We start from the raw sequence: 144179 nt of genomic DNA on the forward strand, positions 1-144179 counted from the left end.
GAGGGGTACACCGGCACCCTTAAACTAAAGCTAGCGAAGATTCAGGCTACGACTGGTCTTTCGTGGCCTGACGCTTTACCTTTAGCATTGCTGTCAACTAGGGCGACTGTACACTCCCGAGTAGGGCTTAGTCCCTATGAAATAGTGATCGGCCGTCCTGCGAATGTGTGGGGGGTTCCTAGGCCAGGAATATTCTGTGATCTTGAGTACCCAATGTTGGTCGATTATCTACATGACTTGGCTGCTAAACTGAGGTTAATTCACCAACAGGTTTACGACGCATTGCCGACGCAGACGGAGGGTCCAGGCCACCAGCTCCAGCCTGGAGACTGGGTGGTGACGAGAAATTTTTCACGCAAGAATAACCTGGACCCGAGGTTTACTGGACCCTACCAGGTGCTCCTGGCCACGAGGACTGCTGTTCGTCTCGAGGGACGCAAGAATTGGGTGCATGCCACCCATACCAAAAGAGTCCCCATCCCGTTGCCAGCAGACTCGTGGGTGAGGAAAGGCATTGCATCAACTGAAACCGAAGGATTGCCGGCGTTTGTGCCTTTCAGCGACGCACAGCCTGTCGGAGAATCCTCAGTGCAGCAGAAAGACACTGTTGAACAATTGTCAGCAAAAGACTCAAGACCAAAACATTCAACTGATCAGCAGGACGCTGTCCCTTCAACGGATCCTTTGTTTGACGAACAGACACGTCCTGGGAAAACTCGATACTTTTTGCGATCTAGCACTAAAGACTAATAAAAGATCCTGCTTTGCTGTATTGACAACTGCATTATCCCGTTTTCCGTGATCAGTTTTGAACATTCGTATCATTGTAATTATTTTGTATATATTCGTTGAGCCTTATTCCTTACACTTTTTGCTTCCTCAGCTGAGAGACTATTGTTTTGCATACATATATACTGTGTATTAAAGGCCGTAGGGCCGCGCGCGTACTTCCTTCTGGATAGTAGGTCTTGACGCTAGGTTAAAGTCCGTCGGTTCCTGGGAACTCCTAGGGATTGACTATTGCTACACAGAACGAAGTGCGTCAAGAAATGTTGCGGACGGTCGTAGGGAATGGCATTCTCGAAGCTGAATGATTTGGAAGGAGCTCAGGCTCACAGATTCAAGCTGCAGCAACTCAGTCGTACCAAATGTTTTATATTCCAACTATTCGTATTGTTTTTGACTGCTTCAGCATTATTGGCGGGTGGGGTGTATTACACGATGTCTTACTTCTTACCTTCTGCTACACCTACTCCTACTTCTGATCCTAAACTTACCTCCACTGTTTCTCCTCATTCCTTTCATATGCTACCAGAACACGAACAGGCTAGACGTGTAGAATTCCGCAACAATTCCTTTATTCAGCTCCTTCATCAGCATCAGTTAGTGGTTAACACTACTAATTGTTGGGTGTGTGGGTTGATGCCACATACTACGGATAAGGGAATTCCATATCTGGTGTTACCGTATAGTTCCCAAGGGTCTGCTCGAGCATTTCAGACAATGTTTCGAAGCGCACTGGGTTTCCACCCCATTCGAGAACCACGTTCCCCCTACTCTGGTCCTACCTCGTATCAAAAACCTTTGTCGATAGCAATAGAGGATTTAGATAGCGATATCTATGATCCCTCGCTTATTCCCGAAGAAGAGGTACAAGCCTATAGGGTCCTAAGTAGAGGTGAATATAGTGCGTTCACCAGCGAAAAGCAGCTTAAAAGCTCGCCTCCGATATGGGTCGTACCCCACACTGGTAATTTTTGTCTCATGGGTCGTGGCCGAAGATCACAAGCCCGACTTGGAGCGAGTGCTTGCACTGAAAATTACATTCTGCCGATGTTTTCGTCCCCTGTGTTCCTGGCTGCCAAGGGTACATACTTTATCTGCCATGATCGTGCATACGCATGGTTGCCCGCTGACTTCATGGGCTCATGCTTCATTGCAAATCTGTTGCCTCCGACGTTCACTGTAGATGCCGATTATCATAAGACTAGAGTTGTGCGAGGCGTAATTAGCGAAGAGGATACTGCCGGTCAAGAGGCAGGAGACTTTTTCAAGGGTTTCCTCCCGTTTTGGGGACCTATGGTTAATAGTAGGAACCTGAGACAGTTGACTCGAGTGGTAGAATCGACAGCTAATATTACTGCCAGTGCCCTTGGTAATATCACCACAGAACTTCAGGCGGATAGACTTATGACGTTACAAAACTGTATGGTTTTAGATGTCATCTTAGCAGATCGAGGTGGGGTATGTAAGGTGATCCATTCGATCTGCTGCATTTTCATTCCAGATAACGCTCCGACTGTCTATCAAGCCATCTCGAGGTTGCATAAGATCTCCGAATCCATACACGTGGATGTAGGGGATTGGACGCTACTTGGATGGTTTTGGGGCCTGATGTCGACTTGGGGTTGGAAGATTCTGATGATCATCGGAGTTGTTGTGGTGTTCCTGTTCACGTGTTGCCTTTGTGTGCAGTGCGGTCCTGCCTTATGTGGCCTCTGTGCTACAACGTGTATGAGACAGCCACCTGTTACCAAGGGGACTCGGTTGGACAGAGCTATGCTACAGCAACATCTCGATGGTCTGATGAATATCGAATATGATTCCGACTAGTGCTTGCCTACATGAGGGCAAAAGGAGCGTCTGAGGTTCCGTGACAATTGTAAGTGGTGTTTTCGACTCGCACGAATATGGTCGAGTCTGGTATCTATGAACCGCAAATGACGAGTTTAGTAAGTGTGCGCAGTTTCGCTGTGCTAACTTAAACCGTTCGTTTGTTATGTGGGTTTTTCATCTGTACCCACGGGTTCCATCTTAGATACGGCATCCATTTTGTCTCTTGCCCTCAAGTAGCCAGCGAACGGACGCTGTCCGCTTCGCGACCCTGGGACTCCCAAGATATTTGCGGAAGACACATGTTCTTTGTAAGTGTCTTTATGACGAGGGGGATGCTGCTGTAAAGCAGATGGCGCCGCTCGAGGCTCATCTTGCCGCACGGACTTATTGTCTCAGCCGTGCATCTCATTAGGCACGTCCCTTTGATGCCTGTATCTCGTGTTTCCCGATACCTCCCCTTTTACACCCTTTCCGATCTCCCCACTGTCTCCGTCTTCCTTTGCACCTGTCTTTGTTCCTATTTCGATCTGTTTTACTGCTGATTGGAATTCGCTAATGTTGGGAAGATGGGTTTTTACAGTTGGGAACCGCCAAATGTTTCCGCACTTATGTTCCGGACCTCATGCGTTTCAAAGTGACCAAAGCGACCCCTCTGGGGGATAATGGTGGGAACCGGGTTGTAAACCTTTGTGTATCATGTTGTCCTATGGGTAAAAACTGTATAAAAGGAGCGATCCACAGAACCAATTTGAAGCAGTCTCCCCGAACTACACTCGATGTACTTCCTGTGATTTCTGTGTTCCCTGCAGCAAATAAACCTTGAATCTTTGACGTCGAAGGAAGTGTCCCGTGTCTCTGTGATTCGTACGCCGGAGCAGGTTACCCACGAAGGTTTCAGGTGTTGTGCCCTGGCACCGCTGGGTCTTAAAGAACCCAGTCCTTCAGCCCTATGGAAATTAACATGGGGAAAACGGGTTTTGGGACCCCCCTTTTATCTCGGCCCCCGCTTGACGAATCCCCCCCAAACTTTCAGGGAAGGACCGGGGCGCCGCGAGGCCATTTTCAGGAAATTGTCAGGCCGATTCGTCAACGGGGCCAAAGTTATTCCAAATAGAATTTTGAGATTTAACATTGAAAAAAATCCTAACTATAACTACCTACTGGCAACCGCCAGTAGGTAATATATATATATATATATATATATATATATATATATATATATATATATATATATATATATATATATATATATATATATATATATATATATATATATATATATATATATATATATTCACTGAAAAAACCATAGGTTTTAGCCCATATATAGTTAGGGATTAGCATTTACAAAACCTTAATTTACTCGCACAAAACCATAGAAATTTGCATATATAGTTAGATGCAATAACTATATATCGCGCACCCGCAACCCACTGCTGATGATGTCACATATTACATCATTCATGACATGGTCAGTGACATCACTGATGACATCACTGATGACATCTCAAATGACATCACTGATGACATCTCAAAGGACATCACTGAATACATCTCAAATGACAACATCCAGTGACTGTATGTTTCTGTAATGTTAAAATATGTCTTACATATTGAAGAATGAGTGGATGTATAAGTGTTTGGATGAAGGATCTAGTAGGTGCATGACTGACTGTATGAGTGAGTGATTAAATGTGTCTCACTGAGTGTATGGGTTAGTGACTAAACTGTCTTAATTTGTGCATCATTATTACTGTAGTTCTGTAAACTGCTGCATGTGTTGATCAGTAGCTATATGAGTAACTATATGGGTTTTTGATTGGTTGCCCAAGTATTTGTATGGGAGAGTGAGTGTGTGTGTGTGGATGGCTGGGAGGTGTGTGACTCTGTGCATAGATGTGTGAGCAGTTGATTCACTAGATGTTTGGGTTCAAAAGTGCATGTGGAATCAACTGTATGGGCTGTTGACTGTGTGCATGAGTGCATTGGTGAGTAATTGGATTTCTCAGTGCTACATGTCAAAGTAAGTACATATGTAAAACACAGTACATGTAAGAGTTGACATATATAAATAACTGTGCATAAGAGCCAGTGAATGTGTGAGTGGCTGTATGGATCATTGTGAACTTGTATCAGGGATTGTATAAGAGAGTAAATATGTGTTAGTATATGTTTGATTAAGTAAGGTGTGTATAACTGTATAGTTGAGGAAATGGAGGTGTGATTGATTCTTTGCATGACTGACTAGGTGTGTGAGTAACTCCATGGATGAGTGACAGTCTGTGAGAGTCTGTTTACACTGATTGTATCTAAGGTTATATTAGAGTCTGAAGAGGTTGATCATATTATCACATGAATGATATCATCAGTGATGTGATCAGTAATGACAAATGAGATGTTATCAGTGATTTTATCAGTGATGTTATCAGTGATGTCATTTGAGATGTCATCAGTGATGTCATTTGAGATGTCATCAGTGATGTCATCAGTGATGTCACTGACCATGTCATGAATGATGTAATATGTGACAGCATCAGCAGTGGGTTGCGGGTGCGCGATATATAGTTATTGCATCTAACTATATATGCAAATTTCTATGGTTTTGTGCGAGTAAATTAAGGTTTTGTAAATGCTAATCCCTAACTAAATATATGGGCTAAAACCTATGGTTTGTTCAGTGAATTTCAATGGTTTTTTAATAGCAAATATCAAAAGCTGTCAAATGTCAAGTACGTGATAGGTAAAAACATTTTCGTGTTTATGCACGCTGATGTGCTTTGAACGCTGCCCCCCCTCTTTTCTCTTAGTAGTACTCTCTCTTTGCAGATAGTGAAGGGTAGTTAACGCAGGCCTTTTCCCCCGTTGTAATCCTTCGTGCCTGCTTGTCTCTCCATTTGATTGATTGTTATCCAAGCATTTACTGTTTTAGAATTGATTCTCTTTGGTTCATTCTCTATTTACAAACAAGCACAAAGTCGCAATACTCTGTTTAGTCTTTGCAGATAGTGAAAAATCGTGTAAAAAAACAAAAGTAATCGAGCAAAATCAGTAGGCCACTAATGGGATCTCTTTTTGACCTCGCTAAAATAGAAACATTAGGAACAACCCTTCACGAGAAATACGAAACTAGTGAGATGAACTGAGCTCCACACCATGATGGCTGCAAGACAGCTCGGCTCCGCCACCCACCCCGCCCAAAATAACGGTAAACTCTATGCAAATATTATAAATATATACAACACACCAGCAAAGTAACAGGGTAAAACATTTTATTAAATAACTATTTACATAACTATTTTATACTTTTTGTTGCCTGATCCGGCTAGTTCAATCGATCGAGCATGAAACTCATGCACTCTGATAGCAAGGGTTGCTGCTGATGCTATGCAGACAAAAACTGGTTTTCAGTTTGTACATTCTTCAAGATTTTTCCATCCAAGGCTGGTTGAGAGTTTGTAGAACGATGGCTTCAGATTTTCAACATACGGTGTGGTGGCGCGGACTGGGAGGGGGCGCTTGGCTCCTGCCCCCTCCCCAAGTCGTGTTGCCCTGGTGTGGCCTAAGATTGCCCCGACATAGGCGGCCGACTCCCGGGGTCCGGCGGAACTTTTTGCCTTTTGATGACTCTTCCATTCTGGTTACACAAAGCGTAAGCAAAAACCTCTTAAAAGACCTATATTACTTTTGACAAGGCAATGAATCCAACAGATATTTTCACATACAAGGATGCTACAGATAGACAAAACTTTAAGATATTATAAACATATTATTTTATTTTCTTTTTCTTTGAATTTTTTTATATCATTTTACTTTTTGAAGTTTTATACAAATATGCATTACAGCATCACATATAAAAAGTCATAAATAGTCCTAATACATTGACTAGATTGCCAATAGTGCAGTTAAATAAAGTGCAGAATAAAGAAGATTTTTTAAAGAGAGAATTTGCCCCTATAGCTAATATATCTTGCTAACATACAAACTTTCACGCATACCAGTCATGCAACCACATTCATAATTGTTTAAAACAAACAGAAGGAGGAACATGCAAACACACTAAATAGGATAGAATAACAACCCAAAGGTGCAGATGGTAATACAATTTCTACAGATGGTATAAAAATGAGAATTCCACCGGTTTTAAACGATGATCTGTGTGGCATTGATCATTTTTTGATACATTATCCAGATCTTGTTAGAATGTACGGCCTACGTACGTTTCGGTGAAACAATCACCTTCCTCAGGGCCAAGATGGTGAGACAGACAAAACTGATACAGGTAATAGATAAACAAAGTATTAAAAATAAGGGGCAGTAAGTTTTCCTTTTCTGAAAGCAAAAAAGAGACATGTATAAACATTTATACATCCTGCATGATAGTACTTAGTCATTTACAAAATTTATGCATTTTGGCATTTATGCATTTATTAAAAAAGCATCCTGTAAAGTCTATGGTCTGGCAGATCAAATTGTTTAAATTTAGAAAAAAGGACTGCTAAAGTATAGAGAGAAAAAAAGATCAAAAAATGGAGACATGGAGGGTATAGAGAAAATAAATCATATACCTCAGCCGAAGTAGTGAGACATATATGCACCCAGTGTAATTATAAAGAATAACATGATTATAAAAGTTGGACTGTGCCTATACTTCAAAGTGGTCCCGGTGTCTGCACCCAAGTGAAGGAATAAAAGTAAGAGGGTTGACTTGTATGGTGGTTACCTATTGCAATTTGCATCGGTGTGCAATAGAAGGGATATGGGTCATCACTTAAGACTGAATTCTTGGACCTTGCCCCACAATCCGTTTGACCTGAAGACACGCTGTAGTAGGGCGCCCCTTTACCGTTTCAGTTGCCATTCGGCCCGCTTTTGCTACACTGTGCCTCTTCCGCCATTCAGCTGTTTAGCGCCCGCTCTTGCGACTACAGCGTCTCGCTCACCATGTAGTTGAGTTGCTCCCGCTCTTGCGATGCAGCGATAGGCGGCTGCCACAGGACTCTCAAAATGGCGGCCGGCTCTTCAGATTTGGGCGTGGTCCACTAAAATGGCCCTGGGACACCTTTGAACTCGGACGCTTGTCTGCTAGGTCTTGGGCCCCATTCTCGAAAGCGTCCACTGAGCCTTGAAGATTCTACAAAAGTCTTGGGGGCCCCCGACTCCCGCAGGCCTCTGGTGGGGAGAGGCTGCCATGATTGCTCGTGGAATGGCCACGACTGAGCTACGAGATGGTGGTGCTCTCATGCTGTGCATAATAGCAATTATAACAGTTACAACATGCTGACGCCAGCTTCAGTCTGAAACATCCAGAAACACTGTAGACTACCAATTCGATCAGTTCCGGTAGCGCCCCAACGTGACCCGGTAGGGAAGAACTTGCCCTCCCCTCTTTGACTGATGGTTCTTGTTGCCTGTCCCTTCTGTTCTCATTTAACAGAACTTTTTAGACTGCTGAAAGGGGTTGTGTTCCGACCGCTGGTTTGTGGAGACATTTTGACTATATTCTGGACCTACGTTGTCGCGTAATGCGTTATATGACACGCCGCGTTAGTGCACCCTGAAGTGCTCCGGTGCGCGAAGCGCAGCTTCCCGGAAGCGATCCGGGGCGCGGCGCGCAGCGCGTAACGTAAGCATAACAGGTCATGTGACTTGTTAATAAAACTTTTCATTGGTTCATTTTACTTTTGTTATTCTAATGATGAAAGGCTTGGTCATATGACCTAAAAATTACGCTTTTTATTGCTTTCGAACATTATTTTTTCTTAAACATATATGTTATAATGTTCCAGGCTAATGTACTTTCCCGGAAAATTTACAACTGTCCTGCAAGTAAAATATATTCCTTTTTCTAGCAAAAGGGCGTTTCTTCGTCCCATGACGGAGCCGTTGAGCAAAAGATGCTCGGCCTGCTGTCTTAGTCGCCGATACGCCTGAATATCAGATTCTTATCGATCACTTTATCTTGCAGGAGTAGAAAACACAACAGCCCTTGACCATTTATCTTTACTGCATTCCTGCGTATTATACCTTTTATCCGTCATGTAATTGGACTACTTTATTTCACTTGCCTTTTACTGATTCGAAAACAGTGACTAAAATTAAAAACTTTACCAATGTAAATACTACTACCATGTTTTGTTTTAAAAACCTTTATTGTGAAAATGTCAGTATACAAATACGGGCCTATAACCATGTGGGCCGGCCACGGAGCAAACTGGAATCGTATATGATGAGGAGACATTTACACTGTAGAGGAACGTAACGAGCGGGCCATTAGGTTGCAAGAACTAAGGTGTCTAACAGTTGCGGAATCGGTGGACGTACATTTTGTAATTAAAATACGACAGGGCCACTTACAATAAAATTTTCTAGATATACATTTGCGGGCAAGTACCATGGGTGACGTTAATTCGAACTTTCAATAGTACAGTAATCAATAACACATCAGAACTTAATATCAATAAGGATGTCGAAATATTCAATCAATTCTCGTCCCCGCCCGCCATGTGCTTCAAAACTGCATACGTATCTCGTGATATCAAGGTTGAGCAACCAGTACACAACAAGGAGTTACGAGTCCCATTTATACCGGCGCCATTTTGGGCGAGGCCGGGCAGGTCCAGGATATAGTCAAAATGTCTCCACCAACCAGCGGTCGGACCAGAACCCCTTTCGGCAGTCAAAAAAGGTTCAGTTAAATGACAACAGAAGAGATAGGCAACAAGAACCATCAGTCAAAAGAGGGTAGGGCAAGATCTGAAGCCATTTTTCTACAAACTCTCAACCAACCTTGAATGGAAAAATCCAGAAGAATGTACAAACTGAAAACCAGTTTTTGTCTGTATAGCATCAGCAGCAACGCTTGAGTCAGCTTTGTGTGAAGCCGCCATTTTGATTCAATCAGTAGCGTCCCCCTGCACTCATTCAGGGACCTGGTCGTGTCTTCAGGTCAAACGGATTGAGGGACAAGATGCAGAAAGGAAAAGGAAAAAAGTGCCGCCGGACCCCGGGAGCCGGCCGCCTATGTCATGGGCGATCTTTGGCCACACCAGGGCAATAGTGAAGCTGCAGCAGGTGCAAATAATCTTCAGACAGTGTTACAAGCGCTGCTCAGAACTCTCAACTATGACACCACCTCCGTGCCATCCGGATCTTGGCGCCTTGTGCTGGTTCCGGCCTATTCACACATCGGTCCGCTACTGACACCACCTCATAGGCCAACGGGGCACCCCACGCCGACTTTCGGCGCAGCATTGTAAGGATGGCCACACCAGTGCGGCAACTTGCTAGACACCACCTCGGTGCCATCCAGATCTCGGCGCGTTGTGCTGCCTTCGGCCTACTGTAGCCGCAAGTGCGGACGCAACTCAGCTGGATAGCGAGTGAAACACCAAGGGGCGCCCCACTGCAGCCGAGGAGCCTCCATCTTGGGGGCGACGCACAGCATCACATTGCTTTCCAATGCAGTCAGATCCTCAAACAGCCCCTACTGACTGACGCGACCTCACAGGCCAACGGGGCGCCCCACGCCGACTTTCGGCGCAGCATTGTAGGATGGCCACACCAGTGCGGCAACTTGCTGAACACCACCTCGGTGCCATCCGGATCTTGGCGCGTTGTGCTGCCTTCGGCCTATTCGCACATCGGTCCGCTACTGACGCCGCCTCACGTGCCAACGGATTTTCTACGCTTTTTATAGCAGCGCGTAACGTAAGCATAACAGGTCATGTGACTTGTTTATAAAACTTTTCATTGGTTCATTTTACTTTTGGTTTCCTAATGATGGAAGGCTTGATCATATGACCTAAAAATAACACTTTTCATTGGATTAAAACATTATTTTTTTCCCCAAACGATGAAAGCCCCACCTGGTTTCTGGATGTTTCAGACTGAAGCTGGCGTCAGCATGAGAGCACCACCATCTCGTGGCTCCGTCGTGGTCATTCCGCGAGCAATCATGGCAGCCGCTCCCCACTGGAAGCCTGCAGGAGTCGGGGGCCCCCAAGACTTTTGTAAAATCTTCAAGGTTCAGGGGACATCCGAGTTCCAAGGTGTCCCAGGGCCATTTTAGTGGACTAGGCCCAAATCCGAAGAGCCGTCCGCCATTTTAAGAGTCCTGTGGCAGCCGCCTATCGCTGCACCGCAAGAGTGGGCGCAACTCAAGTACATGGTGAGCGAGACGCTGTAGCCGCAAGAGCGGGCGATAAACAGCTGAATGGAGGATGAGGCACAGTGTAGCAAAAGCGGGCGGAATGGCAACTGAAACGGTAAAGGGGCGCCCCAGTATAGCAGACGAGCCTCCACCTGGGGAGGCCCGTTCACGCCGCCCCCCCCCCCGGGGCGCCCCACGCCGTTTTTCGGAGCAGCATTGTAGGATGCCAAAACCAGTGTGGCAACTTACTGGACATCACCTGGGTGCCATCCACATCTCAGCGCGTTCTGCTGCCTTGAGACTATTCGCACAACAGACCGCTACTGACGAGGCCTCCCCCGCGACCACCCGAGACGCCCCACGCCGTTTTTCGGAGCTGCATTGTAGGATACCAAAAACCAGTGCGGCACCCAGGTAACATCACCTGGGTGCCGTCCAGAACTCAGCACGTTGTGCTGCCTTGGGACTATTCGCACAAAACACAGCTACTGACCATTGTTGCTTCTTTTTTAAGAAAATGTTTAAATGTATTTACTGTTTTTGTTGCGTTGTATATATTTATAAGTTATTGAAATGTTATAATCCTACTACTTTGTTGGAGTGCTATATATTTTTAATGTTATGTGACACATAATTGTAAAAACTTTGATGTACAAAGAGGCATCCCTGGAATCTTCCGCTTCAGGCTCGGACCCACACACCCTCACAGTGAGAATCCCCTCCCCAAGCACAATACAGGATGGTTATCAGATAGTAGGAACGCGTGTGGTGTGACGGATCTCATCGGGTGGGGGCCTTGATCTACTGTAACTCCTTTGAAGAGGGGTGATTCTCTACAGCTGGGGCCATAAACTACATCTGCAGGGCTAGGTGATAGCCTGGGACCGGCCGGAACAATCGGACACAGAGGAAGAGGAGTGTCAGAGGGTGCGGTAGTGAATAGGTGAAAGGGAGGTGTCGGGCGGGCTCAGGGTGTGATTCTCAGAGAAGAACAGCGCAGATGGGAGGAGGTTTCTGGCCCATGCATGAGAGAGAGAGCGGAGGTGACCAGTGCGTGGGGGAGATGCTTACGAGGGTGGGGAGCCATGCTGAGGATCGGCGGCGTGCAGAGAGTGGGTCTGGTCAAGGCATCTAAAATGGCTGCCGTGCTCAACAAAAGTGTGGCATTGCAAAAAAGGCAAGATGGCGCAGACAATGTTTATCAATAAGGATTAATTTATAACAATTATTTTTAACAAAATATTTAATCGCAGTGACAAAATGGCGGTCAACAGTTCCTGATTTCCATCGAATCGAACGTTAACAGACGTCACGCAGCAAAAAAAAAAACCGCTCACGAACAGCGCAGATGGGAGGAGGTTTCTGGCCCATGCATGAGAGAGAGAGCGGGGGTGACCAGTGCGTGGGGGAGATGCTTGCAAGGGTGGGGAACCATGCTGAGGATCGGCGGCGTGCAGAGAGTGGGTCTGGTCAAGGCATCTAAAATGGCTGCCGTGCTCAACAAAAGTGTGGCATTGCAAAAAAGGCAAGATGGCGCAGACAATGTTTATCAATAAGGATTAATTTATAACAAATATTTAAAACAAAATATTTACTCGCAGTGACAAAATGGCGGTCAACAGTTCCTGATTTCCATCGAATCGAACGTTAACAGACGTCACGCAGCAAAAAAAAAAAAAACGCTCACGCACAGCCGCTGGAAGACATGTATCAACATATATGAGCCTCCTCAGCCACCCTCAGAAAACATAAGGGGTCAGGATACGTCTCTCGTACCCCCTTATACCTAGTAATTTAATTAAATCGAAACACAAAATGGCGAATTCACGTTTCGCTACCAGTTTGCGACCCGGTTCGCGAACCGAGAAGCGCTTCTACCGCGAAAAATCACATTTTTATTATTTGCCCCACGGGACCCTTTAATAACCCCAACATCATTCCTAGGGGGTCAAGAAGGATCTACCTTGCCCCCTTTCATTAAATTCCCCCTTCGTTTTTCTCCTCCTCTTGTCTCTCGATCCTACCGAGAGACAAGATGGCGGCCGCACCGGACTGTTTAGAATGTTGACAGACACCGGAGAGCCAATCAGCTTCGCTACGCAAAGCTCCGTTACGCGAAAAGTACGCGATCTGGTGCGCTATCTGGGACGCTGTCACAGATATATCTGTTTTTTTAAACGTTAATTTCTCAAAATCCACTGGAGCACATATATTGAGACCCAGCAAAGGCACATCGGGCTAACAGTCCCTATAATTTTGCCAAGTTTCGTGTAAATCCATTCAGCCGTTCGAGCTAAAAGTGAGGCCAAAGGCCCTATGGAAAAATGAATGGGAAAAACGTGTTCTGGGACCCCCCTTTTTTCTCGGCCCCCCCTTGACGGAACCCCCCCAAATTGTCAGGGGCTGCTCAGAAACAAAATGTGCAATTTTCCTGAAAATTTCAGCCGATTCCGTCCACAAACGCCAAAGTTATTAGACATAGAATTTTCAAAAGTTCCATAGAGAAAAAATCCTAACTATATATACCTACTGGCGACCGCCAGTAGGTAATATATATATATATATAGTTCCAATCCTGTCTCTTCAAATATAAACCAGGCACCGACTCTACCGTGGGGAAAGAATCAAAGGTTAATTTATTCCAAAACGACCAGACGCATTTCGGCGGACAAGTCCGCCTTGTTCACTACGTCTGGGTTCACCAAAGAAGTGAGCATTTTTATAGTCTTACAGAGTAACCACAAGGGGGTCAGGTGGGTTGCCAGGGCAACATAGGTGTTTGGAATAGACATGGAAAAGTTTGTGTAACTTTAAAAAATGCAAGTCATTGTTATAACACATACAGACATGTAAAAATGAAATACATTAAATTGTTTCAAGTTCTTTCTGGTGTTATTCACGATCAAATATAATGTTTAGTGTTCAAAGGTTATTAATACATTATGTATTCGCCTACCCACGTGGCAAAATCGATGGTTAGGTAATGTCTGCCGCCTGTACGTGTGGTAATTGACATAAACAAAATCTTGTGAGGCTTCGGCTATAACCTGTTATGCTCGCGCGCACTCTGTGATCTCCCCGTGTGCTGATGAGTTACATGTTTGTTTGTGCGTGTTTGGTTTTCTGTGGCTAGGTCCACGTATGACCGTTTCACCCATATTACATGAATTGTTGCAAAAACCTTTTTTTCGGGCCTGGGGCGCATAAGCGGCATTTTTATATGGTTCACAATTTGCCGAAGTTACAATCATTGTTTTAAAACCGCTGCCGGAGCATCGAAAGCGGCGCTTTATTGTTTTAGTCTACGTGCTTAATCTCAATGGCTCATGTTCCTGCCATTTGTGTGATTTATGATCTGCTTGTTTACGTTGTCGCAGAAACCTCTTATGTGTAGGTTAATACATTTTTGGCAAGGAGCACGCTTATTTGGAAAAAGGGGGTTGCGAGGTAAATGCCATTTTCGGGTGCCTTTATGCGTTTTGCTGTATTACTCGTGAACCTGTCGGCTTGTTGCCAAAGTGGGCATTTTTGCCATGTTCCTTCAGCCTTGGATACTAATTGGCAGGAGTGTAACTGCACTGCATGAGATTTAATGCGGCTGGTCACCCATGCGAGAAGTCAAACTCCTTCTCGTGTGTGCATGAGATGCAGCAGTTTCTCTAATGGTGTGGGCATTGATGTGTGTGGATACCGGCGATTGGTGCTATGATCGTGATGCGCTGCCTGGCTAGTGGTTTGTGCGGTGTGGTGAAAGTGTGGTTTCTATGTACATGTGAAGTGGTGTTTATGTATTTACAAAAGGATGGTGAATCAAGATGTTACAGTAGAATGGGTTACTATTTGCAGTGGAGCGCGAAGAGGCATGTAAGTAATATAACGAAGGATTTAGAGGTGTTACAGATGTGCGCTGAGAGCTTCTCATTAGGGATTTTACAATCAAGCATGATTATATATTTGGACTCCAATCTTCGTAGAGTTTGTAGTCTGTTGCCTCCCCTCGGGTTCAGTTTGACACTATCTATCACGAAATATGACAGATCCTCGGCTTTACCATCATGATATGTATTGATATGTCGGGCCACCGGGTAGGATTGATCATCGTTTGGGATATCCCTGAGATGTTGTAGGATTCTGAGATGGACGGGGTGGATTGTGCTACCCACATACAATTTGTTGCAGGTACATCGCAGTACGTATACTGCATGGTCCGTCTTGCATGTGTAGTGCTCTCTTATTTCAAACGGGGTTTTCCTCAGTGGTAGGTTTACTGTATTGGTGTTGCACCGGTGCCTACACGCCTTACACTTAGTGCATTTAAAAAACCCTACATATATTTTGTCCTCCTCTCACCGATAAGCATGCTACAGATCTTACAAAGCCATCATTTTCAAACTGGGCGCCCTTAGGCTTGCTGCACTTGCTTAGGTCACCCGACCAGCCCCCTTTTTTTCTTGGCGTTTTAGTGTAATCATAGGACCAGATGATATTACCATAGATGTCATAGTAGTCTCAAATCTCGGCCCATGGTGATAAAGGGTTGCCAAATATTTATTGATCTATCACTGGTCCCAACAGGTTGAAGGCGAGCCATTGCAGATGATTTTACCATAGATGTCATAGTAGTCTCAAATCTCGGCCCATGGTGCTAAAGGGTTGCCAAATATTTATTGATCTATCACTGGTCCCAACAGGTTCAAGGCGAGCCATTGCAAGTGAGGATTTTAGCCAGTCTTCAGTTTTAGGAGGGAGGGGATCTTTCCATTTTATACATATCTCCCTACGAGCAAGCAAAATCAGACATAACAACAACCCTCTGTGTATCTATGCTAAATCTGGGGTGGAGAGTCCATCATTGTCAAAAACACTAATGAACCATTAACCTCAAAGTTAACTTTAAAGATGTTACGCAGGTAGTCTCCAACCCCCTTCCAGACCAAACCTAATTCAGGGCACTCGTAGAACATATGGATGTCATTGGCTTTGGGTGCCATGCATCTAGCACATTTTGGCTCAGGAAGTGGGCCAAATTTAGCTGTTCTGGCGGTGTATAATAAATGCGATTAGTAACAAAAAATTGATTTTTCTTAAGACTAGCTGATTTAATAAACGTATACAATAGTTTTAAAGATGGTTCTAAGACATCACCAATGACAGATTCAAAGGAGGATTGGTGCCAAGCTGACAACTGTGATGGAATACCTTGATCATCTGCGTCTAAAAGCTTTTTATACCAGATAGAGATTTCTTTCTTCAGCGTCTGAACAGATTGAAACAGGATCTCTGTGTCCCAGATTCCTCTGATACCCCCGTTGTCTGCCTCAAACCAGGGTTTAAGTTGTAAGAACTTAAACTTTGAAAAACAAGAACCTATCCTGGCTCTTAGCAATTCCCACGGATGGATTCCATTTGCGTCTCCCAGATCGGACCATATAGAGGCTCCTGCTCTCTTGATGGGGCTAGCTAAACCATCTTGAAGACAGGGTGGTGTCCCCGGGGAGTCCCATATGGGGCAAATTCGGAATAGTAGCCAGTTTCCCATCTGGTTCTTACTTTAAACCAAGTTTATAGCGCAGTCTAAAGAACCTTCAAGTGCACCCTTTTAAAGAACTTGTGAGACCCAAACTTGTAAAGAAACCCCTCTGCACTTCCCCCGCCTTCATTTATTGCCAATTCGCAAAGCAACCTTCCTCACGCTGTTCCCGCTGGTTTAAACAGAAGCCTCTGTGTAGATTTAAATTGGAATGCAACTAGATGCCAGCTGATGTCTGGAAGAGTTAGCTCACCTTTCACTAGTCTGCGCCTAAGTTTCTTCCATGACAGTCTTACTCCCTTATCCCCCCAGACAAAACTCCCGATCTTACTTTGAACCTTGGAAATATTCTGTTGGGGAAAAGTCAGGGGAACTGCATTGAACAAATAAGTCAGCTTCGGAAGGATGGTCATTTTCACTAGGTTAACCTTCCACAAAATAGTCTGGGGAAGGTGCCTCCACCTTGCGAAGAGACAATCTATCTCTTTGATAATTTTATTCAAATTAATGAGGGGGATTTTCTCAAGGTTTTTAACAATATTAATGCCCAGATATTTGAACTCTTTGCTAATCGGTACCCCCCCACTGATCGATATTCCAGCACATCACCTCTGTCTTGGAGGAATTAGCTAGATAACCAGAGATAGAGCAAAACTCCTCCAATAGGGTTTCAACCCGCGGGATTGTCACTTCTGGGTTACTAGTGTATAGGATTATATCGTCAGCATATAAAGCTATTTTAGATTGATAAAGCGGAGATTTAAAAGGGGGATTGGGTCAACTGATCTAATAGCCTGAGCCCGGTTATGAAACCTTTCTGGTCGATGTTAACCAGTCCAGGAACCAGCTTAGCCAATCTCCCTGCCAAAACGCCCATAAAGATATTATAATCGGCGGTTAGCAGGGAGATCGGATGATATGAATCTGCTTTAAGTGGATCCTTCCCAGGTTTAAGTATTAAACTTAGGATGGTTGCTTCCTTCCAGGAACAAGGAATTTGACCTATTAAACTATATGTTGAGTGAAACAAAGCTCCCAAAGCTGGGGTCAGTTCATCTGTCAAACGTTTGTAAACTTCTTTTGGCAATGCATCCATACCTGATGCTTTATTATTCTTGGATAACTTAATTTGAGTTTTTATCTCTTCCAGCGTAATAGGGGCGTCAAGAAGGTCTCATCCAGCTTGAGTTAAAGTAGATAGAGATTTACTACTTAGCCATGTTTGTATTTGTTCTTTCGAAGGAGTTAACTTCTCTTTATAGAGATCTGAGAATAATGTGAGGAGACAGGTCTCTGTATCCTCTATACTAGTAAATGTATCCCCATTGTTATTTATTACTAGCTCGATGATATGATTTTTGGAACAGTCAACTCTGGCCTTCCAGGCTAGAAGTGCACCTGCTTTCTCCCCGTACTCATAATTTTCCATATTCTTAATGAGCCATTGAGCCTTGCATTTCTCATCTAACTTCCCTCTAAACTCTTGCCTAGCCTTATCAAGATCGTCCTGCACTTTACACAACCTTCCTGGGCTCCCATCTATTGATAGAATCCTTACAGCTTCTAGCTGCTTGATTTTTTCCTTGATTAATTTTAGCTCCTGGGCTTCAGCTTGATTTTTGGAGCATATGAGGCCGTGGAGTCGGCCCCTCAGATTGGCCCTAAAGGCATCCTAAACAAATTCAACAGCCGTGGAACCGATATTTAGGTCATAAACTCTGAAGAAGATATTTTAATTGCCTGAATAATTCCAGGGTCTATTAATTTTCCTCTGTTAAGTGTCCATCTTGTTTTTTGTCGCATTAATTATTTTTTTATAAGAAAACAAGATTGGGGCATGGTCTGAGAGATGATTTGGTAGTATGGCAACCGCAGATGTGGTATCCAGGAGATTTCTGCTAACCATGAAGTAGTCAATCTTGGGGGAATTATGGTATTTTTTACTATAAAATGTAAACCCAGAAAGGTCTCCCATCTTTCTCCTCCAGGCATCAGCCAACTCCAAGTCACGCATCATGTTCTTCATGGTACAAAGAGTACGGGGGCCCCTATATAATGCACCTGATTTGACCTGTCTTTTAGAGGATTTAAAAGAACAGTAAAGTCCCCACCCATTATCATAGGGGGGTTTCCATGATTAACTTGGACTGCAACTTAGAAATTTAAGTTGGATCATCCACATTTGGTCCATAAAAGGAGGCACAGGTTAATTCTGTGCCTCCCAGGTCCAGTTGTGCAATGATCTACCTCCCCGTTTGGTCAGTTTGTGCCGATTTTATAGAACAGGCTAACCCCTGCTTGATCAGAATTGCGACTATGCGGCTATTAATCGTTTGTTCGGAAGAGCAATGGCCTTTAATCCAAGGAATACTAAAAAACAATTGTTTAGATTTCCCTGAAGTCAAGTGTGTCTCTTGCAAGAGGCAGACCTGTGCTTCGGAGAGCTCCTAGTATTTCAATATCAGTCTTTGCCTCCTTGGACATCTTAGCCTGTTTACATTCCATCAGATAAAACTCATCTTAATATATTTTATCGCATCACCTGCCATTGGTTTACAAATCCTTGACCCAGATTGGTTGACTGAATTTTTGTGCACTTCAAGTGAGATGAGGTATTTTTTTTGTTTTTACCCAGTGCTCCCCACCCTGTCCCCCCCGGTACTCTCCCATTCTTGTGCCCCCTTACTCCCATGAGGAATCCTCACTTCCAATAGGCGAAGCCTATTAGGTCACTACTCCCTCGGGCTATATGCTAAATAGAAAAAAAAAACAATCTGGAAATCTGAAGCCCCAAAAAAACCCTGACATTATAGTTACCTCCCTCTTCTATATCAGTTCCCTTTTTTAATCTTGGCCATAAAGGCGTCCACCTCCTCTGTTGTACGGAACTGATGCATCTAATTATCATACATTACTCGTAATCGAGCTGGAAATTTCAATTGGGCCTTTGCTCCCAAACGTTTTAACTCATCTAATCTACTCCCCAGCTCCCATTGCCTTGTTGCTGTAGTGTGTGAAATATCAGATCTTATCAAAAAGGAAAATGGTTCATGACCTGTGAGTGAGAAGGTTTTAGAGCCTTCCTTGAGGGCTGCAGATAGTATTTGCTCCTCGACAGAAAGGAGAGCAAATTAATCAAAATCTTCCTAGATTTTTGTCTACCAGGATTCCTTCTATAAGGAACAGTCCCAAGTCCCTTAATGTCTACCCCTCAAGGGTTTCAGGAATATTTAAAAGCCTCAGGTTGTTTTTCCTGGAGTGGTTTTCCAACCGTTCTAGGTCATCTTTAAGATCTTTTTTTCTGTACTGTCAAATGTGCCACATCCTTTGACGCAGAGTGTATGGCCTCCTTAATTATGGGGATCTCCGACTCTATTAGATCAGTCCTTGCCATAACCTCCTCAAATTTCTGAGCTAACACCTCGCAAAACGATTGAATTGCTGCTTGGTTTGCTTCAGACATGGAAAATCTACTGGCCAACTCAGCTTGGTTCGTTTCTGAGATCTTAAACCCTCTCGACATCTTCTCCTTCATTGCGAGTAGCATATCGGATAAAGAGCAATGCACAGATCCTTGGGCCCCAAATTATCCAGTTTCCCCAGTTTCTATTTCAGCTACTGTTCCAGTAACTATTTCCTTTGCGCTATCTTGAGAATCTTGAGAATCTTGGGAGTCTTGAATTTCAAGAACATTAAATCTATTAGACAGGCTCACTGCCAGGTGGGGAGCAGGTGGAGTTAATGAAAGAGTTATCTATAGATCCCCCCTGCTGAGAGGGTCCTCTCTGTTTACACTGCAAGAATGGGGTAAGAGCTGAAAAGAGGGCTCAAGGTGGCCCTATGTCATTAGCTAATACCTTGGTCTTAAGCTTGGGCTTGGGCTTAGAGGAGCCCCCCTTCAACTCCTCTTGCGTAGTTGTTCCAACTGACTCACCGGTGGCTGCAACATAGGAGGACATAACTTGCACTGGGTCCTCACTCGCCAAGCAAGCTCCACGCGACAAATTGACTGGGGAGAAGGTTTTATATACTATTGCACCAAGCTGGGGTGGTACATACCTCCTCCCGCCATCATGCTGCAGATCCTTGCCTTCCCACAGCTGCCTGGACCCAACAGCAGTTTTAAAAAATAAAGCCGGTACCAGTGCTGTCTCTGCCCCCAGCAACACGGAGTCAGAAGCAGGCAGCATCCCGGCGTCTCCGGAGCTGCGCTGCCTCCTCCCACCGCCAGTCGCCAGCCCCCCAGGGACCGGGACACAAGGCTGTCAACTCACCTGAGAGGAGACCGCCGAGAGTGCCCTGCGTCGCCCACTCCAAACAAAGGGAGATAAAACTCCCCAGAAAAGACCCAAAAAAAGAAGTGAAACCATCAGGATCAGGTGCATGGATTGCGGTAGCGAGTTCGCGGCTTCAGACTGCCGCTGCGATAAAGCCCGAGGTGAGATGTGACCGCGGCTGTTTAGCCAGACTTCAAAGCGCTGAGTCCTTCCATTTCTCAGAATATGGCAGTATTGTAGTTTACAGCAAGAGCTTTAAGCCTATTTGTTTACTGTAATTCCTCTGGAGAGGCAAGTGCAGAGCGCTCTGCTTGCGTAAAGATGACGTGCAATGAAATCAAAGGTGCAGGACAGGGGTGCCTGTCAGCGTGGGCTTAAAGTGGGATGACAAAAGTGTGTGATCTCTAAAAAGGGCGTGGCCTAAGAAGAGTAACTAGGAAATATTTCCAAGAGGCGTGGTCTATATGACTAAACACGTAAACTACATTAAAAGGTGTGTGGAAGGGGTAGTGAACTTCGGAGTGTCTCAGTCATTCCCGTCCTTCCTTTTACATGAATGTCCTCTGCGGTCACACTGTTGAACATGTATGGTCTTTTACTCCCCACAGCTTTCTGAAAGCCTCCATCTGCATTTCCCACACCTCACCTCTTTCCTCTCCATCTTCTTCTTATCACTCTCACCTGCATGTTCTTACTTTCACCTCCTTCACTTTACCATCCCCTAGACCAGAGGTATTCAAACTTTTCCAGGTTGAGCCCCCCCAGCTGAATTCCCCCAGATGTTGGGCCCCCCCACCACCTGACCGAAACCTCGGGAATCCGGCACACCACATGATCGACTGCAACGCGCACACCACGGGCCATATTCGGCAAACAATGCTCAACACAACAAGAGTGCCTAGCAAACTGCAGGCCTGTGAGTGGGTGTGGCGAAACGACAGAGGCGTACCACACAGCTCAAAACACAATCCTCCAAGGCAAAGGAAGTCATCACAACCCTCCCCATCCATCATGTACACCTTGTTATCCACCAACTCCCCCACCATTCATTCCTTCCCTCCATCTGTGCCCCATTCACATCCAACCCCCTTCAACCACTTGCAAACCCATCCACCATCCATCCCTCCATCCATCAACTCACCCATCCATCCCTCCATCCACCCCCTCACCCATCCATCCATCATCCATCCATCCCTTCACCCAATCCATCCCCTCACCAATCCATCCACTCTTCCACCCACCCATCCATCCACCCACTCATCCATCCAACCACTCACCCCTTCACCCAAGCTATCCTCCCACTCATCCATCCACTCCTCCATTCATTCATTCATTCATCCACTCCTCCATTCATCCATCCACTCTTCCACCCATCCATCCACTCCTCCACCCATCCATCCACTCACTCATCCATCCAACCACCCACCCTCTCACCCATCCAGCCATCCCCCCACCCACTCATCCATCCACCCAGTCACTCATCCATCCACCCACTCAACCATCCACCCACCCATCCATCCCTCCCGCTCTCCACCCTCCCCCCACTCATGCATACACTCTCTGACCCATCCATCTCCATGCTCCTCTCCTCACCCATCTATGCACACACCTGCCCATCCACTCTGCCAATCATTCATCCATGTCCTCACTCATCCATCCATCCATCCTCCCCCTCTCTCTCCATTCCCCCCTCACCCAGCCACCCATCCCTCCATCCACCCTTCACCCATCCACCCACTCATCCATCCACTCATCCACTCATGAATCCATCCATTGACCTCTCACCCACCCCTTCACTCCTCCATCCATCACCCGTCCGTCCACCCTCCTCAATCACCCATCTATCCCCACATCCACCCCTTCACTCATCCATCCATCCATTCATTCACCCCTTCACCCATCAATACATCAATCCATCCATCCATCACCTCTCTCATCCATCCACCCACCGACTCGTCCACCATCCACCCCCCATCGATCCATCCACCATTTCACTGACCCATCCATCCCTCCACCCATCCATCCCCACATCCACCCCTTCACTCATCCATCCATCCATTCATTCACCCCTTCACCCATCAATACATCAATCCATCCATCCATCACCTCTCTCATCCATCCATCCACCCACCGACTCGTCCACCATCCACCCCCCCATCGATCCATCCACCATTTCACTGATCCATCCTTCCCTCCACCCATCCATCTACCCTTCCAACCATACACACATCCATCCACTCCCATCCATCCCTCCACTCATGCATCCATCCTCTCCCACCATCCATCCACCCCTTCACCCATCCATCCATCCCCTCACTCATCCATCCACCCCCCCACCCATACATCCACCATGTCACCCACACATCCACCATTCCACCCATCACTCCACCCATACATCCACCACTCCACCCATACATCTATTCACCCACATGGCAACATAACGGACGTTTGGTGGCCAGCTCCATCCGACATCCCTCGCTCTCCCTCTAGCTGCCTCTGTCTCCCTCGCTCTCCTTATGTCTCCCTCGCTATGCCTCCCTCGCTCTCCATCCCTCTGTCTCCCTCGCTCTCTCTCACTATGCCTCCCTCGCTCTCCCTCTGTCTGCCTGTCTCCCTCCCTCGCTCTCCCTCTGTCTGCCTGTCTCCCTCCCTCGCTCTCCCTCTGTCTGCATGTCTCCCTCGCTCTCCCTCTGTCTGCCTCTGTCTCCCTCCCTCGCTCTCCCTCTGTCTGCCTGTCTCCCTCCCTCACTCTCCCTCTGTCTGCCTGTCTCCCTCCCTCGCTCTCCCTCTGTCTGCCTGTCTTCCCTCCCTCGCTCTCCCTCTAGCTGCCTCTGTCTCCCTCGCTCTCCCTATGTCTCCCTCGCTCTCCCTCACTCTGCCTCCCTCGCTCTCCCTCTGTCTGCCTGTCTCCCTCCCTCGCTCTCCCTCTATCTGCCTGTCTCCCTTCCTCGCTCTCCCTCTGTCTGCATGTCTCCCTCCCTCTCCCTCGCTCTCCCTGTCTGCCTCAGTCACCCTCGCTCTCCCTCGCGCTGCCTCCCTCGCTCTCGCTCTGTCAGCCTCTGTCTCCCTCCCTCGCTCCCCCTCTGTCTGCCTGTCTCCCTCCCTCGCTCTCCCTCTGTCTATCTGTCTCTGTCTCCTTCCTCCCTCCCTCTCCCTCTTCATCTCACCATGCCTGTGTGTGCCCGGGCTGACACAGCTTCTGGGCACACACACACACTCAGCCAGCCAGCCGCACCCGAGCACTTCACACCTCTTTAAGAGACCATTTGCATGCTAATGAGCTTTTTTCAGCTCTTAGGCCCCTGCAGCCCCACTCTGATGGAAATCGCCCGCCCTCACAGAGAGTATCTACATCGCGCTGCCACAGGGACAAAGGAACAGGCACAAAGGGAAGATAGGAGTGGAGCGTGCGCCCCCCCTGGGGATGGTGCCGCGCCATCCCCAGGGGGGCGCGCCCCACAGATTGAAGAACCCTGCCCTAGACCAATGGTTCTTAGCTTGAGGCCAGGGGGGGGGGGGCATTGGGGGTCCAAAACACCTACTCAGGGAGTCAACGATTTGCTCTTAAAATTAAATAGTATTAACAGATTAGTGAAGTTTATATAAGTAAAGAAGCAAAATGTAAAATTAAACGTTTTAAAACATTCTGTGAATGTGAAGAATTAGTAATTCAGGACTAAAAATTAGGTTGGTATCCTCAGATTGATTTGTGGGTGCAGGTGCATCAAACAGAATGTTGTATGGACAATTGAATTTAGAAAAGCTCCAACCTTTCCAGTAAAGTTTAGTTTTTCAAATATTTGCTTGCAACTTAAATCAAATATTTAATTTATGTATATTTGTTTTCTAGAGGCATCTTCCTGTATTTTTGTGTATTGTTTTGCAGAGAAAATCATCTATATTACTTTGGCCAGTGTCCCCTGAATCCAATAAAGATTCAGTAGGCGTCTCCGGACTCCACTAATGATTCAGTGGGGTTCCTGGATTCAGACCCAAATTGACCGCTAAGCACTGCAATTTCTTTGACATGCACCTTGTCAATATTTTGGCATCTGTGTACCTTCTCCAAAAACTTTCACATTTAATCACAATTACTATTGGCACACCAGACCATTGCTACTTTTGATCCGAAGAGAGACTTCACACAGATGTTGGGTGAGTGTTTGTTCTGAACACCTTTATGACCCATTGACAGGCAATGTGAAAAACTCGCACTGCCTTCATCCTTAACTCCAGAGTCTCTTAATGGTGGGCCCTTAAAAACACCCAACCACAACTTCAACTCACACAGACACTTTGGGGCAGCTCAGTTCACAGTAGGTGTTGTGCCAGGGTAGTATGTCGCACAGAAAAGAATACAGAAACACAAACACCTGAAAAATGCAAATATTGATTGAAAATTATAGATTCAGTAAAACGTGAAATATAAACAGCAATTACATTACTGAAATGGATTACTTTAATGGTTTTTACAATCATTGTTCAAAAATCAATCAGCGTTTTGCCTGTATTGTTACCAACATGAATATAGGGCTTGATATGGACCAGTTTCAAGTCAGTTTTTAATTATTGTCGAGTCTGAGACTCAGAGAGACACAACTCACTTAAAGCCCTGATAAAACCATTGTCTTGGTGCAGACAATGGTTTTAGCTCAGACATTCAGATATTCAGTGTCAGCATAGAGCAACCCCTGCTGAGCACTTCCTATTAGCTTTCCACTCTAGATCCTCACATGTGATATAATGGCATAATTGTGTCAGTTCAGATTATATCCATTAACCTATCTTCATGCACCAAGGAAGTAGCCCAAAGTGCTTTGAGGCAGGTATGCACTTTACAAGTATCCTTTAAGGTAGCATATTAGTTTGATGCAGAGTGCTGGACAAGTGGTGCAGAGATGCTGATCTTGATTGTAGATGTGAAACCTCCAACCAGCTCACATTGCTCATTACCCAAGTGGTACAATAGGGACCTCCACTTCATCTCGAAGTCTGCCTGTGCTTTCACACAAGTTGGGGTAAATGCATCTGTCCCAGTCATTCTTGGCCTAGAGTTGTGTGACATTGTAAGTTGTACTATTTTATTAGTGCAAGGCAACAATGACCATCTTTGACTAATGAGTTTGTATTTTACTGTGCTTCTGTGCTGAGGTTTCGAAAGTTAAATGTTCACAGTTCATTTGTGTGACATTACATTTTTAGGTCTCATCCACTGCACAGTGCATGCCTTGTCTGTTGTGATAAATATTGCGGGTTTACCAAGAATATACAGAGGCTTGGAGCCTGCCGGTTGCTTATTATTGGTTGGCTCTGCTGACACTCTTATTTGCCTACTTCTTATTTGTGCCCCTGCTTATCAACCTTGTGTTTGTCCCTCCCATGGAGCATAGCCTCTTTTACATCTCTTGATTGTCTGACTTCTCTGCTTCCACTGTTTGCTTTTCATGCACTACTTTTTTTTGGGGTTAAGCATTTCATGTGAGTGCATGTTTTTTCCAGATGTTTACGTCGTGTTTTTCCCCACTGCACTCTGTGTTGCTCTATGTCACTTATGACCATCTCCCCGTCACTCTGCATGTTGCACTCATCCTTGTGTACTCCGCCATTGCTTTCTCATCCAGGTGCTTCTCCTCCACCTGCTCCACGTTGCTCTCTTTTGCCCCCCAGCACCCCACTGTGTTCTCTCTATTCCTGTCATCTGCTCTCCCCTAATCGCACAATCCATGCTGCTTCTCCCACAATTTACTTTCAGCCAAAACACACATAAATACTGTTTGCGACTGCAAAGTTGATATCTTGAGTGGTAGTCCTAAATGCAGAGAGTTGCAGTATTAGAGGCCCTAGTAAATATTGCATTCATATATAGTGATAAATGGCGAATGTTTTAATGGAAGGATTTTGAGTATTGGACTCCTTAAGAGCATAACAAAGTGGCATGGCTCAGAAGGTATATATTAGTATATTTTTTGATCCTTAAATGATCTGTTTTATGATTTTAAGATGCCCACCACATTGCATGATGCAATGTGACAGCCATCTTGAAAGTATAAGAAACTTTTTTTCTACACTGATGACTACCAGGCTACTTGATACCACTTTGGGCCACATTACGATTTCGGACGGAAGGGCTCGGAAAGATGGTCGGAGCCCTTCCGCCCAAATCGGAAAGTGACGGCTGGATTACTTTCCGACCGAGCCATTCCATTCCGATGGGCTCGGTAGGAAAGGAATCCAACTCTGATTTCAGGATGGCTTACGACAGGCTCGGAGAGCCCGTCCGCCTTCCGGAAATCCTTCAGTACTCCCCCGGTCGCCTCTTTACGACTGAGAGAGTACGATGGCAGTTTTTCACTGCCTTTTCGTGCCAGTGTTTCCGGCACAAAATGGCAGTCGGAAACTGTCTTTGGGGGCCCCCCAATAGGGCCCCTATGGGTGCGAGGCTGCTGATTGTTGGCCTGGGGGCACCTATGGTGCCCCTCTGTTGATCCCTGCACCTGGTGGCAGGCACCTTGGGGTGCAGGCCACAGGGTACAGGGATGAACTGCACCCCTCCATTTCACAATGCCGGCATGCATTCCGCTCGGAATGCATGCTTCCATTGTTAAACATATGAGTGCGACTGAAAAGGGTTCAGTCACATCGTACTCGCAGGGCTGTAACCGACGACTGTAGGTTGTTCAGTCACGGTTCCTGGCCGATGTCGGACGGACTCAGGTCCGTTTGACATTGAAATCGGGCCCTTAGTGTCACACAATGTGGTGACCTTTTCGAAAGTATAAAAATAATTTTCTACACACAGGGATTATTTCAGCATTGTCCCAGGTCTCAGGGATTGGCATACCACCCAATACCTAAAGACCCAAAATCTGCCTTTGACCTATTTCTGAGATCCAAACTCTGGGCTGTTCTAACTAACATGGGGCTCCCATCTACCTCTAAAATATCCTTAGGAGGCTACTTAAAAAGTAACTTTGAACCGGTTTAATATGGGAAACTAGGGGAGTTTTCTAAACTATTTCCGGTAACCAGGGGCATACGACAGGGCTGTGTGTTGGCAGCAACCCTATTTTGTTTGTACATCAATGGGTTCGGTGGCTACCCTAAATGGGGTCAGCGACCATGACGCTCTCAAGATTTGTTCCACCAAAATTCTAGCCCTGCTGTCCGCCAATGATACCCTCCTCCTATCAAAATCTCCCATGGGGACCCAAAGAATACTTGAAGTGAATGTTGCCAAGATGAAATGTATGTTTTTTAATTCTGTAACTTCCACCAGAACCAACTTTGGGCCTGATTCTGATTCGGGTTGGAAAGCTTCCTGACCAAATCGGTTAAGAAATTGTTTCCGACCCACTCGGATCGGGAGAGTCCGACCTACAGAGTACGATGCATCCGGATGCTTCCAGATACGATTTGGTTGGACTCCCATTGACTTCAATGGGAGCATATGTTACTACCCGCATCATAATTGGGCTCTGGGTTGGCAAGACACGTTCCCGATATGATTTGGAAGGAGCATATCCCATTAGGAAGCCTTTTTAACCGCATCAGAATCTGGCCCTAAGTGGGAATGCTTTCCTTTTGAAAATTTCTTTATTAACAGGATAGTAGTAGTAGTAAGTTTATTGCTTGATTAATTAAAATCTTAGCAGTACACACATCAATAAAAAATGTATAAAAGGATACATATATGTGACGTTATTTCATATTGTCTTAAAAAAAAAAAAAAAAAACAGCGTGATGGATATGCATTAAAATCGACCAATTTTCGGGTTAAAATTACATACAGTTTGTTTGTAATGAAGGTATAAAATTTAAAAAAGAAGTAAGGGTAAGTCCCCGTCTGGGGGTGACGCCAGTATCCATAGTTCTAGTAGTCTATTGTTTGGTCGTGGACGACTGCCTCAGGATCGGAACGTAGTGGGAGTCAAAGAGAGTTGCCGGAATAAAAGAGCTTGGGTGCGCGCAACTGTGCTCAGGCTGCGGCGAGGAGCTTTGTTTGGGCAGTTTTCATGTAGCGGACGAAGCTGCAGGTTAATTTAACGTTGGCCCCGCTGAAGCACGCCTTCACTGCCTGTCTGCACGTCCGGATATGCATTTCATTTATATGCGGTTTTAGCAGTTCTCTCCTCTCCCGGTCTAGGAACTTACATATGCATAGGAGATGCAGCATATCTTCTTTGGTTTCGCCACATAGTCTGCATTGTGTAGATGTGAATATACGTTTCCAGGGGGGCAAATGTGGTTTGACAGGAAGGATGCCCATCCTCAAGGCCAAGAAGCCTTCTTTTAAAGGCCCGGAAAAGCTGGTCTTGAAGTACGGTTGTGGTGAGCATTTTGGATAGCTTTGTATCACGAACCAGCTATGGGCCCTCTTATTTAGACATTCTTTATCATTTGCGGTGGAGACGAGCTTTGTTGACTTATTCACCAGGTCTTTTACGGTCTTGAATGGGAGTCCTGACTCCCATATATTCTCCAGAGCTAACAAGCTGATCACTGATTGGAGGTAGTCTTTGGCCATTGAGGCATGTTTCCTTGAGATTTCCTTCCATAGGAATGAGTTCAGCGAGCCCGCCTCTGCACTCTTTATTTTATACCAGCTCTTTACATACGCGGCCTTCCTGCTTATTCTCTGGTTTACTATTCCAAATTCGAGGCGTAGTTGGGCTGGGGAGGTGTATTTAGGAAGCTTGAAGATTATTCTTAAAGCTTTAGCAACCGTTTTATTGAGGGTTTCTTCGTCCGACCCTCGCAAGGCCTCGCTGCCGTATGTGAGCGTGGGCAGCAGCTTTGCGCGAAGCACTTCAAGCAGCGGGAGCAGGTTTGGTCCTGCTATTTTGCTTTTAAGATTTTTCAGGATGATTGCTAAGATAGTTCCTCGTCTCTGAATCACCTCTTTTTGTTGGTCATATGTCCCATTCTTATCAAAGATAATTCCTAGATATTTGTAGTCGTGGACGACTTCAAGTTCTCTCTCACCCAGCTGCCATTTCAGTCGCTTTTTTGGGTTGCGCTGGTTTAGCACCATTATTTTTGACTTTTCTAGGTTGATATCTAGCCCGTTTTTTGAGGCGTGGTTGTTCGTAGTATGGAGCAGGTGTTGTAAGCCGACTGGGGTTTGGCTGAGTAAAATCAGGTCGTCGGCGTACAGTAAATTTGAGAGAGGGAGGCCTCCCAGGTTTGGTGCATGATGGTTACAGTTATCTAGGTCAGTTGAAAGATCAGCCACAAAGAGGTTAAATAGAGTAGGAGCCAAAACGCACCCCTGCTTTAAGCCTCTGGAGGTTGGGATCCGCCTGGATACGATTGTACCACTCCCCAGTTTTATTTGGACCCATGTATCGGAATGTAGTAGGATGAGTTGATTCAGAAGGGGGGGAGGGATCCCCCATCGTACTAGCTTTGACCATAGCTTTCCTCGATCTATGCTGTCAAAGGCAGCTTTGTAATTGATGAAACAGACAAATAATGGTTTTCTTGCTGCTTTTGTCGAATCGGCTAAAAGGGAAAAAGCCAGGATGTTTGTGGTGGTCCCCAGGTTTTCCTGGAAGCCTGTTTGGTTAATTGGAATTAACGCCTTTTCCCTTGCCCATTCCCGGAGGTCGGCTAGAAAAAGTCCCGCGTAGTACTTGGCCTCGATGTCAATGAGGGCGATGAGCCTGTAGTTTTTTGGTTCACTTTTACATCCTTTTTTATAGATAGGCGTGAGGATTGAGCCTTTCCAGGATTCTGGGATTGTTCCTGTTGTAGTAATGTTGCCAAAGAGCTTTTGTAATGAGCCAGACCAGTACTTTTGATCTTGTTTGTATAACAATGGGGGCAAGCCGTTTGGCCGGGGGCACCATCTCGGTGGCTGTGCTGTATTCTGTCCTCGATCGTTTTTAGGGAGGAACTAGGTGGTAGATTATTCCTATAAGGGGTGGGCCGAGATAGATCAGCATAGAGCTCAGCTGGTTTTTGCAAGTTGCTTTGGGGGCCTACATTAAAGTAGTGTTGCAGATAGGTTGTCCAAACGTCCTCCGTTATGTAGGAGTTGATCCTGGGTGCCGATGGATTTTCGATGCTCTTGACCGTTTGCCAGAATCTGGCACTGTTATTCATTTTGGCATCATGGAGTAGTTTAGCCCAGAGTGATTCTTTGTATTCCTTTTTTGCGCGCCAGATGATTTTCTTTTTCCTTGATCGAAGTTTTCTTAGTGCATCTATGGTGCCGACAGTAGCGCTGTTTTGGCGAATAGAGCGAATTGCTCTGTTTATGTCTCCCCTTAGGTGTCTTAATTCGGCATGCTCACTTGATGACAAGTGGGTGCACTGGTTTGTTCCTGCCCAGATGCTTTGTTCTGGCTGAGGCACTTTTTGTACTGATTGGGTGACAGCAGGTGGGGCGGGTTGGCCCATAGCTTTGGTAAAAATTTCCCAGGCGTGGACGGTGCTTCCTTCGGTGAGTTTGATTTCTTCCCACGTTGTTTTTGCAGCAGCTGCTAGCTTTTCTGGGTCGCGTATTTTACAGCGGATTCTCCTATGTTGGTATCTAGTGGTCTGACAGGGTTCTGAAATTGCGTATGTTGTGGCAGTGCCCTGGATATCTAGAGTGAGTTCTTGGGGCTGATGGTCACTGTAATCGGACACCCCAATCCTGAAATCTTTTACTAAGCCCAGAAGTGGGAGGGCGACGAAGGTATAGTCGATTGCGGTGTTGACCGCGTTTCTGTGGAAAGTTGGGGCTTGAGGTCTGTCCCCTGGCATGCGGCCGTTTAGTGCTACCATTGAGAGACTTTCCAGTTCTCTGTGCAGATCTTTCGAGATTTTTGTTGGTTTGCCCCACTTGTAGTTATCCTAGGAGATGATCCCCCATGCTCGGTGTTTATCGTCGTCTAGGTTGCAGTCTCCTGTTACCTCCCCTAGGAACATGTTTAAGTCTCCTGTTAGGATATAGTTCGAGCTTTCGTCCTCCGTTATTAACCGGGTAAGTTCAAGTATCAACTGCTTTGCACCAGTCCTCTTGCCCTGGGGGTGGATGTAAGTGTTTACCAGAGTTATGTGTTGTTGGTTACTTTGGCCCCGCATTTCGAATTGGATTGCCATTGTTTCAAGGGATGTAATGTTTTTGGTCGTGTATTCTTTCCCTGCGGTTATGGCTGCAATCGAGGCTGACGGTTAGTCCTCCTTTGCAATGGCCATAGATCGATTGTCGAGCTGCAGGGAGGTGGTAGGTCTTGTAGCCTTGGAGATGTGAGGGGTCCTCCAGCCAAGTTTCCTGTAGGAGAACTAGATCAAAATTTTGAAAGTATAACAGTAGTGAAGGGTCGTTGATTTTTGTCCCGAGTCCATTGATGTTCCAAGAGCAGAGTTTTAGGTTTCTTTCCTTGTTTCCCTGTTCAGGGTTCGGTCATGGATTATCAGTTCTGAGATTTATTGTTTTGGATATCCAAGACCAGTCGGTTGAGGGATGGGTTTCCTCTAGCCTCCTACCCCTCCTAGCTGTGAGGCTTGGACCATCTGGGCCTGTGACCGAGGTGCTGCGGGCCCCCTTGAGAAATGTTTTGCACTGATTTCGTTCGGTCGAACTACTTAATGGTCTCTTATTGGAGTCAAGTTTGTATTGGAGTAGCGGGGTCGGGTATCCGACTGGTCGATGCTGATACACTCGAATCCCCCATGCTTCTAGTTGTGCGTCTTCGCTGAGAATTCTTTCTACTAGCTCCGAGCTTGCCCATTCGGTTTTGGTAACCTCTTGGTCCGAGAGATGCTTGAAGGTTTCAAATTCTACGGACAGCAGGTCGTGGGTTTTAATCCCGGCCAAGCTTCTGATTGCTTTTAGAATTTGGAGGATGTTACCACGATTTAGGATGTCCCTTCTGCCTTTGGACTTGTACTCTGGGACGAACAGAATTATTTGTGAGGTTGCTTGTTGAGCTTGGTTAGCTAGCTTGCTGATGCCTAAGGACTTGTAGCCTAGTTCTTCAGTCTGAACATTTGTTTGGATTTTTTCTGTTTCGTTTTCGATTCCGTGAGTTTGCTCCCCGTTATGAGGGTGACCATCTATGTCGATGATGGTGGTTCGGTTTGCTTCAGTTATTTCTACTGGATTTAGTTGCGCAGTTGTGTGTTGATGTTGAGCAGTATCACATACTGGTGGGGTTCTATTCCTTTTTGTGTCGCCACTTCCGATTGTGCTAGACGTTTTGCTGCAAGTCGCTTTATCCTGAGGATTTATTAGGTTTTGATTGAGGTCCTTGGGGACATTGACTCCAACTCGTGCTTGGCTTCCTGATGTCTGGGTGGTGATTGGGCCTTGATCTGGCTGTTGATTTTGTGGCGTGTTAGATTCTTCTATCTCCTGCGGAAGGGCATTCTGGGTGTTTGGTACAATCTGAAAGTATGATTTAATAGGTGAGTTCTTGTACCTCCCTTTCCTCCTTTGCTTCCTTCGCTGCTTGGAGGATTGTCCTTTGTTCTGCTCAGCTTTGCCTTCCAAGGTTGTAGCTTTATGCGTAGTTGGGTGGCTGATGGTTGCTGCAGCTGATTCCGGATAATTTCCCTCGACATTCCTTGGGGGTTTTGAAGGGAACGAGTTGGTTACTGTGTGGGAAGTTTTCGTTCCGGTTTCCGGATATTGGCCAGCCTCGTAAGGGGTTTGGGCCATCGGGTGTGATGCCTCTTCCTTTGGTCTTTCCCCTTGACCTTTGCTGAGGTCAAGAGAGTTACAGGTGCTGGGTGGGTTGAGATCTTGAGTGACGGAGTCTTGCGCCCCTTTATGTATCCTTGTTTCGGAGACGGTTTGGCTGTTGGCTGCTAGTCCTCTAGTGCTGATGTTCGCGCTATCAAGCTCGGGCTTCGTACTAGAGCCGATGGTTTTCAGATCGGTGGGGAGGTCACTTATCACTGTGGGTAACGTGGCAATTTTTTCCACGATTAGATGGCAGGTGCAGCTTGGTGGAAGGATAGTTGCATCTCGTTGGGCCCTTTCAATAAAGTTATTCATATCTGAAAGCTTGCTGTCAATGCTGGTAACGTGTAGCGCAAGGCAGTTGAGAATATTAAACTGGATATCCATTTTGTCTGAGTGATATTCCAAAGCTTTAGTGGAGAGTTGCATGGTGTTTAGAAGTGAGGCCCATATTCCTGATTCGCTCGGCGGAGTGTTTGCGTCGGCCTTTTTTGAGGGACTTCCCAATCCTTGTGGGGCCACTTCCTTCTTTTCCTCAGATGTATAGGTGGTAACAAGATTTTCCCATTCTTCCTTTGTGAGGGAAGGAAGATGTGTGCTTCCTGCAATTATGTCGTTCTGGTCGCCCTCTATGTTTGTCGTTGTAGGGAAGTGCGTAAGTAGGGGTACTTCGGGGTGAGGTTCCTCTGTAGTGGACTTTGAGAGTTTGTAATTTGAGCTGTTTCGAATGGGTAAGTAATTCTCTTTCGACGGTGTAAAGGCAGTGTCTTTCTTGTGGGCTTTACGGTCCTGTTCGTAATTATGTTTATTGGATTTGTTGGGTTCTTGGTTGCATCCGGTAGAGTTGGAGAGATAGGATTTCAGTGGTTGTAGAGAAATTGGCTCTCTGGCTTCCGTTGTGTTAGTTTTGTCTGCAGATGGGGGGGTCGGGTGCCCTGTAAATGAAACACTTCTGGCACTGCAGGAGAAGAAACAGGAAATCCCATAGCTCGGGGGGGGGGTTTATGCTGGCGATGAAGTACTAAGATTTTAGGCTCTAAAGGCAGCCCAGATGGATCTGCTGGTAATTCCATTTCATGTGCTTGGTTAGACTGGAGACCTGGTAGAACGGGTAAAGCTAGTGGAGCTGATGAGCGCGTAGTTTCGTCGCCTGGCGGGGCCTCTTCTGGGGCACCCTCTGTTGTTTTTTCAAGTTTAGTTATGGGGGGTGTGTTGAATGTCAATGTTTCCGTTGTGCCTTTTAAGGACTCTATGTTTAATTTGGTCGGTGTTTTAAAGTAGTTATTTCTTCTCTCCCCTAGTTCAGTTGATAAGGTGTATATGCCGGTGTCTGTATCGAGTTTCGCCGATGAGGCAGAAAGGTACCCGGATGCCCCTTCTGGTAGCTGAGGGTGCAACGGGGAGGGGAGATTCAATTGGTTACAGGTGTTGAGGTGGAGAAGCGCACCTGCGTCTTTAATAAAGGACAATTTTGAATACATTTTAGGTTGAAGTAATTTTTTCCCTTGGGGCGCAGATTTCTTCCAGGTAGTCTCTTTTCCTACCTCGCTTGGATCTTGAACTAAATCTACTAACAGGATATCTGGCGTTCCTAAGTTGGCGGTGATGGCCGCGCGGGATGAGTTCTCCCGTCCAGTCGAGGTGGTCGGGGTGGCCGGAATGGTCAAGGTTTGTGTGTTATTTCCCAACGGCTCGTTTGGGACCTTAGGGTTCCTTGTTTTACCTTTTCTGATTTTACTAGTGGAGGTTGTGACTTGCCTCACCTTGCCAGACCTCATTATCGGCTTGGCACCCTGTGCGATGGGGTTGGTGGGTCAGGTTGGGAAAATTGGCAGGTCTCGGGTCTCGAGTGATTCGTCCTTTGCGTCCTTTGCTGGCTTTCCCCTGATGGCTTCCTGGGTGTTGAAGGGTATTTCAACTTTGCGCCTCCTCCCAGTTAGCAATGGATTGGGGTTTTTTGGCAGTGATGCTGATTGCTGATTGCAGTTCCGACAATTTTACTACTCCCTCTCTTGCCCTGGTTCAGCCTAGTTCAGCCTATTACGGCCTGGGCGGTCTGGCAGCGCCTCAATACTTCTCTCGTTGCCGCGACTCCCCCTCAGTGCTTCCCACCTTGCCACGGAGCTGCTCGGGACAGGGCGGTGATTCGGGGTAAAGGTTTGTAATCGCCCGTCACTTCGCGCAGCTCATGGCTCTTCCCCCGCGGTTTTCCCGAGCTGCTTCTCCGTCTCCGTCACCCTCGCGGCAGAGGGGCAGATTTTCGCGGCTCCGTTTTTTGCTCCCGTTTTTCGGGACTCTCCCGTGGCTTCCCGCGCCTCCACCGATCTTCCCAGGGGGGGGGGGGGAGAGAGAGCAGGAGTGAGGTTGCAGGGCTCACCGTGTTGCGTTTCTCGGCGTCTCTCTGTGCAGTAGCTGGCTCCGCAGGCAGGCTCCGCTCCGCTCCTCTCTGCTGTCTGGCACTGCTCTGGTCTGCGGCAAGATTGCAAGCCCGGACTGGATCCTCGGCTCATGGAACTGAGTAGCCTACAGGTGCATCAATCCAGGATAGATGAATTTGTAGTCAACAGTGCAGGTTATTCACAAGTGGGAATGCTTTCCTAACCGCATCGGAATCAGGCCCTATGTGTTGAACAGAATCCCATTGGAAAGGGTTGCCATTTTTGAGTATCTGGGGATCACTCTCAGCAAGCATATGGATTCGGCCTTTCACATAAGGAAACATAGATTAAAACTAGCACAGATTACAGGTGGTCTGGCTATGGTCTGTGGGCCAGATGTATCAAGAATTGCTCTTGCGATTCTTAAATAACAAATGTTACCGATTCGCTATTTAAGAATCACAAAATGCAATGTATGTAGGATTTGCAAAAAATTGCGAATCCTACATATTCCTTAATAGCGAATCACTAATTGCGAATCGCTATTAAAGTATACCTTTCCATTCATTAGCCCATAGGAATGAATGGGATTGCATTGGCCATTTGTGATTACCGAATATGTACTCGCAAATTGCGCATGCAATTTCAAGGGTGCAAGGGTGCCAAAAGGACACCCAGTTGCACCCCTGAAATATGTGTACATGTGCATGTGTGCACATGCGACCACATGCACTTAGAAAAATGCTAAAAAGAGCATTTTTAAAGGAATTTGCAAATTATCACCAACTAGAAGTTGGTGGTAATTTGCGATTCCTTAAAGCCAGGGCACAATTTTTTCTTGCTTCCTGCATTGCATTTAAGGAATCGCAAATTGAGATTCCCTAAATGCATTTGCAAAATAGGTAATTGCAAAAATTGTGATTGCCTATTTTGCGCATGCCTCTTGGGATGATACATCCCAAAAGGTTTTTTCCCATTCGCAAACGGGTCGTTTCTGTGAATCGACCCATTTGCGAACGGGAGTACGCTTTACACATCTGGCCCTATAAGTCTTCATTTTCTAAACCCCTTCGTCTTCTGATGGCAATATGATGCAGAGACAGAATATCGACAGAAAAATATTAACATGCAAGAATATCGAGGTAAGAATATCGTTGGTGTTAAATATCAAGGTAAGTAATATCGATGTCCAAAATATGAATTATCTTGTTACGTAGTAATATCAAATTTAAAAATATCGAAGTTAAAAAATATCAATGTGAATATTATCAATTTTAGGGTTTCGATATTCTTTTAATGTTCTACTTTTCTTTTTTATTATTTTAGTAAATTTATAATGTTAAAATAATACTATATTATTTAAATAAATACATTTTATTTGTTTTTATATTAGTTTTAGGAGCAGGATGTTGGGTTTATCGGGGATAAGGGTGGGTAGTAATAACATTTTTTTTTTAAATGTATTATATTTTAATAATTTGTATATATTTTAGGAGTGGGATGTTGGGTTTATAGGGGATAAGGGTCGGTAATAAATTAAAAATGTTGTAAGGAAATTGTTATAATATTTTACATTTGTATATATTTTGGGAGTAGGAGGTTGGGTTTATAGTGGATAAGGGTGGGGAGTAATTTAAAAATATTTTGGGGGTAATATATTTTATTTAATTTTTATTTATTGAAAGGAGCGGAGTATTAGGTTTATAGGGGATATGGGTGGGTAGCAATTTAAAAATATTGTGGGTGTAAAATATATTTAGTAATATTAAATACATTTTAGCAGTGGTATATAATGTTTTTACAGGATATTGCTTTTTAGTGATTGAAGAATGTATCAAATAAATGTAAATAAATAAATTCAACTAATATCATTTTGTTAAAAAAAAGTAATTAACATTTTTTTAAAAACATTTGAAAATAATTTTGGTGCAAAATAATTACTGTAAATTTGGTTAGATAAAAGTTCTTATTAATATTTCATATTTTATAATAACTAAAAAAATAACCATTCATGATTTTTTTATAAACTATAGATATTAATACTTGTTAAAAATTTGTGTTAAAAATTATTAATTGAATTAAAATATTAATTTAAAAAAATGAAAATGTTATTCTAGTTTCAGAATGAAAATCAAATTTAATAATGATGTTTTTTGTTAAGGATATATATTTATTAGATTTAAAGATGAAAATGATCTGTATTAATAATTTTTTTTGTTTATTTTTATTTAGAGTTGGAATAGTAAATTATTATGGTTTACTAACCAGCATTTTCCCTGACTTTAGTTGGATATGGAGTTAGAGTAGTAAATTAATATTTTTACTATCTAGCACTTTCCCTTATTTTACTTGGATACGGAGTTGGAATAATAAATTATTACGGTTTACTATCCAGCACTTTTCCTGAGTTTATTTGAATTTGGAGTTGGAATAGTAAGTTATTATGGTTTACTATCCAGCACTTTCCCTGAGTTTAGTTGGATTTGGAGTTGGAATCCTAAACTATTATGGTTTAGTGTTCAGCACTTTCCCTGAGTTTCGTTGGATTTGGAGTTAGAATAAGCAATTAATAGGGTTTCACTATCCAGCACTTTTCCTGAGTTTATTTGAATTTGGAGTTGGAATAGTAAGCAATTATGGTTTACTATCCAGTAAGCCCCCTGAGTTTAGTTGGATTTGGAGTTGGAATAGTAAATTATGATGGCTTACTATCCAGCACTTTCCCTGAGTTTAGTTGGATTTGGAGTTGGAATTGTAAATTATTATGATATACTATCCAACAATTTTCCTGAGTTTAGTTGTATTTGAAGTTAAATAGTAAATTATTATGGTTTACTATCCAGCACTTTCTATGAGTCTGGGGTTGGAATAGTAAATTATTATAGTTATGTATTCGGCATTTTGTTAAGTTTATTTGTATATTTTAATAAGTAAATAGATGTATGTTAGTTTTTAATTTCAGTATTTTTTAATGAAAAGACATTTATATTTCCATTTACAATTAGATTTTTATTATTTTCTTTGGTTACAAAATGTATTAAAATATTTTTTTTAAACTTACATTTTGATGGTATTCACATTTTATTAAAGAGTATAACATATTTGTAACATTCATTTATCATGTATAAATGTGAAACAAATCATGTATTTCTACATACAATTTTTTGGTACACTTTTCAACAATTGTAATTTTTTTGGTAGCATAGTCATGTAATGGCAAAGTAAAACATTTTAATTTTTTAATTAATAAACAGTTTCATTTGTTTTGTTCATTTTTTGTACAAATAGTAAAACATTTGTATACCTTCCTGTTTACTTTGTTATAATACATGTTATATCAATTCAATTTGTTTGAAAACATATATAATATGTATTTTCCAAGATTATATTTTATTATTTAGTAAATAGAATATCATTTTAATAAAATAATATTTAATATGTTTAATAATTTACAATATTTTTACAGAAATATTTTCTGCAACATATATTTTTTTATCACATTTGTATAATTTTTGTACATTAACAGTGTATGGAATAAACATATTTTTTAATATACATTAAGGATTATAGTATAGCTTTTCTGGATAACATAATAGTTAAAGTACATTTTATATTTTTTAATGTTTTTTAAACATTGGGAAAAAACATTGCAATACATAAAGTTATACACATAATTTAAAAGTTTTTCTAAATATTTTCTATTGTTGTCTATGGGAAGTTAGTCCTATTTTTTTTTTAAATATGCAGCCATTTTGTTTCCTTTTTTTCTCACTTTTCTATCTATCACTTTAGTTTGTAGGTCATTTTGGAAGACAGAACCTCGCGGTTAGATGCTGCGTTTCAACTGTCCGGGTAAGTTTAATTTTAAATACTTTTAAGTTAGTTTTAGGGTGGGGTAAAGTAGTAGAAGTGTAAATACATTTATTAGGGTGTTATTTATTAGTTTTTGGTGTAATTAGATGTTGTTTTGGTAGTTTAGGGGCCTATTTGGATGGTGGTCGGAAAATCACCTCGACCACCATGGAAGCGGAAAACAACTGCCTTCCTGGACCATGGAAAAACCGGTGGTCAAATTAGGATTGTCTGCCAAAAAAGACCGACCGCGGGGGAACCGGCCCAAGAAAAAATGCCCGTAGTGGGCGGTGATGTCCAAAATCCGACCGCAGCGGTCGAAAATGCAGCGGAAAAACAACAACCCGCCGCACATAGCGGAGACACCGCACGGTTAATTAGGATATCCCCCATGGTCCCGCGGTTTGTTCCGCTGTTTCCGACCGCCATGGTCGCACACTGGAATGAATGGTAGAACCAGCAGAAGATCTGCAGCATCGCCACCTCTGCAGACGATCTGTGGGAAACATGGCGGACGATGCAAAAACGCCACAATAAGGCCAAACATTGCACAAATCAAAGTAGCCATGCCCCCCAAATACACAACATCACATCCCAATGACACAAACACATGCCAAAAAGAATAGTAAAATTCCCAGGACAACACACACAACACACCTGACAGGAATACCCCATTTGGACACACTCACATAGCTGAGTATAAAACCAGCCCCTTCCCTGACCACAATCCTTTGCAACACTCCAGAAGAGAAGGGCATTCACCAGATCTGAGAGGAGAGGCAAAAGAACACCACCACCACCAACATCACACCAGCACCACCAACCCCCAGCACATAACACACCACACACACCACCACCACAACCACCACTCACACCCCTGCACCCATAAACACTTTGCACACCACACACCATGTCCACACATAAAATGCCCAAATTCACAGAGAGTAAGTTGACAGTCGTGATAAATGAGGTAGTCAGATTGGAACCACAACTATTTGGTAGCCTGGTCCAACAGACACCATTAGCCACAATGACACAGATGTGTCAAAGGATAGTCCAAAGGGTCAATGCAGTAGGGACCACCCCGCGATCCAAAAAGGAGGTCATGATGTTGTGAACCATTTTAGGACACATCCTGCTACTGCAAGTGCCGAAGGAAGCCGACTCTCCAGCAGACGCACGGAGAGAGGCGCTGTCTTTTCTCCTGCCGAGAAATCCAGCTCCAGTGTTTCCAGGCTACCCTTGCGGGTTGCTGGGAAATCGATTCCTGAGCCTGACCTTCTTCATTCCAAACTAAGGTACGGAGCTGATTAGACCCTAAGAGAAATCTTAGACAGATTCTTGGCAAAGAATAGTACATTTATGCTACACTTCACTTACTTCTTCCCTCGTACTAAGCTTAGGTTAGGTACATCAGGGTAGGCGTATTTTAGAAGCACCAGTTGAGTACTTTTAGCCTTTGATATTTATGTATGTATTTATCTATGGTTTAGGAACCATACAATGCTTTTACAGTATTATTTTATCCTACTCTTCTTACTATAAGCATTATATTTTACAACCAGTATTACGATTGTAGCAGTTCATTTCTTATGCTTGAGAAAGAAGACTGTACAATAAAACCTTTTTATTGAAAACACTCGTCTATCTATTTCTCTGCACCTCTGGTGAAACGAAGCATGAACGATTGACTGAGTGAAATATCTATCTATTGTTTCCACAACTCTGAAGATACGTTTTATCTTGGGGAAACAAAGTTGTCATGTTTATGCGGTTGTCAGAAACGAATCCCTTCTTGTGAATTCGAGAAAGTTTATAGTGACCTCTGAGCTAGCTGGCGCTCACAATTAAGTCTAATATATTCGATAGAGACCCAGTAGACCTCAGTCCTACATCTAATCTATAGGATATATTAATCCAATGCGCAGAGCCTATTGGGAATATAGGAACTACACTACAATGAAGCGGTGGCATGATCTGAAGATTGTCAAAGAGAGGAGAAGCAAGAACCGGGAGCTGGCTGACAGGACTGGCGGTGGCCCTCCCATTCCACCAAAACCATTCACACCATAGGAGGAGAAGGTGCTTGCCCTACTACATCCAGAGAGTCTCACAGGAGTAGCCGGGGAGTGGAGGCTGGTAAGTACAAACAAATGACTACCGCCACACTGATATGTACTGTCTTGCACTACTACCAAGCTACACCACCTAGGACAAATACCATTCATCTGTACCACACACTCACAAAAACATGCCTCACCAGTCACCCACTCCCATTCACCCCAAACATAGCCACCAACATCACCATGGGGGCATGTGCACAGGCAGCCAGCACTACAACTCCCACCAGGCACCCTTGTACCACAGCATCAGCAAGATGAAGCCCTCCCCACCCCACCCAGAAGCATGTGACAGCCATTACACAACCCACATCAAACTAACAGGTAGGTAGCCATATTGCCATGGAGGGCTGTATGTGGGAGGGAGGTCTGCACTACTACTCCTACCATGCCCCCTGGACTACAGCCTAGCAAGATGGACCCCTCCACCCATCCCACCCAGAAGCATGTGTCAGCCATTACACTACCTTCAACAAACTAACAGGTATGTAGCCATATTCCCTGGGAGGGTGTCTGTGGGTGGGAGGCCTGCACTACTACTCCCACCATGCCCCCTGGCCCACAGTTTAGCAAGATGGACCCCTCCACCCACCCTACCCAGAAGCAGCTGGAAGCCATTGCTGTACAGCAAACAAACTTACAGGTAGGTAGCCATCTTCACAGTGAGGGTGTCTGGGTGTGGGAGGCCTGTACCACTACTTCCACCATGCCCCCTGCCCCACAACTCAGCAGGATGGAGCCCTCCACCACCCCACCCAGAAGCATGTGTCACGCATTACACTAGCCACAACAAACTAACAGGTAGGTAGCCATCTTACCTGGGAGGGTGTATGTGGGTGGGAGGCCTGTACCGCTACACCCACCATGCCCCCTGGCCCACACCCCAGCAGGATGGATCACTCCCCCACCCCACCCAGAAGCACTTGGAAACCATTGCAGTACACCCAACAAACGTACAGGTAGGTAGCCATCTTCATAGTGAGGGTGTCAGTAGGTGGGAGGCCTACACTACTACTCCTCCCATGCCCCCTGGCCCACACCCCAGCAGGATGGAGCCTACCCCCCACCCCACCCACAAACATGTATCAGCCATTACACTACCCTCAACAAACTAACAGGTATGTAGCCATCTTCCCTGTGAGGGTGTCTGTGGGTGGAAGGCCTACACAACTACTCCCACCATGCCCCCTGGCCCACAGCCTAGCAAGATGGACCCCTCCGCCCACCCCAGCCAGAAGCAGCTGGAAGCCATTGCAGTACACCAAACAAACTAACAGATATGTAGCCATCTTCCCTGGGATGGTGTCTGTGGGTGGGATGCCTGCATTACTACTCCCACTATGTCCCCTGGCCCACAGTCTAGAAAGATGGACCCCTCCACTCACCCCACCCAGAAGCACTTGGAAGCGATTGCAGTACACCAAATGACCTAACAGGTAGGTAGCCATCTTCCCTGGTAGGGCTGTTTGGGGGTGGGAGGCCTGTACCACTACTCCCACCATGCTCCCTGTCCCACAGCATCAGCAAGATGGATCCCTCCCCACCCCACCCAGAAGAACTTGGAAGCCATTGCATTGTTCACCTTCACCTAACAAGTAGATATCCATCTTCCCTGAGAGGCCTGTTTGGGGCTCGGAGGCCTGCACCACTATTCTCACCATGCCCCTGTCCCACAGCATCATCAAGATGGATCCATCCCCCCACCCAGAAACATGTGTCAGCCATTACACTACCCTCAACAAACTAACAGGTAGGTAGCCATCTTACCTGGGAGGGTGACTGTGGGTGGGAGGCCTGTACCACTACTCTCACCATGCTTCCAGGCCCACACCCCAGCAGGATGGAGCACTCCCCCACCCCACCCAGAAGCACTTGGAAGCCATTGTAGTTTACCCAACAAACTTAGAGATAGGTAGCCATCTTCACCGTAAGGGTGTCTGTTTGTGGGAGGCCTGCACTACTACTCCCACCATGGCCCCTGGCCCACAGCCCAGCAGGATGGAGTCCTCCCCCACCCCACCCAAAAGCATGTGTCAGCCATTACACTACCCTCAACAAACTAACAGGTAGGTAGGCATCTTGCCATGGAGGGCTGTATGTGGGAGGCAGGCCTGCACTACTACTCCCACAATGCCTCCTGGCCCACAGCCCAGTAGGATGGAGCCCTGCCCCACCCCACCCAGAAGCATGTGTCCGCCATTACACTACTCTCAACAAACTAACAGGTAGGTAGCCATCTTCCCTGGGAGGGCTGTTTGGGGTGGGAGGCCTACACTACTACTCCCAGCATGTACACTTGTCCCCCAAGTACAGCAAGATGGAGCACTCATACCACACAGATGCATGTGGCATATATTTGACCACCTCATGCAAATTACTAGGTAGGTAGACATATTATTCTGTCTCATGACACCACTGAGCAGAATGTAATCCTCCACGCACACACAGATGTGCCACTTTACAAAGCCAAATGTGAGCATGTTACAGATAAGTAGCCAGTACGTGCACCCACACATATGTCACAAAAGAAATGGTACTATATGGCGACACCAACCCTTTCATTACTTATTATTATTATTATTAAATCTTTATTTCGACATGTATGTCATAAAAGCAACACGTTAAAAACAACATTAGAAATGATAAAACACTGATTACAGAATAGGGTCATTTAAAAAAAGGAGGGGCTAAAATTGCAGATCAGTTAGTCCTTGGGCACTATGCAACTAAAACCAGATCATTATCCCACTTTTTTCCTTCTTAAATTCCACATTGCCGCCAGGAATTTAGTAACCCCAAACACAATCCATGGCGTCAGGTCAGTTTTTAGTATTCGGAACGAATCGAGGTGCTGCCTGATGCCCAAATTTCTGCAAATAGGGACAATCCAATTCTTCCTGGGAATCTTGTATAGAGGACAGAAAAAGACCATGTGTATCTCGGACTCTAGATCAGCATTGCACCCAGGGCAGTTTGCAGGCGCATCCTGCTTCCATCGTGCTGATAGAGCTCTGAGCGGTAAAGAGTTATATCTCCACTGGAGGTACAGCTTTCTGTGACTACTAGGATTGATGGCATCCAAGGCAGGCTCAGGTTTATAAATGTCCTTATGCTCCAAGAATGACAGTGTTAGCGACCCTGTTTTGGGGTTAGATAGGTGTTCGGCCAGGTTTTTTTGGTAGTATGTTCTCACCAGTTCCTGCCGGGATAACCCACAGCATGCTTCTTCAGGGTTCCTCCATACTTGGGTCAGCCCCAGTCTGTCAAACTCCTGTCTGATGTATTTTAACCAAGGAATGTCCCAGCTATTAGGTAGGTGTAAAAGTTCAGATAGTTCATTCCTATAGCTAGACAATTCCGGAGTAGCCCAGAGTCGTCTCCAAAAAGTAAGAGGTTTCAGACCTAATTCCTCCTTAATAGGTCTCAGTCCCAAGTCCAGTCTAATAGGAAAGAGGGGCGAACTCGGCGGTAAAGATAAGAGCTGTCTGATGAACATATTTTCCAAGGTACTGAAATTTGATTGACAACTGTGCGCCCATAACTCACCCCCGTAAAAGACTGCCCCCGTGCCTGCAGCTTATAGATTTCAAGGGGAGGCGAGACAGGTTTGTAGATGGTCTGTTTTAACAATTTAAAAATCCCCCCAATTTTTTGTGAAAGCTTCAGTTGGGATTTGGTCTGGTGATGTGCCCAGGTCATGTCCTCGGTCAATGTTAGGCCCAGATAGTCAAAAGTTGACACTCTCTCTAGGGAAACACCCTCTATGGTAGGGTTGGGGCGAGACAATCTGGGTGGATTGAATACCATATACTTAGTTGTGGATTTATTTATTTCCAGGCCCCTGTCGTTGCAGAAGGTAACAAAGGCATCCAGAACTCTCTGTATACCCATGGGGGACTTTGCAAGCAGCAGGGTATCATCCGCGAACATGATCGCGGAGATGCCGGTTCCCGCCAGCCTTGGGGCATCCCGGTTGGGGACCCCGTTAAGATGGTCAATCACCCCGTTTACAAGGAGGCAAAACAGGGTCGGTGCAAGCACACAACCCTGTCTTACCCCTCTGTGAGCATGTTACAGATAAGTAGCCAGTACGTGCACCCACACATATGTCACAAAAGAAATGGTACTATATGGCGACACCAACCCTTTCATTACACAAATATGCACAACCGACCCCCCTTGCCACGCACAGTGTGCACACAGGTAAGCAAAGGGAACTGTCACAGCTACCAAAGTGTGACACAACAATGCACATGTACAAGAAAGACTAGGCACAACCATGCACAGCACTCACTGATTAGTGCATTGCCATGGGGCCTAACCAACAAGGTCCATTTCAAAAATTAGAAAGAATGTGTGGGGTTATAAATCAAGATATGCACATGACAGGACAAAGGTATGCAGGAGAATACAATGATCAGTCCATGGCCAGATGTGACCTCTGCCAGGTCAGACAAATCAACAAGGCGTCAAAAATAAAAACATGTTGTGCTGGTCCCTACATGGCAACAGGTCCCTGTGATCATGATTTTTGCACGAGTTGCATGGTATGCATTAATATCTCACACCATGGACAAGTAATGCATGTACCACTGCATCATGTCAGGAGGCACAGTAGTGCACATAGCAAACAATGTGATGATCAGTCAATTGTGTACTGTACAAACAGTGGATGGCAAGTTAGGAAAATTAACAATAGCAAACATACATTACACAACTTAACTGAATGGGTGCAAGAAGGGTAAGTCCACAGTTAGATATTTTAGAAAAATATATCTTTATTCTACTCTTTTGATAGTTTTTGAATTCATTATTATTATTTAGAAAGATTTACACATCTTTCAGAATATCTGATGCATTATAACACATTATTTACATTTACTAGTCACATTCATGGTTCAAAACATAGAGAGCGGTTGTATATGATGATTGCTAGCGGCAGAATAGGAACTAACAGTGGATGACACACAGCCAATACAAAGCTTGTGGTGTGGACTACAATGACCATTTCCCATCTAATCCACCGGTGACCAATACCTCACTGCAGAGGACAATACCAGCAACCTGCAGAGCCAGTCTCCGCCCACGGTACATTGACTCTTGGATGTAGACTCCCTGGATTCTCAGGAAGATGAGCTTGAGGCTGCCCATCTGGTGTGCCAGGGAGCAACAGGTCCCAGGACCCCATCCTCCCCGCCACCACATCTGCTGCAACACCAACTGCACAGCAGACCCCTGCTGTTACGGCCTGTGCACCCACCACCAGCACCAGTGCCACCTGCAACATCCTCCCTGTCCCAGAAGATGACCACCCCACACCACCAACTTAGGACAGCAGGGAGAGTGTGCGCGGACCCACAGTGGTGAGGCGACAGGTCCATGGCAGCAGGGTAGGTAGGAGGGCTAGGGTCACCTCCAGACACCAGGAGGCTGGGACTCTATCCCTGGAACACATCACCAGAGTCCTTGGGGAATACGAACAGGCCCAGGGACAAAGTGGCTGGTCGGACGACCTGTTAGGCGAGCTCATCCTGCTGATGAGGTCCATCAACGGGGAACATCCTTTACAACGAAACTCTAACAATGCGGTACCATTACAACGCAGGTTTTACAATGAAAGTCGTTACAACGACTTTCGCTGGAGGGCGCTCTAGGATAGGGAATAGTTTAATTTACTATCCAACACCTTCCCTACTATCCACGGGGACTGGAGTTGGACTAGTAAATTAAACTATTCACTATCCAGCGCCCCCCAACGCAAGTCGTTGTAACGACTTGAGTTGTAAAACCTGCATTGTAACGGTACGCGTGGTAATACCTCGCGTTGTACCATCATACATCCTCCATAGACACTCGCATTGGACAAATGGTGGACCTCATGGGCCAGCAAGTGGCGTTACTGAAGGACAAGCCTGCGCAACAACCAACACCTCCCCCTCCCTCTGGTGGGCCGCAGGATGACAGTTCACTACCCTCCCCTGCGGCCACAGAGAAGGGTGAGTCCTCAGACACCACTGGCACCACAGCAGGGCCCACTCCTGCCAAGCGACCAAGGGGCCGTCCAAAGAAGAGCCTCGGAGTATCTGGAGGCAAAGCACCTGCCAAACGCCAATTACAGACCCAGCCCTGATGGCAACCCTCTTCACCACTGCATTGACTGTTTGGACTGTCCTTCCCCACACTGCCTTGTGAACGGCATCTGTAAACTCACTGCTCCACCACCACCTCAATGAAATGTGCACCCCCCTCACAAGTCAACTTTGGAAATAAAATACCTTACACACATATTTTTTTGTGTCAGCTCTGTCTTTAGTGCAGGATGTACAGTCTGCAACATGTCCATAATGTATCAGGAGTATGCACTGTATGTAGGCAAGGATAAGTTTAAGGCACCCCGGGAAACACAACAGAACAACAATCACTGGTGTGAGTGTGGCATCACAGACATTACACAACACCTACCATCTACATAAGCCAACATGTAGACGTCACAATGGGCAACAAGGGCCAACATACACGTCCCGTATACATTCACAAATGATACCCACTGCTGAGTTTACAACTGGCTGTTGTTACAATTCACATGTACCCCTTCACGACAAAAGCAATATCACCAGACAATGGGTATATTGTACATTGTCACCCACCTTCAAGTGAAATAGCAGGTGATGAGCTGTTGACGCATGTCCCCATCTTCCTCCTCTCCACTGTCCTCAGCACTGGACTCAGGTTGGTGTGCCGGCGGAGGCCTTTGGTCCTCATCATCCAGGAGCAGGGGAATCTCCTTGCGAATGGCCAGGTTGTGGAGCATGCAGCATGCCACTACGATCTGACAGACCTTCCTGGGCGAGTATGCCAGTGCACCTCCGTTTTTTTCCAGGCAGCGGAAACGTGACTTCAGCAGATCAAAAGTATGCTCCACCACATGACTTGTCCTCCCATGGGCCTCATTGTAGCGGACTTCAGCCGGGGTCCTGGGATTCCGCAGTGGGCTCAGCAGTCATGGACGGTTGAGATATGCAGAGTCACCTAGGTATGACAAATAGACATTGCAATGTTGCACAGGCAGAGGACAGCAGGTCACACACCCAGCATGCCATACGACTTGGCATACTCACCCACAATCCATGCACGCTCGGGAAGCAGATTAGCCATCAGCTGTGGCACAATGCTGTTCCGCAGGATGTAGGAGTCATGGGCTGAGCCTGGGAATCTGGCACACACATGCGAGATGATCATATCTGCCAGGCATACCACTTGTCCATTAATGGAGTGGTAATGTTTGTGATTCCAGAATATGTGCTCACTTGCCTGTGGTGGCACAAGATGGACATGTGTACAATCAATGGCACCAACAACATGGGGAACAATAGTGGAGAAGCGTGGCTCAATGGTTAGAGCGGCAGACTCTGATGCAGAGGTCTGGCCCAGGACCAGGGTTCAATTCATACCTCGGCGGCTCTTGGACTCAATTTCCCCGGACCTGATAATTCTCGCCTCGGTGCCTAGTCTAATCATGGGTCCCACTCAGTGACTCTGGGCAATAGCTTGCTTAATCTCCACAACGGCCCCAGCAGCGCTGTGGATGCCTGGCTTCACCTTGGGGGTGCCCAGGAGTGGACATTTCATAGGAAAGCCAGGATGGGTTCCACAGCAGTATGAATACAGTGCTACAAGGCCTCCGGGTAGAAGTGCGCTATATAAATACTCTACATTTACATTGACATTTACAATTTGCCCAAGGGAATAGAAGTCTTCTTTCACAGCTGGCAATTCAGCACCCCTGGGGAAATGGATATATCTGTCCTTGTATATCATCATGGCGGACAGAACATCACGCAGCACCATGCTGAACATCGGTTGAGGCATCCCACCAGTGCTGGCCACTATCTCCTGGAACAATCCAGTCACAAAGAAATGGAGGGCTGCCATCACTTTATAAGTTGGGGTGAAAGCTGTTGGATATGTCCGGCGAGGCTGCAGGTGGGGCTCCAACATATCACAAAGTGTTTTCAGGGTGGCTCTATCAAGACGGAATTTGCAGATGATCGCCACATCCTCTATGTCCTCCAGCAGTGTCAAGTGACAAAGCAGATTTGGCCCCCCTCCTAGTTGAGATGAAAGTGGACACATGTCAGTGCAATCCATCATGAAATGTGCACATCATATCAAGTTCTGGATGAAACAGCGAAAACAAAGACGACTCAATAATTGAGTGACACTCCACCTTACATGTGTGTACCTTTGGGCTACACAAAGGGCACACCTCTCTAATTACAATACACAAGTACCTCAAACACCACATAGGTCAATGTGAATGCACATTGTGATATGGCCACATTTCACATGTGCACGCCTGGGAGCATGGCATCCAGCCAATGTGTAACAAATTAACAACACTCGCTCATACTTAGCTGCTGTACCTGTCACACCTTAATACATCATTTCAACCTGGCACACATCCACAACACAATGACCACAGTTGGCACTGAACTGACAATTGCGTGTATGAGCAGATAGAAGAGCCCATGCAAGTAATAACATCATACAGTGAGACGAGCATTGCCATGATTATCACTGCAACTCAACAAATTGACATGTGTACACATTGTAGAGTCCACTACAACACTGTCTTGCCTCATCGACCATCTAATTCATAAGTGACATGTGAGGGAGTACAGACCAATCTACGATACACATACACAAACATGGCATGTGTAGTCACCAGTGGAGTCAATGGGACATTGGCATTGTGTACACGATGATGTGCCCTTGACCATGTGGCCACTGTGTACTGTAGAAGTATGCTAGATGGCCCAAATCGTGTGTCACCGGCACCCCCCATTCACACAGGTGCAGTAGTCATTTGCATGGAGACAGGCCCAAATGGCGTTTGGCATGCTCCGCCACATATAATGCGGTGCGTCATGTCATTGTATGGCTCCCAAATCGCGGTAGCTACCGCCTGCCCCCGGCTGTGTGTCACTGGCACCCCCCATTCACACAGGTGCGGTAGTCATTGGCATGGAGACATGCCTAAATGGCGGTTGGCATGCTCTGCCACACATATCGCGGTGCCTCATGTCATTGTATGGCCCCAAAATTGCGGTAGCTACCGCCTGGCCCAGGCAGTGTATCCCCTCCATGGAGCATGCCCTAAAGCCAATGGGAACGACGAATGGGGTGGCATGATGCAATTTTGAAAATCGCGGTAGGCGTGCTCCGCCAAAGTGGAGGCGGTCATTGGATTCTTTTGAAAGATGCACCATTGCGGTAGCACACACCGGGCCCCTGCGTTGTATCACTGCCATGGAGCATGCCCTAGAGCCAATGGGAACAAGGATTGCGTGGCATGATGCAATTTGGAAAATCGCGGTAGGCGTGCTCTGCCACCGCTGAGGCGGTCATTGGATGATTTTGAATTAGGCAGATCTGGACCACCAATGGCTGCAGCTTGGCACCTTTAAAACGACCGAAAATATACAAATTGAAGAAGGTCAAAAAGGGCCTATATTTACCGACCCCGATATTCCAAAGGCCTATAATTCCAAACTATATTCTACAAAACGGAATATCTGGGTCATAGAATGAGATGTTTTGGTATGTCCTGAGGCAGAGTTGTTGGCAAACTAAAAAATCAAAAAAGGCTAACCAAAGAGAATAATCGGTGGTTGAAAGATTCTCATCAGACCACCCAAATGGCGGAGTGTCCTCATATGAGATGGGTTATGGCTCCAAGCAACATCCTGACCATCATATGACGGTATAGTTGCGGATACCAATAGTTGTCTCCATCCAAGGTTTATTCTCAATGGGTTGCTGATGAAGTGTAGTGTGTGTGAGTAAGTGTGAATTAAAATTGATTGCCAGAACAAAAAATATGTTTAATGAGTATTGCTCTGGTATCAACTATAAAAACTACGCCTAGTAGTCTGACAATATGACTACTGAGTAAGGCTGTGCAAGAAGGTCGACATGTTTCAGCCAAAGGAAGTGTATCCGGCTTTCTTCAGGATCAAAAATAATAAGATGGAAATACTACTGCACAGAGAAATAGATGTGAAAGTGATTTTATGCAACAAGAATAAGAACATCCTACCCGGACCTTGGAGCGCCAATGTTTCCAGGGATGTTGGATAATGTGATCCTTACCTATGAAAAAACATATTAGAGAACCACATACAAATTATAATGAATAAAGATCTCCACATTTGCCATACAAGCAGTACCCAGAACACACATAGAGTAATTCTGACTCTATATTATACCCCACAGAAGAGCCTGAACTGAAGGTATGTATACTCTACTAGCCCATTAACTTAGATATGGGAAAAAGAACTGAATTGCAAAAATTAATACTTACCCAGCTTTATGTGGGTAGTAGACCTCACCTCGCCTGGCGTCCTGCTCGGGAAAATTGAGGCACCGCTCTATTGTGCAAAATTGAAAATAAAGAAGAGGGACAATGAAAAGCCTCGTCCCCACTTAATTCACCAGGTTGAGTTTTGCACAATATAAAAAACCTAATTGTTAAACAGGGGGGAAGGTACATGTGCACCAAAACATGAAGCTGACAGTGCAGTGGAACTGGCTGAAACACGAGCTGTCTATTTGAGATGTAGTTTAATGGTTTAAAATTTGCTGATAGTTGGAATAGAGGTGTTCAAATTACACCATGGGATAATCCCAGGATAAGAAATCTAGTAAAACCTAGTAAAAAACGGGAGCCACAAACCCTGCGACCTACCTCTCTGTCGGTACCCCTCTCTAGCGTCCGAGAGGAAGTGGAGGTGGTGACGTGCAGCGGCCGCGGGTTATTTATACCCGTAATAATTGAATAATTGACGATGATTTGGATTTAATTAGATCGTATTGCGGTTGCGTGGAAAGGACCGCTATCTGTCCACACATGCGCATTAGATGTAACTAGTACTATTGCTCAAGAGCGCATGTGCCGATTGAAACCTCTACTTTCTGTCGGCTCGCGTGGAAGGGAGCTGGCTTCGGCGCATGCGCAATGTCTAGCCGCTGCTGCGGCACATTTGTATACAAACGATCGCGCAAAGAGGCGTTAAACTAGTGAGTTAGCGCTGGATGTGGTGTGCAATGTTGAGCCGCTAGTGCAGCACACTTAGGCAAAGGAGCGTGATGATAGTGGATTCATGCTGGGCAGAACATAGTATCAAGAGGAATGTGTGGAAGACCCTTGATACAGCTGGTAAACTTCATGTATTGCACCTGAAGCACTTCATATACTAAAATGGCATAGGATGTATGTGTCATGATTCAAAAAGTCTATGCTAAATATTGACATAATATATCTTATCAGAGTATGGCAACCACTAGTATATTTATATTGTGTGGTGTCATTTTGTCACAATAGCATTACAGGGATGTAGTGTAGTGTTCAGTGTACAGTGTCATATATGTATAAGAGATCACAATAGCATTACAGGGATGACCATGGAATGTCATCGTTCAATCCCTGCACATCGCTCTTAACTCTAAAGATCCATTTTTGCTCTTTAATAAAGAGAAATTTTGACACATCACTGATGTGTGGGGGAATGAATGGATGTTCCAGTACCACCCATCTCAATTCATCAGCTTTGTGTTTTAAATTCAAAAAATGTGTAGTCAGACGAGTTGATTGTTTCTGGCAACGAATAGTGCTTTTGTGTTCACTTATTCTTAGTTTGATTCCGCCACTCCGCCATTTGGGTGGTCTGATGAGAATCTTTCAACCACCGATTATTCTCTTTGGTTAGCCTTTTTTGATTTTTTAGTTTGCCAACAACTCTGCCTCAGGACATACCAAAACATCTAATTCTATGACCCAGATATTCCGTTTTGTAGTATATACCTTTAAAACGACCACAGGGGGCTATATATGTTTGGGAGGGAGCCTCTCACATTTCCACTGCTCACAGAGCCTGCTGCCAGAGACCTACGACCTGCTGACTCCAGGGACTGCTGCCTGAGAACCATCATCTGCTGCCTGAGACCCCTCATCTGCTGCAGCCTCCAGGGACTGCTGCCCGAGACCCCTCATCTGCTGCTGCCTTCAGGAACTGCTGCCTGAGACCCCTGACCACCCAATCCCACCACAGTTGTTCTATGCCCACAGTGATGGCAAGGACTGAGAAGATCCGTGCCAGTCCATTCACAAGCGAGGAGCTGGAGGTGCTGGTGAACAAGGTGCTCACACAGTACCCAAGGCTGTATGGTGCCCCAAATGTCATGGTAAGTCATGAACAGCGGAGGTGTAGGGCAGGGTGGGCCCACATGTAGTTTTACTGATGCAGTATATTCCTGAGGGTGTTGAGTTGTGTCATGCACTCCATAAAATGCAGTCTCCAGGGGGAACGTAAGTGTCCCAATGTGACAAGTTGGCCTGCCTGCTGTTGTGGGAATAAGTGTACTGAGTTGCGATGTCAGCCATACAGGGATGCAGTATACTGGTCATGCAGGAGCCAGGATACTGATTGTTTGGCAGAATGGCTGTGTGTGCCACTGTTGTCCATCTCAGCGTGAGCCCAGATGGTCTTGCAAAGTACCTGCCCACCAAGTTTCAGTGTTGGCATCCTGCATGTGTGTGAGATGTGCAGAGACTGTGTTCCCCCTCTCAACTGCATGCAATCACATCAGCTTATCCCATGCAGAGTGCCTATGTGATATGTACCCTAGTCTCTGATGGACATATCATAGAATTTGTGACGAGTTTGTGTCTTGCTACTTTACTGATTGATGTTGGTACATGACACTGTGTCACTGATCATTCCCCCTCTTGTCTCCCATGCCTGCAGCTCAAGGTACACCAGCATAAGGCTGTGTGGAGGGCCATTGCAGCAAAGTTTAGAGCTCCGGGAGTATGTAACCGACGGCGCCCACACTGCCACAAGAGGTGGGACGACATCAGCCGGCTGGCAAAGAACGTGGCAGAGATGACCTTGGGGCTGCTTCACCACACTGGGCATTTGGCACGGCGCAGTATGACACCACTGATGGGCCGCATCTTGGCGGTGACTGAGCCTGAGCTGGATGCACGTCTGAAGGAGCGTCAGCAGCAAGGCAGGGATGAGTATTTGGGGAGGGTGACTTTGGCTGGGAGCAGCTGCATGTGTACAGGGCCTGTGTCAGTGCTGGCCTATGTGATGTTGGTGGAGTGATGCAGTGTCATGTAAGTGGCTGCTGGGCTGGGTGCCAGGGTCATGCATTTCCCCAAAATGTTCCTACAAAGGTAATTGTCCATGCTGTGCATTCCCATTGCAGTCTGAGTTGTGCTCTTCAGGTTTCTTCAGCATTGGGGTAGTCTGGAGAATCACATTGAGAGGGAACAGCAGTTTTCCCAATCTGAGTATGACTTCATCAATGCGTCCATTGCATGCACCCAGTGTCTGTGTTGTCCCCTCCTGTTCCATCCAGGTCTGTCAGTGGCAACAAGTGGGGTACCCCCATCATGTCCTTAGGTGTGTGTCTGGTAGACTACAGCCACAGGCAGGGTGTTGTGCTGTGTTGCCATCACATGGCTCAGTCATGACAGATAATCAGGGTTACATGTACTGTTGGGGTCTATATAGTGACTTGCCGCAATGTCATTGCAGGTTGTGTTGTGCAACATGTCGATTTGGTCCTCTTTTGAACTGCATTGATTGCATTGGTTGGTTCTGTTGCTGCCACAAACCTGACCCTGCATCTCTCTCTCATGCAAATTTACCAATGGTCACATGGGACAGGAGCCGTACACCAGTGAGGGTGAGACTAGCACTATAGCTTCATAGGAGCCCAGTGACACAGATGTCACCAGCGTCTCAGAGGGGGCCAGAGTCTGTAGGAGGAATCCCAGCCTGAGACGCAAAGTACCACATCATCTATTGCCAGCGGTGATGGATCTATGTTGGAAGGCACAGGTAATGGAGACTCTGCATCATCTTCAACCACACAGCGGCCAGTGCCCATCCTCCCAGCTACTTTCTCTGGTGCTGCCCGTGTCCGGGTCAATAAGAGGGGACGAGTTTCCTTCACTCCTGGCACCTCTGCCCCTGTCCCCCCTGCTGCCCTCAGTGCTGAGTCTGTGGAGCTTTTGCGCCAGCTGTGCGTTGGCCAGACAGCTCTCCTCAATGTCTTCATTGACCATGACAAAATATTCGCCCAGGTGGTTGCTTACATGGAGGGCATACATTCCGACGTGGTTGGGCTGCACCGTACTGTCCAGACTTTGACCTCCACAGTGACGTCTGCCCTTCAACAGGCACATACTCCCATTCCTGCTCCAGGACCTTTGTCCACCCACAGGTAGTGGCCACGTCTGATGATAGTAACGACGGTTCCCATACGTCACAGTCATGATACAGCACACAAAGCACACAGCATAAATAACCCAAGCGATCATGCCCGCAGACACCATTCCCACAGAAAAACAAAGCCAGCCCAGAATGCAAATACAAAAGCCAGTCAGGCAAAACCAAGGACCAAAAAGGAAAAAAAAATACCTCAGGTGCACATGCCTCAGAGGCATCCCCAGCTAAGGACTCTCCTGTCCCTAAAGCATCTTGCAAAGAGAGGCATGCAGTTTCTGTGCCCACTGAGGAGGTGGTGCATGGCAAGGGTACACCTAAAAAGGGCTCCAAGGCAGATTCACCCACCACCTCAACTCCCATTCTAAGCCCAGTGAAGCAGGTGAAGGAGGACACTATAGGGGGTACACCTGGCAAACAGGGGAAGGAGAGTCAAAGGCGAAGCCAAACGAAGCGTTCAGCTAGATCCAGCACGTCCACCGAGGGAGTGCCTGTGTCTGCACCTGATGCAGCTTTGTTGGTGTGTGTGCCTGTTGTGTCCACACCACTTTCCATCAATTCCAGTACAGGGAAGCCATTTTGAATCCCCAAGAACACAACTATCTTAAATTCCGCAAATACTTGAAGACCTGGCTGTTTAATCAGTAAATGCAAAAACCACAGTTGATGGACAGAATGCAGAACAATGTCATACATTCACCCCAGTACAGAGATCTGGGCCTAAATCCATCGCTTTTTTGCACTCCACACCACCCCAGTTCAGACATGGCCATATGCAAATTAGCCCGGACCCTGTGCCTCATGGGAACAGTCCAGCCCGAACTGCCAAGCCATGTCTTTCCTGGACCGGAATCAAGCATCCTAGGACCGGTTTCTGGCTATCAGCCGTCTTCAGCCAGGATAGCTTGACTCCAGTGGTGTGGAGAGCATGGGACTCACGTCTGAGCATACCCATCCCACTCGGGGTGACAAATGCAAAAACCACAGTTGATGGACAGAATGCAGACATGTTTAATCAGTAGCCCTTCTACCATCACTGTTGAATCTCTTCATCCTTCGGTGTCCATAGCGCCGGGAAACCTTCGGGTAGCTGCACACTCAATAAGTTTAATAATAATAATAATAATAATAAAGAAGTGTAAAGGCACACTGCCACAATCTCCCAGCCACACTGGGTCTCAGGTCTGCATGACTCCACCTCCACGTGCCACTACACCACCTGGTCCTAGCAGCCCTCCGGCTTGCCAAGCCACTGATAACACTATCTCACCTGGGCCGCTCTCTCCCCAGACAAGTGCTCCAACTGTCCCCCACACACAGCAAGCTCCCAGTCCGCCTGACAGCCAAGTCTGAGTGGTAGTCCCCCTCACACACTTGTTTCTCACACAGGTGGGCCTGTACTGCCCATTGTTACCCCCCTGACTGTGTTGCTGCCCATGGAAGGGTACAGTAGCACACACTCCCTGTGTAGATTCTCATTTACTCACTCTGTACTTTGCCCTGGACACTGGCCTTGTTGCTCTTTGCTGTGTTGGACTCTTCCCTGTGCAGCCTCTCATGTAGTTGCCCTGCACTTTGCCCTGGACACTGGCCTTGTTGCTCTTTGTTGTGTTGGACTCTTCCCTGTGCAGCCTCTCATGTACTGGCCTGGCACTTTGCCCTGGACACTGGCCTTGTTGCTATTTGCTGTGTTCGACTATTCCCTCTGCAGCCTATCGTACTAGCCCTGCACTTTGCCCTGGACACTGGCCTTGTTGCTCTTTACTGTGTTGGACTCTTCTCTGTGCAGCCTCTCATGTTCTCGCCCTGCACTTTGCCCTGGACACTGGCCTTGTTGCTCTTTGCTGTGTTGGACTCTTCCCTGTGCAGCCTCTCATGTACTCACTCTGCACTTTCCCTGCCCACTGGCCTTCCTGTTTTGCCCTTGCCTGTGCCGATTCTCATGGATATGCTTTGCACCCTGAACTGGCCACTGGCCTTCCTGTTTTGCCCTTGCCTGTGTCGATTCTCATGGATATGCTGTGCACCCTGAACTGGCCACTGGCCTTCCTGTTTTGCACTTGCCTGTGCCAATTCTCATGGATATGCTGTGCACCCTGAACTGACCACTGGCCTTCCTGTTTTGACCTGTGCTTTGCAGTTTCTCATGGATATGCTGTGCACCCTGAACTGGCCACTTGCCTTCCTGTTTTGCCCTTGCCTGTGCAGATTCTCATGGATATGCTGTGCACCCTGAACTGGCCACTGGCCTTCCTTTTGCCCTTGCCTGTGCAGATTCTCACGTACTCACTCTGCACTTTGCCCTAGACTTGGCCTTTTTGCTCTATGATGTGTTTGACTCTTCCCTGTGCAGCCTCTAATGTACTTGCTCTGCACTTTGGCCAGCCCACTGGCCTTCCTGTTTTGTCCTTGCCTGTGCCGATTCTCATGGATATGCTGTGCACCCTCAACCGGCCACTGGCCTTCCCTTCCTGTTTTGGCCTTGTCTGTGCTGATTCTCATGGATATGCTCTGCATTTTGTGCCTTGCTCTTCTCTACTCTTGGTGCCTATCTGTGCAATATATGAATAAAGACAGTTACTCCTGTTGTCTGTTTTTTCTGTGTCCTTACTGAATAAAGTTGTTTTGGTGTGTGCATGTACTTGACAATGCCCCATGCTCTGTGTGCCACTTCAACTTTGCCAATGTCTTTGCTCGTCTACTCTTTTTTTCACTGGGGTGACAGGGACTTCAATTCTTCCTGACAATGATACCTGTGGTGTCTATGATGTCAATTTTGCCTGCAATGCAGTAGTCATTTTCATGCATTTTCAGTGTTGGATATTTTCTTCACATGTCAGGTTGGGGGACACTGCCAGCACAGAGTGTGATTCTGTCCATAGATTTGCAGGCAGGCTGGGCAATGTCATGATGTATGTGTGTTGTACCTTTATTTGTGCCCAGCAGTGTATGTGTGTGGCCATCTTGTGATGGCCAGTCATCTGGGTCCCATGGCCTACCTTATATGTGTGCTCTTGGGTAGTCAAGAAGTGTGCAGTGTAAAGGGTGTGACTTTGTAGGGAGAGTTGATGTGTGTGTGCCCCTGCATTGTCAACAACACACACATGTCCGCCAGGATTTGGGTGCCTGTTGTTTGGATTGTTCAGCCCTGTGGATGTAGTTGTATGCACATGTGTGAGTTGTGTGTTGTGCACTGTGCAGTGTTTTGGTGTGGCCATGCAGTTCTGTCTGACTCATACTTGATGTTATTGTCCCTTGTGAGTATGCAGAGTGTGTGACTGGCACATCAGTGTGGTGTATGGTTGTTCATCCATGTGTCTGGTTTCTGTTAGTGTGGACTGTGCAGGCTTGCTGCTCCACACTGCCATTGAGGTTGTGTTTTCTCATGCATTGCTTTCACAAGGTGCCTTTTTGCCTCCAGTATGGCATTTTGTGTGTGGTGAGATGCCATCCCCCATTTGTGCTTAAAATGCCTACCCATTGTGGGTCTGAACTCCCTCTGTTTGTGTATGGTGCATTCCTGCCATTTCCACTACTGAAGTGCAGTACACGTCACTTTGATGTCAGCTGTCCCCTTGCTTTATGTGTGTGTGCCACCACGTCACTTCATTTGTGGCACTGTGCTTCATGATGCAGCTCTTTGGCCAAGAGTTATGTGCCACTCAGGATATTTGCCCAATTGTTTATTTGTGATGTCCCTGTGCTGTTTGGCAAGCATGGTTGCTCATCTGCTGTTCAGTTGTGTGTGCTGCCCAGTCCTCTGGTCAAGATGATTCCACCTTTGTATCCCAGATTTGTGCATCTGTTGTAGTTGTGTTGGATGTATGTGGGTTGGCTGTGGTATTGTTTCACTTCCTGGGTGTGCTGTTGTGTTTGTGCTGTGCTGATTTGTGTAGTGTGGATTGATGTTGTGTCACTGATGTCTTTATGTGACTGTTATGCTTGGTGTGCACACACTGCTTGTGCGTGCAGTGCTGTGTGCATGTTGCATTGTCATTGCCTGGTGTGCATCCCCTGATGTCCTGCAGTGTTTGCTCTGTTCTTTTGCCTGTGCATCTGCTGTTTATTCATTGTGGCTGTGTTGTTCTGTGATGCTGCACTTCTTGTTTGTGTTGTGGTATTTTGTCTGTGCATTGTTCCTGAGTTGTTAGGTTGTGCACTCCTGTTGTGTGTGTGCTCCCATTGACATTCCACAGTTTGGCTGCACAGAGCATGTGTGTTTCTGTTGTGGTTCTGTCTGTGTTTATGTTTGGTTTTGTGTTTGTAGTTTTTATGCAGCTATTTGTTCTGGCCTACCTGTGTGTGTGATGTTGGTGGCTACACCCAGGGTATGTGTTTGTTTGTTGGTGTATGGAGTGGCAAGTATTGCCAGCCTTCATTGTGTTTAGCACTGGTGTTGTGTGCTGCAAGTGTGGGGTGGGATGTCTGTGTACAATCCTCCTGGTGTTTGGCAGTTCTGGATTGTGTCAATGGGCCCTGTGTGTTGTGCTGCTGGTGGTTGTATGCACAAGTGGCTGCTCCCAGTTTGACTTCTGGGCCTTCCTTTCATTTTGTGCCTATACATGGTTTGCCTTGCTGTCTCCCTATGTTATTGCACTGTGATGTCTGTGGTTTGACTTCACTGACTATACCGGCCATGTGTGGTTTGATGGTCTGGGGGGGTTGTTGTGTGTTTCTTGTGTTGCATGTGATGTACACATGCTTGTTGTGTCTCCATGGCCTTCCATTTCTGTGCATCTGACTTTGGCTTTCCTATTTGGTGTGCTCCATTGCTGTTGACATTTGGGGTGTGTATGTGTCTGTGGTATGTATGTGTGACTATGCAGGCTGTGTGTCCATGTGTATGTTTGTTCCTTGTATATGTTCATTTGGTGCTTGTACTCATGTTTGTTCCCATGTGTGTGGTGGTGTTGTGGGGTGTTGTGGGGTGGGTGTTTCTCTGGCCCTGTGCTACTGTGCTGTGGGTTGTGTGTTCCTGTGCAGCCACTCCTGCTGTGGCTGTCTCCCTTGTTGTTTGTTGTGTGATGCAGAGTGTGGTTTGACCTGGCTTGTTGTTGTATGGGAGTGCACAGGATGGGCACATGGCATGTGCCTTCATGGGTGGTGCTAATGTGTGGGGGGAAGAGGTGTGGCCCTGGGGTCTTTGTGCCCTGCCCATGACTTGGACTGGCCCTGCCTTCTGCACTGTGAGCCCTTATTCCCTCTTGTTCTCTGCTGCGGTGACGTGACTTGGACCTTGCTGCAAGATCACAGAAGATGTGTGTCCAGGACGTCATTCCGCACAGCGGTGAGTCTCCATTGGCTTTCACTGCCGCAGTGGTGGGCGCACTTTGATGGCGGTGCGCGTTGCACCACGGCGGATGGGAATTGGTCTATGTTTGGCCATACTAATATGGCGGATGTGAGTACCGCTGCTCGCGGAAGGAAAAGAGATTTTTTCTGCATCACCGGCACAGCGGTGGCACCGCCCGACATCCTAATGGATCCCTTAGGGGCCCATTAGGATGACGGGTGGACTTTGTCTGCCCACCACCCTATCGTGAAATGGGACCGCCCGCCATAAGGGCGGGGGTCCCGTGGGGCCCATTAGGATGCGCCCGCCACAGTGACGGACGCATCCTGCAAAGCTATCATTGTGGCCGGTGGTGGACTCAGCACCGCCCACCACAATGCCAAGAAGGCATGTTGTGCACTTCCATGCACAACATGGCAGGCATTTCGCGGTGCTTGCCATGTTGTGCATGGAACTGCAGGGGGGTACTGTAGGTACCTCCCATGTGCAACCTTCACCCCCAGAGTCCGAGGGGGCCCACAACGGGCCCTGGCAAGCAATCCCTGCATCCCTTTCCGTGGCGGCAATGCCGCCATGGAAAGGCAGGTTTCCGATCCCATCCTAATATGGCTGGTGGTGTCTAACAGACACCGCCACCATATTACACAACTTTCCGCCTGTTGACCGGGTGGAAAAGCGGTGGACGGTCTTTCCGTCCTCCGCATTCCTCCGCCATAGTAATATGGCAGGGGGGGAAATGGGTGGTGGGCGGGAAAGGATCCTGAGCGGATCGCCACCGCCATGCGGGCAGTGGCGATCCGCCCGAGATCCTAATGGGCCTCTTAGTGTTTTCTGTGTTTGACATAGTGTTGGATATAATTACAAAACTATATAGTTTTACTTATGTGTTCATTACATGTCTTATTGTATATTTGGGGCGCGATTCCGATCTCGCTAGGAAAGCACTCCATACGATTCGAATCCAGAGGGCTTTCAGAGCGAGACGTGCTCCGGGAGTCCGAACGTGCGAGTATGATGCTGCTGTATGCTTACGGACTCGGTTCGCTCTGACTCCAAATGAACTCTATGGGAGCCCATGTACAGACGCGTACACAGGCTTCCATAGCAGAAAAACGGTGGGTGGGGAAAAGCATACACCCAGTGGCGGGCACCCCATGGTGACCGCCACCCTGTGCATGCCTGGTTCGGGGGGACTCAAGGGCACACTCCCCCTGACAGATCCGGAGTGTCCCGGGTAAAGGGGCCTGCTCTGGCCCCCTGAAGGATGATCTTGACAGCTGTTTCGTCTCACTGAGACCAAGGCGAACCGGCTGTCCGAATCATGCATCGTGCTCGCTTGGTCGGAATTTGGCTCCATAGCCCGGCAAGCTTCACCTACAAACGATTCGTATGGACAGGTTCAGGTCCCAGAAACTATTTAGTCAGTGCGTACGTGATCTTCGCATTGTACTTGGTCGTCCGGACCTGTGTACGATTCGTTCATAAACAAGGGCTATGAATCAGATCTGGGAAAGCCAAATACGATTTGGATGCCTTCCGAACGACATCGGAATCGGGCCCTTAATGTGGATGTTAGTTGTTGTGGGTTTGTATTTCTGTTGTGGGCGGGTGTTGTTTTCTTTTTTTTCTTTTTAACCCCTTCCGTGCTCCCGTCCCCAGTGCTGCGAATGGCCAACGGCCGTCACAACCCCACCCACTTAATAGAACGCCCGCACCGCGGCTGAATTGCCGCCGCGGTTAAGGCGTTAAAAGGACAATGTTGTTGTTTGATAACAAGTTATTATACTCTTCCTTTTTTCCCGGTTTGTTGGAGCGTTTTTTTATAAACTATTTTTATTTTTTTGAGGGTTTCCTTATTCAGAAGATTGTGGCATTGGACTTTTTTTCTACAGTTGTATTTTTACATTTTGTTTTGAGTTTTGTTATTTCATGGATTACTTTTTGATTGGTTTGCTATGGATTTGATCATTTTCGAGGATATTCTACAGCTACATAACTGTAAGTATATATTTTTTGTTACTATGGGTGGGAAATGTTTATTATAAAAAAAATGTATATTATGTCATATCATTTTGTGTAGTATTTTAATTTTTATGACATAATTATATTTATTAATAAAAAAAAGAGAAATACTTTGTTTCCATGTTTTATATTTGTAAAATGTTCGCTATTTGGTTTACTTTAAGGAATTGATTTTGCAATCATGTCTAGATATTCTAGACCATGGGTATTTGGATACAACTTAGTTTTATTTTGGAGGTATTCATACATAGTTTTCGTTTGTTTGCTTAGTTTAGGTCCTATTTTTATATTGGGCCGATTCCGATCTCGCTCGGAAAGCCCTACGACTGAATCTGCGTACATAGGCTTCCATCGTGAAAAACGTATGTTTTGGAAAAGGGCGACCCTTGTCGCATGTTTGCGTCAGTGCCCCCTACAAAGTACACGCATGGGTGAGGAGGACCCTTCGGTCCCTCCGCTGACCAAGTCGTAAGGCCCTGAGTGAAGGGGGTCCGGCGCAGACCCCCGAAGAACGCTTCCCGGAGCATTGTACTTGACCAGCCAGCAATCTAATGCATTGCGCGTACACGTCAGACATCTTTGAGTCGCTCGGGATGCATCGCTGACGGGTATGAGTCAGTCGTGCAGCGGGCGATTATCGCATCGTACTTGCTTGCTCATACAGCTGTACGAGTTGCACGGAAATCACACGTTCGACTCGGACTCCCTACTGGCGGATGCCGCTAGGAGCCCTTCCGAGCGAGATCGGAATCAGACCCTAAGTGATTGCTCTAGTCTGAGCTCTTGGTAACTTTGTTCTTTTTTTTTATTGCTTCAAAAAGCTTGTGTAATGTTGGTTGTCCCCTTCCTATTGTGCCTTGGGAGGCATAATGCCATCCTCCCATTGCATTGTTTGTCTTGACTTTTTGAGCCACAGTACTGGCGTACACATTCCACCAGGGGATTCGAAATTTAGGTTGTGTACGATGCCCTGACCTATGTAACCTTCCCACCCAGGTGTCTTGAAAGTAGTTGAGTAAGTAAGGGATTTAGGGGCTCATTATGATGGCGAAAGGACCGGGACGGCGGTCCTTCCGCCATCACACAGGAAATTCCCACCACCAAATTAGGATGGCAGTGGGAATCCCAATGTGTCCGCGGCGGATGGAAAGTCCATCTGCCATGCTTCTGCAAGGCGGGCCTTTTCCACCCGCCTTGCGGAACCAGGACACAGGGCAGAATTGCGGATTTCGGAATCCCGTTCTGCCTGTCTATTTGCGGCAGTCATTCTGCCACAAAAAGACAGGCGGAGGCTGGATTTGGGGACCCGTTGCGGGCCCCCTCTCTGTGTGGGGTGGTGCACTGGGGGGTACCCATGGTACCCCCTGCATTTCCATGCACCAAGTGGCAGGCACCGCGTGGTGCCTGCTACGTAGTGGAGAGAAATGCAGTACAAGCACTTTTAACATTGCGTATGGTGCTGCAGCCAGCAGCACCGTCCGCAATGTTAAAAGGCCAGGATGTGTCCGCCAGTATGGCAGGGCCATCCTAATATGTGTGGTGGGACAGTCGCACGTCTGGTGGGTGGTCCCAGCACTGCAACGATGGCGGGCGGACATATGAGTCCCTAAATTTTGTTTCATTGGCTTGATAGAAAGGACTTTCTATTAGTAAGTTATAGTGATTGGCTATTTCAGTAGTTGGTACATAGACCAGGGCTGTTATTTTTTTAAGTCGATAGGTAAAGTTGCTGTTTGTTGAATAAACTATGCTTAAAGTAGATTTTTGTAGGTACCTCCTTATGCTCTGATTAAACTGGCAGTCGCAACCCTGTATTGCAGTGTGTGGGTACTGATTGAGTATTGCTTGAATCATTGCCTGTACAAAATCTAGTATCATTCTTTGGGGTAGTAATTTTCTGTGAATTGTTTTATTATAGTTAGTAGTTCAATATAAGTGGTGTTATGTTTATTAGGCAGTAATGCATAAATAAAGGGGATATTTGTCTCTTCAAATTCTCTGTGGATTGTATACAGCTGATAAAACGGTTTGGAACAAACTTTAGATGTCCCATCCAGTTTTTATGTTTTTGCAAATCAGTATTAGTAGTAAAAATAATAATTCTTTTGTCATTACTTTCGTTGTCATAAAGCAAGAATTTTTCCTCTTTGTGGGTGATGGTGTATTCTGGTAGTATTTGGATTTCTCCAAAAGTTTGGGGGATAGGAGGATTTTGAGCTGTGGCGCTCTTATTTTTTGCTATTAGTCTTTTCGAATTGGGGAGGAAGGTAGTTGTCCTGTGACATGTTCTGGTACTGTAGTTAAAAATGTTTTCAGTATTTGTCTGGTGGGTACTTGTGCTTGCTTCCCTTATTGTCTCAGGGGTATCTTTTACTTCCACTTCAGTCACATTGAGGGGGTGGTTGTGTGCTCTAACAATGACAATATTCATATCTATTGTAGAGGCTCTCCCACAACAGGCATTGGAATAATATTTGCTACATTTCCAACAAGTTTTATTTTCTATAATTTTGTCTTGGGAGTAAATGTAACCCATGTAGCAAAGCATTAGTTTTCCCTTTTGAGATGTAATAAACTTAGCTCCTTCTTCCATTTTCGGGGTATATCTATGAAGATATATACATATATATATATATGTGTTGAGTAAATATGCAATTGTGAATAATAAACATGGTAGTATTATTAATAATATAGAAAACATACTTACACTTACATCTTTTGTTGATGGGATTATTTGTATCTCATTGTTTATTCACTTTTCTATTTTCTGTTGGTACGAAAGTAATATGTTTGTTATTTAAATGTGACATATGTTTTTAATTTATTTGTACAGTTTTCTATTTAGTAGTGAAACAATTAATACTTACTAATTATAGTTGATTCATTTAATTTTGTGGATGTTCTTTGTACGTGCAGTTTGTAGAAGCTGTGAAGAAAAAAGTATTCATTAGCTACAAATGTTTATTTATTTAATTTGTCATTTACAATTCTGTCTTATTTATTAGTTCCCTTATATTCATACTTGGGGGCTCATTATGATGGCGGGCCGACATCAGTCCACCCTCCATAATAACGGGGATGGGACCGACCGCCAGATGTGCAGCGGTCCCACCGGCCCAATTTGGATGCGCCTGCCATACTGGCGGGCGCATCATGTCCTTTTACCATTGCAGACGGTGCTGCTGGCTGCAGCACTGTCCACAATGGTTTAAGTGTATGCACAGCATTTCTGTGCACCACATGGCAGGCATCACGTGGTGCCTGCCACTTGGTGAAGGGAACTCCATGGGTACCCACCAAGTGCACCCCTGCAACCCCCCAACACCGTGGGGGCCTGCAACGTGCCCCCAAAGCCAATCCCCACCAGCCTCTTCATGGCAAGAAAGGCCTATCCACAAGCCACATCACAATTTGGCTGGCGGAGCCTGCTAGGCACTGCCACCATACTGCTGGCCCAGCTCCGCCCAGCCGGCAATCGTAACCATTGCTGGCCAGGGGAAAAGCGGCGGACAGACTTTGCGTCCGCTGCGATACCCACCGTCATCGTAATATGGCGGGGGTATTTCATGTTATCATGGAGTAACTGTCGTCACCACTGGCTCGGCGGTGGCGATCGTTACGCCATTGTAACAAGCCCCTTAGTTTTTGTTTTACTTTAATGTAGATTTTGTAGTTTTCCACCAAGTTATTTGTTGTCACCTTTTTGGTGCAGTTATAGTGAAGTGTAAGCTGTGAAATTAAAGCGCGAGCGTTATTTTTGAGTTTATTATATTATTTTCAGAATTTACGACCACATGTATTGAGTTAAATAATTGCAAACCTTAAATAACTATTTTTAAAGTATTGCTGTTTAAAAGTGGTAATTTCAAATGCATGTTGGAATAGCTAAATAAAGTGATAGTTCTGCAAATTATTTAGAAAGGAGGTCAATTTTTTGTTAATAATTTCAAGTGGTGTAGAGGGCTGTAGGAAAGAAATTGAAACAATTTGCAGATTGACAGTATTTATTTTGCAATTGCGTTTTGAAGTAATATATTTTAAAAGTACTTTTATCCATAGTAAATGAGACTATCCTGAAAATCTATTAATTTGCAACCCGTAATAATGTTGATGTTTGTGCTTAATATTATTTAGCATAAAACATTTATTTAGTACAAAATATTTACTTACTAGTTTAGTTTGATGAAGTGGTTTTTGTTGATGTTGATGTCAAGTACAATTTTGTAGCAGCTGTAAAGAGAACATCTATTTGTATTTGTTAGTTATTTTTGTACTTTTAGTATGTTTAAAAAAATCTGAATTATTTACTTTCTTTACAGGTCAAGTTGTATATTTAATTTGTTAAATTTGTCATCATGTTGGGTTAAATAATGTACACAGTAACATTTGTTTTGTATTTTCTAGGTGTGGTTGTAATGCAATTTATCATTGATTGAAAAAGAGAAACATTTTATTATTTTAGTTAATTAAGTTAAAGAGGTCGAAGTATTTATAGTTTTTAATAAGTTTTGTTCTTACCTGTGTTGTAGTATAATGTGATACAATAGATTATGTTATTTTTCTGTCGTCTCTGGTCTCTCTCTTGCAAAGTAACCCTCTTCCTCCCTGTTTGGCCGATAAACTGTAAATTTGTGTTAATTAATTCTTTTTTATAGTGTTTAGTTAATTAGTTAACCTTTTCTATTGGTTTGTGGATTTTTAGTTTAAAATAATTGATTGAGATACATTTTTTGAATTTTTTTGCAGTTACCGTTTAAGTAGGTAAATATTTGTAATGTTTATTTAATGGTTATATTTATGTTATTTATTGTAGTTATTTAAATATATTTGTAAATTAATGTAATTTATAATATTTATAGTTGTTATGTATTATATATGTATGTAATTTTTGGATCATTGGAAACTAATTTGATGTTATATTGTTAATTTATTCCTTTATTTGGGTTAGTATCATTATATTATTTGTCTTCAAATCATTTACTATTTTTTATATATGTTGTCATAATTTATTTTAATTATTTGGGATTTGTTAAATAATTAAATAATTGTAAATAGTATTTATATAATGTTAAAAGGCATTTTCAATATTATTTATATGTATTTCAGCTATATTTGTGTAGTCAATATTGTTATTATCGATATTTTTGTTGTGTTTCATTATATTTCAATGTAATCAATATTTTGTTATCTTTATTTTTGCTGTTGAGGTTTTTGTATTTAATATTTTAATAGGCGATATATTTTTATCGATACTTGTGTAAATTCTTGTTTAAGTATATTGTGTCTATATTTGTGTGTACGATAATTCTTCTGCGATATTTTTGTAGGTTGAAAGTTTAGGAGTCGATATTTAATCAGTGATCCTGGAAATATACAAAACCCAATATCTGGGAGAACTTACTTATGAGGAAGACCTATGGGGATAAAAGACTGTTAAAGGCATTGTATTGGGAGAAAATAAATCAATTAGGGACCTAGTGTTTCTTCCCCTAGCACTCCCCTGCCTCCACTTCAACATGATCTAGGATTGCCCCCCATTTTGGAGACTTTTGCTTTAAGACCTCTCCTCTTTGGAGAGTTTGGTCAACCCCAGAGCTGACCCAATAGAGACAAGCACCAGAAGAATTTCTGAGAATACCAGGGCCAAAATCCTACCTTGGTTTTCTCATCTGAGGTCGGTCTGACTTGTCTAGGACTGGCTTTCTATGGGAAGACCCTCTAACAACCTCCCTGACAATTTCCAAGAAGAAACTTGTAGATTGCTACAGGGCTTCTAGACTTTCCTCTCTTATGAAGGGTTCAGCAGAGAGTATTTTAACTAGGAATTTCATACAGATTAAAGACATTTGTTGATACAAGATTTTCCTGGATGAGATCCAGCCAGCACTAGCCAGGAAGTTGTATTTGCAATAGGGCCTGGTCAAGGGAAATAGATCGGAATTGTCCCTCCTGTGGTACAGCAGAAAAAACCAAAGCACACGTGCTCTTCTTTTGTTTGGCATACAATAAAAATGAATAGTACAGATTTTCAGGAACCTAGGGAATCCGTACCACCTAAAGGCTCTTAAAAAACTGGAATACAATCTCCACCATGTATTAGTATTCACAGATATCTCTTTTCCATAAGGTGTGTTAGGAAAAGGTTCCAAGGAACGGGATGGTCATCTCACATGGCTCAGAAAATAGGGCTTCTTTGGTGATAAGACTAGGCCTATGCTGATGTGGCACTTGATTTTGATACTAAGGGGGTCATTAGAATGGCGGGCGGATCGCCACCGCCGGCTCGGCAGTGGTGATCCGCCCGCCATCCCGACTTGATTCACTCCCGCCATATTATTATGGCGGGGGCATCATGGTGGACGCAAAGTGTGTCCGCCGCTTTCGGCCAGTTGGCAATCGTTACGATTGCCGACCGGGCAGACTTGGCCACTAATATGGTGATGGTGCCTACCAGGCTTGCCATCCGTATTAGGATGGGTGTTTTCAAAGGCATTTCCATGGCAGCGATACCGCCATGGAAAGCTGGTGGGGAATTGCTTTGGGGGCTGTTGCAGGCCCAGGGGTGGTGGGGGGATTAGGAGGCTGTACTTGGGGGTACCAGTTACACTGCTACTTTGCCATGCACAAGGTGGCAGGCACTGCACGGTGCCTGCCACGTTATGCATGGCAATGCACAACATGCCATTTTGGCATTGTGTTGGGTGCTGCTTACAGCAGCACCCGCTATAATGTCAAGATTGTGGAAAGCGACCGCCAGGGTGGCAGTCGCATCCTAATCAGGGGTGCGAGACCGCCGCACGTCTGGCGGCAGGTCCCAGCACCGCTTTCGTCTGGCCGCCATCCTAATAACCCCTTAGTGCAGGAGTTCAAGAAGGTAACCAATCTTATTTTAAGATCTTTTTTTTTTGATAATTCGCTTCTTAATTCAATCTGGACCCAAATGTGTACATATTTAACTTATCTGCATTTTAGGTTTTGTTGAATTTTATGGCTTTTAAAGCCCAAAACAGGACTACGGACTTGCTTACGGGTTACTACGCGCTTTACAAAACCCAAATAATAATAATAATAATAATAATAAATGTATGAAGGAATGTTAATTATACACACATTTTGGATGACATACCGACCCTTTAGGAACACTTTTAATAGGTTTCTGTCATTGAGTTTTTTGTCTCCTCGTCTTGGTCTTGGTCTTAATCGGGGGTCAGCATTTGTCACTTCACTGGATTTTGGGCCAGATGTAGGAGCCCAAATACCGGTCGGAAACGGCCGATTTCGGCCGTTTCCGACCGGTATTAGGGTTTTCAGATGTAGGGGGCTGAAAAATACAGAATCGGTATATTTACCGATTCGGTAAATTACTGATTCGGTAAATTACCGAATTGGTAAATATACCGATTCTGTAATTACAAATGTAGGTGGCAAAGTTTACAGTGCCACAGGCCCTTAAGAGTTTGTATTTTACCACACCATCCTATTGTGTGGTAAAATACCGAATTCAGGTGTGCATGCACATCTGTGCATGCACACCTGTGCAATGTGACACACAGACATGCCCTTAGGGCATGTATGTGTGCCATATTGCACACAAGCCTGTACTTGGGATGCTAGAGGGTGTCAAAGTGACACCCCCTGCACCCTTGCAGGATTCGGTATTTACCTATTCTGTAAATACAAGGGGCCATATGTAGGTGGCCAAATACCGGTCGGTAACGGCCGATTTCGGCCGTTACCGACTGGTATTCGTAATTCCAGATGTAGGGGGCCTGAAAATTACCGATTCTGTATATTTACCGAATCGGTAATTTTACCGAATCGGTAAAGTACCGATTCGGTAAATGTACAGAATCGGTAATTTGGGATGTAGGTGGCACTGGAAACAGTGCCACAGGCCCTTAGAAATTCGTTATTTACCATGAAATACAATGGCATGGTAAATAACGAATTTCTGTGTACATGCACATCTGTGCATGTACACCTGTGCCATGTGGCACACATACATGCCCTAAGGGCATGTATGTGTGTCACATTGCACACAAGCCAAAATCAGGGGTGCAACAGGGTGTCAAAGTGACACCCTGTCCCCCTTGACAAATCGGTAAAATTACCGAATCGGTATTTACCGATTCGGTAATTGCCATTGATTCCTATGGGCCTCAAGGCCCATAGGAATCAATGGCAATTACCGAATCGGTAAACACCGAATCGGTAATTACCGCATATTACCGATTCGGTAATATTTACAGAATAATTACCTACATGGCATTTACCGAATTGTAAATACCGAATCGGTAAAATTCGGTATTTACGATTCGGTAAATGCCTTTTACCTACATATGGCCCAGAATCGGTATTTCCCATTGATTCCTATGGGCTTCAAAGCCCATAGGAATCAATGGGAAATACCGATTCTGTATTTACAGAATCGGTAAATACCGAATTTTACAGATTCAGTAATTCAGATTTTAAAATTACCTACATCTGCCCCCTTCCCATTTACAGACTCTTAAATACCGAATCGGTAAAATTCGGTATTTAAGAGCCTGTAAATGGGAATTACCTACATGATGGGCCAGATGTAGGTGGCCATTTACCGACCGGTAAATGGTCATTTGTGATGTAGGGGCCCTATTTTACCGATTCTGTAAATTTACCGAATCGGTAAATTTACTGAATCGGTAAATTACCGAATCGGTATTATTACCGATTCGGTAACTTGCAGATGTAGGTGGGACTCTTCTGAGTCCCACAGGCCTTACAGAATCAGTATTTTACCACCCAATCCAATTGGGTGGTAAAATACCGAATCCAGGTGTGCATGCACATGTGTGCATGCACAACTATGCCATGTGACAGACAGACATGCCCTTAGGGCATGTCTGTGTGCCACATGGCACACGTGCCTGAATTCGGGGTGCTAGAGGGTGTCAAAGTGACACCCCCTGCACCCTTGCAACATTCGGTATTTACCGAATCAGTAAATACCGATTCGGTAATGCCTTTTGATTCCTATGGGCTTCAATGCCCATAGGAATCAATGGGCATTACCGAATCGGTATTTACCGATTCGGTAAATACCGATTCTTACAGAATCGGTAGTTCAATTACCGATTCTACCTAATTCTCCTCCCTTCTATTTTACCGATTCATAAATACCGAATTGGTAAAATTCGGTATTTATGAATTGGTAAAACAGAATTACCTACATCTGGCCCCTAGCCCTTTATTTCTTTTTTACTGTGCATTGGTATTTGGATGCGATCTGTCTTTAGGATCTTCTTCTAAATCTGGTAAATTAAAAGGAGATGATCTTCAGTCTATCAAAAAAGAGCTTAGCCAAATAAAACAGAAGGTGGACTCGCTCCTTGAGAGTCGTGAGCGGATTAAAAAAGAACAGACCAAGCAAATGGATATTAAGGTGGAAGATGAACAAGGCATTTCGGGTAAGAAAGATGAGACTAACGTCAAGATGACGTCGGAGGGAGGTGATTCGGCTGAAGAAGGTGACCTGCTGGATGAAGATGACAACGAGGAGCATCCAGATGGAGGGTGTGAGACGTCCAAAGAAGAAAAAGTGGCAGAAGAAGGAGAAGATGACGGCGACAGTGTTATTGAAGATGAATCTTAAAATCATGAACTTTTCGTCATTGGTTGCTCCCTTTTTGATCTATTGTCTGCCTCCCAGCACTTGTCTGGTGTCTGCCATCCGGTCACTCTTTGCACAGTATCCATTCTGTCCTTTCCATTGTCTAGTTGCTCCCCCAGTTTACCCCAGTCAAGTTTTCATTTTGATAACCTCTTTCAGACTTAATAAAGGATGTATGGTTTAAAAAAAAAAAGGATCTTTTTATGCATGCATAATGTTTTTCTGCACTGTGCACTTTCATAGTCCATTGAACTGAAATAAAGTTAATATGATGATGGGTCTGCTATGCCATAAGATAATCAGCATGTGGATCCACATGTACCAAGTGTTTTCCAGGTCACAGAACTGGGCCTTGTGTCCACAAAAATGCTTTTTTTGATTTACAAAATCCAAATAGCAAATTGGTAACTTGTTACGAAACGCACTTTGGGTTTACGATTTGGTATTTGGAAAAGGCATGTTTAGGGCTCCATTCCAAATACTGATTCGCATTAGCATGTATTAATGTTTGGCAACCGATTTCCAGTTGCAAAACATTAATATTTTAGCAACACCTTGAAGGAGATGGTAACTCATTGGAAAATGAGAAGGGTTTACCAAAGGACCCCTTCCCCCATTGACAATGTAAAAAAAAATATTTCTAAAAAGCAGGCAGTGATCTGATGGACCACTGCCCACTCTTAAGAAATGAAACTTCAAATTTTTCATTTCTTTTTTCTAAATGCATCCTGTTTTCCATTAAGGGAAACAGGCTGCTTTTGAAAAGGTTTCTTTATTATACATCAATCACAGGCATAGTGGTCTGCTGAACCCCACAGGCCACTATCCCTGTGATTCCAAGTGGGTCCCAAATTGCAACCTACCTCATTAATATTGATAAGGTAAGTCGATTTTTGACCTCATTAGAAATTGCTATACTACAAATGATTCTTTAGCACATTCGGAATTGGGATTTCCAAATTGCAATTTGGTAAGGATCACAATTTTAAACATTTTGAATTGCAATTGCTAATATTAGTGCTTCTGGCACTTGGTGTCATGCAAAGTGGTACGCCAAATCAATTTAGAGAAGGCTGCTTTTAACTCTTGGCTAAGCCATTGACAGAGAGATTTTAAAAGCATCTGGCATTGTCAAAGCCAATTGCAGCAGCCAGCATGGAGTAAGAGAAGGGTGGCACAGGAGAGAAAGAAAATCAATGCCACAGGACAGAAAACCAAGGAGTGAAAGAGAGATAAAGGAGGGGAGCAAGGCCCCTGACTCCCCCTCCCATGTTCCTCCTTCCTCCCTCCTCCATTTCTCCTACCTGCTTCTCCCTTGTGCCTTCTCCTGCTGCTTTCCTGCCCCTCCTGAGCCCCAACCCGCACTCCTTCCCTCCTAGGCCCTACTTAATGGTGGATGAGCCACCAGTGCATTGAAAAAGGTGCGACAAAGGCAAGCCTATCTGCGCAGTGTCATTCAACCTAGTCCATCTGAACTGCCACCCCTACATTTCAGCCGATCTGCTGGTGCTCAACACTGAACGCCGCTATGACCTTTTCCCCTGAGTCACAGTGCAGTGCACAGTAGGACCTTTCTAATGCCCTCACTGTTGTTTCTCTTGCAGCATCCCTTCCACACCCCTTCCACACACGCCTCACCCATATCGCCTGCATGCTCCTTAACATCAAATCTGGGACCTCATAGACACTCACTCCCCAAACATCCTCTTCTTCACCGAGACCTAGCTCAGAACATCTTCCACCCCCGCCACAGCAATGGCCATCCCGCCTGGTCACGGAGTCACATGGACCCCCAAACAAACAGTACCTTGGAAAACGAAGTCTATGACAATCCATGGCATCGTGGAGGTGAGCCGTCAGTGCTGAGGTCGAGGCCGGCTCCCTGGCTGCCACGGAGGAGGCGAAGCGTTGTGTACAGAAGGAGGCGACGTGTCGAATCCAGGACAAGTGAAGTCTGTTGCGTCAGCGATGAGGCATCGGTTCCAGTGAGGCACTTTGAAGTTGATGAGTTTGTAGAGTCACTATCGGTGCTTATTGGTGCTGCGATAATGGGAGGCAGGCTCTGGCAGTGAAGGAGTCAGTGTGAGTGCTGGCATCAGGTAGGCTTATACTTTCAGCCGCTGGCAGGCATCGATGGGCGTCAAAGCTGTGGTGCAGGCAGGGCGGTATGCCTTGCACTTCACATGCGGTGCCCCTGGCATCGATGCAGGTCACAGCGGCTTCGCTGACAGCATGTGAGATGGTTCTCTTTTGGCACTCTTTTGAATACAGGAGTCAACACAGGAGGTGGTGGTCAGTGGTTTGCAGTTGAAGTCTTTGTGTCCCCGAGACTTCAGAACAGGAGCCCAGCCCACAAAAGCCCTTGGAGATTCTTCTTCAAGCAGGTTTCTCAGCAAAAGAGCAGTCTTTGTACTTTTCTTGGCAGGAGCAGCAACTGCAGGCCAAAACCACATAGCACACAGCAAAGGGGCAGTACCTCTCCTCACGGCTCTCCAGCTCTTTTCCTTAGAAAAGGTTCTCCTTTTGTCCAGAATTGATCTAAAGTTCTGGGGTTTAAGGTCCACTGTCTTTGTTCTTCTTTGCACTGGGGTCTCTGAGCCCAATCCAAATCAGTTCTGTCCACACTGGTGTAGTGTGACCACAGAGGTGGAGAGTGGAGACAACATTGTGCAAGGGAAACAGGCCCTTTTTGAGTGCAAGGGAAACTCCTCCCACTACTCTAATTGTAGCCAAGATCTATTCACCTCAGCTCTGAGTCATCCCGGAAGGACCAGGTACACCTCAATCCCCCCAGCGGCTGTCTACAGTGAATGCTCATCCCCAGCCCCTGTCACTCCAAAACCAGACAGCCAATACACAAAACAGCAGAGGCATCCGGATGGTTAAACAAGAAAATGCCTAGTTTCTAAAAGTGCCATTTTCAAACACACAATTTAAAAACCATCTTTACTAAAACATGTGTTACTAAATCCTGAGTTCAGAGAGCCTAAACTTTATTACTCTATCTTTTTCCACTGGGATGTTATACTTGTAAGATGTTACAGAGCATCTCCCATGCTATTGTATGTACAAATAGCCTTTCAATTGTGAAAAAAACAAAATTAGCAGTATTTCACTATCAAGACATGTCACACATACCAGTACATGTCCAACCTTTCACATATACTGCACCCGCCCATGGCGGTACCTTGGGCCTACCTGAGGGGTGTCTTACATGTAAGAAAAGGGAAGATTAGGGCCTGTCAAGTGTGTACACTTGCAAGGTTGACATGGAAGTTACAAACTGCACACAAGGACACTACATGGGTAAGTCTGAGACACATTTACAAGGCTACTCATGTGGATGGCACAACCAGTGCTGCAACAACATGGAACATCAAAGATTTGAAAAATCCTATCAAGTGACAACTTGTCTTGTTTTACCTCTCCAGATTAAAATGCCATCTCGCATTACTTAAAGAAACCCATCTCACTGATGCAGATGTTACCAAGCTCAAGAAACAATGGATGGTTTATTTACCCCCTCTTTCCTGCATAAAAATTGAGTTGCAATTCTCTGTCCCAAACGTTTAAATATTTCACTAGTTTCTTAGGACAAGGAGGGTAGATGGGTTGTGGTTCAACTAAAAATTGATGATGTTACATTTACAATTATGAATGTTTATGGGCCTATTCACCCTGACCCAACCTTTTGGAGAAATATTTCTCCAACAATTGCACAGTACTCCACTGCAAACTTCATCTTGGCAGGTGATTGCAGTCAAATCCTTGACCCCTACCTTGACAGACAGTCTTCTACTAAATTCTTTCCTCATAAAGCCTACAACATTTTTAAGAATGCCATTAGACACAACACTTTATCTGATTCCTGGAAACTAGTTAATCCTACTTTCCAGGAATTATTCTTCTATTCAGCTCCTCACAATTCTCAAACTCGCATTGACTATTTATTTCTTAGTAAAAACCTGACTTAACACCTAATTAATTCAGAAATAGGCTCCATCTAGATCACGGACCATGCCCCTGTTAGTACTGATCTATATATTCTTCTGGAGTATTCTCCCAAATCTCATTTGAGATTTAATATTAACGTATTATCAGATATAGTATTCCTTTATTCTTATGAAGCTTTTGTTCATGCCTTTTTTGCGAATAACAACACAGGAGAGACCTTATTTCTCTTTGTCTGGGATGCTTTTAAAGCTGCCTCTAGGGGTCTCATTGTCAGGCAGATGCTAGCAGCATATCCAAGAAAGCCACTAACCTTTAAAAGATCGGCCAGCAGGGACGATGACAAGATGAACGTTCCCTTCCTCCCCTGAGCACCACCCACACAGAGGGATTTGAAGACCGCTATTTCAGAGAGCACCCCTGGGAAAAAGGGAATTGGAGAAAAACAAGAAAGGCTCTACAGATATGGTCTTTCAGAAGAGCAACGATAGTTAACTATTGTAGCCCCGCGTAGTATGTCGCAATCCTTCTTGGACACTGCAGTGGGAAGAAAACAACAAGGAATCACTTGTGAAGAGTAATCCTGGCACTTTACTATGAGTGTGTTCTGCACAAATTACGGTGGAGTTGGTCTGAGACAGTACAAAGGAACTTTCAGTAAAATACCTTCCCAGTTCTGCTTTGTACTTGCTCCGACTCCTAAATCAATGTGGGAATAAACGTGGCTGAAATCCCAGGATATATTCCTTGTAGGAAGAAGCCCTCGACCTCCAGCGGGGAAATATCTTCCGCATGGCGCACAGAACACCGTTCTCTGGAAAGGAGCACAGGGAACGCGAGTTGAAGAGCGCCCGACCTCCAACGGGAAATACCTTCTGCTTGGCGCTCAGAAACTCCGTTCTCGGGAAAAAAGGCATAACAAAAGCACAGGGAAACGCAGGATGAAAAGCGCCCAACCTCCAGCAGGGAAACACCGTCCGCTTGGCGCTCGGGTTCACAGGAATGAACCAGGCAGTTTGTCAAGCCCCGATTTGAAGATAGGGCGGGGCTTTATAGCCATCCAATCGAGAGGCCGCCCCTGTCTAGAAACACAGGAGGTTGTCCCAGGGCATTCTGGGCATTGTAGGCTCTCGCTGTCTTTTCCATTGTGCGATTTCTGTATCTCCCTCTGCGCATGGTTCAGTGCCTGCGGGGGAATACAGACCCAGTAACCCCCTCTGTGCCAGTGTTGCGACACTCATTATTAACTATGTTTCTAATAAATGGAAGGCTATGGAAAAGGAATCCGCTTCCATTTTATCCAACATCAAGCAATTAAAACACAAACATTATACCTCTAAAATTAATAAAACTGATTTAGTTGCTTTTTTAGCTACTAAGATCCAATTTAATAAATCTACCCCAGACAAAGCATGTGGTACACTTTTAAATTAACGTTAGGCATTAGGGTGGCAAAAATAAAACAGGTACTCCATCGGCCAATTATCTGGAAAGGCGGAAGGAAAAATCGTATAATAAATCAATTACCAACTCTTCAGGTAGTAACCTATTTTGTGACAATGATATTGCTCAATGCTTTGAAGACTATTATCAAGCCCTTCATACTCCAGAATGCATGCCTTCTGATGAGTCCATTAAGCCTCTTTTCTCTCACCCCACAATGCATAAATCGACTCATACTGATTTGTCTGTTCTTGAGCAACTACTACACATTGAAGAATCATTTACAGCTGTCAAACTCCTTCCAATGGGTAAAGCACCCAACCCAGATGGCTTCATTGTTGAATTCTTTCAACAATTTCCCAAATTACTGTTCCCTAAAATATTTTAACAAGTTCAGTACATCCTTTCATTGAATAACTCTTCTGGTTCCTTCACGCAAGCTATGATATGTTTCATTCCAAAAAAGGACAGGGATTTATCCCAATGCAAAAACTTTTGTCCTATATCTTTGATAAAGACCGATTTTAAGATATTTTCTAAAGCATTAGCCCACCCCGATCTTGGGTGGAGCAATCGGGATTTATTAAAAATCTAAATACAATCGATAATTCATATGTCTTTCTTAACATCCTAAGTGAAGTCTCAAAGCTTAAGCATTCTTTTGTGGTGATAGCTTTAGATGCTGGAAAATGCCTTTTATAGGGTTGACTGGCAATTCCTCATGCATGCTCTTTGTTGGCATAGTCTAGGCTCTCGATTTCTACAACTAATTTCCTTACTCTACTCATCACCCCGTGCTTCTGTTGTGGTTAATGGTGTTCAAGCTTCATACGTCCTTCTATAGCGAGATACGCAGCAAGGCTGACCTCTATCACCCCTGTTGATCATTCTTGCTCTTGAACACTTTCAGTATCGACTAAAGCACTCTAATGATATTCATGGATTTCATGCTAAAATCTTCCCTTCCATTAAAGAGTTAAAAGCTTATTTGGAGGTATCTGGTTTTAAGCCTAATGTAGAAAAGTCTAAAGTGATGCCATTAAATAAGTTCTGTTTCAAAGCCCCCTTCGCTGGAATGGGCTTATCCGGGAACATTCACAAAATGAAATACCTGGGGTCTGGTATTGTAATAATCTTAGAGCCACATTAAAATCTAATTTGAATGTTTTTCTTTCTAAAATTACTAAATTGACCCAGGGCTGATCTTCATTATTCTTGTCTTGGTGGAGTTGACTTGATACAATTAAAATGATGCTACTTTCCATTATGAATGTTTGTCTTATGATGTTACCTACTAAATTCTTGAGAAATATATGGTAGCCATCCACAAACTTCTATCACACTCTTTCTGGAATGGGAAATGTTATTTTATATCTTTACAATGCCTTAGGTTCTCCAGACCTCCAGGTGGGGTTCATTTCCCTGATTTTCCCCTTTATCACAAAGCATTTGGTATTAATCAATGTCACAATTGTTTGTATGACTATCCTGATACTCAATACCAATTGTGAAATTTATTGGAGTTAACCACGATTTCCCCCTTCTCTAACAAACATATCCTTTATATGTCTTATCCTCCTAAGTATTGGATACCTTCACTGATTTCTCACTCTTGCTCCTTATTCATGCCATTTCTAGTTGCCCACCCAACTTCTTATGAGCACTTTGTTCAGAGTCCCATTTGGTATAACAAATGGTTTTTAAAGAAGGGTAAATCACTGTTTTGGCATGATTGGTCTAGAAGGGGTGTGCCAACAATCTCTCAATTGCTTCTCCATACTAACACCATTCTTTCCTTCGAGAATTTCTCCTCATCATTTCACTAACTACCTAGGTGCATGAAACAATATCTTTGTTTCATGCACCTAGGTAGTTAGTGAAAGGATGAGGAGAGATTCTCAAAGGAAAAAATGGTGTTAGTATGGAGAAGCAATTGAGAGATTGTTGCAACCTTTGCTCACAGATACAGTTAGTGTTTTTTTATCCTCTCCTACTCAGGACCATAATCTGCAGATTTACCCTTGATACATCACAACTTCCTCTAAGGCTGCTCTTATTTATAAAACACTGAAAATCCTTCCTTCAGAAACACCCAAATTTAAAAGTGAACTTTCTGGGAATTTGACATACAAAGTAATTGTCCCACTGCTTTCTATATTATATTATTATATTATTTTTATATCAGTCTTTATTATACTCCTGTACGTCGCTTTGAACTTAAATTGCTTCAACAAGATATCTGTTGGCGTTGTAACACAAGTTCCAGTACCTACCTACATATGTTTTGGTTATGCCCTAAACTCTTTAAATTTTGGGCTCAAGTGCAGTCTCATATAATTGCCATTATGGGTATTAGGTCTCCATTTTCAAGTACTGCTTTACTTGTACGTAGGTTGGGAAATCTTTGGTCTCATAACAAAATGCATGGCAAATTAGTAGACCTTTTGATCACAATCGGTTTACAGGTAATCATCTCTAACTGGAAATCCATGGGCACTAGTACTATTAAAACATTTTTGTAACCTGACCTGTTATAACCATCATTGGGATCGACAGAATTTACAGTCTAGCTTTCTATTTGCTAAATGAGAAGCATTGTGGGAACCACTTGCTAGATATCTGTCCATAAATGCAAGTAATAACTCTCGTTAACTGTAAAGGTATGTTATATTCTTGTTTCTATTAAGATGACATATTTACCATTTTGTTTTGTCTTTATGTTCTTGGAATTGTTTTAAAAACACAATGATCAGATAGTTGTGTCAATATATATTTTCCTTATTCTCTTTTTCTCTCTACTCTTCTCTTCTCTTCTTTTCGTCCTCTCCTCCCTTTCTTCCCACTTCCTTTCTCTTTTTCATAAACTTTCCTAGGATCTCTATCAGTTAACATTCTTTATGACAAGAAAAATTCCCTTTCTTTTTTTTCTGTTGAACATTTGGCATTATTTGTCTTCTTAGGTTTATAATATACTATGTATGTTGTTTTTCTCTTCTTAATAAAAATATTAAACTTTACATGTTGGAGGTTCTGTGTGTTACACTAAGACGGTGCTTTAGATGCTCAATGTGAAGTGGATTATTGGCATGGGAGTTCATGGAATGGGGATACCTCCTTACATGATGACAGTAAAGTAGGTTTCTGGCGTATGTATGTTTTGTATGCTGGGAATGAACTGGATTACTATTACTGGCTTGAGGTAAAGCTTTACGTGATGTGCCTATTTGGGTTTTTGGTTTAAGATTGGTACTTTTCATGTTAGTGTGATATGGGTTACTAGCACATCACTGCTGCTTGACATGCTTCTGGTATCGCAGGTTAAAGGCATTAGGATGGTGCTTTAAGTGCTGGGAGTTATGGCAGATGATGGTGCTTTACATGTTGGGGAAAGTGGATTACTTCTATGGAGGTGCTGCTTTATGTATTGGGGGAAAGGTGTACAACTGACATAGGGATGGCCCTTCACATGCTGAGTGTTGTGGAGGTGTCTGGCAGGAGGTGGGTGCTCTTTTCATGTTTATAGCAACCTGGGTTATTGGTATGGGGATGACACAAATGGAATCCAATCCAATTGAGTATTTACACAGTGCTAAAACTCCCACCATAGAGTGACTAAGCGATACCTCTACGATGAGGTGAGGAGAGATTTACCATATAAATGTGTCTGTAAATTCTTCCTGAAAGGCAAAATCTGTGAGATATTTCTGACATCTGCTGGTAATGCAAAAACCGATGAAAACCGTCCCTCCTACTTCTTTCTTTGCATTTTTGAGTGTTATCAGTAGACGTTTAGCTGCAGTTGTAAACAATCTTTTGTGGAAGTAGACAGGAAAGCCTCACAGCACCTAGGCTGGGGCAGTGCCAAAAGGTATTTTATGAGTCAGCCCTATACCTTAAATTGTGTATGAATAGGAACTGGAAGCTAGTGCCTACTCCGTCATACTGTAGAAATGTGTGTCTTTTAAGTATTAAGGATTGTCCTTACTGCAGGATTCTACAATACATGGGGCTTGGCAACATTTTGTGTGGTGCCCCAAGGGTGTTACGATAGCCATTTTCTGAAACAATCCCAGCTCTAGCAATGTCTTCTTGTGATAACAAGCAACGTACCTTCAGCTATAACTTGAGGTGATAGTTCGAAGAGTGAAATACTTGTTAGCTATTTTTCCATTGAACGCCTATCCACAGTATCTGTACTTTCCTTTACAGAACCCTGTGCAGTGTATGCCGGAAAAGGTCTGGATTGGGCTCCACACTACCCCTGGCATCCAAGTTAAGAGAGTGATTTATCTGGGGAAACTGGTATGGAGTATGGCGCAGCACGGGACCTGGCAGTTCATTAGCAGTGCCCTGGCAGTGTTAGCATGTTGAAGTAAAATTAGGAGGAGAATTAACTGTGTTTTCCATTGTTTGCTTGTTTGTAATGGCTAATATTGTCCGTGATGATTTTAAAAGTGTGCTGAAGCTGTCTTCTGGGTAGCAGACAATAAGAATGTGGACTGGCTGAGTAGGTAGGAATGGGAGGTGATCAGAGACAAATATTGTGTATGTGCTCATTAATGGCTTACAAGTAAGGGGCTCTAGAAACAGTGCATGGATGGGGACGAAAGGAAGGAGCAGCACCAGAACCCCAAGCATTGGCCCTTGAAAAATTAGTGTGCGGGAGAAAGAGGCCCTCTGATCATGCTGCTCCTTGTCTTTCACTACCCCCCACATCCCTGTGATCTTCCGAATGCAAGGGAAACTTTGAGTGTGAGTGAATGGCACCCCTCCTACTCCCTCCACGAGATCAGTTAGAAATTATGACAGTGACAGAACCCTTATTGCTCTTCCCATTTCTTTTCCACCCCACCCCATGGGATGAACTGTGGTCATTTTCCTGTTTTCTATGTGGGTGAATGAAGAAACATTAATGGGGGGCTGAGAAATCTAAAAATGGCAAACCCACCACTGAAGGGGAATCCTGCACACATTATATAGGACCAGTACAGCAATGTCATGTGAAAACATCTGAAACAGTGGGAGGTACTCACTAACGAGGATGGGGAGAAGTTATCATGGTACCTTCAACAAGGCGAGATTAGGGAACTTGCAAAAGAAGTTAAAGAATTCGAAAGACAAAACAGAGGTTACACAGTGGCCACTCTGTTTACAGTGGCATGAGCAGGCCAACAAGGTCAAACATGAGTCCAAATTTGAACACTAGAAAGGTCACCTTAGGTACAGCGATAAGGCTTGTGCTCCTACGCTCCTACCACTATTCCTCCTTCCTATTTATTCCTTAGCTTACTGAGCAGCATGATAAAAACAAAGAGAAAGAGAACTAGAGTGATAACCCCAAGGAGAAAGATTTGTTGGATGTTTTCCCCAATGTTAGACGATGGAGACAGAGGTACAGTGACAGATTCACTTGAAAAAGGAGCAGCTCTTGCAGGACAGCTATGGATGGAGCACAAGAAGGTAACCTGCAAGTCAGTGCTGCATTAGGAGTGACTGTCAGCAAGCAGCCACGCAGAAGCATACAAACAATCAAGCAAGCTGCAGACTCCACTGGTGTGCAGAGGGCTAGACAAACAATGTATTCGACCCCAACCTTGCACAGAGATCCCTGTGAGTGAAGATACTTCATTATTAAATGTTTTTAAAGGACAGCAGAACCACCGGCTAGGAGATGCTTCCCCTCACTATAGCGATGCATTTGATGTAGATCCAATCTGGCCCCTTCCTGATGCCATCCTTACCTTGAGAGACTACCTCACTCCAGGGGTAAGAATTCCTGTTCATGTCCCTTAGACTCTGTCTGATGTATAGGCATTAAGAAATAGCTCCGTAACATTAGCGGAACCCCAACCGACCATGAGGAATTGCAGAGTGTGTTAGTAGTGCACTGACCAAACTGGGCTGTTGTCAATCAACTGCTGCATTTAGATGTACTCAGTGAAGTGAGGGATCAGTTGGTTCACGAGTTGGCACGGCATAGGAAACACCATGAGAACAATGGGGCCCTGAACGTGACAAAGGATGCATTGTTGAATGTGACTGCAGATTATGACTGGTAAAACAAATTGGACCAAGATTTCAAATTGCAAACAAAATCAGCACAAATCACCTGCAGATTCATTTGACAGGCTTAAGGATGCGTTTGAGAGAGACTCAAGCATTGCCCGGCCAACAGAGATTCTCATGAAGCTCTAGGAGATGCCTTTGTTCAGGGATTGTTACTGTATGTGAGAAGTCAACTGCTGACAATTTGTATAGCATGGCAAGCTAGAAAGCTTGCAGAATGAATGGCAGTTGCTAACCATTGTGTGGTTTTGCAGGAGAAAAAGAATGTGGAATATAAACTAATGACTTTGAAACTGCAAAACATACAGCAAAGTGTGAAGGGAACCCAGCAAGGAGGCCCCACAAGGGAGGAGCAAAGGAGGAAATCAATGGGAGGACAGGGAAGAGGTACTAGGAGAAGAGGTGAATCCCCAGGTGTAGGAGGGAAATGTTTTCCCAGTGGTCAACTGAGACATTGTAAAAGCGATGGAGCATGGTTTTACAAAATAAAAACCTGCTTGGATCAAACTTCTCATTGTGTGAATTATTAACAAACTGTAGTGAAAATTAACTGTGCAAAACCACAAATTGGGAAGATGAAAATTGCACAAGTAAATAATGAAATGAATCAGGATTTCAATCAGCAAATGCAAGTTGAAGTGAACAGAAATCTATTACAACCACAACAGGTGGTAACACAGGTACAAATACTCCAAGCCCCAATGCCCCCAAAAAATGGAAATGCTCCAGTACAAAGATACAGTGCAAATGTCGGTTTTCATACAGGAGATCGAACTAATAATAATCAAAATGTGCAAATGATTTTGCAATACTGGTTGCAGTGCCAGAAGAGTGATTCAGATACATCTCAATGACGGTGTGTCAGGGGGTTCCTACCTGCCACGACTCTGCCGCTGATGTTTGTCCCTCTTCATTTCCACCTCGGCACACACAGGATGTTCGCAACCCTTCTACGGCCACCTGGGCTTTCCCGGAGGCGGGACCTTCAACAGTGACGTCATCCCCTGATGTCCAATCATCACTTTCGATGGCGCTGATAGCGCGAGATTTCGAACGGACGGACGCGAACGCCGGAGCAGAGCAGGAAGCATCGGACGTCTTCGCCGCTGGACGGAAGGAAACCGGAGCCGGATTGTTGTGGGAGACCGAAGCAGGACCCGAGGAGAAACCGCCAGCAGTACAGCCGGGAGGCCAACGGGACCACGCTCCGCCCAGCCACACTTCACCTGGAGAAGTGTGGCATCGCAAGGTATGGGCTCGTATACGGGGCCTCTTTCACTCAGAGGGAGGGAACGGGTAGAGGGCGGCTGGGTGGATAAGGGACGGGAGCGCCTAGAGTGCCACACACGTTAAGGAAACACAGCAACCGGTGATGGTCCCTGGTGATCCCCCTCACGTCCTTTCCCCGCCCCTCACTCATATCAGATAAATATTGCAGTCCAGTAATGTGGCGTGTTCTTTCTCTCTTTTCATTTCCGTATAACGCCCTTACGAGTGAGAAGACCTTCCGCCTGACATCTACCTGGGAAGTCCTGTTAGAAAAGAAGAAGGAGCTACACGCAGACCTACAGCCTTTGACTCCTCTTTATAAACAATAAAACCCCAGTAATACTTCACTCTTCCTTTGTGACCTTGCCTCATTGCTCACTACCCTAGCAACAGCAACCCTTACAAGTGGTGCCGTGACTCGGATTCCCCTCTGAACCGTCCTCTGATACAAGATGGAAGCCCTGATACAGCAAATGAAAGAGGCCCAGGACAAACTCGAGTGGGCAATAGGCCAAACTGCTACGCAGGCCGACGCTGACTGCACGGCATTTTCCAACGCCATACAGACTCAAGCAGATAACCTTGTGAAATTGGCTGAGGGTCAGAACCAACTCATGACTGTGTTGGGTCAAGGTAGAACAAATGCCCCAGGTACTGTTGTCCCTCTTCAAAAATTCACCCCAGGAGATGACCCTTTGGCTTTCTTTCTCAATTTTGAGAGGGCTGCCAGGGCCAGCGCTTGGCCTGGGGATAGGTGGCCATTCTACCTTGCACCCCTGCTAACAGGCGAAGCCCAATCCGCTTATCAAATGATCAACAGAGATGGCACCGCGGTTTATGCCGTTGTAAAGAAATATATCTTGGACCGGTTGGGTGTAGATGAAGAGACCCACAGGCTCAAATTCCAGCAGGAACGCGGAACACCTGGGGATCTTCCTAAGACTCTGTTCTACAAATTAAAGGCAGCCGCCGACCTTTGGCTAAAACCACAGGAAGGGAACATAGACGATGTGATGAATAAAATATACCTTGAACAGTTTCTAGAGGCACTCCCCTATGGCACGCAGCGTTGGTTGAAACAACACGCAGGACTGACTCTGGAACATGCCATTGAAATGGCCACTTCTTACGCCCGTGCCCAAGGACGTCCTCCTGTTAAAGAACCAGAAAAACCTCTGAAACCTTTTCCAGGGAAGATCGAGAAGAAGTATTCAAAACCCCTATTTGAACCTACGCGATCACGTTTTCCCAAACCTGAGGTACAACCCAATCCTGGTCCTCAATGCTATGACTGCGGTGAGTGGGGTCACATAGCGAGGTTTTGCAGAAAAAACCCAAAAGAAAAGGATGAAGAGCCCATGGACGTCAGTTATGCTCCATATTCCCTTCTGTTTGCAGAAGAAACAGGACCGGTCTTTTATGTGAGTGTGACCATACACGGGAAAGTAGTGAGGGCGTTACTAGACTCTGGGTGCAGACATTCGGTCGTGCGACAAGAACTGGTACCCCCCTCATGTCTAATGACTGGGAAAACTGTGCACATACGCTGTGTTCATGGGGACGTTAGGGAGTACCCACTAGCTACCGTTAGTCTGTGTACCGCTGCAGGAACTATAACGGAAGTAGTGGTAGGAGTCATGCCTTCTCTGCCGGAACCCGTGATCATAGGAACAGACAACCCGGGGTTTTCTGCTCTACTGAAGGACGCCTTTCAAACTGATCCACGTAACGCACTGCTTGTTCCTGAACCCTGGGCTAGAGACACACACTTTAGAACAGCACAGTTGAACGACGCCACACTTGCCAATGCTTGGCAAATTGCCCGTTCTGGTCAAGATCCTTCGCAGAGAACATTCCCCACCTTTCTTGAGAAAAACGGGTTACTGTACAGGTTAGCTAATACCAACGACACACCACAACTCTTAGTACCTGTCGACTTTAGAGACCAGATACTCTTTTTCGCACACGCTCATTTATTGGCAGGTCATTCAGGGGCAGAAAAGACAGTACAGGCCATCCTAAAACACTTCTTCTGGCCTGGAGTATACGCACAGATACAACGTTATTGTCAGGAGTGTCAAATTTGTCAGCGTAGGAATCCTTATGTTCCTCCACCGGTTCCTCTGAACCCACTACCCATCATCGGGAAACCATTTGACAGGATAGGAATGGACCTTATCGGTCCATTACCGAAATCTACAAGAGGACATTTGTATGCCCTGGTCTTGGTGGACTTTGCCACTCGTTATCCCGAAGCATTCCCTCTCCGCGCAGCTACTTCTACAGCCATCGCTCAGAAGTTAGTGGAAGTCTTTTCTCGAATGGGCTTTCCTCGCGAAATTATCACGGATCAAGGAACCCCATTTGTTTCTCGTCTAATGGGTCAAGTCTGTAAACAACTAAGAATCAGGCACATTAAAACCTCTGTATACCATCCCCAGACAGATGGCCTAGTTGAAAGGTATAATGGTAGCCTAAAACTCACCCTGAAGAAACTTTTGTCCGGGGATGGCAAGAATTGGGACCAGTTGTTACCCTTGGCCCTTTTTGTCCTCCGAAGCCAAAAACAAGCTAGTCTAGGTACCTCTCCTTTCGAACTACTGTTTGGTCGTGCTCCAAGGACACTTCTGGAGATCACAAAGGACAGTTGGGAAAAGGAGGGGGCCCAAGAGGCGGAGGCCCTCTTGGACTATACACGACAACTTCAGACTAGGCTCCACAAACTAAGGACACTGGCCCATGAGCATCTCGCCGTAGCCCAGAAGAAACAAAAGACGTTCTATGATAAAGGAAAAAAATGGAGGGAACTGGATGTGGGTGACTGGGCTTTAGTGTTGTTACCATCCTCTACACACAAACTCAGAAAAGAATGGCAAGGCCCTTTTGAGGTTCTCCGAAAAATAGGAAAGACCACCTATATCCTACGTGTGAAAGGAAACAAGACTCAAATGTACCACATTAACATGCTAAAGAAGTGGCTGGGAAAACCTCCCCAACTGGTGCAAACAGTTGTCCCTGTACCTCATACCGTTCGTGACACTCTGTCAGGGCTAGGGTGGCTTGTGGTCTAGGGCCCGCCCCACTCAGCATTCGGGGTTACCCATGTGGCAAAGTGCATCGATCTTCCTTGGGAGGGCGTTGGTGGTTGATGTGCTTTAAACCTGCTTGTGCCTCTCATTTGCATCCATGTTAGTAGGTCTGCGCAGTTCGCCACCCCTTTAGCTGCTGTCTGCTGTTGTTCCGCCTAATGCGTGAGGTTTGGCATGCTCACGCCTAATGCGTGAGGTTCGGCATGCTCACGCCTAATGCGTGAGGATTGGTAGACTAGTCGCATGCGTAAGCGCCGGAAGCACGCTGACTTACGCGACCTCGCCCTGTCTCCTGTGCTCACTATTCTGGACGATTCCTAGGGTGTGGCTGTGGTTTCTTCCTGCTCCCTTTCCTGTTTCCCACAGCTCCAGTGTTTTGGATCAGGATTTCATCGGAGGCTTTCGGTGCTCGTTGCAGGGGGCGTGGCAGGTTCCAGCTTGCTCCATTTTCAGCTATCCTGTACAGAAGAATCGAGTTGCAGCATTTCAAGGGGGTGTTTAATTCATCAAAGTGGTAGAGTAGGTCGTACTCTACAGGTAGGGAATAGGAATTCCTACTTCATGGCAAAAATGCTTGAAATTGCTTTCTTCTTTTAAAAAGGTGATAACTAAAGCTGCTAATTCATTTTTGATGATTTCTTCAACACAGTCAGTTCGTATCTTTCATGTTTTATTCCTCAAGTAGTGAATTGCAATCCATTGCTGGCAAGGGTTGTTGAAAGTATTTCTGGGGACCGCAAAGCTTGTTTTGAATGCGCGTAAATTCTGTTTCAGTTGCAAATTGTCTAGGCGCATTTCTTTCTTTAGAATTCAGACGAAGTGGCCATATTCTTTGCTGATGATGTTTATGTGATATTCATTTAGTTATTCCTTCAAGACTTCGGTAAAGGAGTTTATTTGCTGAAGGGTGGTTTTTATTCTTTGATGGAGAATCTGTCGCTATTCACAAGTGATTGAAAATTCGCAATTCACAAGTATTGAAAGTATCTCTTTGCAAGTGATTGAAAATTAACAACATAATTAATAAAGTGTTTGGTTCTTTAATACAACTGTGCAGGAAGCTTATCAGAATTTTAGAGAGGTTGTTTTAAAGGCTTGTGTTTTAGTATATTATCAATCTAGGAACAAGATCATAGTCAATTTAGATTTTGCAGAATATTTTGTTACTAACTTTTCCTTTTCAGATCTCCTTCCCCGCAGTTCCCTTCCTAATTCCCTTTTCCCCTCGCTTGATCACTCCAAGATTCTGTGTAGTAATTACATTCGGAATTGGAGGTATCGAGAGGTGGGCCCTTATTACTTCACGACAGACCCTGAGGAAGACGTCGCCTGACAGAATAGTGAGCCCACGAATTATTTTCCTCCTGGTCTGTACGTGAAGTCATAATGACCACCATCAACGACATAATGTCGGCAATCATGCGTATGCAAGCTGATTTAAAGGAAACCATGAGTGCAACTGCTTTGTTAGCAGCTAAGGTAGATAATATTCAATTGCAGAGTACTCCTCTACCTGATGAGATTCATGAAACTGGGGCTAGTAGGGGATCTACGAATATAGCTGTTACAGTGCCACCCCAGATTCCTTTGGCAGCTCCTGAACGTTTTTCTGGGGACTCCTCCAAGGTGCAGATCTTTTTGACCCAGATTGAACTGCATTTCGCTTGTAGACCAGCGGCCTTTCCAACCCCACAGTCTAAAATTGCATTTCTAATTTCTTATTTGACTGGAGATGCCGCGAACTGGGCTGTTCCTTTGGTCAGACAAGATGACACTCTGTTATATAATTGGAAAAGGTTTGTGGAAGAATTTGAAAAGGTTTTCGATCGACGTACTGTGACTTTATCCGCAGATCGAGAACTACTTCAGTTAAAACAAGGTAGTAGGGATCTGGTTTCATATCTGTCTCACTTTAATAGATTGATCGCCGAAACTTCTTGGCCAGAGGAAAAAAGAGCAGCTCTCTTTTACCAAGGATTAAAAGATGATCTAAAGGATGTTTTGGCGCAAATTGATCCTCAACCAACTATTTGTTCTGAACTTATTAATCTAACTCTGCGTTTAGATCACAGGCTCTCTGAACGAAGATCTGATAAAAAGAGGACAGACAAACCTAATTGGAGATCAGAAGTCAAACCAAGAACTCAATTCGGAAACTCTGAGACTAGTTCAGAACCAATGGAAATTGGAACTTTAAGACAACCTTTATCAAAAGAAGAAAAAGACAATCGTAGAAAGAATGGACAATGCCTTTATTGTGGTCGGAAAGGTCATTTTGTGAAAGACTGTTTGACTAAGCCTAAAGGGAGGTTTCCTAATCCTAGTAAGTCAGCGGCTTTGGAAAAAACAGATCAAAAGTCGGAAAACTAACTGGCCCAAGATGTTTGAAGGGAGATCTCTTGGGAACCATTGCCTTCCCTTCTGTGAACTCATGTGTCTCTAACTACAAAGCACATTTCAGATTAGCAGTACAAATCAGGTTAATTCAGGAAATATGCCAGATGGAGGTTTTAGTTGATTCTGGAGCTACAGGTAATTTTGTAGACTTAGAAACTGCCCAACGCCTTGGAATTATCTGTGAACAAAAAGAAACTCCAGAAATTGTCCAAGCAGTGGACGGCAAAGTACTAGCTGGAGGACCAGTAACCATGCAAACTTCCAAGGTTGTTATGTTCTGTGAAGATGCTAAGCAACAAACTCATAAGGAAGAGCTTCAATTTGATGTGATCCAAGCACCACAATATGGTTTTATTCTGGGAATGCCTTGGCTGTGTTTACATAACCCAACCATAGATTGGCGGAAGAGAGAATTGGTTTTCCTGTCCGACTTTTGCCATACTTCATGTTTAAACACTTCTAAACCAACTCCAAGTCAAGTAGCCACAGCAGAAGAAAAGGAAACACTTTTGCCTGAAAAGTACAAGGATTACACAGAGGTCTTTAGTGAGGTCAAGGCAGCTCTCCTTCCCCCTCATCGTAGCTATGACTGTCAAATTGATCTCGTACCAGGTTCTAGTGTCCCAAATTGCCGCATCTACGCTCTGTCTGAAAAAGAAAACCAACATTTAAGACAATATCTTGATCAATATTTAGAGAATGGATTCATCCGCCCCTCCAAGTCACCAGCAGCTTCTCCATTGTTTTTCATTCCAAAAGCTAATGGGGAACTAAGGACTTGCATCGACTATAGGGCCTTGAATAAGATCACTGTCAAAAATAAATATCCATTGCCACTCATCCCTGTTCTATTGGACCAAGTCAAAAAGGCAGAAATCTATACTAAATTGGATCTTAGAGGGGCCTACCATTTGGTTCGTATTAGGCAAGGTGATGAATGGAAGACTGCTTTCAAAACTAGATATGGACTATTTGAGTATTTGGTCATGCCATTCGGGCTGTGCAACGCACCAGCAGCTTTCCAGTTTTTTCTGAATGATGCCTTGAAGGAATTTTTGGATCTTTTCGTCATTGTTTACATAGACGATATTTTGATATATTCCAATTCCGAAGTTGAACATGAAGGCCACGTCAAAAAGGTTTTGAGTACTCTTCAGTCTCATAACTTGTACTGTAAACTATCTAAGTGTGATTTTCATGTCCGAGAAGTTGAATTTTTGGGAGTTCTCCTTACTCCAACTGGAATGAAAATGACCGACAGAAAGATTAAAGCTGTTGCTGATTGGCCCACTCCAACATCAGTTCGAGATATTCAATGTTTTTTGGGCTTTGCGAATTTCTACCGTCGCTTCATTGATCACTTCTCTGCTGTGGTAGCTCCCATCACACGATTGTTGAGAAAGAAGGTAAAATTTGAATGGTCCTCAGAAGCTGAAAACGCATTCCAGAAATTAAAAAAGGCCTTTACTGAAGCACCTGTTCTCATGCATCCCAATGTAGAAAAACCTTTCATCATAGAAGCTGATGCCTCAGATGTAGCCATTGCAGCCATTCTTTCTCAAAGGCATCACACTACTGGTCAAATGCATCCGGTGGCCTACATGTCTCGAAAACTAAATCCTGCGGAGCAAAACTATGTTATAGCTGAAAAAGAACTACTTGCTATACTAGAAGCTTTCAAAGAATGGAGACATTACATTATGGGAGCAAAATTTACAGTGACCGTTTACACTGATCATAGAAATCTACAGTTCATGAGTTCAGCCAGAATGTTAACCCCGCGACAACTCAGATGGATGATGTTCTTTGCTGAGTATGATTTCTTAATAACTTTTCGTCCAGGTCAAGACAATAAGAAAGCTGATGCTTTGTCCAGAAAAGACTCTTCTTTGACTCGCTTTGAAGGAACTCCTCAACCTATTATCGATCCTGGCAAAGTAATCAGTGTACTCTCGGCGGATCAATTCCTGGAGAATATTCATGAAAGTTTTCCTCTTTCTCAGTGGAAATCATGGCTGAAAACCAACGTTGACCAAACAATCAAAGAAGGGATACCTTTCCACGGAAAACAAGTTTATCTGCCCTCTTTGCAATTACAGGAAACTGTGTTCAACTGGTTACACTCGCATCCTATGGCTGGACATCCAGGCCCTAGAAAAACTGTGGAGAAAATTCAAAAAATGTTTTGGTGGCCAACGCTACAAAAAGACGTAACAAAGATGGCTAATGATTGCGAAGTCTGCGCAAGATGTAAATCCGATCACACTAAACCAAAAGGTTTGCTTCAGGTTCTTCCAACTCCAACTGAACCCTGGAAACACATCTCATTGGATTTCATTACTGACTTGCCATCAATCAATCAGCATACTGTGATTCTAGTAGTTGTGGACAGTTTAACCAAATATGCACATTTCATTGCGTGTAAGCAATTACCTTCTGCTAGTCAATTAGCACAATTATTCTTGCAACATGTGGTTCGCTTACATGGACTGCCTTCGATTTTACTTTCAGATCGTGGTTCTCAGTTCTCCTCCAAGTTCTGGCAACAATGGTGTAAAAATCTGATGATCACTTCCAATATGTCCACCAGTTATCACCCTCAAACTGATGGGCAAACTGAAAGACTGAATCAAACTTTGAAACAATACTTAAGATGTTATGTTACAGACTCTAAGAAATCTTGGTTGGATTTACTTTGGATTGCTGAATTTGCGTACAATACTTCACCTCATTCCTCAACCGGATCATCTCCTTTTGAGGCACTTTATGGTTATGTACCAAACACCATTCCACTGACTCTGCCCAATGATGGGGATGGTGTGCCGGCAGTTAGGGACTCTGTACAACTTATGCAAACTATTCATCGTCGTATTCAAGATCGTTTGTTACAAAGCAAAAAGAAATATAAGGAGCAGTATGATAAAAGACATCGTTCAGGTCCAGGGTATGCCCCTGGGGACAAAGTTTGGTTGTCGACAAAAAACTTGAACTTTAAGCACAAGAGTATGTTTCACCCTAAGTTCATTGGTCCTTACCCAGTTCTACGCCAGGTGAACCCTGTGACATTCAAACTTTTGCTGCCCAGGTCTCTACGCATCCATCCGGTGTTTCATACTTCCCTTCTTAAACCTGCTAATCAGAACCTGGCCCCCCGTCCAGCACCGATTTTGGTTCATGGTAGTTGGGAATATGAAGTGCAGAACATTTTGGATTCTAAGCGACGAGGCTCCAAGTTGTGGTACCTTGTTTCCTGGAAGGGGTATGGTGCTGAAAATGACTCCTGGGAGCCGGCTGACAATGTCCATGCCCCGCGCTTGTTGCGCCGCTTCCACCTCCTTCACCCTCTGAAGCCGGGCCCTAGACCACTCTTGGGAGGGGGGAGTACTGTCAGGGCTAGGGTGGCTTGTGGTCTAGGGCCCGCCCCACTCAGCATTCGGGGTTACCCATGTGGCAAAGTGCATCGATCTTCCTTGGGAGGGCGTTGGTGGTTGATGTGCTTTAAACCTGCTTGTGCCTCTCATTTGCATCCATGTTAGTAGGTCTGCGCAGTTCGCCACCCCTTTAGCTGCTGTCTGCTGTTGTTCCGCCTAATGCGTGAGGTTTGGCATGCTCACGCCTAATGCGTGAGGTTCGGCATGCTCACGCCTAATGCGTGAGGATTGGTAGACTAGTCGCATGCGTAAGCGCCGGAAGCACGCTGACTTACGCGACCTCGCCCTGTCTCCTGTGCTCACTATTCTGGACGATTCCTAGGGTGTGGCTGTGGTTTCTTCCTGCTCCCTTTCCTGTTTCCCACAGCTCCAGTGTTTTGGATCAGGATTTCATCGGAGGCTTTCGGTGCTCGTTGCAGGGGGCGTGGCAGGTTCCAGCTTGCTCCATTTTCAGCTATCCTGTACAGAAGAATCGAGTTGCAGCATTTCAAGGGGATGTTTAATTCATCAAAGTGGTAGAGTAGGTCGTACTCTACAGGTAGGGAATAGGAATTCCTACTTCATGGCAAAAATGCTTGAAATTGCTTTCTTCTTTTAAAAAGGTGATAACTAAAGCTGCTAATTCATTTTTGATGATTTCTTCAACACAGTCAGTTCGTATCTTTCATGTTTTATTCCTCAAGTAGTGAATTGCAATCCATTGCTGGCAAGGGTTGTTGAAAGTATTTCTGGGGACCGCAAAGCTTGTTTTGAATGCGCGTAAATTCTGTTTCAGTTGCAAATTGTCTAGGCGCATTTCTTTCTTTAGAATTCAGACGAAGTGGCCATATTCTTTGCTGATGATGTTTATGTGATATTCATTTAGTTATTCCTTCAAGACTTCGGTAAAGGAGTTTATTTGCTGAAGGGTGGTTTTTATTCTTTGATGGAGAATCTGTCGCTATTCACAAGTGATTGAAAATTCGCAATTCACAAGTATTGAAAGTATCTCTTTGCAAGTGATTGAAAATTAACAACATAATTAATAAAGTGTTTGGTTCTTTAATACAACTGTGCAGGAAGCTTATCAGAATTTTAGAGAGGTTGTTTTAAAGGCTTGTGTTTTAGTATATTATCAATCTAGGAACAAGATCATAGTCAATTTAGATTTTGCAGAATATTTTGTTACTAACTTTTCCTTTTCAGATCTCCTTCCCCGCAGTTCCCTTCCTAATTCCCTTTTCCCCTCGCTTGATCACTCCAAGATTCTGTGTAGTAATTACATTCGGAATTGGAGGTATCGAGAGGTGGGCCCTTATTACTTCACGACAGACCCTGAGGAAGACGTCGCCTGATACACTCCTATCAACCCAGAAATAACGGAGGCTCAACAAGAAGAGATCTTGTCTCTTCTTCTTCGTTATAAGGATGTTTTCTCGGACCAACCCGGAAGAACCAACATTCCATTCCCACTCCACCCGGAACCGTAGTGAAACAAAAACCATATAGGATCCCTGAGGCCAGAAGACAAGCCTTTCAGGAGGAAATCAACCAGATGTTACGTTCCGGAGTGATTGTACCCTCATATAGTAACTGGTGTTCTCCGGTTGTACTTGTTACCAAACCGGATGGTAGCATCCGGTTTTGTATTGACTTCAGAGCTGTCAATAGGGTCTCAAAACAGGATGCCTATCCACTACCTCGCGTGGATGAACTGCTGGAACGTCTTGGTGAGGCCCAATATATCACGACTATTGACCTCACCAAGGGGTATTGGCAAATTCCCCTACACCCAGCAGACCAAGAGAAAACAGCCTTCTCTACCCCCTCAGGCCATTATCAATTCACTGTTCGTCCTTTTGGCCTGCATGGGGCCCCGGCCACATTCCAGAGGGCAATGGATACAGTCTTGTCTTCCCACCATCAGTATTCTTCCGCTTACTTAGACGATATTGTCGTCTTTAGTAAGACGTGGGAAGACCATAAAGAACATCTCGAGAAGATCCTCTGTACCCTAAGAACCACAGGTTTTCACATTAATGCCAAGAAAACCAGAGTAGCCTTCAGAAAGGTTAAGTACTTAGGTTACGTTTTAGGAAATGGCCTTATTGAACCACAGGCAGAGAAAGTGAAAGCTATCCTAGAACTTCCCTATCCCAAACCCAAAAGAGAGTTGAGGGCTTTTTTAGGCCTAGTGGGGTACTACAGGAGGTTTATTCCGCAATTTGCAGACATAGCCAGTCCACTCACAGACTTGTTGAAGAAATCTCAGTCATCCCCTAGGTTATCAGCCCTAGATCCTAAAAAAACCAAAGCTTTTCAGGCGTTGCAGACTGTCCTTACCACCTCGCCTGTCTTAGTCTCACCAGACTATAAGAAACCTTTCATTCTCCAGACCGATGCCTCTGGGGTGGGTATTGGGGCGGTTCTTTCCCAAGAGGACTCAGACGGATTAGAAAGGCCGGTTCTTTTTATCAGCCGCAAACTCTTCCCTAGAGAACAGGCTTACTCCACAATCGAGAAAGAATGTTTGGCTGTCCGCTGGAGTGTGGACAAGCTCCGGTATTATCTGGAGGGTCGTCCTTTTGTCCTGTATACGGACCATGCCCCTCTGACGTGGCTGCAACGTAACCGTGGCCACAACGACCGCATCCTTAGGTGGTTCCTCGCTCTCCAGCCCTTCCACATAGAGGTCCGTCATCGTAAGGGGCTTGACCAGGGCAACGCTGACTTCCTGTACCGGTTCCCTCTTTCCCCCGATCGGGGAAATCCTGGGGGGGGGGGATGTGTCAGGGGGCTCCTACCTGCCACGACTCTGCCGCTGATGTTTGTCCCTCTTCATTTCCACCTCGGCACACACAGGATGTTCGCAACCCTTCTACGGCCGCCTGGGCTTTCCCGGAGGCGGGACCTTCAACAGTGACGTCATCCCCTGATGTCCAATCATCACTTTCGACGGCGCTGATAGCGCGAGATTTCGAACGGACGGACGCCAACGCCGGAGCAGAGCAGGAAGCATCGGACGTCTTCGCCGCTGGACGGAAGGAAACCGGAGCCGGATTGCTGTGGGAGACCGAAGCAGGACCCGAGGAGAAACCGCCAGCAGTACAGCCGGGAGGCCAACGGTGATGGAGCAAGGATTCGCACGTAAAGCGACTTGCTCACATTCTTGAACCTCGTCTAACCTTTAATAAGCATTAACCAATCCTGTCCGTCTTAATCTTCACCTTTTCCAATACACGCGGGTGCCCGAGAGAAGCTCGCATCTATGTTTATTAATTGTAATGATGCTTGCACTACTGAATGGCCGCTTCGCAGAAATCCAGTCTGCGCATGCGTCGGTCATACCCACGTGATGGGACGCACTCGCAATTTGGAGGGATATTGTTGCTCATGCGCATTGTTGCTAAATATGGCCGCTTGTCTTTAACCATGCTCTCTGCTAGCTTATGCCGCTTTTGCATATCTGTCTTTCCCGCATTAACCCTCAATGCTATAAATATTACACAGTAAGGGGTGCAGTGAAGCTCTTTCATGGTAGACAGTGTATTCAATTTTTCTGTGTTTCTAATTTGTTTTCGCTTACTTTTCATGTACCGCGTATCTGGGGCCTGGGAGTGGGGAGCGACACCATCTTTGAAACCTCCCACAACCCTGTCACGTGATGAGGGAAAAGCCGAACCGCGCAGAAGCAAACCCAAGCCAGCTGGCTCCTGAAGCTGAGATGCGCCTGAGAACATCTTCCATGCACTGGGAAGAGAATTCGGCTGTACCTAAAATTGATACAAATGTATAGTCTTATGTGTGCTCTATTGTTTTACACCTTTCTCATACCCTGGGAACTGGAATGTAAGGGGTGGGTACTGTCATTTGAATATTAGAACATGAGAACGCAGAATTTAGGAGGTGACTATGACCTAACCACCTCTCCTGACCAATCATAAGTTGGGACCTTGTCACTTGCAACATTTGTGGGTGGTCTAGGGGTCCCAAAACAGTATAACTAGTCTAGTCTTGCTTAGAAAAATTGTCTGACTTGTCCGAGTAGCAGACCTGTCACTGACCCTATGAACTCTATAGGTGATTGATACAGAGCGCTACGGAGCACTCTGTCCGTACTTTCCACAAACTCCAAGGGGTGGAAATAGTCTTAAGTGCTGGCGAAGCACTTTGCTGGGAGATTCGAAAACCCAATCGGGGTTACTGGCGAATTCCATGCAGAGGGGGAGTAACGCAGGCGTTGCATCCGAAGCTGCAGGTGTTGGTCGTGCCCTTTGATGAGCCCAGTCCTGACCCAAACCTGAGGGGTATCCTGTCCTGACTGTCCAAGTCAAGTCAAGTCATAAAATTTGTATAGCGCACTACATACCCAGAGGGTTTCAAGGCGCTTAGGAAGGGGAGGAGGATTATTTGTCAAATATCCACGTTTTAAGCTGCTTTCTGAACGCTAGGTGATTCTGGGTGAGGCGAAGGTAAGCGGGGAGTGAGTTCCATGTTTTGGCAGCCAGGTATGAAAAGGATCTGCCTCCCATGGTGGTCTTGTTGATGCGAGGTACAGTGGCGAAGGCTTGGCTGGAAGAGCGAAGTTGGCGGGAGGGGGTGTAGAAGGACAGTCGAGAGTTGAGGCAATCTGGTCCGATGTCGTAGAGTGATTTGTGTGCGTGGGTAAGCAGTCGGAAAGTGATCCTCTTATTGACGGGTAGCCAGTGGAGGTCTTTAAGGTGACCAGAGATGTGTTCGTTGCATGGGATGTCTAATATGAGCCTGGCTGAGGCGTTTTGGATTCGTTGTAGTTTCTTCTGGAGTTTAGCGGTGGTACCTGCGTAGAGGGTGTTTCTGTAGTCCAGTCGGCTCGTGACTAGAGCGTGGGTGACTGTTTTCCTTGTTTCGGAGGGGATCCAGCGAAATGTTTTTCTGAGCATGCGAAGAATGTTAAAGCAGGAAGAGGATACGGCGCTGACTTGTCTGTTCATTGAGAGTGAAGAATCCAGGATGACGCCAAGGTTCCGTGCGTGGTCTGTCGGGATGGGTGCTTTTCCGAGGGCTTCCGGCCACCAGGAGTCGTCCCATGCAGAGGGGGATTTACCTAAGATGAGGACTTTTGTTTTGTCTGAGTTCAGTTTCAGACAGCTTTGTTTCATCCATTCGGCGACTTCTTTCATTCCTTCGTGTAGGTTAGTTTTGGCGGTGCTGGGGTCCTTGGTGAGAGAAAGGATCAGTTGAGTGTCATCCGCGTAAGAGATGATGTTGAGGTTGTGTTGGCGGGCGATGGCCGCGAGGGGGCTCATGTATACGTTGAAGAGGGTGGGGCTGAGTGAGGATCCTTGTGGTACGCCGCAGATGATTTCAGAGGCCTCGGACTTGAATGGTGGGAGGCGGACTCTCTGGGTTCTTCCGGTGAGGAACGAGGTGATCCATTCCAGTGCTTTTCCTTGTATTCCGATGTTTCTGAGGCGTTGTAAAAGGGTGCTGTGGCAGACTGTGTCGAAGGCTGCAGAGAGGTCGAGGAGGATGAGGGCGACTGTGTCTCCATTGTCCAGTAGAGTTCGAATGTCGTCTGTTGCTGCGATGAGGGCGGTCTCAGTGCTGTGTTTGGCTCGGAAGCCGGACTGTGAGGGGTCGAGTGATTTGTTGGCTTCGAGGAAGGCGGCGAACTGGTTGTTGACAGCTTTCTCGATGACTTTGGCCGGGAATGGAAGAAGCGAAATGGGGCGGTAGTTTTTGAGTTCGGTGGGGTCTGCTGTTGGTTTTTTCAGAAGGGCGGTGAGTTCAGCGTGTTTCCAGTCTTCTGGGAAGGTAGCGGAGTTAAAGGAGCAGTTGATGATGTCTCGGAGGTGCGGAGCTATGATGGAGTCTGCTTTGTTGAAGATGTGGTGAGGGCATGGGTCTGTGGGGGATCCAGAGTGGATGGAATTCATCAGGCGGATGGTGTCCTCAGTGGAGATTGGGTTCCAGGCGTTAAGGGTGTTTACGGGGGGAAGATGGTCAGCAGATGGTAGGCTGGGTTGGCTTCCGGGTTGGTTGTCAAAGCTGTTGTGGATGTCAGAATCTTGTTGTGGAAAAAAGAGGCTAGGGAGTCGCAGAGCGTTTGAGAGGGGGTGATGTCGTTGGAGTTGGCCGAGGGGTTGGAAAATTCCTTGACGATGTTGAAAAGTTCCTTGCTGTTGTGGGCGTTGTTGTCAAGTCGATCCTTGAATGCTGTTTTCTTGGCTTTTCGGATCAGTTGGTGGTGAGTACGGGTGGCGCTTTTGAAGGCGTCCTTGTTGCTGGTGGATGGGTCTTTTTTCCAGGCCTTTTCAAGGGAGCGGCACAGTTTCTTGGACTTCTTGAGGTCATCGTTGAACCATGAGGCCTTCTTGTTGCCAAGTTTGTGTTGACGTTTTTTCAGTGGTGCTAAGGTGTCGGCGGTGTTGGATAACCAAAGGGTGAGGTTGGAGGCGGCTTCGTTGGCGTTAGAAGAGAGGGCTGGGGAGGTTCGAAGGAGCGATGTGGAGATCTGATCCGTGGTGATTTTGTTCCAGTTTCTTTGTAGAGTTGGTTGGAGGTGGATGATGGGTTTCGGCTTGTTGTAGGTGAAGTGAACGCAGTTGTGGTCAGTCCAGAGGAGATCCGTAGTGTGGCTGAAGGAGACATGGTTGCTGGAGGTGAAGATGGGGTCGAGTGTGTGACCTGCGATGTGGGTGGGGGAAGTGACCAGTTGTTTAAGTCCGAGGTTGGCGAGGTTGTCTAAGAGGGTGGCGGTGTTGCGGTCGTTGATCTTTTCAAGGTGGAAGTTGAGGTCTCCCAGAAGGATGTAGTCTTTGGAGGGGAGCGCGTGTGGGGTGATGAAGTCCGTGATGTCTTCACTGAATTTTGCGCGTGGTCCTGGTGGTCTGTAGAGGAGGGTGCCTCTAAGAGTTGTCTTGGGGTCGATGTGGATCTTGAAGTGAAGGTGTTCGGAGTTAGCGAGGTTGGCGTCGGAGCTGGTAGAGATGCGGATGGATTTCTTATGGACGATAACGATTCCTCCTCCTGTATGGTCGGTGCGGTCCTTGCGTGTGATCTTATAGTCATCAGGGATAGCGATGGCGATGTCAGGGGCGGAGGAAGCGTTCATCCATGTTTCCGTTAGGAAGGCGACGTCAGGAGAGATGGTGTCTAGTAGGTTCCAGAGGTCAATGGCGTGTCTGTGGACCGAGCGGGTGTTGAGTAAGCATGAGCGAATTTTGCGGATCTCGCGTTCGCGAATTTTGCGGATTTGCGGATTCGCAATCCGCAAAATCCGCGAATTCCCGCGAATTTGCGGATTTTTTTTTTGTGTTCGCCCGTGTTTCTGCCAGTTCGCGAGGGTTTTGTACACTTTCGCAAATTGCGAACTTACCTGTCGGGTCGCAAGTTTCGCGAACTTGTTGTTTCTACATGTCCAGCCTGTTTGGGACACTCTTCTTCATCACTGCCACTCTCTGTCACCACTGCCACTCTCTGACTACTCATGCCACCCTCTGGCCCACCCATGCCACCCTCTGTTTCATCACCACACCCTCTGGTTGTCCAGTGTACATTATTTTCGGCAAAGCAAAGCACACCTTCCCTGCCTCAAGTGACCTGAATTAATTTGGGGCTGATTCATGTGTCACAGAATATTTTTTTAGCTGGCACCTGCTTCCTTAGTGCGCCCTGATTAGTGATCTTTTGCACTTGCTAAGTGCTTTCATTGTTGCAAAATTAGTTACAACACCTGCCCTGCCCCAACTGACAATAATGAATTAGGGGCTGATTAATGGATTTGAACTTCCAGCCTGGCTCCTGCTTGTCTCCCTTAGCTGTAATTCAGGACCTTTGTGGCATATGTGTAACTATTCTGAGGTTCAGAGCAGGGTCACATAATAGTTTCAACTGGCAACTGAACTCTGGAGGGGCCCCTCAGGAAGCACTCCAGGAAATGGCTACTAATGATGAGCCTGAACTTTTGAACCTGGTAAGTAGTTACTTTCAGTTTTGCTAAGATCGTATTTCTGCAATTTTGCACTTATTCGCGGGGCGCGAACTCACGCGAACAGTGCGAGCAGTGCGAGCAAAATCCGCTGCTCGCGGATTTGCGGATTTTGCGGGAAATTCGCAAATCTCGCAGATTGCGGATTTCCCGAAAATCCGCAAAATCCGCGAGCGGAACGGATTTTCCGCCCACGCCTAGTGTTGAGAAGGATGCATTGTAGGTGGTTGGGGTCGGGAATCTGTGGTGTGGTTGGAGCGGAGATGTTGTCGGTGCCGCTAAATTTGCAGGAGAAGCAGGAGAACGGTCCATGGGTGCGTCCAGGAGCGGCTTGGACGCAGTTGGGGGCGCGACCTACTGGCATTCCGAATCCTTGAGGGTCCTTGTCCCCGCCTATTCCCAAACTGACCCGTGGCCAGGGTTAGTCCTCATTCTGTCCTAGGTAATTATATATGTGGGTGTCTGTCTAACTATACTCTTACGTTTCCTTTTCTTAATAAAGCACTCTTGCCTGTGATATTCTCCTATCACTCTTTGGAAAGTGATTTTATGATAATTGCTTATTAGTAATGTTCCATTTTTCCCCCTATCTATAGGATATTATTAAACTGATTGCATATTTTAGCTTGTTCCATTATCCTTTCCCTTTAGTATGGTTGATGTGATTTTAGTAAGAATAGCATAAGGTTTAGGAATTAGTTTAAGAATAAGTACACATATTAGGTCTATCTCATGCCCCCTGCCTTAGCTTAAATTCATTCTGAATAGCATGTTCCCAAATGCGCATACCCTGTAGTATTTTCCTTAGTAATCTATGGTGCTTGCCTTAATCCATAGTTACATTTTTGTTATGATCTTTATCATTGATGTTCTAATTTGTATCTGCCTGTTACTTATGGCATACTCATTCTAAAAACTTACTTCATATATAAACCTTTTTAAACTCCATCAGGTGTCTGTGGTCATTACATATCACCGAATGTCATTGAATAAACTGAATGTTCAAGGTATTTCTACTCTGATAGGAAACTTGTTACTTGTCCACTGTTAGCTCCTTATCCATCAGGAGTAATGTGCCTGTGGTAAGTCAGGTACATGAATAGTAAGTGGTGAGAGAGTCACCCCCTGAATTACTCATAGTAGCGTGTGGTAAATCACCCGGTTCACGCAAAACACAGTCATTCGTATGCACGCCAGGGCCCAGTGCGTGGAAATTGGCAAACAGGTGACCCGGGTGAACTGCGTGCTCTATCAGTAATTTTCTGGTAGCAGAGCTATGGTTAGGACTAGTTAAGATAGGTAGACAAGACAGTTAAATAAATAAACCATGAAAATAAAAATGTGCTGCTGAGATTTCAATGCTGCTGTATTGATTGCGTTGCTTAAAATATTGCGCAAATGTTTTAAAGGATTTTTATATATATGTAAATGATTTTGCATTGCTGCTACAAGTATTATATGTAATATTAACAACATTGTCCGTGAGCGTTTTGTGTAGTCCGAAATCCCCGGGGAAATCTATAGCTATCGGTGAGCAGAATCCGGTTAGCTGTTGAGGTCGCTTGTTGTGAGTTATCAGTGCATGGTTAGGAAGGACTGGAAGCACTAATTAGGATCTTTTTGTATTTGAATAATTGATAGCTACAAGTCCTTTGTATAAAACTTCTATTGTGATATCACCTAGTAAGGGTCACATACGGAAGGAGTAATAGGGTCTTTGGAGCTTGAATGGTAAGCAAGGTAGTCCGCTGGTGAAAGCCTGACTTAGTATATATCCCGGAAAGAAGTGGATAAGTCAGAGAAGTAGCAGGTTCTATATTGCACGTGTGGGAGGTTAGACAGAGAAGTCTATCCGGAGTGAATGAAAAGTAGACAGAAGTGGTTTACTTGTAGCGAAAGAAAAACTTTCTCTCTTTTTAGAAAACTCAGACACAGCGGCGAACGTTACGTGTTGTTGACTAAGTTTAGCACTTGCACTTTAAGAAAAATTCAAAGTTACCGTTACCTTGTGAAGGAGGGAGTCAGTCGGAAGGCTGCTCTGACGTCACTCCGTGCCGCGCTGGTATTGGTCAAGACAGCGGGCGTGTAGTGAAGCTGAAATTGTAAGGGAGGGGTGAGTACCGGAGCGTGAGACCGCGTCTCGCGAAAGGCCGCGCACCCATTGGACAAGGGCTTTTGCAATCACTGTGTTGATTGGTTGTCGCAAAATAAAAGTCGCGCTAGCATTGGAAGCACAAAGGTAAACAAAATTAATCAAGCCGAGTCAGAAGCTAGTCTGGAAAGGTGTATGTGGTATCCTGAATTCTTGCCTAATCCTCAGAACCTAGGTTTTTATAAGGAGCAGATGCTGAGAGGTAGACCTTACAATATGTACGGAGGAAAGAGAAAATTGTCATTTGCCGAAAAGATTAAAAACTATTTCAAGAAAGACAAACCCATACGAACCAGAGAGGGTGTGATCATTCCACCTCCAAATACTCCCGCCTCCTTCATGATGTTTGATAAAGGGTATCATACCTGTGTATGGTTGGAGAACTGGATAAGGTACACGGAAGACGATGGAGTCTTAGCATTTCCCATTAATGGTACCTTTAATGGTAGGATCCTGTTTAACTTAAAAACCCGAATGAATGAATTGCATCCCCGACCCAGATTAACTCAATACGAAGCACTAGAAGAGTGGGAAATTGAAGCTCTAGAACGAGACAGACCCCGAATGGATAAGGGAGTGAGTAAGTGGTATCCAAAGGTCCAAAAAGAAACTAAAGAGAAAAAGATGCAACAATGGAGACAGAATATGATGGTTGAGGGACTGTTTCCAATGTTTGGGGTACCCGAAGAGGGGAAAGGGAAGTGTACGGAGAAAAGCTGACACCTCATGGCTATGGGGGACTCAGAAGATGAGCACCTAGAGGATTTATTGATGAAAAACCCACCTCCCTATGTTGCGGAACCAGAATCTTTGGGTTCCCAAAACCCGTTTTCTAAATATCCTAGATGTAGGAGGGCCAGTGAGACAGATGTAACGGGTATGGACAGTAAAGCCAGTGATAGTGATGGGTTTTGCAGACCTAGTTCCGCAGTCCCAAATTACCGACCTTTTGGGGAAGACCGACCAAGTTTGGTCCTTCCGACTGCCCCAAATATCTACCCTACGTTGGTACCCCAAGTGATGCATGACAATTCTTCAGAAAGGGTTTTGCGCGAGCGAGAAAAAGAAGCCCTGAACAAACAGCGAATTGATTTAATTCAGACCATAGCTCAGATAAATCCCAGTCCGGATTCACTGACTATCCCAGTAACTATTGGTCCTGCCATACCTCTTTATGGGGATAGACTGGCTAGTCCAAGAACTCCTGTTATAACTCCAATTGTACCAACTCCTATCATTCCTCCCCCAAGAAAAGAGCCGCTCATAGTCGATGATCAAGAAAGTGAATGTGAGTCTGTGATCTCATTAATGGATCTGCCTATAAGGGAACCTGGAACCAGTGTACCAAGGGCAAGACATCAGGCTAGGACAAAAGAGGTCCTGATTGAAACCACTTCAGGGGTCAGGAGTGCCACTGTAGTTTCTCCAGAAGAATTGGATAGATGGACCAAAGAGTTAGAAAAGGACACACCCCAACCGAAACCCTTAGAAATCTATAGACTAAGGATAGAAATAGAGGAACTAATGGCCGGTAATGTAGGGTTGCACAGGTTAAACTCCTTTAGTGAAGACGAATTACTGTTTATCAGCAAAAACCTTACCAGGAACACTAGATTGCTCCACGAGAGATTAATGGACTCAGCCGCAGATATGGGCATTGATGTTAGTCGTTCTAAAGTCCTCCAGAAATCATACAGAGCAGACTTTTCCGACAAAGACTTAGAAAACATGAATGTGTCAGGGAAACAAACACAGATAAAGGAATTATTGAAAATCCTGCAGAAATGGGGAGACGTGGAGAAGTGGAAAACCCGGTGGGCAAAGAAAAGGGAAGATAATAAGACTAAAACCCCAACTTCAGAATATGTCCTAAAAGAAGTAGGTCCAGCAGAAAAATTGTGTCCCATGAGAGAGGTACCTGGGGGGAAATATGTCCACGTCCCTTGGTCCCGACAAGACATTGTGTCATTCACAAATGACTTCCCAAAATTGCGGGAGAAACCAGTTGACTGGTACAGGCAGGTTGAACGTTTCATAAAAGTTCAGAAATGTCTTCTGAAAGACCTGGATGGGTTTTTCGACATTGTGGTACCTGTAGATTTGTGGACCGAATGCAAAATTGAAATTAATTGGCCCAATGATGAATATGAGAGAGACTCCAAAACCGGAGCTCCCTCACCCGAAGTAATGAGGAAGTATGATCAAGTCATACAATACCTGAAGAAAAAGGTGCCCGCAAAGGAAACTGATTGGACCCGGATAGATAGAACTACCCAAGAGCGCGATGAAACCGTCCACTGCTTTTATGAAAGGTTACTGCAGGTGTTCAAAACTTACAGTGGAATCGATAATGTGGACATGAAGGATATGACCCATTTCAGTTACCGATTCGTGTTGGGATTAAGACCTGAAATATCCCAGTGGATTCGAGATAATAAAATCAGTTGGCAAGGTAAGCCCATAGATGATGTCCTCAAATATGCCAAGTACTGCGAGGACGAGATAGAAAACAAGAAGAAAGCCCTTAAGGAGAAGGTCATGTGGGCTCAAGTGAAATTGGCGGAACAGCAAGAAAAACAGTTAAGTAAATTGAATAGTAATAATGCACAAAGTCCCACTGCTGGGGGAGGAGGGAAACCCCGGGTAAAAATGAGTCGGGAAGAGGCTATGAAAAAGTTCCCCTGTCACGGGTGCGGTCAGATAGGGCATTGGAGAGACGAGTGTCCACATTTGCTGGCTGGTAATGCCCCCGTAAATGGTTTAAATCCACAGGTGCAGAAAGAGGGGACACGGAAGAACCAACCACAGGTAAAGCAACCACCGTTGCCTCGCGCTCCTAGACAAAATTATAAGAATCAGGCTCAGCAGAATGAAAGGGCCGAGGTGTGGGAAGGAGAGAATGAAAGGAGTGCACCAGCTTCACAGTTTTTGTTGAACGATTCCTTCCTTTGTGATGATCAATACTGACGGGGCCTGAGGGGGGAGGACAAGGAGTGCGTACTTGGCGCCTCCTTACCGGTAGACCAGACAGGACCATACATCGAAGGAAAGGTTGAAGGTAAAGACGTCACCTTTCTGTTGGACACTGGTGCTACCCGTTCCACTGTTAGAACAGTGGATGTTCCTAACCTACCCCTCTCGGGAGAAGCCATCCAAGTAGTGGGTGTTTCAAATCAAATAATCAGTACTCCAGTAACTGAACCCATGGAGATTTCCATCGGAAATTTCAAGGAAATGCACAGATTTGTGGTCTGTGACTCCAGTCCCGTAAACCTGCTAGGACGAGATTTGTTGTGCAAAATGAATTGTACCATCTTTTGCACACCAAATGGCGTCGAAATTCAGACCCCAGATGAAGATAGCCTGTACAAATTGATGTTGTTAAAACCAGACACCGAAATTAAACTCCTGTCCATTAAAGACTTACCTGAAGAACTACAGCTAAAAGTGGTTCCTGAAGTGTGGGATTTCACTGGGAAAGATGTAGGCTTAATGGCAAATGTAGACCCAGTTACAATAGCAATAAAATCAAATGCTGTTTACCCCAAAACAAGACAGTACAAAATGAGTGCAGAAGTAAAAGCGGGAGTCGCAATTGAAATAAACAGGTTGCTTGAAGCAAACATCGTACAGGAAGTAATGAGCAGTCCCTGTAATTCACCCATAATTGGAATTAAAAAGCCTAGCGGAAAGTACCGGGTAGTGCAGGACCTGCGCAAGGTAAACGAAATTGTTGTACCTTGCTGTCCCATTGTGCCCAACCCCGCAGTGATACTGTATCAGATTCCTTGGAATGCGGAATGGTTCATTGTCATTGACTTGTGCCATGCATTCTTTTCCATCCCATTGCATCCCGAAAGCAAATTCCTTTTTAGTTTTGAATTTGACAGCCATGTCTATGTCTGGAATTGTGTCCCCCAGGGGTACACTGAAAGTCCATCGATTTTCAACCAGATCCTAAAGAAATGCCTTGAATCTTTAGTACTGCCAAGAGAGTCAGTTCTGGTACAGTACATAGACGACCTTCTGGTGGCGTCCAAAAGTCAAACTGACTGTGTAACTGACACCATTGCCTTGCTGAATCACCTAGGAAAAGGAAGACATAAGGTATCACCAGACAAATTACAGTTCTGTAAGAACTCAGTGAAATATCTGGGGCACCAGATAGAGAAAGGGATCAGGAAAGTTACTACAGAAAGGATCAAAATAATTCGAGCAATGGAACTACCCAGAACCCAGAAAGAAGTAAGAATATTCCTAGGAGTTGTAGGGTACTGCAGGCAATGGATTGTAGGATTCGCAGCCCTAGCCAAACCCTTGATAAAAATGACCAAGAAGGGGGTGGAAGATCCAGTTAGTTGGGATGATGAAAGTATGAACGCCTGGGTAAAACTGCGAAGTTGCCTGTGCTCTGCCCCTGCCTTGGGAATGCCTGACTATTCCAAGAACTTTGAACTGTTCTGTGATACAAGAGACAATTGTGCACTCTCAGTCCTAACACAGGAACATGGACTGAATAGGCGTCCAGTGGCCTACTTTTCGGCCACTCTGGATCCAGTGGCTGCTGGATTACCCGGATGCCTGAAGGCAGTAGCTGCTACTTGTGTAAGTCTAGAACAGAGTGAGAACATTGTTATGGGACATCCTGTCACTGTATATGTTCCTCATTCTGTTGTGATCTTACTGACCCGAACGAAGACCCAGTACCTCACCCCTAGTCGGCTGACTAAGTATGAGAGAATTCTTATAGGTGCTGAGAATGTAATCATCTCCAGGTGTAATATATTGAACCCCGCAACACTGTTGCCCATTCCCCTAGAGGTTGAAGAAGATGAGGTTGAGCATAATTGCATGGATTTAACTGAATTTAGCACCAAGCCACGTCCTGATATCAAAGAAATAGCCTTACTTGATGAGGATCTTATGACATTTGTAGATGGCTCATGTTTAAGACATGAGGATGGAGGTCTGAGTGCTGCCTATGCTGTAGTTACGTTGGAGACAATCTTGGAAGCATCTTACCTGTGCGATGTAAAATCTGCACAAGTAGCAGAATTAATCGCGTTGGCAAGAGCTTGTAAACTGGGAAAAGGCAAAAGGATAACTGTTTATACTGACAGTCAGTACTGTTATGGGGTTGTTCATGACTTCGGCCAACTATGGTTACAAAGAGAATTCATGACTTTCTCAGGTACCCCTACCAGAAATGGAAAGGTGGTACAGAACTTACTGGAAGCGATCCAATTACCCCAAGAATTGGCTGTGGTCAAGTGTGCGGCTCACAGGTCTGGAAATGATGATGTGACAGCCAGAAACCGATACGCTGACCAAATTGCCCAATACTGCGCCCGATACAAAATGTCCCTCAAAATCAAATTATGGGGAGGTGGAAACAGCTGCCAACTTATGATGTTTGAAGGTGTGTCTACCTGGGAGGAATTGAGAGACATACAACAGGCAACAGACCAAAAGGAAAAAGACAGGTGGGAGAGGGATGAATGCACACCGAGAGATGAGGATGGTGTCATGATTTACAAAACTGGTGTGCCTGTATTATGTTGTATTCTCTCCACTTATGTTTTGCCCTATCCCTTTAAGCTTAACATTCCATTTTCCTGATGTCATTTTCCACTGTGCTCTGCCCAGTCAGTTAGCTCTCTGCTTCCTGATGGGATCACCAGCTTTTCTCTGTAGTGCATAATAAATGCCTTATAACTCTTCATTGGCCTCCTAACTTCCTTTACATCACATGGCGACGATCAGCAGAGCAGCTAAACAACTACAGAGGGAGTGAAACTCCTCTGGTGAGAAAAGAACCACGCGAATTATTTTATTTTGGACTGTATTTTCTAACTTCCTTTACATCATATTACCAGACAGTTTGGTAGCCCCAATGGCTAGAATCATACATGAGGACACACACATTGGGAGAGATGCAATGTGCCGTATGTTTGACAAGGTATTCCGTAACCCAAAGTTCAGGGGCACTGCGGACAGGCTTTGCCAGAGGTGCTTAGTGTGTCAGCAATTCAATGCAGGAAAGAGGACAGTAGTGGAGCAAAGTACGATTGGGAAGGCAGAAGGTCCCTTTATCAGGATGCAGGCGGACTTTATCCAGTTGCCCATGTGCAAAGGATACAGATACGTCCTGGTCATAGTTTGCTTATTTTCTAGATGAGTGGAGGCCTACCCAGCAAAGAAAAATGATGCTATAACTGTAGCCAAATTGTTACTTAGAGAATTGATACCTAGATTTGGAATTCCAGAGACTATTGAAACAGACCAAGGTGGGCATTTTTCTAACGAAATCCTCAAAGAACTCTGTAAAGCATTTAAAATGGAGCAAAGGTTGCACTGTGCATATCATCCAGAGGCTTCTGGAATAGTTGAACAAGTGAATGGCACCATCAAGTCCAGACTGGCGAAAGTGTGTGATTCCACCAAAATGAACTGGATAGAAGCTTTGCCCCTTGTGCTGATGAGTTTGAGAAGTGTTCCGAACCGAAAAACAGGCCTAAGTCCCCATGAGGTGCTAATGGGAAGAGTAATGCGACAGGCATGGGTACCTGGACACAAACTGCTAAGTATTTCTGATGATTTGGTGCTAGAATACTGCAGGCAGCTGGGTGACCAAGTGCGTTCTATCTCTCACCAGATTGGAGAGACTGCTGTTGAATGGCCTACATCTCCAGCACATAACTTGAGGCCTGGTGATTGGGTGGTGTTAAAGAAACACACCCGGAAGAGTTGCCTTGGACCAAAGTGGGGAAAGCCAAGACAAGTGATCCTTGTCACCACAACTTCTGTGAAGTGTGCGGGTGTGCCGAAGTGGATCCATGCCAGCCATACGAAGCCAGTGACAGGAGAAAACGCGACTGAAGCTGAAGGTAGCGCAGCTGAGGAGACTCCAGAAGAGAGTCCAGATCCCGCTGACATCGAACTACCGAGCTCAAGTCAAGACGTTGAGTGGTTCTCTGCCGACGACCAAGTTCTTGACCCAATAAGAACCCAAAAATATTCTTACCTAGATAGTGAGTGGGATAGTGAAGGTGAGACAGAATTAGAAGAAGAAGGTCAGGTCATCGAAACTCACAACAAACCTGATCAGGAAATAGGCCAAGTAGGGACAGACCAAGTTATCGACACTCCTCCTGAACCTTCAGAAACTGGAAAGGGACAGATAGTGGTTAAAGCTGAAGTTCATGCGGAAGAAAATCAAGGGATCGAAGTGCATGAACAGGAACAGATAGAAATAGACGAACGTGTTCAGGAAGCAGAATCCAGATCATCTGAAAATAAGGATCAAATACAAAGTAGACCTGAACAAGGCCAGCTTAGAGACTAGGCAGAAGAAACTTATGAAAGACCTGGGACTAGTCAGACAGGAAGGGAAATAGACACTGCCGAAACAAGAGTGCCACAACGAAGCGAAAACAAGAGAGTTCACGAGGAAGGACAAGTTTCCTCGACCACTAAAAGGCTCAGGAAAAAGAATGAACCCCGATACATAAAAAGACTGAGACTGAGAATTAAGACAGTTGAAGAAAAACTAGAAGACCGAAAAAGGGCTGCCAGTGAACGAAAAGAAGCCCGAGTCCAGTCTAACCGACGAAGCTCACGAGTAAAGAAACAAAACAAACTGTATCGGAGCCCTGAATGGACTTACTTGGTATTGGAAGAAATTGATGAGCCAAACCATAGTGGCAATAGTGACGAAGAGTCAGTTACTGATCGGAGTTCTGACGAAGACCCTCCTTGAGGAAAACCTGAGAGAACCTTCGGTGAAAATAAACAAAGAGGGGTTGGAAAGCCACCTGTAAGCCACTATGTCTGATTCGAATGTAAATGGAAGATCCAAATTTAGCTGTTGTAAAACCTGCTGTAAAGTATGCTTTTGTAGTATAGCCGTACTGATATTAATATGGATAGGACTAACAGTTTTTATACCTTTTATGATAAGTAAAGACCCTAACTTGTACCCCACTAACCCAGAGACCCTAGACACAGAAACTGTACAGACTGAAGAAACACCACAAAGTGTAGAAAGACGTGACAACACTGCTGTACTGACACAAAAACGAACCGACTTAGATGCATCAGATGAGGGTGGACTACATTTTCACAAGATGAAAAACAGAACTCAATTAAATGTCTTCGCTAATCTTTTAGTGCACTATGTAGAAGCTATGGAAATAGAAGATTGTTACGTATGTATGAAGCTACCTACTTCTGTAGCTGAAAGCGTGACATATCACCATTTACCCCTGACCTACGGAATTTCCTGTAGTATATTAGCAAGCTTATTCTATAGGAGCACTTTACAGTACTACTACTCAAACACTGACGTAATCTTTTCAGAACTTCCTGTTCGAGGAAATCTAAACATTGTACATATTAGAAGCGAAGTAACCCGTTATATGGGAGAATATTTCCTGGCCATAGGTGACATAGACTTAAATGAAGCTAGAGAAAATAATCTGACCTGTTCCCTACAGGAGCAGGAAAAGATGTTTTTGAAAATGGCAGAAAGGAGGAGAGAAAAGTTTCAGAAAAAGGCCAATGACGAGAAGGATAGAATCCCTAGATGGACAGAGAATATGGAAAGCACCTCAGAAGGCGAAGCTAGTCCTGCATTGTTGCTGGATTTTGAACGAAAAGGGAAACTCTGTCTTCATAGAGAAAAGACTAGTTATTATAACAATGTATTCATCGGTTCCAGCGAATGTGAACATAATTACCAGGTAATTGGAGGTTGGGGTTTCAAAAATGGGTCAGAACCTGTGTTTCCCGGAATTTATTATATATGTGGAAACAAGGCTTATTTCAAACTGCCCGATCACTGGTATGGAAGCTGCTACTTTGGCATTGTTTTCTCGAAAATATACCATGTGAACGACGCTGCTGGAAGCAATGAAGATACTAATGGCTTAGTGCGTAGTAGACGTGAAAGTGTAGGAGAAATTATAGGTGATATATTTAGTGCACTGATACCTGGAATGGGGGTAGTTCTGAATACTCACCGTATCTGCAAATTGTCTACAGTGGTGGATCGGTTATCAACTGACACTGCTGCTGGATTCCTGCTGGTCAATACTGAAATGGTTGCGATCAGATCAATGGTTTTACAGAATCGCCTTGCTCTTGACACACTATTGGCAAAAGAGGGCGGAGTCTGCCGAATGTTGAAGGCGCAACATTGTTGCACTTACATTTCTGATAAAAGCATTGAAATAAAGAAATATGTAAGAAACATAACTAGTTTGGAAAAATAACTCAAACCATTGGAGGTTGATAGTGCCTGGACGAGACTGACTGATGGTCTCTCCTCTGTAGGTAGTTGGTTTTCTAACTTGGGTAAAAACCTTTTATGGAAAATACTGATGCCAATAGCTGGAATAGGTGTGGTCGTACTGATTATATTTATCTGCTGCAAATGTCAAAAATGCAAAACGAAGTATACAGTGAATAAGAGAGGAGTAAAAAGGAATGTTGATGAGCTAGAATTAGAAGAATTGAACAACGAAATTTACAAAAGAGCTAAAAGCTTTCACCCTAATAAGGATGCAGGAAGAAAGCTCAACAACAAGTTTGTGGAAATAGAGATGAATGATATGCAAGAATGAGGTTGGCATCTGTTTCCATTTGTAGTGATGATAGTAAATATCATCAAAGAGGGGATTGATGGAGCAAGGATTCGCACGTAAAGAGACTTGCTCACATTCTTGAACCTCGTCTAACCTTTAATAAGCATTAACCAATCCTGTCCGTCTTAATCTTCACCTTTTCCAATTCACGCGAGTGCCCGAGAGAAGCTCGCATCTATGTTTATTAATTGTAATGATGCTTGCACTACTGAATGGCCGCTTCGCAGAAATCCAGTCTGCGCATGCGTCGGTCATACCCACGTGATGTGACGCACTCGCAATTTGGAGGGATATTGTTGCTCATGCGTATTGTTGCTAAATATGGGCGCTTGTCTTTAACCATGCTCTCTGCTAGCTTATGCCGCTTTTGCATATCTGTCTTTCCCGCATTAACCCTCAATGCTATAGATATTACACAGTAAGGGGTGCAGTGAAGCTCTTTCATGGTAGACAGTGTATTCAATTTTTCTGTGTTTCTAATTTGTTTTCGCTTACTTTTCATGTACCGCGTATCTGGGGCCTGGGAGTGGGGAGCGACACCATCTTTGAAACCTCCCACAACCCTGTCACGTGATGAGGGAAAAGCCGAACCGCGCAGAAGCAAACCCAAGCCAGCTGGCTCCTGAAGCTGAGATGCGCCTGAGAACATCTTCCATGCACTGGGAAGAGAATTCGGCTGTACCTAAAATTGATACAAATGTATAGTCTTATGTGTGCTCTATTGTTTTACACCTTTCTCATACCCTGGGAACTGGAATGTAAGGGGTGGGTACTGTCATTTGAATATTAGAACATGAGAACGCAGAATTTAGGAGGTGACTATGACCTAACCACCTCTCCTGACCAATCATAAGTTGGGACCTTGTCACTTGCAACATTTGTGGGTGGTCTAGGGGTCCCAAAACAGTATAACTAGTCTAGTCTTGCTTAGAAAAATTGTCCGACTTGTCCGAGTAGCAGACCTGTCACTGACCCTACGAACTCTATAGGTGATTGATACAGAGCGCTGCGGAGCACTCTGTCCGTACTTTCCACAAACTCCAAAGGGTGGAAATAGTCTTAAGTGCTGGTGAAGCACTTTGCTGGGAGATTCGAAAACCCAATCGGGGTTACTGGCGGATTCCGTGCAGAGGGGGAGTAACGCAGGCTTGCATCCGAAGCTGCAGGTGTTGGTCGTGCCCTTTGATGAGCCCAGTCCTGACCCAAACCTGAGGGGTATCCTGTCCTGACTGTCCTGAGCTGTACCTGCTCGCCTACTGGCATTCCGAATCCTTGAGGGTCCTTGTCCCCGCCTATTCCCAAACTGACCCGTGGCCAGGGTTAGTCCTCATTCTGTCCTAGGTAATTATATATGTGGGTGTCTGTCTAACTATACTCTTACGTTTCCTTTTCTTAATAAAGCACTCTTGCCTGTGATATTCTCCTATCACTCTTTCGAAAGTGATTTTATGATAATTGCTTATTAGTAATGTTCCATTTTTCCCCCTACCTATAGGATATTATTAAACTGATTGCATATTTTAGCTTGTTCCATTATCCTTTCCCTTTAGTATGGTTGATGTGATTTTAGTAAGAATAGCATAAGGTTTAGGAATTAGTTTAAGAATAAGTACACATATTAGGTCTATCTCACGCCCCCTGCCTTAGCTTAAATTCGTTCTGAATAGCATGTTCCCAAATGCGCATACCCTGTAGTATTTTCCTTAGTAATCTATGGTGCTTGCCTTAATCCATAGTTACATTTTTGTTATGATCTTTATCATTGATGTTCTAATTTGTATCTGCCTGTTACTTATGGCATACTCATTCTAAAAACTTACTTCATATATAAACCTTTTTAAACTCCATCAGGTGTCTGTGGTCATTACATATCACCGAATGTCATTGAATAAACTGAATGTAGAAGGTATTTCTACTCTGATAGGAAACTTGTTACTTGTCCACTGCTAGCTCCTGATCCAGGAGTAATGTGCCTGTGGTAAGTCAGGTACATGAATAGTAAGTGGTGAGAGAGTCACCCCCTGAATTACTCATAGTAGCGTGTGGTAAATCACCCGGTTCACGCAAAACACAGTCATTCGTATGCACGCCAGGGCCCAGTGCGTGGAAATTGGCAAAAAGGTGACCCGGGTGAACTGCGCGCTCTATCAACGGGACCACGCTCCGCCCAGCCACACTTCACCTGGAGAAGTGTAGCATCGCAAGGTACGGGCTCGTATACGGGGCCTCTTTCACTCAGAGGGCGGGAACGGGTAGAGGGCGGCTGGGTGGATAAGGGACGGGAGTGCCTAGAGTGCCACACACGTTAAGGAAACACAGCAACCGGTGATGGTCCCTGGTGATACCCCTCATGTCCTTTCCCCGCCCCTCACTCATATCAGATAAATAGTGCAGTCCAGTAATGTGGCGTGTTCTTTCTCTCTTTTCATTTCCGTATAACGCCCTTACGAGTGAGAAGACCTTCCGCCTGACATCTACCTGGGAAGTCCTGTTAGAAAAGAAGAAGGAGCTACACGCAGACCTACAGCCTTTGACTCCTCTTTATAAACAATAAAACCCCAGTAATACTTCACTCTTCCTTTGTGACCTTGCCTCATTTCTCACTACCCTAGCAACAGCAACCCTTACACGGTGCCACTTGTAGAGGGTTCTTAATGATTGATACAAAATGGTGGCTATAAGATCTATGGTTTTACAAAATTGACTTGCTCTTAATGTATTATTGTCAAAAGAGGGCAGAGTCTGTAGCATGTTGGGAAATTCAACAGTGTTGCACATATATCCCTGACAAAAGTAAGAACTAGAGGGATATTTTACAAATATTACACATTTACGAGAAGATTTATCTCAACTGAAGGTTGACAGTGAATAGGAGAAACTTGGTAAGGGTTTCTCTTCAGTGTGTAACTGTTTTTCTGCTTTTAGTATTAGCTTGTTAGGAAAAATACTAATGCCAATAGTTGCTATTGCTACAGGGATATTAACGCTAGTATTAATATATAAGTGTTGTGAGTGCAAGAAGCAAACACTAGAGACTAAGCGAAGAGTGAGAAAGAGAAAGAGAGAAGAAATAGAGTTGGAAGACAGAAGAGGAAATGACTATGAAATAGTAAAAGATATAGTTGGGGTTATGTTGAAACAAAAGAAAACTACTGCTTTCTAGATAGTATGATGTGATTACAATCAGATTTTTGGGTTTGTTTTATGATGGCTCAAGTCGCCAACACAGGGGTGATTGATGGAGCAGGTTTTGTGAAAATAAAAAACCTGCTCAGATCAAAATTCTCATTGTATGAATTATTAACAAAATGGTGTGAACATTAACAGTGCAAAACTAAAAAGGGGAAGATGAAAACTGCGCAAGTGCATGCTAGAAATAAACTAGTGTTTATAGTACTTTTATAGTAGGCTGCAAATGTAAATTAATAATGCAGAAATAACAGCCACAAAAAATAATAATAGTAGAAGACATAATATTTTCTCTTTACTAACTGTTTGAAAATATACATAACGTGTTGCAAAGAAGCATTAACAATGGAGTTTTGTAAAGTGTCAACGATAATCACATGTGTATTTGTTTCTCCTAGAGTACATTTCACTGTTCTGCAGAAAAGGCCTCAAGAGTCTTTTTAAGTTTAATTTGCTTTTTAAAACGTAGGCTGGAGAAAAAATGTCTTTTGTCCTTCGTGAGTTCCTGATGATGGCCAAAGCTGTGTGGAGGAAGTAATGAACATTTTGAATGAAATTTCCTTGCCGAGCAGAGAATGTGGACACTTGTACTATGAGTTTCATACATTAGCAAGATGGAGAAATTTACAAGCCACGGAAGAGATATCTGGGTTTCCTCTGCTGAAGGTCTATGACAGAAGTTTTCTAAAGACAAAGGAACTGTTGAAAAGTTAGGCACACTAAAAGTGGAGTGACCAGACACCCCCTGGTTATTACCAATGGGGTTGAAGGATTTTTCGTGTGATGATACTTGGGGGGATGGATTCTTAGTGAATTAGGATATAACTATTAGTACTGAAATGTTTGTAGTGGGTGAGGCTTCCAAAATTTACTTTTACGAGAGGAGAGAGCTGTGTTGCTGTTTCCTAACTTAATTGGCTGGCTGGTATTCTGATGATCCTGACTCTTTGACTTTGCTCCTCATTATCTTTGAGGGTGCCCCAGCTATTCTCTCTTCCAGAGAGTAGCTTTTCAGACTTCTAGTATTTTGTGCTAATAGGTTTATATGATATTCTAAATTTGCATTAATCTTATTTGCAAATGTCTTTATTTTTTGTCTCTTTACTTATCCACTCTCTCAAGACCCGGTTATTTGAGATGTGCTGTATGAATTACTATTTTGTTGTTTCTCTTGTATGGTGATCTAATTGTGGCTGTATTGTACTTGATGAGCATTCACATCAATTTATGTAAAGAAATATTGATAAGTACTCAGAGTCTGTCTTTATTAATGTCAATAGGTTACAATGAATGCTTATTTCTTCATTTAGGTTCTCATTGTTAGAATTCTATCAATCTTTTGCCAATCCCTAACAACTATAAAGATTCATCAGTGAGGAGAGAAGATCAATGTAGAATTGGTGATATTGGCTTAAACTCATGCAGCGTGAAAGGGATTGGTAGATATCAAGGGGCCTATTAGGATGGATCCCTGCGGAGCTGGGACCATCTGCCATAGGTGCGCTGGTCCCGCCTGCCATATTAGGATGCGCCCGCCACACTGGCGGGCGCATAGGTTAACATTGCGGATGGTGCTGCTGGTTGCAGCACCGTACGCAATGTTAAATTACCATGTTTTGCATTGCAATGCATAACGTGGCAGGCACCACGCCGTGCCTGCCACCTTGAACATGGCAATGTAGGGGAGTACCATAGGTACCCCCCAAGTGCAGCCTGCCATACCCCAACCCCCAGGGGGCCCGCAACGGGTCCTTTGGCAAAACACTGCATGCCTTTCCATGGCGGCATCGCCGTAATGGAAAGGCCGGTTAGAGCTGGCATCCTAATCTGGTGGACAGTGCCTGCTAGGCGCCGCCACCATTTTGGGCTCCCTGGACTGTCTGCCAGGCAATCGGGACGATTGCTGGTGGTCTTTGTGTCCACGGCGGATGCATTCATGTTCCCACCGCCATCCTAATCTGGCGGTGGGAAATATCCGTTCGATGGCGGAAGGACCGCCAATGCAGGGCCGGCGGTTGCCACCCCCGGCCCTGCAGTGGTGGCCCTTCCGCCATCCTAATAGGCCCCCAAATTGGGTCCAGATGGTGAAATTGGCCAAAGCCCCTTCTGCTGCATCAAAGTGACTGCCCCTATACTAATAAGGGATTGGTAGATATCAAGGGGCCTATTAGGATGGATCCCTGCGGAGCTGGGACCATCTGCGATAGGTGCGCCGGTCCCGCCTGCCATATTAGGATGCGCCCGCCACACTGGCGGGCGCATAGGTTAACATTGCGGATGGTGCTGCTGGTTGCAGCACCGTACGCAATGTTAAATTACCATGTTTTGCATTGCGATGCATAATGTGGCAGGCACCACGCCGTGCCTGCCACCTTGAACATGGCAATGTAGGGGAGTACCATAGGTACCCCCCAAGTGCAGCCTGCCATACCCCAACCCCCAGGGGGCCCGCAACGGGTCCTTTGGCAAAACACTGCATGCCTTTCCATGGCGGCATCGCCGTAATGGAAAGGCCGGTTAGAGCTGGCGTCCTAATCTGGTGGACAGTGCCTGCTAGGCGCCGCCACCATTTTGGGCTCCCTGGACTGTCTGCCAGGCAATCGGGACGATTGCTGGTGGTCTTTGTGTCCACGGCGGATGCATTCATGTTCCCACCGCCATCCTAATCTGGCGGTGGGAAATATCCGTTCGATGGCGGAAGGACCGCCAATGCAGGGCCGGCGGTTGCCACCCCCGGCCCTGCAGTGGTGGCCCTTCCGCCATCCTAATAGGCCCCCAAATTGGGTCCAGATGGTAAAATTGGCCAAAGCCCCTTCTGCTGCATCAAAGTGACTGCCCCTATACTGTTTCAAATGCACACAACCTGCCTTGCTTTGACCAAAATATACAGACCTCCTGTTTCAAATTTTAGAACAGCAAAAAGGATTTAGACTGTGGTCTGAATACTCTCATTGATGTAGATCAGAAGGGCCTCTTTGCTGATTACATGATGCATAGTCAACAACCAACATCTCACTAATGCTAGTGCCAGCCTCTCGGCTTTGAATAACTTTAAGTTTACTTTTTTACAGCTTGTCTATAAACGTATTCGGTATTTCAAAGCATGCTTTCTTCCAAGTTCTACCTTACTATCCAATCTGCTGGGTTTGCATAAATTGCAACTGTGTTCTGTATCCCGATGGAGTCTACCGCAACATAATGAGATTCTGGTGTTGCTTTTTGTAGACACTAATTGTCATCCTGTTGTAAATAGGGATGAATTAACACCCGGCCTAAACACCTGACCTAACCAATTTACTTTCCCAGGTACCTTTCATGTTGTGGTCCGCCAAGACAAATGACGTGACCAATTTCTTCAACCCATAAAAATCAATATCATCCCACAAAAGATACTGCTTTGAATCCTTCAGTACCCTCTTAAATCCAAGGCCGAGACATTAATTAATTCCATCATTGCAGACCTCATAAAATATGAGGTTTTAATACCAACTGTTAGCAGATGTAATACCCCAATCCTTCCAATAAAAAAATCAGGAAACACTAATGTGTATATCTGAATGCCATCAATACTGCTTGACCCTTTGCACAGTATTGCACTTTATTTATTGCTGATTTGCACACTGGCCCGAACTTTATACCCTGCACTATGTTATTAATGCTGCTTGACTATGCATATTGTATGTCTCACTATCTGCTACTACACAGTATTTGCACCATACTGCTGGTTTTGCACATTGGTTCAAACTTCATAATTTGCACTATGTTAATATGCTGCTAGCTTTGGTAGGCCCATCCACCCCGTCTTCTTGATTTTATACAGTGTAATTTTATGTATATCGGATGATATCGTGTATTTACTTGTTTTTAAATTGCTTTTTTTTTTGTTTTTTGTTTTGTCCTCATCTTTCGCCCTTGGTGATCAACTAGTAGCGTGTGGAAAATACCTTATTGTCTCAGATACTCTGGAAGGAGCACGAAAGAAACCGCCCTAATTGCCCCACAGTAAGTAGTGTCATAGTCCACCTAAGCCACTTAGAACAACCGCGTGGGACATATGCTGCGTTCATATACCCAATCCTGCAACGGTTCCAACTTTATTGGGTATAGTCAAATAGAAGAGAAAATACCAAGCAGCGTAATCATTGGACTTGGGGAAAAAAACCAAAAAAAAAAACCCAAGATCAAACCAAGATGTATTACCAATTTAGTAGCCTACAGAAGTTTCTCTTATTTTGATTTCCTGATCTTAAAAGGTCCATCTTTGATACTTGTAGCACTGACGTTTGCCAGTCCAGCAAGGTAGGAGGTACAGGGTCTTTCCACTTCTTACATATTTCTCTCCTTGCCAACAACATTCAAAAAAAAATTAGATCTTTTGCTGGACCATGAAACTCTGGAGAAATACCAAAAATAACCAGGGCAGAACATAAAATTAATCGGGATCCCAAAGAGGCGGATATTAAAGTAGTAACTGAGGTCCAAAACGATGATAGGAGTGGGCAATCAAAAAACATGTGTAAGTCTGCAGCCTCTGCCAGTCCGCACTTTGGACATAAAACCGGCGAATTATCCGAGAACATCGACAAACGTTGGGGCGAGTAGTAAGCCCTGTGCAATGTAAACAGATGGTTATGACGTAACCAAGATGGTTTTACAATGCTCCACATGATCTTAAAAGAATCGTACCACATATTTTCCACACTAATATCCATAATATGTGTAGACCACAACTGCTCTGGCAGCTGAAACTCGCCCTCTACCTCATCTAATATAAGATTATACCAGAATAAGACCTCTTTCTTAAATGGAGGTTTATCTGTTAGGAGAGACACCAGTGTACTATCCCCTCCCAGCTGAAATCTGCCTCTAAGAGAGGTCTGTGAATATGAATGTGCCCAGCTTTGCATTTGAAGGTATTTAAACCTAGAGAGCCGGGACCCCACTTTTAGTCTCAATACCTCCCATGACAGTAGGGTTCCCTCAACAAAGATGTCCCCCCAAACTACCAAACCTGACTCGCGCAGCGGTGTTGCAAGACTATCTAGCAGCCAGATCGGGGAGCCAGGAGAGTTCCATAGTGGAGCCTTACCAGAGTAGTAGTCTATTCTAATGGTACCCCTCAGTTTAGCCCATGTTCTACATGCATCTCTAAGCACCTTCAGTTTTATTTTCTTAAAAAACTTGGGGTCCCCGAGCTTAAATAAAAATTCTCGATCAGCCACTTTTTCTCCTTTAAGTAATGCAGCAAACATATGCCCACAACCTAGATTTATCTGGGATTTTAACAACATCCTAACATGAGACATCTGAAAGGCCCACCCGTAAAGCTGTAAATCAGGAGCCGACAATCCTCCCTTCTCTCTACGTCGCCTGATCTTCTTCCAGGCTATTCTCGGGTTGCGGTTGTTCCAGATAAAAGAGTGAATATCTCTTTGAAGCTTAGCTATCATAATGGGATTGAAAAAAAGGGGAATGGTATTAAATAAAAATTTTACCTTGGGTAAGACCGTCATTTTAACTAAGTTAGATCTACCCAGTAAAGATAGTGGGAGTGTAGACCAGGATTTCATTAGTCTACGACATTCTTTGGCAATAAGCGAGAAATTTGCTGGAACTATCTCATCTATGTCTTTATATATATTCAGACCTAGATAACGGAGGACTGAGCTTATCTGAGCCCCTGCCACGGGCTCAGGGTCATTCCAGACCTTTATGTCTGTCTTGGCTGCATTGACCTCGTAACCCGATATGGCTCCAAACTCTTTAGCCAACGTAATTACTGCCGGAAACGCCGACTGAAACTCCGATGTAAAAATGAGAACATCATCCGCATATAAGGCTACCTTCCTCTCCCATCCCTCAAACACAAAGGACTTAATGTTGTTATTGTCTCTTATCTTCTGAGCAAAAGGCTCTATATAAAGATCAAATAAGAGGGGGGAGAGGGGGCAGCCTTGGCGGGTACCCCGAGTGATGTAAAATGGGTCTGATAGTTCTCCGTTGACAAGTATAGATGTTGACGGATTCATATACATGAGTTTGACTGCATGCCTAAATTTTTTACCAAGATTACATTTCGCTAAGACCTCCGATAGGTAAACCCAGTTCACTCTATCGAAGGCCTTGGTGGCATCCAAGGTCATAACTGCTAAAGGAAGTGATGCCACCGTTGCCATATCGATCGCACCTATAAGGTCGTAGGTCAGCTCATACAGCTGGCGCCCTCTTACAAACACTTTTTGGTCTGTATGAAAGATGTTTGTTGCTACTGCCCCAACCTATTTGCGAGTACAGATGTAAAGATTTTATAATCTGTATTTAATATGGAGATTGGTTTATAAGACCCACAGTTTGATGGTGATTTTCCTGGTTTTAAGATCAATGTAATTGATGCATTATCCCATGATTTAGGAGGGGGCATCCCTTCCAGGAGTATCTTGTTGAACAACTCAGTCAAAAAAGGAATAATAGTTAAGATCAAAACCTTATAAATTTCAGATGGCAATCCATCGGGACCTGATGCCCTACCTTTTTTGCTGCTGGCTATAGCTACCCTGACTTCTTGTGAGATCGGGTCGTCCAGCTTATTACTTTGTTCTAAGGACAAAGCAGGAAGAGAAACACCTGCAAGCCAATCTTCGGCCTGCTTTGACTCAACGTTATTGTCCTCACAGTAGATTTCACTAAAGAAGTCACGGAGCGTTCTCCTAATATCGACATCAGTTGATAGTATAGTTCCTCCAGTCGTAATTCAGTTGATATTATTACGCACTAGCTCAGTCTTTGTTTTCCAAGCCAGCAGTTTACTGGCTCCTTCGCCATATTCAAAATGTGCCAGTCTGCTGGCCTCCCATCTCTCTTGGACCCTAGCATTTAATACCGAGCTTAGCTCTCCTTTCAAGAAGGTCACCTTATTCTGCTTCTCATGGACTATAGATGCACAGGGATCAGGGTGACTAGCAATTTCTATTTGTAGATTAGCCAACTCTGATTCTAAGGAGGTCACTGTTTCCCTGTATATTCTATTCTTATAAATGGCCTTATTATTAATCTGACCCCTTAAGAATGCCTTAAGTGTATCCCATATAACACCTGTTTTTAAATTGTTTTTATTGCATTACCTATTTGGTGGTGATGAACTGTGCTTTTATGAATATTCTTATCCGAATAAAGACTATTTGACTTGACTTGACTGTGGATATCCCTTGTATTTCTGTGGTCCCCAACTCAGCTTTCATCCTTTCTTGTATCCCTGCAAGTGTTGAATGGTTTACCATGGTGGTCCTCAGTTCTGCCGTTTTCTCCATCCCTATCCACAGTTCCTCTTTATGGTCTCATTTGGCAGATCCCAACATTCATGGCAAAGGCTCTCACAAGAATTTACAGAATCTCTGTCAGTCTTCCCCTAAACTTTAAAGAAAGATGTTGACACTTTGTTATTTCCCCGGGGAGTCTCCTCTGGTTCTATATATATCAATGACTTCTTTAGGCATCTGTCACTTTAGATCAATTACTGCAAATCTGATTCACTCTATCTCCTCACCAAATTGGAAACGAAGGGGTACAAGGATTCAAAGGAGAAACTACAGTTTAGCCTTACTCAAATCTGATACCTTGTATTAGAAATGGGGTATCTGGTTGGCAGAGGAATGCACCCTGTCCAAGTAGGGACCGCCACTCTAGTCAGGGTAAGACAGATACACACTAAATGATAACCTGTGCTCAAACAGAGCTTGGCACAGAGCAGACAGGCTTATCTAAAGAGACAATGCGTAAAGTATTTGTGCAACACACACACATCAGCACAATGAAAACACTGAAAAAAGATTCCACACTAGTTTAGAAAAAAAGGCAATCATTTTATAAATACATCAAGACCAAAATGACAAAATCTAATGAGTAGAAGTTGAGTTATGAATTTTTAAAGAAAAAAAAAAGAGTTCTAGTGCTTATAATCAATAAGTGTCTATGGGGGTTATCTGGTCGTGCTGGACCAGGGCAAAGTTAACAGTTCAAGACGACCACGATTGAGCACAGGCATGGGACAGGAGACATGCAGACCTGGTGAACAGAGTACCTCGATCCTGGTCACAACAGTAAGATACGGGATGCAGATGAGTGATGCACCGATGTTGAGCCCGCAGTTGAGGTGATGCGTCAGTTTCCATCATGCAGTCACGGCGATGTGTCGGGTCTGTTGAGCGAAGCACCGGTTCCGAGTGTGGTGGTTGTGGTTGAGATGCGCTGAGTTAATCTCTGCTGGAAGGGCGATGCTTCGAACTTCTCCACACAGTGGGGATGCATTGGCTCCGAAACGGCATTTCCAGATGAGATGGGGCGGTTTCGAGGGTGATGCGCCGATTCTATTCTTGCATAACAAACAACAATGTCTCTGAGGGTGTTAGTTAATGGTCAATTTTAGGAAGCACAATTATTTGCTGGGAACAGAAGGAGGCACCAGGGAGACAAAAATACAATGTGACAATTAAAATTGACTTTAGTAAATACATATATTTTGTTATAAATAAATTTATATATTTAGACATATATAAGGGTAACTCTGTGTTACATGAAATGGCATGTAACCTGTGGGATACTATGCACAAGTGCTCGTGAAAATCATGACAACGCAAGTGACACGTTAGGAAGTATGTACAGCGACACGAAAGGGCGCAACAAAAAACAATTGGTGGCGAGATTTACATAGTAGAGATAGCCAAGCAATAAATGCTAATATATACAAGGGAAATCAAGCTGGGTATCCTCGAGGTATTAGCGCCAACATTTTTGCTGAAAATCTGACTTAAAAGTGTAATGTTGGATTGGCTATATATAATTGGCATAACTTTACTTACTTAAAAGTCCCTAGTATATGGTACAGGAGGTACTCAGTGCCTGTAAGTTAAAGTGTCCCACCAAGGCTGCAGCATGAATTGTGCCACTCTGGATGTACAAATGTGAAAACCTGTCTCCCAGCCTGGCAGAGCAGTTTTTAACTGCTAACTCGTGTTTGCCACTTAAACTAATGGCAAAACACAAATCTTCCCTTTTATTACATTTAAGTCAACCCTACATTAGGCCTATTGTGCCCTAAGGCAGGGTGATGCCCAAGATGAATTCAGTATAACTTTCAAGTAAATGCATTTTTTAGAATGTTGCCACTCTGTTGCCCAAGTTTTCTTGTGGCCACATGCAGATGTTGTACACAAGACAGCCGTCCTCCCCCCTGGGAAGAAGTGGTAACGACTCTTAGGAATAGGGACACTAGAGGGCTGCCATTGGCAGGTGGTCACACAGTGTCTGAACTCAAAAGGTGAGTTTCAAAGGGGAAGCTGCCTATGAAGGGCAAGTGATTGGCACACATGAGAGAGACTGCTTTTTTTTAGGTAGACGGGATGGCGTCAGGACAAGGAGGGGAGATCAGTAGGCAAACTGTTATTTCATTTGGTGTGTAGCCCTCAGTTAGCCATACAGCTAGGGTGGGCCACCAAGCTCTTCACACTAAGGGAGGGGTTATGCCATCTTGGGTGTGAGTAGAATAGTGCTCTCTAGGATAGATAGATACCACATTTTGCAGGAAGTCATCCTCAGGTGGGAAAGTTACTACTAGCCAATTGGCTAGTGACCACCACATCCACTAAGGGCCTTTTCAGGAAATAAACAAACCACCCCTGGCACCCAGATCACATCTGGATTGCAGGCAGAGAGGACCAAGGAATGACTGCTCTGCTGTACCCTGGACCTAGCAAGAGAGGCTGCATCAACAATGGGACTGCACCTGCTGAGCCTTGCGCTAGCAAACAAAGGACTGTGTATGTGGTGCCTGGCTGGTGAAAAAGTCAATTTCGAGCCCAGACAGAAAATGTGAACTAAAAGAGTCAGTTACCTTACTTCCTGTAACAGTATCAGGACCGCAAAAGATGAAGTAGCCCATTCTGGCCAGTCAGTAGCTACAATCATTTGACCACCACTGACTGCCAACGTGCAGCCCAGACTACCAAATCTCACAGCTAAAAAGTTGTACTTCAGTCTGCTGGACCTGGGAGGGTCACCAGGGTGCACTCAAGATGGGCACTGGTCATCCCCAAATGGAACCGCTGGTTTTGCTTTGACTGGAAACCAGTAGACCAGTGGCAACTGGACATTTGTTGGACAAAAGAGGACTTCAAAGGACATTAAACCCTTTGGCCAAGGTCATCCCATCTGTACCATGGACGGAAAAATATCCCCAGGAAAACTCTGTTGATTGGACAGCATTCTTAGAATCTTACAGTATCTTTCTCATCTATTATCCCTTTGCTTCTGGACCACTCCATTAAAGTGTATGGCGGTTCACCCATAGCTCCTGGAACTGGACTTAAGACTACTTTAGTGCCAAGATACCTATCCTACTAATACTCATTAGCCCCCTTGACCATCCCCCTGTTGGATTTGGTTACCCAAAGTGGGCCGTAGTAGCGGAACACAACTCTAAAAGTGTTACAAAGTTTTCAAACTTTGCTCTTACCAACGTTTGTTCATATTTTGAAGTGAAAAGCTGAGATTTCCTTTTTATTTAAACATCCATTTCGCCAGTACTCTCCGCTGGATTTTTTTTATTTTGGTGTCTAAAAATTCATAAAAGCAAGATCTATACTTTCCATTTGGTGTCGGATTTCTTTCGTGTATGAGTTTCTTATTTGGTTCTTCTAATTGTTCAATGTTATGTTATGTTAGTTTATTTTTATATAGCGCTAAATAGCCAACAGGTCTCCAAGCGCTTTTGAGAGAGGAAGGCCAAGGGCCAGATTGAGGTAACATAAACAGCAACGGAGGGGAAGGCATAGTTAAACAGTGTTCAAGGCCTACTTAAAAAAGACAGTTTTGAGTTGTTTCCTGAAGCGGAGGAGTGCAGGTTCTCTGCGAAGGTGATCCGGCAACTGATTGCAAAGTTGTGGGAGTAGGACAGAGAAAGCTCTGCCCCCTTTGGATATGGTGTTGCAACGTGGGGTGGACAGGTGGCAGGCCTGTGATGACCACAATGAACTGCCTGGAACATAGTTCTTGAGGCGGTCTTTCATATAGGTTGGGGCATTTCCATAAATTGCCTTTTGGGCAATGCAGAGACCCTTAAACTTCGTTCTCTGTTTAATGGGGAGCCAGTGCAGCTTGCATAGTAAAGGGGTGGTGTGAGCACTTATGGGGAGCCTAAATGTCATGCTGGTTGCCTCGTTCAGTACCACCTGTAACTTATGGATGAAGTTCTGGTGGAGGCCAATGTAAAGGGCATTCCCCTAGTCCAGTCTGGAGACAACTGTGGCTGACACTATCGTCTATAGTGATGTTGTTGAGAGGATGGGGACAAGTTTCCGCAGCTGTCTCATGAGCACTATACAGGTTCCAATCACTGTGGCGACTTGATTGCTTATGGTGAGTTCGGAGTCTATTTTTATGCCCAGGCCTTTCACGACTAGTGCTGGTGTGGGTGTCTCACCCAGATCTTGGGGCCAGAAAAGGTCATTACAGGGGTTATTTTTTGTGGGGATAACAAAGATTTCAGTTTTTTCTGGGTTTATTTTTAATGAGTTTGTTGTCATCCAATTTACTATAAATCTAAGGATGTTTTGTGCCAGCTCCTGAGTGTGGGTGGAACTGTCGATCCGAAGGATGAGTTGAGTGTCATCCGTGTAATTGAAGATTCGGCAGTCCATGCGGTCTAGGGCCGCCACCAGGGGCTGTAGGTATATGTTGAAAAGGAGCAGAGACAGTGCGGAGCCCTGGAGAACTCCGCAAGTGAGGGTGCCCCTGTCCGATACCTGCTCCCCCAACTGGATCTTCTGAGACCAACCTGACAGGAATGATTCCTGCCATTGATGTTCCAATCCGCATATGCCCAAGCTCGTGGTTTGGGCCAGTAGTTGTTTATGGCTGACCGTATTGAATCCCACTGATAGATCTAATAAAATCAGGGCACTTGGTTTTTAATTGTCAGCCATAATTCTGAGGTCATCAAGAACAGACAGCATTACCAACTCAGTGCTGTGGTGGGCTCGAAAACCCGCCTGTTGAGCTTGGAGTAGCTGGTTGTCCTCCAAGAAGGTTGAGAGTGTTTTAAGGATGTGTTGCTCAATGACTTTTGCTAAAAATGGCAGCTGGGAGATAGGCCTGTAGTTCTTGGGATTGGCAGCATCTGCTCCTGGTTTCTTTAGCAGGGGGGTGACTCTGGCCTCCTTCAAATTAGACGGTAAATAGCCAGTCTCCAGGGAGTGGTTTAGTAACGTGAGGATCTGACTTTCCATCCCTAGAAGGGCCAGACGGAAAATCCTTAGGGACAAGGGTCAGCAGGTGAGCCCGATTTGGTGCGGTTCATCAATAATGTCAGGGAAGGGGTGTGGCTAAGCGCCGATCGTAATGGCGGCATAGCTCCGGAGCTCCGGCAGGGCCCGCCGTGAAAACCCTGAAATCTGGCATAATCTGTGTATCCCGGCAGCGATATCTGTGCTGTTGGACCCCCTGTAGCTGAGGACCGACGATGGGCGAAATTCCGCGGCTCCAGGCGCCGATCTACCGCCGAGAACCGAGCAGCTGAAATTCACCGTTGCATGGCCCTGGCATAGACGGTGGGGGCGGAGCCTCGTAGCGGGTGGCAGAGGGCTGCGGCTGGGGCCGCTATACGCGAGACTCGCGGCTTTGGGCCTGACCCGGCCGTGCTCCTTTCAGCCCCGGAAAAGCTCCACACCAGGCAACCGGCTGCAAGCACCAAGGTGGGACCGAAGAAGGGAAGATTTATAGCGAGCACTCCACCCCCTCCCCCTCTCCAGCATATGCAGTGTACACAGAGCCAGAGACAGTAAAACTCCTATTCAGTGCCCAGAAAAGCGGCAGACAGGTGGGGAACCGGACTGTATATATGGCCCATCCCTGAAGGTGTGAAGAGTGCAGGCAAGACATTGCAGTCTGCTATGGACTGTGATATATTGCAAGGGCTGCCAATGTGAGTGCCAACCACTGAGGAGGAGGCCGAGATTTGCACTGTGTATGGGGGAATGGAAGCCAAGCGGGGGATTCTGACACATATATGGCTCGTCCCTGAGGGTGCGAGGGGTGCAGGCAGTACTTTACAGTACACATTGGCAAACATGGAACAGGAGTAAGGAAGATACGGTGTCTCAGATGTGAAATACATCAAGTTACAAAGGGCGCCAAACTAAGCACCAGCCACTGTGAACTCCATTATCGCCTGAAGGCGGAGCAATCCTGACGGAAGTGAGCCGGAGGAATTGGCGGGGGCACTGTAGGAGCGGACCCCCGACGGGGGTTGGGAGGACACACTACAAGTAACGACAAACACGTTGCATCCTAGGCAGACGCCGAAGGGATAGTAGGGACAACTCCACCTTCCGCAGTGCCAATACTGAGTACGTACCGCTCACATTCTCCCAACCCCGGCATAGTTATTGTACAGCTGTGCCACTGTGGCAGTCCTGACGGCTCCTCCACATCACCATGACAAAACCAAAGACTGGATTTGATATTTTCTTCAGCTCACAAACTCTCCCATTAGTACAACTGGAAAACTCCATCAGCTACAGCTTTTGAGGCACACCACTGAAAATGTACGCACAGTACCACTCCATACTGGGAAAACTGGCTCATTTGGAACTGAACATTTTTTTCTTTTGTTTTTTTCTCAGTCAGGAAATCTCCTTCCCAGCCACACGAAGTTTGGGCCGTTTTGTTCTTCCCACCCAAGGAGGTTTACTCTAGCTCTTTGCATTTAAGAAACATAGACAGAGCACAGCAGACAACCACGTAAATAGCTGATTGAGCCCAACCAGCAAACTTATTTAATGCAGAAACGTCATAAACTGTATTCTGTTCAGCTATCAATCTTCGTTATGGATGTTGTTAGGTTACAACATTGGTACAGGTACAGCCGACACGTGTTTCGTCGCCATATATTTTTCGTGACTTTTTCAAGGCTTTTACTAAACTTTCATATAGTTTCTGGAATCTCAGTCCAAACTAGAAAGATCCTTATAATTCGGAACCGGATAAAATAGTCCAGATAAACGAATAAATAGGTGACTTAAATGTGTGAGTCACTTTGCACACGGCAGAAATCTTCTCGAATTCAAAAGTAGGTCAAAGTGTTGCAAACAAGACTATAAATCTGGTAGATTAGAGTCGACAGACGCTCTCACAGGTAAAGTCATGTGTTAAGCTAACTTCCATCATCCCGAAGAGAGCTCTCATATCACACTGGAGGCTACTAGCTTCATTTAAACGAACATGCCTGTCCGGTTGTAACCCCACTTCCAGTTTACTCCATAACGTCCCTCCGGCAGCAACATTCATCCATGAAAGGAAAGTGTCAGAAAGGACTTTTTTAGGCTACCCAGGTTGTAGCCGGTTGCATCTTTTGGACCTGTCAATCGAGAGCGTGCTTGTGCCTATGTCTATGATTCCACAAGGAACCATGCACACAGGGACCCCATTCCAGCTCTTGATGCCAACGTCAGACTGAGGCAAAAATTAGGCCTGGGCAACAAAATAAAAGTGGTCCTATTTAGCAAACCATATAGGTTACAAATTGGCCCATATTTGCAAATTAGGCCAGTTTTATACTTGTAAAGACAATCTATATAGATGTTTTGCAATGTCCGGAAGGTTGTATGCACTCTAGTTTGGTGTAGGCAATGCTTGTGGTTATATTGGGGAAATCAACAGCAAAAACAGGTGCACAAACTGCTAAAAAAATACATAGCCAACACTCCCACCTGCCAGAGCTGCCCATTGGGCACGGTCTTATTCAGGCACAAAACACCCATAAGACTCAAAAGGCTACACCCCGCCCCTGTGGTGTGTGTGAGCCCGGGCTGAGACAGCTTCCCCCCACACAATTTTTGGACTGCTGTGAGTGGCTGGTGTGGCATCTTATCACAGCCGCACCTGAGTATTTCACAGGTCTTTAAAAGACCACGTACAAGTTTTGTTGTTTTTTCACCCGTTCCTACAGCCCTAGCATCCCCACTCTGCCTATTTCTTAAAGTTGCAAATTACTCCCCGAAATTTGGCTCTAGTTTGCGCCTATGGTCTGATTGCCCTGAAGACCTGTCCTATTATGGTCACTCAGGTGAACTGATACACACATGGGTGGGCCACACTCACATTGATTATGGAGGTGCAAAACATGCTGAAATCTATGCAGATAACTTGTACATGACAGTTCGAACTTCGGGGGCATATTAGCAAGGATGATATGGCCGCTTTAGAGGGAGTTTTTCCCGCTAAAGCGGCAATTTTTTTATCGCCCTATTAGCAAGCTGTGGCTAACAGCAGTTAGTGACAGCTTATAGGCGATAGCTACAGGTTTGGGGCCCGCTTTGCATGTCAGCGATATTTATCGCTAATGACATGCAAAGTGGGCGTACCCAACCTGTTAGTAACTGAAAGCAGTCGCTAACACAGCTATCGCCTATTAGCAAGGCAGGAGAAGCGATAACAAAATATTGCGCAAAGTTCGAATATCACCAGAACCTAACGCCTGCTCAGACCAGGACTTAACCTGTATATCCAATGGGAGGTGGATATTCAGGTTAAGTCCCCATTAGCGTTAATGCCTGAATATCGCTGAATTTCCAGCGATATTCACGCATTGAGCACGATAGGTGGCGATAATGGAAAATGCGCTAAACGCATTTAGCGATAATTATCGCTATTTGTTGCTAATATGCCCCAGCGTTCCTCGTACAGTGCTGTTAACAGAGCCGGGCCAGTCGATGCAGTTCCCAGCTGGGTTCTTAAGGTTTCGGTTAAATGCCAGCTGGACCCACTTACGGCCTCTTCCTTACGCCAGCAGCCGGCTTACGCAGCCCAGGCCATTTCTCACCTCAGAACAGCTCACAGTTGTTTGTCTATTAGGTCTGGTTTCAGTTTGATGATTTATCATTAATAAAGTTAATTCGAAATACTTTCAGTCGATTTAGGCTAAGAAAATAAAAACTAGAAAGGGATACAGTCACTTCCCTAAGACCAATTTAAGAAGGGATATTTTTCTGCCTGCCCTGAATAACAGTGCACTCTGACCTGACATCCCTCGCGACATCTGCTGCAATTATTGGTCGCCCCTTTCACACGGCTTTCAGCGACTCTAACATTCTTATCACATTCCCTTTTAGCCGTTCTATACACCCAATAGTCAAGATACTTCACTGCAGCTTCTTTTTTCCTAGCCTTCCCTTTGCCCACACGCAGCACAAGTACAACACACAAGCATGCTGCCACAGCTGTTATGAAGTCAGCTTCTACGCCACACCATCCAGTCTTCTTGAAAGGCTAGAATCACAAAGCTAATCATGCACATAATTAAAACGCTGGGAGACAATATTGGTATTCACAATAGGAAATCATCATAACTGAGAATCAGAAATGGGGTGTTTATTTGGACTTTCAAATGCGATTTATTGACGTGGAAATTCCGTCTGTCGAATTTGCTTGCGAGTAAATATGCTTTTAGGTACAGTGTGTGGGATTTTAGGTGCAGATTTGCTATTAAAATCCGAGGGCAACCCCAAACTCGCAGCTGTTTGGTATTAAACAATTTTTGACAGGTTGTTCCCCATACCAAATACCAAAACCCTATTTATTTTGAGCTCATTCTTCATCCAGGGAGGAGTAGAACGGAGCAGCATTCAATAGAAAGCCCTGAAATAAGTATGAGGAACAGTAATGAAGATTGCCCCTAAGTGATCAGGACATTACCACTTCACCCCTGTTCCTTGTCGCAGTCCTGATCTACATAGGATATAACGGGCAGAGAGAGGTGCATTGATCAAAAAGCCAGAAATAGTCAACCCACGTGTAGCACACAGCAAGGCATAATTCAGAGGTCACCAATTAAACCAAATCCAAATCCACCGCAGAGACATTGGTCAGTCTGACAACCCTGTCAGGAAAACTCACTGAACTCGTCAAGGAAGCATCTGCTTGTAACAAGTCAGATCCCAAAAGGAGGATCAACAGGAGGGCAGCACACATTCAGAGCTCACAGAAGGGGAAAGGAAAGGCAACATGGACTGATGACAGTCCGGACACAAAGTGGAGTGTGGGAAAACCACAAATCACCGTTCGTTGTCGTTGCCCCTTTTCAAAGGTAGGTATGCAGGAATAGAGCAGCAATAGGAGCAAAGCAGAAGAAACGTAATCCAGAATCTGACGAAGAACCATATGCAAGGAAGAACAAGCGATGGTGAACTTAGACACAGAAATTAATGCAAAGGTTGAACCCATGCACAAGGGGCCATGGCAGCAAAGAAAGTGAACTAAGGAAGGTACAAAAGAACCCGACCACCTTCAGGCATCTAATAAAGCCAAATGAGCAGTAGTTCAAGGAGGAATCTTCCCCAGTGAAGCTGAGAAAAAGTGAAAGAATCCAAACGTAGGTCACCAAAGAACAGCAGCCAAAACCACGAACAGCAGTCAATACCACAGCTGCCAGAAGGATCTCTCGAAAAAAGGCACCAGAGCGCTATCAATTTTGAGTAACAGAAGAATCCTCAGAAAGAAATTGGAAAGACAAAGGTCAGAGGCAGGCAAGAGAAACATTCGAAAAGCCAAAGAGGAGACACCTAACCAAGATTATCAATCCACACCCGGAAAAGCACAAGAATGAACATGCTGCACAAGGTGACCCCTAGCAGCATAAACCAGACCGAAGCACACCACATCTCAACTGCAGTGGCCAAGCTAGTAGGTAGAACAAGACAAGGATGCACAAAGAGTCTACAGCAGACACAGCTACAGTGCAAGGAGAGCAGTACTGTGACAGAACTTCACAATAGGTAATAGAAATAGGAGAACCTGAGAGCCTCCTAGATCTGCAGGAAACACCTTGAGAACAAAACCATGAAGCTCAGCACATCAAAAGAAGGGCCGGGGGAGCAAAAAAAGCCAGAGGCCACCATAAGCCAACAGATGCATATGCAGTGTATTGACCAACATCTGTCCAGTATCCCTCCTTTGCAGTGTTATAGCTGAAAACAGGCCATACAACAGTCAGGTCATAGAGATACCTGCAGAGCCAGTAGCAACAACAAGGCAGATAGGAGTCCCAAGGATGGCCAGAAATGGAAACAATCCAAACGGAATGGTAGACCCAACAACACCAGAAGGCCAGCAAAATGAGCAGGGCAACTAGAAAGAAGCAAGCCCATAATGCTCTCTGAAAGGAATGGCAGCTTTTCAGGCCATAGAAGCAAAAGACTCCCAAGCAGTAAAGAATCAGTTAGCATACTGGCAGACACAAAGTAAGACAGAACTGAACCTACACTCTCTGGGTTATGAGGAACTCAGACTCATGGCAAACTAATGAGAGAAGTGAACACTTTTCAGACTGAGCCAATCTGCCTCAAAGTCACAATTACCTAAGTCATAGCCCAGGACAATGAAAAAACGAACCAATCACAAGGGAAAGAGCCAAAGACTGGACTCCAGCCAGTACACAGCATTACATGCAACAATATTAAGCTGGAACCAGAGAACCAAGAAACTTGCCTAATGGGAAAGCATATACTCCAGTCCCAAACAAAACCTGAGGTAGTGATCAACAGCTAAGATGATGATCAGAGTTGAAGACACAGCACAGATGAACAACCTGATCATACACACAGGAAAGGGAATGACCTGTAAGTAGTGACCCTAGGGAAGCCTGGAAGCCTATCCAGGCCTTAGACCACAACTAAGCCACAAAAGGACACAAACAAAGCCTGAACCATGGATGATATTTCAGAAAAGAACAAAACAACACCAATCAGGGTCTATACCTCTACAGGTAGGGCAAGGACTGTTGGACCTGTACCATTATGCTGGACCACCCCACATGTCAGCATTCTTCAGCTTTACATTGCTGAGCATGTTTTGTTGGCATTAGGACCCTATTCACTTTACCCATGCTAACCATTGCAAAAGTGCTTCTGCTCTCTGTCCTAAACTATGATAATATTGGCCCAAACCAAATGGGCACATTGACTTTACTTCATTGTGGCACACTCACTGCAGACTGTGGTGCTGTTTTAAACTACCATTTCAGCCTGGTAAAATAAACATCTTGTCAGACCCACACCTTCCTTTCTAAAATCTATAATTCACCGCTAAGGTAGGTCCTTACTGCTCATAGGGCAGGGTGCCTGGTAGTACAGTAGGACATGTTGTGTTACGTTTTTCATCTCTTGACAGTGAAAAACTCCCAAAGTAATTTCTCACTGTTTTAGGGCCTATCCATCCCATAGGCTAACACTTGCCTACCTTATTACATTTAATAAGTTAAAACTTCAGATTGGGATCAGATCAAGATATGCTTAATACCCTCAAAATAATTGTCATTTAAAATGGTCTTTAACGGTAAATCTGGATTTTATATTATTATTTTGAAAATGACACTTTAAGAAAGTTGGCATTTTTCTGCCTAAAGTTCTGAGGACTTTTACTGGAGTTTCCAGTTGCCTAGGCATGTTATAGGTTTCCATATCACAGTTGTGTATTGGGCCCAGACAGCAAGCAATAGGACCTGGGTGTAGCTGGGAGAGGGTCTTCCTGGCAGAATGGATAGGAAGGAGCTGTACCCTGCCCTTATTACATTTCAAAGGACCTTGTCCACAGCATACAAAAAAGGAATCTGGCACCAGTTCTACCCTGCCTTTTGTCACCCTAGGCAGTTTGGATCCAGAACCAGGCAAAGGGAAGAACTTACCAGAACCAGTTTTCTGGTAGGTCAGGGAGTTCACTCACATAAAGGCTGGCAGTAGGTAAATGTGGCATCTTCAGAACTACTTATCAGAACACTCATGGACCATGGGAAGAATTATAAGAAGGACTGCCCTATTGCTGGAACAACTGCCCTGCTGCCAGAATGACTCCCTTGTTTTTTGTTGAAGAAAACTTGGACCTGCTTCCCTTGATCCCAGGCTACCGCAGTGATTCCAAGGCTTAGTTGGATGACCTCATGTTTAAGCTACAGGGAAACAACAAGCCTTCAGAGGCTTGACCTGCATCTGCCCAGCTAGCCATCACCAACTGAACCTGTCTGAGCCATGCTGCTGGCCTTTGCTCTAGTGAATCCTAATCCACAAGAAGTGTCACACAGGTCTTGGGCCCTTGGCGGGCATCAGAGAGCACTCCTCCTTGTCTAACCGAAGGTTCTATCAGATCTGGCACAAACCAGAGCAGTGCCTCCAAATTCATGCAGCTTCGCACTGAAGGTTTCAGTGGAATAGATGCCGAGCAACACAGCGCATCACAGAGCCACACCATGCCACTCCCATCTGAGAGCTGCACCTGATCCACGTGGAATGATGTGAAGCCTCACAAAGCCACACTGTGCAGCCTAAAGCCCAGTGGATGCAACAGCAAGTGACACAAAGCCCTGCAAAACTTTGTTGCGCAGCTTAAAGCTTCACCAGAACCGATGCCAAGCGTCACAAAGCCTCGCAAGGCCATACCACACAGACCTCGCATCAAGGACATAAGGTACAATTCACAATAGACAGAACTTGGTCCTGTACCCAGCCCCTGCTGCATTTTAGTTGGCCTGAACTTGTAACTTTGTCCTGGTCCAATGTGACCAGATACCCACAGTTTACTCTATTTTTCTATATTGGTTTGGGATTTTTCTTGTGTTGTGTTTTCACTTTATTACTTTTTGTGTGCTGCAAAAATAATTTGCACGTTGCCTCTAAGTTAAGCCTGACTGCTTTGTGCCAAGTTACTAGAGGGATAAGCACAGCTCAATTTAGTGACTTTTGTGGTTCACCCTAGCAAGGATTGTTGTTGTTGCCTGAGTGGGGCTTCCACCGCTCTGAACCAATAAGCCAATTTTTTACGAGGCCAACAACCCAGTAGGGGACAAATGTCCCAGCGGTCACAGCAGTCAGTAACAACAGTGCAGTAACAGATAGTCACAACAAGAATCAATGTCCAAGAAGAAGAGCAAAGAGATACTCCTAAACTCATCAAGATTAGAGGGTAACACAGGATGACCAATAGAAGTGTCCATGAAAACATGTATCCGTGTTCTGAAAGACAGCCAAGACATTGAAGGCTAAATTTGAAAAAGAGGATAGCAAAATCTTTTATACATCAGTGGGCAGAATTGACCAAACTGAGAAGCAGGATGGACAAGGCAGTTTGTAACGTAAAATGCAGGCACAAAACATGTTAGAAAATATAGACCTACCAATTGAAAGAAAGGGGAGGAAACCGATGCCTATAAAGTGGAGACACTCAAATGAGCTTAAAGGACCAAAAGGAGCTGGAACCTGTGTTAAAGAGACCATCTAGAGGGGATAGTACAGCTGACACCATAGTAAACCAAATTAGATTAACAGCAGCATAATGAAAAATAATGCCCATCCCTCTGCAGAATGTAACTAAGGGCTCCTGAGCTTCCTATAGCTCCCAGATATTCATTTGCCTTGTGCTGAATGGTGGCCTCTGTCATGTAGTAGTATTAAGCCTGGTAAAGAAATCAGCATTTTACATGCAAATGTTCTAAAGTTGCCTTCTCTCCCAAAAACATGATGACATGTGACACACATTAATTTGCGTGCACATATGGGATAATATTCTTCGAACTCAGTTTGCTTACAACACCACTTCGTAGGCACTCTTTAAAGACACTTTGAACGTTCTGTACAAGGGTTAAGTTCAGCACTCAAGATGTTATTATATGTTTTTGGCCACTCGGAAACAGACCTATCATAATAGAAATGACAATAGGTGCCTGACTGAGGCTTCGGTATGGCAACATGGAGGATGTTAATAAATATATGAGATTAAGCCTTTGTTTATTCAGAGGAGCTGTCAGTCAATGCCAGAATTCCAGCTCAGTTGATTCCTGTCACCTCATTTGAGGGATGCTGTCCAACTCTACACCAAGACCAGAAGCTTACTGACAGTTTCCTACAGGTAGTGGGGAGTTAGACCACCCGGATAGGGATTTGGCCGTTCGAGCCATCTTCGAGACGATAGGGTAGAATGAGCTAGATAGGAGTACACTATCAGGTAGATTCATCAATCTTATTTGTGCTCGCAAAGGGCCAGATTCTGAGAATCTGGCCCTTTGAGAGTGCAATTTTTGTATTTGGGATTCATCATCCCAAATGCAAAAATCGCTATTTGCGAAATCGCATATTTGCGAGGAATTGGATTTAAGGAATCTCTATTATAGATTCCTTAAATGCAATTCATTAACCAATTTGAAATTGCAAATTCGCAATATTTGGTTGATTGCGAAAAAATAGAAAAAAGCACTTTAGTGCATTTTTCTCTGTTGCATGTTACACACACACATGTCCTTTGGACATGTGTGTGCGCAACACCTGTGTAAATTTGCATTTCAGGGGTGCTACAGGGTGTCCTTTGGACACCCCTGGCACCCTTGAAATCGCTATCTTATTTGCGATTAGCTAATTGCTAATCGCAAATAAGGAATACTCCCCATTCATTCCTATGGGCCTGAAGGCCCATAGGAATGAATGGGGAGTATTCCTTATTTGCGATTTGCAATTTGCTAATCGCAAATAAGGAATGTGTAGGAATCGCAATTTATTTTGCGATTCCTACATGAATCCCGTTTTGCGAGTCTGTAATAGCGATTCCTTATGAATCGCTATTAAAGACTCGCGAAACGGGTCTTTGATGAATCTACCTGCATATTACAGTACTTATATGCAATCATTTTCAGCTAGATTCATCATTGTCCCATTTTGCGAGTCCTTAATAGCGATTATTAAGGAATCGCTATTAAGGACTTGCAAAACGGGATTCATGTAGGAATCGCTGAATAAATAGTGATTCCTACACATTCCTTATTTGCGATTAGCAAATTGCTAATCGCAAATAAGGATGCAATTTCAAGGGTGCCAGGGGTGTCCAAAGTACACCCTGTAGCACCCCTGAAAAGAAAATATAGACTGATGTTGCGCACACACATGTCCAAAGGACATGTGTGTGTGTAACATGCAACTGAGAAAAATGCACAAAAGTGCATTTTTCTCAGTTTTCGCTATTTACCACGAAGTCAGACTTCGCGGTAAATAGCGGCCAAAAATAGCGATTTTGCAATTTTTAAATGCTTCTTGAATTGCATTTAAGGAATCTCTAATTGAGATTCCTTAAATGCAATTATTCGCAAATATGCGATTTCTAAAAATGCGATTTTTGCATTTGGGATGATGAATCCCAAAAGCAAAAATAGCGCTCGCAAAGGGCTCGATTCTCAGAATCTGGCCCTTTGCGAGCCGTTTTCGGCTTGATCAATCTGGCCGTTAGTTCTCTATAATCTGCAAAACGGTTACATTGTTCATCTTTTTCACCATTTTCATAATGCTAATCAAATTATTCTGTTCCCTTCTCTCAAATATTGCAGCACATATATTATACTCAAGTATCACAATGCTTCAAAAAATATTGAAACCACGTGTTGTGCATTTATTTATTTATTGTTTTAACGGTTTTTATTGATGAACACCACAAACAGCACAACAATGCCTGCAAGTCTTGGCATATTTTCAGATATACAATCAGTACGAGTGAATAAGCAACACATAGACAACATAATGACTCGCTGTTCTGACAATTCCTCTACAGCGGTAAATGTTTCATGCATTTCGACCCCACTACATCGCAACTCCACTGTTGGAGACAGGCAAATCTCCCCTCTATACGTATTCCATGCTGCCCACTTACAATCCCATTTATTGGGGCAACCTCTGTATTTGAATACATATTTTTCAGCTATCATGCCCCTATCTATGTCAACCTTCTAGTCCTTAATTCGTGGCGCCTCCCCCGACCCCCATTTCTGTGCGATGTTGCGTGTGGCAATGGCCCACCCAAGGGAGTCCCATGTTTTCTCGGTCTGGTTAAAGCCAGTGACGTCCCATACATTTAGCAGGCATAGTTGCTGGGTAACTGTTAGTTTCTTCACCCCCCAGCCCTCTCAAGTTCCTCAGCAATTCCGTTCCAGTATGGCTGAATGACTGGACATGCCCAGATTGTATGAAAGAAGTCCCCTTTTGTTGATATTGCCTAAGGCAAAGGGGATCAGCAAGCCTGCCCATCTTGACCAGGATTCCCCTTGTCAGGGAGACATGATGCAAGACTTTGAGCTGGACAAACTACAATCTCATTAGGATGGCCACCTCTCTGGGGGAGGCCAATGCGTCTTGCCAATCTTCCTCCTCCAGCTCGCCCAGGTCATCTCCTAGTGTTGCTGCTGGCGTGTTTAAGAATCTGGGCGGTTATTAATCACCTTATTATATGTAAGGGATATGGCCTTTTTAAGCATGGAGTCTAATATCAACCTATCCACGAGTGGGGAAGCCTCAGAAAGTGGGTCGCCCCTTGGTATTACTGCTTTGAGTGCATGACTTATCTGCAAATATCGGAATGTTTCAGATGGTGAGAGGTCGTACGTTTTTTAAAGGTCAGCAAAGGTAGACAGCCCCTATGAGTTCCAAATGTCCCCAACCAAAGAAATGCCAATGAGATCCCACTTATCGAACCTGAGGCAGGTGCTCAATCGAACCAGTTGATCAGGTTCCCAAAGTGGGGTCAAACGTGTGACTCTGTTATGCCAACTCATCTGTTTGTTGACCTTGTGCCAGGCTTCTATGGTGCATGCTGTTGGTCCAGGGTGGACTAATTTTTGGGGTTCATATAGAGTGCTCTATCGTACCCTCCTCGTCCCAAAAGCCACTAGTTAGTGCAAATACCCTGGTCTCCCCACTCCCCGTGAGCCCAACAGTTAATTGCAACTAACTGATATGCTTTGTAGTATGACTTGATATTGGGTAATGCAGTCCCCCCCCATCGTACCATCTTGCCAAATGCTTTTGTTTTGCCATTCATGGCGCCCGGCCATCCCATAGCAATGTGCACACAGCACAATCAATACTGGAAAAATAAGCAACAGGAACCCGATCTGGGGTATTTTGCAATATATATAGAAAACGTGGCAACGCCAGCCTCTTAAAAAGGGCTGCCTGACCCAGTAGGGTCAGGAGGAGAGAACGCCGGTGTTTGACGTCTGCCCAAAAGTACGTCAGTAGCCCAAGTAGGGTTTCTTCATAAAATCGAGCTGAGTTTGTAGTGATAAAAATGCCTAGATGCAGGAAATCCCTCGACATTACAGGGATCTTGTATTCCCACAGCCTACATGTTGGAGGGCCCTGCAACAAGAAAATTTGTGATTTAGACCAATTTATTGTATTTCCTGAGTGGTTGCCAAATATTCGGAAAATGTGGAGGATACAGCAGAGGGAAGAGGTCGCAGAGGCCATGTATAACAAGATGTCATCCGTGTACAGTGAGATTCTGTCTTCATGGTCCTCTGTCCATTTAAGACAGCGGATCAAGGGGTCTCCCCTGACCCAGATAGCCAGGGTCTCCAACACGAAAGCGAATATTAAGGGTGATAGAGGGCAACCTTGCTGGGTCCCCCTTTCTAATTGAAACTGTCTGGAAGTATGCTGGTTCACAACCACTTGGGCCATCATGTTGGAATATAGTAGTTTAATCCATTTTTATAAAGTTGGGCCCGAAACCCATTCTTTCCAAGACAGCAAACATGTATTTCCATTCGACAGTGTCAAAAGCCATTTTGGTGTCGAGCGATAACAGAGCTACGTCTTCCTTGATTGTATGTTGTCTACCCAGCACCCCATGCAGGCGCTGCAGCTTCAGGGTGGTGTTACGGGCTGACATGAAGCCTGACTGGTCCGGGGGTACCAGCCCGGCAATCAATGGGATAAGTCTATTCATGAGTAGCTTTGCAAGTATTTTTGCTTCAACTGTGAGCAAAGAGATAGGTCTATATGCCTTGCAATCATTGGCTGGTTTGCCTTGTTTGTGAATGACCACAATGGAGGCTAGTGGGATAGTTTCTAGCAACATTCGGGTTTCGTAACTTTCTAAATACATCTGACGAAGGTGTGGCGCTAATTTGGAAGCCATCTGTTTCAAGAAGTCAATCGGGAGACCATTTGGTCCCATAGCCATACCCATTCGGATATCCCGTATGGCTAGTTGAATTTCATCCTTTGAGGGTTCACCCTCGAGGGAATCTCTCTTCTGTTGACAGACAGGGTACCTTGATAGTTCAGAGAAGTTCCTCTGCAGCGTCAGGTAAGACTGTTATGGCAGACCTATAGACTGATTCGTAGTAGGTAGCCATTGTTTCTGCAATCTGCTGGGGGCCAGTGATTTCTTCCCCCTTAGGTCCCAATAATTGATGCACCCACCTTGACGCCCGCTTCCTTTTTTCAGCCAGGCTAGAAGCTTACCTGTTCCCTCCCCGTGCTTGTAAATTTTATGACAACCCGATTTCTGTTTTGCCTTAGCCGCCTTTGTCAGAACCTGCTTGTAATCTAATGTCTTGACTGCTAGCCGCTGCTGCGCTTTATGATCTGGTGACTGTGCCAGTTCCATTTCCCCCTGTAGGATTACTTCCTCGAGTTGGTGAATTTGTTCCGTTAGCTCCCTTTTATGGCCCACCATTAGAGAAAGCACCCCACTGGATCTGGGCTAAAGTGACTGAGCCAACGCTTTCTTTAAAATATAGCTTGGTATCCTTTATTAGTGCCGTTCTGATGTGCAGTATTTTGAGCGCCCATGGATTTATGGTCAGAGTAGACGACTGGTTGGTGGCCCCACTGTCATCTTGACAGGAATAGGAGAATGGTCCAAGATTCCCCGCACAAGGC

The 144179-nt window shown here is 44.9% G+C and overlaps 1 protein-coding gene across 1 annotated transcript; it reads left to right on the top strand.

Moving 5' to 3' along the window:
* Positions 1-36749: 36749 nt before the first annotated feature.
* On the top strand, positions 36750-72838 carry LOC147724323 (heterogeneous nuclear ribonucleoproteins C1/C2-like). Its single transcript, XM_086918020.1, has 2 exons — positions 36750-36795; positions 72483-72838. Exons 1-2 carry the CDS (start codon positions 36750-36752, stop codon positions 72836-72838), a joined length of 402 nt encoding a protein of 133 aa, XP_086774146.1.
* Positions 72839-144179: the final 71341 nt, after the last annotated feature.

This window comes from Lissotriton vulgaris, chromosome 4_1, assembly GCF_964263255.1.
Source record: "Lissotriton vulgaris chromosome 4_1, aLisVul1.2, whole genome shotgun sequence".
NCBI lineage: Eukaryota > Metazoa > Chordata > Amphibia > Caudata > Salamandridae > Lissotriton > Lissotriton vulgaris.

Coding starts and splice junctions, on each gene's coding strand:
- LOC147724323 (XM_086918020.1), top strand. CDS start 36,750: ATGCAAGAATATCGAGGTAAGAATATCGTTGGTGTTAAATATCAAG. Junction 36,796..72,482: donor CGTTGGTGTTAAATATCAAG/GTAAGTAATATC, acceptor ATCTGTCTTTAG/GATCTTCTTCTAAATCTGGT.